This window comes from Schistocerca nitens, chromosome 1 (genome assembly GCF_023898315.1).
Source record: "Schistocerca nitens isolate TAMUIC-IGC-003100 chromosome 1, iqSchNite1.1, whole genome shotgun sequence".
Classification (NCBI taxonomy): Eukaryota; Metazoa; Arthropoda; class Insecta; order Orthoptera; family Acrididae; genus Schistocerca; species Schistocerca nitens.
In genome coordinates, this window is record NC_064614.1 from 116,791,582 (window position 1) to 116,935,760 (window position 144,179).

Below are 144,179 nucleotides of genomic sequence, written 5' to 3' on the forward strand. Positions count from 1 at the left end.
CAGTCATGGACTGTGCGGCTGATCCCGGCGGAGGTTCGAGTCCTCCCTCGGGCATGGGTGTGTGTGTTTGTCCTTAGGATAATTTAGGTTAAGTAGTGTGTAAGCTCAGGGACTGATGACCTTAGCAGTTAAGTCCCATAAGATTTCACACACATTTGAAAATTTTTTTTCTTTTATTTATATAATAAAATCCCCAACAATATATTAACATACCAGGACTAAAAGTCATTAGAGGGTGCTTCCTGTTCGACACATGGCTTACATTACAATTATGAGACAGTATTCATGACTTAAGAACGTTATTTCACTCTGTAGTGAAGTGTGTGCTGATTTGAAACTTACTGGCAGATTAAAACTGTGTACCGGACCTGGGCTCGAATCTGGTACCTTTGCCTTTTAATGCCTGTGACTCACATTAAAGTAATGAATAACTTCCACATAATTTGTAAAGATCTATGCACTCTCCAAAACTTATGGCACTGCTTCCTAGAATATAGAAGTAAAGACGAAATTGCAGGCCTGGATACACAACAAACTCCTACACATTTGGTTCTTTTGGTATCGACAGGAGATATTTACGGTCCAAAATATATCATTTCAAAACACACGTAAGGAATTTAGCTACTGCAACACGTCGCACTTATTTCGCGGGCAGACTTTGTTTTAAAACCAGACAAAGGTGAGCATTGGAGGTGCACTCACTACAATATTCGCTTCTCAGTCTACAACTCGCGTTTGGCTGTAATGTTAAAAGAGAACAGCACGTGCGGTTATCTGTGAATGATCAGAGCGAATAATTTTAAGAGACCTGGCAGGTGTGACACTACAACACAGGATGTCACTACAGATTTTCTTCGGAATCGATGCCCTTCCGACAAATTAGATACACACTAACCTGGATGATTATAGTGTATAGCGGACGAGGCTTACGCGTGCGCTGTTATCTGTGCGTGATTACAGCGAATAATTTGAAGAGCATCTGACAGTTGTTTTCGCACTGCAGTTGACCTTGCCGCAGAGATTTCGGTGAACTCACGTAGACGCAGCATTTCCGGCGTCGAAGAGACCTGTTAGCGATTGCTACCGTTATAAGAGCGGGGTGTTTGGCCAGACTTGTGGAGACATGCTGAGGTGGACGTCGCTTCTGCTTCTGGCGGCGGTGGCCGCGAACCGCGTCACGGGTGAGTAGCGGGTCTGAGTCAGGTGTCGGGGCGACTTTCACCTTCCGTTGGCCTGTCCTCAGGAACGGGGCAATAAAGGATTGTGGGGGAGCCCATTTTAGTGAAATGTCGGCTCTTCCGGCATTAGGTAGGAGTGTTGTTCTGGTGGGACACAAATGATTTCCGCGTGGAATGCATTCTTTTAGGCTTCTTTTTGTGACTGGTAGATGTTTTCTATCCTGGATTCACCTTACAACAAGCAGAAAATCACCAAAACCCTCAGTCAGGAAAGCACGTCTTTGTTAAAGATTGGAACTTATTGTTGTTTCAAGATAAGAATTAAATATTATCCCGAAGTCCGGGGGCATAATTTCTGCACAGATTTTGCTATACGTGCTGGCAGATACTAGTATTAAAAATTCGGAAATTGGGCTGAGGAAGGCCGCCCCAACTAAGCTGAAACGTCGGTTTATTTTCGTATTTTAAGTATTTTTATTAGATGACGCGGCAGTAGATCCAGAAGGATTTTAACGAGATAAATGTAGGTTTTTCCCCTCAAACTGTTTTACTCGTGGCCTTCAAAGCACACACACACACACACACACACACACACACACACACATATATATATATATATATATATATATATATATATATATGCCGTGAACCACCATACCGTGCATGGCAGAGGATACCTTTTACCACTAATAGTCGTTCACCTTCCTCTACCACTCACAAATAGACCGAGAGAAAAACCGACTGTCTATATGTCTTCGCACGAGCCCTAATTTTCCTTATTTTCGTATTCTTTACGCAAAATGTACTTTATCGGCAGTAGAATTGTTCTGCAATCAGTTGCAAATGCCGATTTTCTACTTTTTCTCAATAGTTTTTCGCGAAAAGAACGTCGTGTTTCCTCCTCGGATTCCTATTTGAGTTGACGAAGCATCTCTGTAATACTTGGATGTTGATCGAACCTACCGGTTACAAAACTAGCAACAGGACTCAGCACTGCTTCGCTGTCTTCTTTTAACCCGAGCTGGTGGGTATCCTAAACGCTCGACCAGTACTCACAAAGCAGTCCAACTAGTGTTCTATATGTGACCTCCCTTATAGGCGAGCTACACTTTCCTAAAACTCTCCCAATAAACTGAAAACTACTATACGTCTTCCTCACATTTCCTACTGGTCTTAACTTACATTTTTCTACAATTTATAGTAAGCTCCCATTCATAACCGCAAACCGAAATTCTGCCAAACTCAGTCTGTATCCTCCTACTGTAAATCACCGACGATATTTTCCCATTTACTACAGCGTCATCAGTCAATAGTCGCAGATTATTTTTCACTTTATCTGTCAGACAGCTTATGTGTGTGGAGAATAAGAGCGGAACTACCACCCGAGGATACCCTTGTCTCTGACCAAAATCCTCCGTCCAGGCTAACATAAGAAGTTTTCGAAGCACCCACATATCGCAGAACCTACTTGGTATACACGGACCTCCGTTAACAGTCCGCAATGGAGCACTGTGCCAGCCACATGCCGCAAACCTAGGAATATCGAATCAGTCGGTTGCCTTTCACCCATGAAGTGTGTGGTTACCACGTGAATGTGTCGTCCCGTGCGATGGCGACATATTTGGCAGTTTTGTTTACGTTTGTTTCTTGTTGCCACAAGTTAATGGTTAGGTTCGTTGCCCGAAGGCCACATTCCTTGTAGTATGTTTGCCAGAAAGCCACTTTCTTGTAGTAAGCCTCTGTTCAAATAGCACCATACGACTTTTCGTACGATTGTTATTGATCTGACATCGTCTCGTCCAGATTTCTGGACTCCCAGGCGACGAGGCTTGATCTACATCTATACTACGCGTGTGGAGTGGGTATTTATTACTGTAGGGGAGTGTGTAGTGCCTAGAGGGTAGCGTGTCTAGCAGAACATTACGTTTCCTAGTCGGTGTTTCAATTTAATGACTGATTTTAGAACCACGTGCAGGAATGCTCGCTAGAGACCATCACAAGAAGTTTCCGCCATCTTCTACTGTTTTTGTGATTGTGAGACATTGGGTTGTATTTTGTGCAGTATTTTCAAATACGTCGACTTCTACAAATTTAAGTGCTGTTAATACATTGAATTTATTTCGAAGGTACTGTTAATTCTTCAGTTCCCAGAATGAGATTTTCACTCTGCAGCGGAGTGTGCGCTGATATGAAACTTCCTGGCAGATTAAAACTGTGTGCCGGACCGAGACTCGAACTCGGGACCTTTGCCTTTCGCGGGCAAGTGCTCTACCAACTGATCTACCCAAGCACGACTAACGCCCCATCCTCACAGCCTTACTTCCGCCAGTACCTCTCATTCTGGAAACATCCCCCAGGCTGTGGCTAAGCCATGTCTCCGCAATATCCTTTCTTTCAGGAGTGCTAGTTCTGCATGGTTCGCAGGAGAGCTTCTGTAAAGTCTGGAAGGTAGGAGACGAGGTACTGGCGGAAGTAAGGCTGTGAGGACGGGGCGTGAATCGTGCTTGGGTAGCTCAGTTGGTAGAACACTTGCCCGCGAAAGGCAAAGGTCCCGAGTTCGAGTCTCGGTCCGGCACACAGTTTTAATCTGCCAGGAAGTTTTAATTCTTCAGTTACTGCATTTTATACTGAATAAAATTCTGTATATTTTTACAATTATCAATGTAAGGTGTGGACGATTGATCCATGCTCCATGACCGGTGCACCGTCTTGTACCCTGAAACGGAGGAAGATCTTCTATCTTGCAGCAAGCCATATTTACAAGTGAACTGAGCTTCTTTAACTTGTTAACACGTTTAGCTGTCTTGAATGCGGAAATTTGTGTTAGTTTTCAATAGCTTCTATTTCAAAATGTATTTAACCCCTAGCTGGCTTTTGATAATGCTTCTACTTCATTTGATTTCACTCAGTGACTATTGGTGTGTAATAGAGTAACAATGTAACAGATAGATTATTAAATACAGATGTTCTCCATTGCAACACTGTTAAATGTCAATATAATATTTGTTCCTAGGTACATGAGCATGCTGTATCTTGGAACATTCTTTCACATTTCGAATAACCTTAATTTTCTGGATCAGTTTTTGTTGTTTCAGAGAAAGAGAGAAGCACACTTATAGGGAATGCCATCATTTAAAAATTGAATTAGAAAATATATTAAACTTCAATTACAGGGCTGTCTAGAGGCGGAAATCTGAAAAGCGTTCCAGAGTACAACACTCTCTCATAGCGTGTGCTAACATTAGCCGCCTAGTGAACGAACACACAGGTGGAGAAATGGGAGGATCACAGCTCGAAAGTCTCTGTGCGACTTATTACTAGCGTAATTTTATTTTCAGTCCCTATGGAGTAGGAGCACATGGAGGAATATAATATCTCGAACAGGAAAGCCCATCATTGGAGTTTTCAGCCAGGTTTTCGCGATAGACGCAAACTATCTTCCTTTTAATGTCTGTCGTGCTCTTTGGCCATTCAAACGTGCCTGTGCAACTCTCAATAGCCCTGTTAATCTGACCTGGTGTATATTTAAAAACAGGTCACGCAAGTATAAAGTAAGCGATGTCTTTCTGTGACGACTTGAAGTTTCCCAGTATCCTATCAACAAATCTAACCCTTTCATTTCGTTTACCTACACAGTTGTTATGTGATTATTTCACTGCATATCTGATGGCATTTGTTATAATTAATCTTGCAGTCGAAGGCTGCTACTGCAATTTTACATTTCGTAATTTGTACTACATAACCTTTCCTTATCTTAATAGCCAGTTACAATTCTTAGCACGACATTGACGTATAGATCTACAGTTTAATACTACAGAGCTACACTTTCTCAAGTCAGACCAAATATCCTTTGCCTGTAGCAGCTGGTGTGATAGTGAATCAATAGCCTTTCGAAAGACTATGAACACCGAATGCACTAGGTTACCTCCAGCCATGACATTTATGGCACTTTTCTTGAAGAACGTTAGTTGGGTTTCAGATGACAGATGTTGTCGGAATCTACGCTGCTTTCTATGGAAAATATCACTGCGTATTAAGTCATTATGTTTGAACTGACAATTTGTTCTAGAATATCCGCTATAAAAAATCAAACATGGATTCCGCAGACAGAGATCTTGCGAAACTCAGCTCGCTCTGTTCTTCCATGAGATACTCAGAGCCGTAGACATCGGCGCTCACGTTGATGCTATGTTTCTCGACTTCAGCAAGACATCTGACACTGTCCCGCACTGTCGTTTATTGGAACAAAATTCGAGCTTATCGAGTATCGGACCAGATTTACGACTGGATTCAAGATTTCCTTGCAGATGGAACTCAACACGTAGCTCTTAACGGAACGAAACCGACAGATGTAAAGGTAATTTTAGGAGTACCTCAGAGTTGTGTGATAGGACTGTTAGTGATTTCAGTACACATAAATGATCTAGCAGAAAGCGCCGGAAGCTCTTTAAGACTGTTCGCAGATGATGCGGTTGTCTACAGTCATGTAGCAACGCCAGAAGACAGCATCAATTTGCAGAATGTCCTGCAGAGGATTGATAAATATTGCAGACTCTGGCAGTTGACCCCGAACGTAAATAAATATCACTACGCATATATAGGAAAAGAAATCCTCTACTGCGAAACTACACTATTGATGACAAATTGCTGGAAACAGTAACCACCGTAAAATATCTAGCAGTCTCCATCCGGAGTTGTGTTATACTCAATGACAACACAAAGCAAATAGTATGAAAAGCAGACACCAGTCTGAGATTCATGGGAAGAATCTTAAGGAAATGTAATTCCTCCACCAAAATAGTGGCATGCAACGAGTCTGTTCGACTGATTGTTGAGTACTGGTCATCAATGTTGGACCTTTATCGGGTAGAACTACTGAAAGAGATAGAGAATTTCCAACGCAGAGCGGCGATTTTCGTCACGGGGTTGCTTAGTCAGCGCGAGAGCGTCACGGGGATTCTCAACAAGCTTCGGTGGCAAAAGCTATAAGAGATTCGTACTGCATCTCGGAGTTATTTTCTACCGTAATTCCGGTAGAGTCGGAAAATATTTTACTTCATTCCACATATGTCTCGCGAATCATCCACAATGAAAAAATTCAAGAAATTGGACATAATGCGGAGGTCTATCGAATAGAACGAAGAAGGGGGGATCTGATAGTGGTACCAGATGATCGCTGTTACACAAACCGTGAGATGGGTTGCAGAGTATAGCTGTAGATATTTAAAATGAACTCCTTAAAGACATCACACGTTCGACCGGAATGATGATGCCTTCCATCTTTTCTAACATCGTGTTAATTTTTCACTTCCGAATATATATCGCACTATGCCCGCACTATCTTTCTCCTCCACCACCCCTTCCAGCGCCTTATTAACTATTTCGGGATCCGTATCAGACGCCCCGGTAACAAGTATCTACTTACTGGTAAAATTTATCCGTAGACTTGTTTCCTCATCGATTCGTTCTATCACTTCTTCATTTCGTATTTCAACTGCGCATTTAGTTTTCAACTTTCTTCGATAGCACCACGTGTCATTACTTCTGGTTCCTTCTCCTCCGTATTTTAGGTGGTCCACTATTCACTTCCGTACAATGCCGTGCACCCCAACGAACACTTTCAAGAAAGTTGAACCGAGCGAGGTGGGGCAGTGGTTAGCACACTGGACTCGCATTCGGGAGGACGACGGTTCAATCCCGTCTCCGGCCATCCTGATTTAGGTTTTCCGTGATTTCCCTAAATAGCTTCAGGCAAATGCCGGGATGGTTCCTTTGACAGGGCACGGCCGATTTCCTTCCCCATCCTTCCCTCACCCGAGCTTGCGCTCCGTCTCTAATGACCTCGTTGTCGACGGGACGTTAAACACTAATCTCCTCCTCGTCCTCCAAGAAAGTTCTTCCCCATTACCTCATCTAATGCCAGCAGGGTTCTCTGATTGAAGAAATCTTTCTTGCCCCGTGCCACCCTACTTGCTTTGACGGTGCTGTTTAATTTTCTTTCCTGAACAGAGGAATTGTTTCACACCCTCCACTGTCCACAGGTCCGAATTTTTATGTTAAGTAAGCTATTACTCTTCCTTCTATTAACTTCAGTCACCTTAGGCTTCCCTTTTTGTCCGTAAATACCAAACGAGGTGGCACTGTGGTTGAGACAATGGGCTCATATTACGGAGGAACTCGGTTCAGGGCTCCGTCAGGCCATCCACATTAAATTCTCCGTGATAATTTTACACATGCTGGATCTTGATGATCTCTGCGGCCGTTACGGATTGTTGGTGAAGAACGTAACCAGACAAATATACCTTTAAGAAACTTTATTTTTGTGCCATTGCCAGTTTCGAACTATCAAGCCTATATTCAGACTGCTAACTTTTCAAATTACAGTAATATATTCGGCAGCAACATGTCATCCGCTCCTGCACTACACAAGAATGATTAGGTAGTTAGCGACACTTTACATGTTGTGCGATTAGCCAAAAGATGCTAATGTGCTTGAATTTGATGTGATATAAAAAATTGCATGTACTTATGGATGTGTCAGAGGAAGGCGTTTCGGCTTGATTGGGTCCGTATATCTTTCCAGGACGATGTATAAAATTTTGCCTTTGCAACAAATCTTGCAGACGCCGTGGCACGTCAAACACTTCATAATATTCATCATGGCAGTAACAGCCTCAGGCATGTGCTTTAAATTCTATATTTAACTTTGCTTAATAGATATTCTTTGGATTCTAAACATAAACATGGAATGTAAAGCACATGTGTGACATTGTGGCAACACACTGTGTTTACATCAGCCGACCGAGCGCAAGCAGGAGACACAGAGGTGGCCAAAAATTTGGAAACATGATAAACACAGCACATTACTATGCTTGATATGCTTTAGGAAAAAAGTTGTTATTTGAAACAGTTTCCAGTCGTCTCGGAATCGATAAATATAGGTTCTGTACGGTTTTCAAGAGAATATTATACTATTATTCTTGCAAAATAATGGCTGATTCAGATAATGATGATGGCGGTATATTGCGATCGCGCAGCTTTTTCTGCAAAGTAGACCACAAAGGTTCAATAATATCGAGATATGTTGGGTGTGGTGGACAGCGGAGATGCGACAAATCACCCTCGTCGTCAGAAAACCAGCCCTGGAAGATGCGAGCTGTGTGAACATGGGCCCTGTCCTGGAGCACATCACCACCACAGAAGAACGAACATTGTACAATGGGGTGGACCTGATCTGCCAGAATGTTCACGTAATCCTTGGCAGTAATGTGAGTGTCCGGACTACCCGTGGGACCCATGGAAGAGCATGATCTGCCAAAATCATCTCCGAAACCCCGACACGTTTCACGTAAATTCGGCCAGAATTTCCAAACAGTGTGAAACAATACTGGTAGTTATCCGACCAAATGGCTTTCTTCCATTGATCCACAGTCCAGGTTTTATGACTTCGACACAACGTTTTTCCCGTTCCACTGATGAGTGGTTTTGGAATTGTAGCTCGCCCTGCAATTCCTGACTTTTGGAGCTCCCTTCGTGTTGCTTTGGTACTGACAGGGCCCGCCAGTGGGAGATACAGTCTTGAAGTGATTTTGCAGCTGTAGTCCACTTATTTTTCGACACAATCCTGTACAATGGCCATTCGTCAGGATCACCCAACACACAGTTTCGTTCGCGTTGTGACTTAGCGGATGATGTTTTCCCACTTTTCCTGCATGCGCTATAAAACTTCGGTATGTTGCCTGAAACAACAAATTCTTCTGCTACCTTGGTAACTAGAGCAAGTTCCATACGATCACCAACAATTTGGCCAAGTTCGACTTCGACTTCACTTAACTCCGACTTAATGCACTCACAACTAACAGAACACTGTTCGAGCCGCGACCGCCACTTGCAACGCATTGAGAACACTGCACAAATGTCGTACATGGTCAAATACAACAGCGCAACCTGAAGGATAGGTTAGCATCTGCATATAGGTTGAAATCTGCATTTCTTTCGGTATTTCCAAATTTTTGTCCATCTCCTGTAGGAGCACGAGATGTAGTAGAAGTCACATAACACCTACAGTTAATTCTTAAACTGTCATTTTTTGAGGTTTACTTGGGCCTACCTTGCTTCACATAGAAATACTATGTGCTCGTGGTTAATGAAAAATGTTCAAATGTGTTTGAAGTCCTAAACTGCTGAAGTAATCGTTCCCTAGACACCCATGCCCGAGGGAAGACTCGAACCTCTGACGGGAGGGGCCGCGCAACGCGGTTTATCACTTTTGTTTGAAGATCAAAATCCTTCTCTGTTGGAAACAACACTACTTTCGTAAGCACTGGTAGTATGAAACCCAGCTTGTTCCTTTCATCCCGAGATGAAGGATCTAATTAGAGGATAGCTTTCTAGTTCGTGTTTCATGATATCTAAAAGCCCCCGATACAGTTTTTTTTTTTTAACTTATGGGACTTAACTTTTAAGGTCATCAGTCGCTATGCTTACACATTACTTAACCTAAATTATCCTAAGGACAAATACACACACCCATGCCCGAGGGAGGACTCGAACCGCCACCGGGATCAGCCTCCGATACAGTTCCGCTCCATCGAACAGTTAGCTATGTACATATTTGCAAGATGTTGGAGAACAGAAGACTTTCTAACCAAGTGCGTGCTTCTCACACGTCACCTAGGAGTACTTACACGAACTGGCTCACTCAAGTTGAGTCGAGATTACGTGTCTTGCTCGCGCAACATTGTTTCAATTGCCAAGCGCGGCTGACAGTACTGCTCACATGGCATCGCTTCGCTCCGGAACACGCCGTTATCGCTTCAGGCCACTAACTTCACTTCGTCAGAAGAGAAAGTGAGTACTGCGTACACACAGGCTAGTTACTGTTCACAAGGTACGTAAACGATGTGCCGTATAAAACGAACCACCAATATTACAGACCGGTATCCTTAACGTCAGTTTGAGCTTATTTTAATTTCGAATGTAATTATTTTCCTTGAGATAGAAAAGCTTCTGTCCAAAAATCAGCTTGAATCTAAAAAGCATCGTTCATGCGAAACTCGGCTTGCTACGTTCAACCAATTTTCTGCGAAGATTACATGTGCTAAGACATCAAGGAATAACTTCCATGGTACTAGAGGGAGCTGTAAAGACATATTACATCCTACAAATAATTGATCGTGTAGGACACAAGTGTTACTCTGAGGTCACACGGGATAAAAATTCGTGGCATGGAACATCATACAAATCAGAAAGACTGATAAATAAAAAAAAAAATCCTGCGAATCGTGGATGAAGGCCAACTAGCATATGATATATTCCTACATTTGCGGAAAACGTTTCACGCAGTGCCCCATTGCAGCCTGTTAACGAATGTCTAAGCTCACGGAATATGTTAGTGACTCTAAGACGTCTTAAGTCATAGAAACCAGCGTTCTGTCTTCGACAGCGACTGTTCGTCAGAGACAAAGGCATCGTCAAGAGTGTCCCAGGGAACTGATATGATGGATAGGGTGAACAGCAATCCGTGTCAGTTTGCTGACGACGCTGTAGCATGTTGGAAATACCGTCATTGAGTGACTTTAGGAAGATACAGCGTCATTTAGAAACAATTTATTTTTGGTGTTATGAATGGCAGCTTGCCCTAAATACAGAAAAATCTAAGTTAATGTAAAAGAGTAGGAAAAGCAATCCTGTTATGTTCCAATACAGTATTAGTGTTGTGCTTCTTGATAAAGTGTCGTCGATTAAATTTCTACGCGTTACTTTGCAAAGCGATGTGAAGTAGAACGAGCACGTAAGCGAATTTTTGATGTTTCATCTTGTAACCATCCAGTTTAGGCGGTCCTGACAATTCGAACGCCATATGAACGTTGGGAGGCCGCGTATTTTAACGCACCAATTTTAAATTAGTTATATGTATACACCTGAGGATTCTATTAATCGTCGCGAAACCGATTATGTGTGATCTTATAATAAAGGATCTGGTAACAATTAACGGGGCTACAAAAAAGTTCTTTAGAAGATTGTAATACCCTTAAAAAAATTAAAATAATTTGTTGAGTATATATAGTTATGGTTCATATTGTCGCTGATGACAATTTTTAAACGTAAGGACTATTTATACAGTAGGTAGTTCAGAATGCTAATAACAGAAGTGGCATTCAAGGGAACTGCTCAAATGCGTGTCCACTGGTCCGTGTGCAAGCGGTACATTGTCGGACCATTGATTGTTGTGTCCGCTCGAAGATTCCTGGCATGTCTGCAATGGCACCTGCGACGACGGCAATTCTAGCAACGAGATCTTCTGTTTCCACAACTGTTCCATACACAACTCCTTGATATTCCCCTCCCGAGGAAGAAATCCAGACACATGAGGTCAGGTGACCTGGGTGGCCAGGTCACACGCCTGACCCCCATCGATCCACAAAGGAGCTGTCAAATGATTTCTCACAGAAATGCTGAAATGGGCTGGCGTCACACCGTGCTGAAAGCAGATCCTTTGTCTAACGTTCATATATACAGCCTCCAGCAGTTCTGGCAACAAATGTTCCACGAAAATGTGGTATCTCTGTTCGTTGAGGTGGAATATAGGAATCTATAGCCCAATCAACTTATCACTACCACCCACTCAGTAACACCGAATCGCTGTTGATGAGCACGAAGTCGAGTAGTTCGTGGATTCACACGTGCCCAAACAAGCGAATTGTGGATACTGAAACACCTTTCACGGGTGACAAATCCTCGTCGGTATACAGGGCCTCGGCCGGTATTACTGGGTGGAGGGCAGTCTGTTGTAAAAACCATTGTGCGAACTGCCTATGTTGTGAAAAATCTTCAGGTGCTAATGATGCGACGCGCTGAATATGGAAACGATAAAGCTGCTGGTGCTGTAACACATTCCAGACAAGGGTATATTTGACACTAAGGATGCGTTCAATACTTAGTGTACTTGTAGATGGAGTGTCTTCAGCATGTTGCAGAATCTCGTCTATCATTTCGGGAGTTAACACTGTTCGATTTTGACTTGTATCACGCATACTTGCACGGGAAGTGCCTATTTTACGCAGCAGGTGATGCCGACGTCCGAATGTTGGGTGTTGTGGGACTTGACGGTCGCGAAAGCCCTGCCGACATCCTCTCACTACAGTTCATCCATTCACAGACCCGTATAGCAGATGCATGTCAGCCATTTCAGTGTACGTAAACCGCTCCATGTACACTGTTGTTGTCGTCACAAGGCAATAATGAGTGCGACTGAATCGCTGTGATGTTTGATTTGTGGGGCGCTCAACTGCGCGGTCATCAGCGCCCGTACAAAGTCCCAGTTTTTTCACAGTCCAGTTCTTTTCACAGTCCAGTCTAGCCACTGTCACGAATGATGAGGATGATGATGAAATGATGAGGACACCCAGTCCCCGGGCAGAGAAAATCCCCAAACAGGCAGGGAATCGAACCCGGGACCCCATGATCCAGAGGTAGCAACGCTAGCCACCAGACCACGAGCTGCGGACCTGAATCGCTGTGTTTACCAGTAACTTACCATTAGTGTCATAAGGCATGATGGTTACGAATGAATCGGAGTGTTTCCAAGCAGACGTCCGAGCCAACCATCCGTACACAGAGCAGTTGTGAATGTCAGCAGACATTCCCAGTCAGCACACGGACACAACAGTCTATGTCAGCACCACTGACAAAATGTTCCCTAACATTACAACCTGACTTCGGAGCCCATATGTTCCTTGTCGAAATATATTTCTTTTGATGTTCTCCTCCTTCTGTGTTAATTTGAACGAATAGCTTCAGAACACTCCATACAAACAGTAAGGCTTAGACGAACAGTTTATAGAGACTCAGGGTGATGTCACAGTCGATAATAATCAATTGTAATTTAACTTAAAACATAAATAAAGCTATTCTGGAAAATGAAGCAGACTGTTCAGGCACAATTTCTCCTCAACAATCTTTTGGATTGAAACATCATTGTTATCTCTGCGAACTGTTTCAGTTTCGGGGTTGTGGAATCTACCTTATAAGACTTCTGATGCAGAGTGAGTCCCTAAGCTGGTGAATATATAGAAATTGGAAGGACGTCAGCGTAATAACGGCACGATCGCTTCACTCCTGTCGAAGCATCTGAAAGCACCAGTAAGCACCCACCTCACACCCTCTCCCCAGCCCCCCTTCCAACAAGACTCCTTAGAGAATCGAACTCCGATGCACGTATAAAATGTCAAGTCCAATTATCGTACAGTGCTATGTATTTACAGGTACATTCAGCGTTGTATGTGGATACTATTTGTAGAATATGTCTCCAATAGAGTTAATAGTAAAGAAGTAATAAATTAAAATACTGAGTCTTATGTTGAAGTATCTCGTATGAACAGCGAAAATGTGGTAAGCGATAAACTAGTTTCCTTTTATCATTTTGAGAGCGATGTCAGCGAGAAAAAGTTTTGCAGACATTTGAAATTAAGTGAAAATTTGCTGAAAGTCGCTAAGCCCTCTCACGCTCAGATATTAGACAAAGATAGTTAAGCTGTCTCAAAACGTCTCCACAGTTTCTAAGTTTGATGTTTGAATTACTGTGTTAAACCGTTAACGTGAGATTATATATCTTAATGAGAACTGTGATGCCATTTTAAATATTTAAATTCGGTCAATAATTCAGTTGTGTGAAATACTGAAAATCTAAGCTTTGTTGGCTCTGGAAATCATCAAAATAGGCAACATGCATCTGGTGCATCGCCCAACGGCCACGCTGGTACCGGGCCTAACGCAGAGTTCTGTAGGGATCAAAGACGAAATATCATCTCTAGAGTAGTCCTCTAAACCCTGTGTGTTATGGTTGTGTATTACAGGTGCCCCGACGACGCAGGCGGTGTCGCCACTGAATGGAAGAATAGTTAACGGCGAGCCAGCTGAACGAGGCGAATTCACGTCACAGGTGAGTACCCGCCATAAATCCACTTTTCATAATCACCAGCCACTACTGGATAAAGATCTCCTCTATAACTTTGCACGCAACACGTTCTGCAGCTATACGCATTGATGTTCCTCTTGCAGGTTTTCTAATTTCGTCTACCGAAGTTCCATGAGATCGTCACTCAGTCTTCTCTCTTCCTTTGCAATCCATCATAGAACTTCCCCTGTCCGATGAACATCCATCGCCAAACTTTTCCTGCCCATCTCCATTTCATTTTTGTTAGAGTCAGAAATATGTCTGTTTCCCTATCAATTTCTTTGTTTTCTACTCCTTCCGCATAGTTCCTAGCTTACATGTCTCCACTGAGCGCTGACCGACATTAATTTTTTGAATGATTTTCGTGTTTAAAGCCGTTGTCTTTTGCCATTACTATAATCTCGTAAAACATTCTGATTGTAAAAAGGAAGCGTAGTTCACGAAAGAAATTCATGGTTATTTTTCGTCTTCTGTCATTTGTTGTAGATCCAATTTTTTATAGAACTCCGTAAGTGCAAAAATAGTCAACTTGTTGGTAACTGGTACAATTTCGTTTTCGAGGTATCAATGTATATGAATTTATTGCGGCATTATAGTATTGGTTTTCCAGACTTACTCTGTTAAGTCCTTCCATTGGTTGTTTATCTGATGTATACACAATAAGTGCTACATCATCAGCGAAACGCAGGTGGTTCCATATATAAATTAACATGTATTCCGTCTTACTTTATCCAGTTTAGGACTATGACAAACACTGGAACAATAGTTTTAACTAAAGGGAAATTTGTTCGAGTTGGCTGCTTTGGACGTGGAAATAATTCAACAGCTGCTCTTGAAAATTGATAACCATACCGGGACTGGAACCCAGATTCTCGCCTCGACCGCCTCGGCCATCCGGACACGCTATCCTTCCAACTCAAATTCCCGACTGCTGCTCGCCTCTGATGTTACAACCTCGTTCATATTCCTCGGCGCTCGCAGCCTCACTGTATTCCCGCTAGGGGATGAACGATGATATGCATCCACATTGAAACAGTCGTATGCCCGCCGAGGTGTACTTCTAGGTATTTTAAGTAAGGAAGCAAGTGTTCAAAAAACATAAAATAATTTAATACAAATTTTTGGTTCAAGGCAGTAGTTGGTCCACATCGTCGTCTAGTGGGTCCAGGGCTTTCCCTTAGTATGAATGAAACTATGGTTGTTCGAATCCCGTGATTTATTATTCTTCATTTTTTCCATATACCTGTATTCCTACAACTTCACAAAATCGTTTCCATTAGAATGCCGATGCTGGAACATATTAATACAACAATAGCACGCTTGAAATCTAAATAATAACTGTGAGAGATTGAGAGAAATCCGACGTGCCGCATTGTCTTCTACAAATTCGACTTTAGCGGGAGAGCATTTCAGAAGAACAGTTTCTGGAATATTTTACAACTATCAACAACGGAAGTTTATCCAAGCGTTTTTTTAACGCTAATTTCATTATTGATTTTGATCAGAACCTTGTAAACGAAGTTTTCAGTATTATTAGGTCTACAACTCTGCTTCCGACGTTTTGCAATGGACGGCAGTAGCGGCAAGTGAGGTTCAGGTGGTTGGTCATAGCTGTAATACAATAAGCTTAGGCGTCTGTAAATATAAATCCATAAAAATATTAGTCGATTTGTGATTGCAGCATAAGGTTATTCTCCATTAAGTACGTCAACTTACTTACCCATTTCTCGCCATTTGCGGGAAGTTTTAATTTTCTGCTTTAACATGAAGAAATCTGCGGCTGTGGCTCTTAAAATTCTGGGTAAGACGAATGGTGAGGGAACTATTAGTGGAACAACGTGCATAGAATCTTTTCAACGCCTTAAGAACGACGATTTTGATGTCGAAGACCGGCATGGCGTGGGAAGACAGAAATTTTTCGTAATTACTGAAACAAAGACAGTCACAGTACATCATTATCGAAAGCAATTGATGCGTTCGAGTCCAGCACTGAAACACAAACGGCCACAATACAGCGATAGACACGTAAAGGTAATTTTGCAGCAGGTCAGTGCTCGACCCCATGTCACAAAACCCGTCAAAATATACACGGATAAGTTGAAATGAGAAGTCCTGTCCCTCCTGCCGTTTTCTCCATACGTTGCTCTCTCTGACTACCACCTTTTTCGATCAGTGGCATACACTCTGGCTGACCAGCACTTCCGATCATACGAACAAGTGCAAAATTGAATCGATTGATCGATCCCCACAAAAGACGCCCAGTTCTTCCGCCACGGGATTCGTATGCTATCCGAAAGATGGGATAATACAGTGGCCAGCGATGGGCAATACTATGAATAATAATTTTTTTGTAAAATTTCACAATAAAGCCCCGAACTTCGAGAAAAAACGGCGGAAGCAAAGTTGTAGATCTAGTACGTAATCTATATACTCCTCATCAGCCAACGGCCTTGCCGTAAGATCATCGAAGTTAAGTGCTGTCGGGCTTGGCTAGTACTTGGATGGGTCACCGTCTGGGCTGCCGAGTGTTGTCTGCCAGCCGGTTGGACTCAGCCCTTGTGAGACGAATTGAGGGGCTACTTGTTGAGAAGTAGCGGCACCGGTCACGAAAACTGACAACGGCCGGGAGAGCGGTGTGCTGGCCACATGCCCCTCCATATCCACATTCAGTGACACCTGTTGGCAGAGGATGACACGGCGGTCAGTCGGTATCGTTGGGCCTTCGAGGCCTGTTCGGACGGTGTTTTTTGTATGCTCCTCATTAAATGTACATCAATTACACCAGTTTATCTTATTCTTGCCTTACATTGTACTTTAATGTTCCAAAAGAAGAGACGATGACGAAATTTACTAACAAAATGTTATGTTTATGTACTGTGATAACATATGACTAACCAAAATCGTCAGTTTAATTACTGACAGGTTAAATTAATACTGACTATACGTAATGTAATATGCCCGAAAGTACAAATGGGTGGGGAACGTTAAACTGACTTCTCGTTTCGTGACCGTTGCTTTTCTTGACCGTGCGCCCTGTCCACACCACGAACCTGATAATCCCGCGGCGGTCCTACTGTTCTGTTCCACAATGCTGTTGGCATGTCTGAAATTATCTATCGAAATATGCAAGCGGGTTTAGGGGAGCCACTCGACGATAAAACACTCCACTGTCCTATGTCTGGTATGAACATCTATATTTTGAGACGGTATGGAAACCACAGGTTGCACCGTTTACACTCTAAATCGTCAATGTTTATCCCAATTAACCATCTTGATGATTAACAGTCCAAAAAGATCATTCTGACGAGCGTACGCGTAACCGACACGACGCGGGTGATTGTTGACGATGCGGAAGCCGAATGATCGAACGAAAGTTCTTACGCTCGTCGCACATACAGATATCTGGTAATAGTCTTCCTTGTCACTAGTAATGAGATAACACTGTTCGTAAAGCTAATTTTTCAGTTCTCAGTTCTCACTTGTACGAGCGTGCGCGTAACCGTCGCGGCTGATTGTTGATAATGCGGAAACGCAATGATCGAAGGCACGTCCTCACGCTCGCTACAAGACACTGGCACTTGACTCTTTTATGGTAACTAATTTCTACTGATTCACATCAGTTCATTCCGGGAGACCGAACACGGCGCGGATGATTGATGCTGTGCGACACGCAACGAGAGGATACACAAATACGTTATCGGCGGCACTGCTCATTTTTAATTACATCTTGACGCACTTTCCTCTGAATTACTTCCATATTTAATCACTTCCCTGTAGTAGCACTTGTAGCAAAAGTTCAACCTGAATACTAACAGTGCTTCTTGCATGCAGAGCTACACACTACACAACATAACAGTTTCTTGTCCCGTGCTCGACTCTCTACAGACGCGGCTCCCCGCAAAGATACTCCACAACTAAGCCAGAGGTATGACAGTACGCTTACAATAAGTATCATGGGTTTCAACATTAAAATGTATTGTGAATTACAAGTGTGATTCTGTTTCAGTTAGTACGCAACAATGATATCGGTTTGTTCATATTGTCATTCATGTCTATAACCTTATACCGTACAACATCCACCGATTCATTTTGCACTGACACGTCAGTCTGGTGTTCCAGCTGTCCCTGCAGAAAAACGGCGCCCACTGGTGCGGTGCGTCCATCATCGGCGACTACTGGGCCATCACTGCAGCTCACTGTGTGGACTCTGTTGGCAGGTGAGCGGGTTTATTTACTGGCTTAATTTTTATTCAGTTGGATCGCACTGTCAGGACCAAAGTGCACGCCATAACAAACAGGAAGAAGTATGTTGTAATATAAGTTTAATATACAGTACTTTGTTATTTCATTTTAGAATGATAGCATTCACGTTATGTGTGTTGCAGTCGTTTGTGAAGTTACGAAATGTACTCTGGAAAAGTAAGGTTTTTCCATATGTGAAAAACTGTTTTAAAGTACAACATCGTCATGTACATAGTGCGACCATATGGGTTGTTAGGGAATGTGCATGTGGTGTGGATGACGAATCCGAGCAATAATAATTGTCTGAACCAGTTTAACAGTTTCTTTCTCTTGCGGATTTTTTCTTAGTTAATCAATAATGATACGCTGCAGAAAAGAAGTCAAAACATTTCTCCCATTACACGACAGATTTCCAGCCATGACCAACCAAAAGCCTTGCACACAGGCACGCATGGGAAATCCATGTGACATGGCAGCGTCCAATGGCTGTTCCCGCGGTCTGAACCTGCCTGTTTTCACTTGGCCTGGAGAACTTATCTAGCCAAAAGGATTCCTTTTAGTGTCTCGCATAATGCAGGTGTTATGAAATACTGTCCGCCCTCTCCACTTGTGCTGTCCAGACACAGAAGACTACCATTTCCCTGTTCTGTGCCTGTGTGGGGGATGCCTTTCAGCACCAAACAATTTTATGATACTCCGGTCCTTCTAAGTCAACCTGCCCGTCGCAAGCCTGGCAAAGAAAGCCCCAGAGGCAGCAGAAATAACAGGTCCCTTTCACCATATTAAAAGGAAAGTACAAAAACAATTAGCTGTGCAGTCACTTGCAGTAATGAACATTGTCTGTAGTTTTCATGCAGCGTTAAATAATTGACTATACTAATGAGTGGGATCAGTGCAAGAATAGGTTATGTGATGATCTCGCCATGAACTGCCGCTTAACAATGTGATTTAGAAGTCAGTCACTCTATTGAAACGCTCGCCAGAACAAAAACATGTGCTCGTTTCTATGCTATCCTACAGGTACAACACTTTCCTGTACTCTTCAAAATAAAATAAAAAAAGGATTGGACTCTGAATTTCCCGAGTAAACACAATTAAAACAATAATAATAACAATAGTAATACATAGCGGAAAAGTACTTCATTTCCTATAAAAACACAGAAATTAACTTCGTCAGGAACAAAATTCTGTAGTGAGCTGGTAGTCAAAGCAATTATAATATAAACGGAAGTCTAGTGAGGCATTATGATAGGTACCACTATTGATAGTAGTATTAAATAGTCATATCCTTTACGCATCTCTGGTTCTCTGAAACTTTCGGAGTTGAGCTCACCTTTGTCGGCAGGAGACATTATCGGGGTGTTTGAGTTCAATAACCAGAAAACTCCCTCCGTCCCTCTCCCCCCCCCCCCCCCTCGCATGATTCTTTAAAGAATCGAACTCACACGTATAAAACAGCTTGCAACGAATGATTATCTTACAGATGAGTTGGTATATTTAATATGTGTCGTTGGCCTTGTAAGCGAGTAAAAGTTTTAACTCTTTGAATTCGGTCAATAGTTATATGAAATTCAAATTTTGGTTACCGCTGGAGGCCGCTGGAAAGGCAACCTGCTTCTGGAACTCCGTTAACATGAAGTAAGTTAGCCGTTTGGCGGAATAGATGTTTAAGAAGTGCTACCGTTCGCGCGCTTTTGTGTTTGTGTGACTATGTGTGTGTGTGTGTGTGTGTGTGTGTGTGTGTGTGTGTGTGTGTCCATAGGGAAAGGGGCGGGAGGAGAGGGGGAGCCGTTATTCAAGTTTCGTGTGGAAAGGTCCCACAAAAAATGGAGAGATTTCAGATGACAAAATACGAGTTTGCTAGTTTTCCGTCAATGGTAGTGTAACGCTGAGTCATTAATCGGTTTATTCGGGAATAGGTTGGCGTAATTACGTACATGTGAAATTAGTGGATAAATCAGTCTCGTTATTCTTACTCAGCAGCGTACTTTGCCAGGTTATGTTATTATTTAAACAATTATGGAGGATACCGTGAACTATTGTAGCATGGCAGTTTAATTTAGAAAACCAATGCAGTAATGGCACATTTTAGTGGGAAAGTGGAGCTAAATTTAACTGCTTATACGAGCATAGTTGAGTGTAACCATTGTTAGGAAGTGCGTTACTTTCGAAGTCAATAAACGAAATACATGCTAGTTACCCTTCCAAAGCAACCCTATCACTTAAATTGCAGACTTTATTACTACAATATTCGTGAAGAAAAGAGAACGTTTATTCTTTTAGGCAACATACTTGTGTTCTGTCTGTTAATCAGCCCGCATCCCGTGGTCGTGCGGTAGCGTTCTCGCTTCCCACGCCCGGGTTCCCGGGTTCGATTCCCGGCGGGGTCAGGGATTTTCTCTGCCTCGTGATGGCTGGGTGTTGTGTGATATCCTTAGGTTAATTAGGTTTAAGTAGTTCTAAGTTCTAGGGGACTGATGACCATAGATGTTAAGTCCCATAGTGCTCAGAGCCATTGAACCATTTTGTCTGTTAAATCATCCTTTACCTGCCTCCAATGGCGTGGATGGATAATTGTTTCGGTTAAGAGTAAACAAAATATAGTGGGAGAGAGGCTACAATGTATAGGTAACAGGACAGTGAAATAAAAATATTTCTATAGCAAAAGAAATCGAGTCGTATTAAGAACCGCTATAGAATGGAGGAATATGTTTCCTGGGAGGTACGTCGGGGACAAAGCTCGAAGACGTAGCTCCGTGGAGATCTACTGCAATGATGGAGAACAAATCGACCTTCCAGGCAGGGATATGATCACCATTGGCAAGTGTCGCCAAAGCCTTGATATCAAGGGCGGAATTTCAGGAGCGTGACCAGTCTCAGTTCGTAACGTCGGTGCTCACGCCCAGTGAATTATATATTTTGGACGGAGACTGAGTCCTCGGTCACGCTTTGCGTGTATCTACAAGTAAGCATCGCTGTATGCAGTGCAGAGAGCGACGAACAGGCGCCTACGCAACTCACCACGCCAGCGACTGGAGACCGCGGCGAGGAATGCTAGTTTTAAAGTACACTGACTGTGAAATGCTCTCACGATACGTTGGTGACGAAAAGCAAGAGTAAAACGTAAATAAAAGTTGAAAAGAGAGCGAGAGACTTTATTAGAATGGCGGGTGAGTTCACTGAAATAATGTGCTACAGAAGGATGGGAAAAAAAGTAAGTGTTCTGAGAAAAAAGTGATGAAGCGCAGCAAGAAAAATGTCTGTGAAAAACATGTTGATAGGTCAGTTAGTTACCTTTGCGTACTGTTCTGTAAGAACAGTGTTGGGGGTGGGGGGGGGGGGGGGGAGGAGGTAAAAACAGTGCAAATAGATAAGTACTGAAATATGCCATACAGGTCATCCAGCTGTAAGACATACAGTGATGGTTATATCTAAAGAGATAGTAGATGAAGGAGAGAATCAAAATAGTGAAAAAGAAGTCTTAACCAAAAGATGTCTTCGCCTGTGTGGCCTACCCTCATGTGAGGGACCCAAATTCGATCCCTGTTACTGCCAATTATTTTTCGTTGGTGGTAAACTGGACCGGAGTACACTCAGCCACCTGATTGAGCGGTATGGAGACAACTTTATGAATCCATGGACCCTGCATGTGAGTAGGGGACTGTTCAAGCTCGTGGATGCTCTGTAATGGTGTGGGGCATTTGCAGTTGGAGTGATATGGGACCCCTGATACGTGTAGATACCACTCTGAGATGTGACACGTTCGTAAGCACACCGTCTGATCATCCGCATCCATTCCGACGGACTTGGGCAGTTCCAGCAAGACAAAGCGACACCCCACACGTCCAGAATTGCTAGAGAGCGGCTCCAGGAACACTCTTCTGAGTTCAAACGCTTCCATTGGCCACCGAACTTCCCACACATTAAAATTATTGAGAATATCTGGGATGCCGTGTAACGTACTCTTATGAATTTATGAACAGTCCTGTAGGATTCATGGTGTCAGTTCCCTCCAGCTCTCCTTCAGACGTTAGTCGAGTCCATGCCACGTCAAGTTGCGGCACTTTAGCGTGTTCGCGGGGGTCCTGCATGGTGTTAGGCAGGTGTGCCAGTTTCTTTGGCTCTTCAGTTTAGAAATATCACAGTTACTATGACCGTTACTGAAATGATATTCAATTCATTATGAAGCTGAAGAATGAGGCTATGAAATGTGTGAGGTTATTTTTTCTTTTTTACAGATCCAAGCTGCGTCGTTGGCCTTTGACATCTGACCATTTTGCTCCAGAGACGACTGTCAGCTGATCGGCGTTGCTGCGCTCCTAGCCGTCTCCTTCAACCTCAAATGAAAGACTCCTACATCCCACCAAGCCTTACTTTTCATGTCCAAATTATAACTCCATTTCCCCTTCCGTTCCCCACATAGGACCATGGTTTTTGTTATCATTGTCACTGTTGGCTGAGTTCTTGAGGTCACCTGCCAATCCCTGCCGTTCTAATAAAGTCGCTCGCTCTCTTTTCAACTTGTCTTTACGTTTTACTCTTGGGTTTCGTCGCCAACGTATCGTGAGAGCATTTCAAGGTCAGTGTACTTTAAAACTAGCATTCCTTGCCGCGGTCTCCAGTCACTGGCGTGAAGAGTTGTGTAGGCACCAGTTCGTCGCTCTCTGCACTGCATTCAACACAAAGCGTGACCGAGGGCTCAGTGTCCGTCAAAAATATATAATTCACTGGGTGTGAGCACCGACGTTACGAACTGAGCCTGGTCACGCTCCTGAAATTCCGCTCTGGCCAGCAAGGGTTTGGCGACGCTTGCCAATGGTAATCATTTCCCTGTCTGGAAGGCCGATTTGCTCTACACGGAGCTACCTTCGAGAAGTTCAGTCTGAAACCATTAACCTGTTCCTACTGTTCTAAATGTTTCCCTAATTTCTCTTCTTCCATATTCCTATTTCGATTGATGTTAGAGCTCAAGTACTTAAATGTGTCTTTTCTTTGTTATGTGTGTCATCATGGTTATGTTTCATTGACTTCTGGTGCTGCTACGCGTTTCTCTCAGGAAACATTCAAATATGTCCTTCAAGTCCTAAAATAGAGCATGAGAAATCTTGATTTTCTCCAGAAAATTTTGTCTGGCCATTGAAAGTGTGATGATGAAATCCTGGATGCTTCCCTTTAGGCGAAAGCCACACGGTCCGTATAATTTTTATTCACCTCCTTCCTGAATGTAGTTTCTAAGATACCTGAGTAGATCTTTCCAGATATAGAGACAGTAATGGTTACTACGAGGCCTGTTCAGAAAGTAAGCTCCGATTGATTGCCAAATTGAAACCACAGTGAACATCAGAAATGTTTTACTTGTAACAATTAGCTACACCTTTCAGCTGCTTCTCTACGTAGTCGCCGTTCTGACTTAGACCTTTGTCATAGCGTTGTACCAACTTTTCAATAGCCTCATCATAGAAGGCAGCCGCCAGTGCTTTCCGCCAATTCTCCACGCTGGCCTACACCTCGTTGTCTGTGTCAAAATGTTGTCTTCAAAGACAGCGGTTCATGTGACCAGAGATGAAACTCAGGGGGAGACAATTGCGGACTGTATTGTGGGTAATCTAACATTTCCATTTGCAAACGATGCAGGAGCATCTTCATTGCCCCTGCAGAATGCGGCTGAGAATTGTCTTGAAGAAGAAACAGCACGACAGTTATGTAATGTTAGCTGCATAGCTTCAGGCGAAATTTCTCACCAGGCCCTCGTACTTGGCGGAAGACACTATTTTCTAGACATATTTACGCACTCACTGCGAGCTCAGAAATGAGAAGAGCGACGTGATGCTAACTGGGGTTATACTAGAGACACTACCCAACACATCTGTGCAAAGCTTTATCGGATTTTCATAGTCGTTTCCATTTCGCGACCGATCGGAACTTAGTTTCTGAACGCCCCTCGTACATTCACGATTATCCTCCTCCTTAAGTATGTGAGTGATTGTTGCGGCTTTCCACTCTCTAGAGGTTTACTTTGTCTTCTACACACCCAACACCGTTTTAAGTAGCAGGTCTTCTGTTTATTCTCCAAGAATTTAACCATCTTTGGTTTGATGCCATCGTGCTTTGTTGTCTTTCCACTTTTTAGCTTCATAACAACTATACGCTCTTCTCTTACTTCTAGTTCTTCATTTGCTTCTTTTATTTCTTCTCTTGGTCTTCTTTCATTTGATATTCACTCGAATTCAGTAGACTGTGGGAGTATTATCTGCCTCGCTCCATTATTTCTGTTTCTGTTCATTTATAAGAATTTCGCGCAAATTCCCATTCTCGTGTACACTGAGATGCAGTATGTAGCAATAATAGTTTTTTGTAAGATACAGATCCAGTAACAAAGTCTTATGTCTGCAGCTACGACGTTTTGGAGGTGCGAGCGGGCGTCACCAATCTGAAGGAGGAAGGATCACTGCACGCGGTTGACGTCATCACCGTTCATCCACAGTACGATCCGTCTGACTCTTGGGTCAACGATATTGCCTTACTTAAAGTGAGTATTTTGTAGGTGCAAGGAAACTGAAAAGTCAAGATTATTCAAAAATACCTCGCAATGAGGAAATTGGAAGAACAAACTGAGTGTACGAAATATTTACGGAAAAAAGAGAAAATATTTGGTTTGTTTAAACAAGCGTTAGGAGAGGACCTTAGGAACCGGAGGTAGTGCTACGAGATCAAGTGCTTTGGCGAGCGCAGAAAGTCGTTCGACAAAGTCCCGCTACCTAGACGTTTTTTCACGTCAAGAAATAAGTATCATGTTTACCTGACATGATCATTTAGTGTAGGAGGCGATCTATAATTTTGTATAGTAGTCCTCTTTTGAAAACTAATTTAACTGTCAGGATCGCTCTTTTAACTAAGTTACTGGGTTACTAGTTACGGAAATAAGTGTTGCCATCTTCAGATCCGTAAAACCGGGCATTGGTAGTTATATAACACAATATAATTCGAATATTATGAATTACCTCGAAGAGAGCGGCATATTGACACACAGTCAACACGGTTTTAGAGAACATCGTTACTGTGGAACACAACTAGCTCTTTACTCACACGAAGTGTTGAGTGCTATTGACAACGGATTTCAAATTGATTTCATATCGCTAAATTTCCAGAAGGCTTTTGGCACTATCTCACAAGCTGCTTGTAATTCAGTTGCCTGGTTATGGAATATCGTGTCAATTATGTGATTGGTTTCGTGATATCCTGTCGAAGAGGTCACAGTTAGTGGTAACTGACGAAAAGTCATCGAGCGAAACAGAAGTGATTTCTCGCGTCCCCCAAGGCAGTGTTACATCCCCTCTGCTGTTCCTTATCTATATAAACGATTTAGCAGACAATCTGAGCTGGCGACTTAGGTTGTTTGCAGATCATGCTGTCGTTTATCGTCTAGTAAAGTCAGCAGAAGATCAAAACAAATTGCAAAACGATTTAGAAAAGATATCTGTATGGTGCGAAAATCGACTATTTACCCTAAATAATGAAAAAAGTGAGGTCATCCACATGAGTGGGAAAATGAATTCGTTAAACTTCGGTTACACGATAAATCTATCAAATCCGAAGTGCGGAAATTCAACTAAATATCTAAGAATTACAATTACGAGCAACTAAAATTGGAAAGAATAATGTTGTGGGCCAGACGAACCAAAGACTGCGATTTATTGGCAGAACACTTAAAAGATACAATAGATCTTCTAAAGAGACTGACTACACTACGGTTATCCGTACTCGTTTGGAGTACTGCTGCGTCATGTGGGATCCTTACCAGGTACTATCTACAGAGTACACGGAGAAAGTTCAAAGAAGAGCAGCACATTTTGTATTATCGAGAAACAGATGAGAGAGTGTCACTGACATGATACAGCATTGGGGTGGACGTAATTAAAACAAAGATGTTTCTCGTTGCGGTGAAATCTTTTTACGAAATTTCAACTAGCAACTTTCTCCTCCGAATGCGAAAATATTTTGTTGGCACCGACATGCATAGGGAGAAACGATCATCATTATAAAATAAGGGAAATCAGAGCCCGCATGAAAAGATATAGCTGTTTGTTTTTCATCCCACTGTTCGAGATTGGATTGACAGGGAATTACTGTGAAGCTGAAACTTCCTGGCAGATTAAAACTGTGTGCCCGACCGAGACTCGAACTCGGGACCTTTGCCTTTCGCGGGCAAGTGCTCTACCATCTGAGCTACCGAAGCACGACTCACGACCGGTCCTCACAGCCTTACTTCTGCCAGTACCTCGTCTCCTACCTTCCAAACTTTACAGAAGCTCTCCTGCGAACCATGCAGAACTAGCACTCCTGAAAGAAAGGATACTGCGGAGACATGGCTTAGCCACAGCCTGGGGGATGTTTCCAGAATGAGATTTTCACTCTGCAGCGGAGTGTGCGCTGATATGAAACTTCCTGGCAGATTAAAACTGTGTACCCGACCGAGACTCGAACTGGGAGTGCTAGTTCTGCATGGTTCGCAGGAGAGCTTCTGTAAAGTTTGGAAGGTAGGAGACGAGGTACTGGCAGAAGTAAGGCTGTGAGGACCGGTCGTGAGTCGTGCTTCGGTAGCTCAGATGGTAGAGCACTTGTCCGCGAAAGGCGAAGGTCCCGAGTTCGAGTCTCGGTCGGGCACACAGTTTTAATCTGCCAGGAAGTTTCATATCAGCGCACACTCCGCTGCAGAGTGAAAATCTCATTCTGGAAATACTGTGAAGCTGGTTAGATGAACCCTCTGCCAGGCACTTAAGTGTGATTTTCGGAGTATCCATGTAGCACTACCCGGTTTCATGAAGATGAGGATGATAGTATACAGTGTGGTCGGAAATTCCCGTTACATACTTCTAGGACTTGTAGAGGGGAGTGAGTACATTGTATTGTGAACAGGAACCCATGTCCGGTAACGTCATGCAACGAGACAAGAGCGTCAAAGTTACAGGCGCGGGCGTCTGTAAATGTACGTATACACGGGGTGATTCCGTGATGATGTTACAGACTTTCTAGGATGATGGAGAACGATAAATGTATTAATTTGAAGTAAGGATCCGTGTACCGGAAACGAAAGAGTCGAAAGTTATAAACGAAAACCGTTCCGATACCTTTGACAGTTGAATTCAAGTACTGGTTCTTTGTGCTGCGAAGAGTGTAGGGCTGGTAACTTTCAGTGGTGGTAGTGTGGACAAAAACGAGAGAAAATGTCCAATCAACATGGGCTCTAAAGTGCGTACCTTAACAACTATGAACACCTGCTGAGCTGAGGAGGTGTGTTCCACATCGGCGAAGATGAACGAATGGTCATACCTCCTGAGGTATGCAATTTAGAGTAGCTACTGATGTCTACGTAGAGCCCAGAACCCGAAAATATCTTGTAAATACCAATGTATTTCTCACAACGTGTATACTGAGGTGAGTGATACTTGACGACTAGAGCAAAAAATTTGAACACGTATAAATTTCCTTAATCATCATTTAGATTTATTCACAATGCACTTTTTAAATATATATAGACGTGTAAGAATGGTCCCGAACCTGAAATATAACCATGCGAAAAGTCACAGTCACTATTACTTAAATTTTTCGGGTAAGTGTTAATGAAATATTTAAATCGTGTACAAAATCTCATACACGAAATCATTAAAAGCAATTAATACTTTTTCAAAATGTTAAAATATGTAATACACGACCGGATAACAATGTTTTCAAGATCAGCATGAAGTCCTCCCCCCCCCCCCCCCCCCCCGCTCCTACTCCCTTATGATGCGACGGTTAATGGGTCACATACGACTGGGTTCTTATTTAGTCGCAGTGCCCAAATGAACTGGGCTTCTTGCGTTATGACTTTCCTTGTGATTCTGTGCGGCCGTTTTTTCCAGTGTTATCTTCAAAATGCTCAAGGAAATAGTACATGGAACACTGAATGACATTCTAAAGTACACTTGTAAATTAACATCTCTTGAAATTTTCGAAAGGATTAAGCCAGCAACAGTGACAGCATATACGTCTCTAAATCAGACAGAATTCCCCCATTTCATGGTTGTGGCCATTACAAGACTCTAACAGAAAATATAATATTTATCTACATTTTAGTACTGAAGTAAGTAGTGCAGACTTTTCCATTACGCAAAATGTCTTTGGTTTAGCATGAGTTTAAACAAGATACGTTTAAATAAACGGTTCTTTTTAGAACATTTTCTGACAGTTATTTCAGTAAATATTGAAGGCATGTCACAACCTAAGCAACAGCTGCTTCAAGAACTGTGCCGTGAACAGAAGTGTGATGTACTGTACATACAAGAAACTCACAGAGATACCCAACAAAGACGACCGAAAAACCTGGTTTGCAGCTAGCTGCAGAAGTACCTCATGCTAACTATGGTAGATTGAGATTTTCACTCTGCAGCGGAGTGTGCGCTGATATGAAACTTCCTGGCAGATTAAATCTGTGTGCCGGACCGAGACTCGAACTCGGGACCTTTGCCTTTCGCGAGCAAGTGCTCTACCAACTGAGCTACCCAAGCAAGGACGGGGCGTGAGTCGTGCTTGGGTAGCTCAGTTGGTAGAGCACTTGCCCGGGAAAGGCAAAAGTCCTGAGTTCGAGTCTCGGTCCGGCACACAATTTTAATCTGTCAGGAAGTGTCATGGTAGCGCTATTGTCGTCAAGCCAGAAATCCAAGTCTTGAGTGCATTTTGTACACATGACAATAACATCGAGATCATCACCATGGAACTCAGCAACTGTGTGTTCACGTCAGTGTACAAGCCTCCTTCTGAAAAATTCTCCTTTGTTCCTCCTAAAAACTTTGATTCGCGAAAGAGATCTGTGGTAACATGGGATTTTAATAGCCACAGCCATGCCTGGGGATACACTCGAGAAGATGAAAATGGTGAAGCCGTTATATCATGGGCTGAAACTAACTCCCTCTCCCTCATTCATGATAGTAAACTACCTCCATTCTTTGATAGTGGAAGGTGGCAACGAGAGTACAACCCTGACCTCTTATTTGTGAGTGAAAATGCAGCGCAACAGTGCCATAAATCAGTGTGTCATCCCACACCTAACACACAACATAGACCAATAATGTGCCGACGTCTTCCCATCATAAAACCCCGAGAAATTGGTTTTAGACGAAGGTATAATTTCAAGAAATCAGATTGGCCGAAACTTTCTAAAATGCTGGACGATAAAGTCCATACAATTAAGCTTGTGCCTGAAGAGTATGAACACTTTGTTGAGCTTGTTAAATTCTGCACGGGAGCATGTATACCGAGAGGCTGCAAGACAAACTACCTACAGGGCGTAACTTCAGAAACAGCTACACTGCTCGAGGAGTATTACACCCAATAATATGAAAACCCATTCAGTAAGGAAACCTCCCAAATAGCTAGATTAGTCATCTCCTTAATCTCCGAGGAGAAGAGAACACAGTGGGAGAAACTGATGGAAGACTGTGATATTAGTAGAAGTATTGACGAGGCCTGGAGGCTTCTAAAACGCTTGAATAATGACCCTACACAGGCGAATATGCATGTGAATGTCCGAACTGATCAAATTGCACACCAGCTCATACAAAATGGGAAACCACCTTATTCGGCCAGGCCTGGTAAGAAGACATGTGAGAGACCACCTGACCAAGAAACCAATACTCTGCTTCAACCATTTATCCAGACTGAGGTGGATCTCGCTCTGAGTAAGAGCAAAAATGGGAAAACGGCAGGCCTTGATGATATAAGAGTTGAGCAGATAAAGAACTTTGGGCCGATAACAAAAGCATGGCTGAGAGATCTGTGTCCAATCCTGCAAGATTCTTAAACTCTAGAGGAAAGCCAAAGTTATAGCTACCCGCGAGCCAGGCAAGGACCAAAATGATCCTAAAAGTTACCGCCCTATATCTCTCCTGTCTCATCTGTATAAACTTCTTGAAAAACACATCATACACCGACTAACGGAGAAGCTAGAGACAGTAAACATTCTACAGCAGGCTGGATTCAGACAGGGAAAGAGCTGTACATCTCAAGTGTTGAAACTAACACAGCACATCGAAGATGGTTTTGAAAGGGAAGAGATCACAGGAGCTGTATTTATAGATATAACAGCAGCTTATGACACAGTTAATCATAGAAGACTTCTTATGAAGCTGTACAATGCCACTAGAGACTACCAGCTAACCTGTTTCATAAGCAATCTCCTTGAAAATAGAAGATTTTTTGTTGAATTCCAGGGCGAGAGAAGAAGATGAAGATCACAGAAAAGGGAAGTGTGTTTGCTCCAGCTTTGTTTAACATCAATACAAATGATCAACCACTACCTGAAGGAACACAGAGCTTCATCTACGCACATGATTGTGATATCACCGCCTAAGTCCACTGCTTTGAAACTGTTGAAAAGAATCTGTCTAAAGCATTGAGAGAACTTACTACAGGGAAAACTAGCTGTGACCGAATCGTGAAAACACACAGACTTGCGCTTTCCATCTTAAAAACCGGCAGGCAGCTAGAGCCCTCAAAGTCACCTGGGAAGTAACATCACTAGAACACTGTACGTACCCCAAATACCTAGGGGTCACCCTTGACCGTGTATTAACATATAAGCGGCACTGCCTGAATACCAAGCAAAAAGTGGCAGCCAGGAACAATATCATCAGAAAGCTAACAGGCACAACGTGGGGAGCACACGCCAACACTGTGAGAACCTCTTCCCTTGCATTGTGTTACTCGGCCGGAGAACACGCAAGCCCAGTGTGGTTCAGTTCTTGCCATGCCAAAATAGTAGATTTCGCTCTTAATAATACTTGTCGTATCATCACAGGCTGCCTGAAGCCTACTCTTCTGGATAAACTGTACAGCCTCGCGGGAATTGCATCCCCCGACATCCGCCGAGAGGTACCAGCAAAAAGTGGGAAGAAAAAATCAGAAACGTCTGAAGCTCACCCCCTATATGGCTATCAACCAGCAAACCCACGACTAAAATCCAGAAAGAACTTCCTCAGATCTACCGAGGCTCTAGTTGGGGCATCACAGCGATGCCGAATCGAACTATGGCGTGCAGGGCTTACCAGTACTGTGGGATGGATTACACCAAGCGAAAGACTACCACCCGGCTACACAGAGAATTGGAGAACATGGAGATCCCTCAACAGACAAAGCTCGGTTATCACGAAATATAAGAGCAATTTGTCTAAATGGGGTTCCTAGAGGACCCACCACTCTGTGAGTGTGGAGCAACGCAGACGACCTTCCACCTGCTCCAGTGTACCCAATGTCCAGCAGCATGCACAATAGAAGACCTGCCACATGCAACGCCAAATGCAAAGAGGTCGCTAACTTCTGGGCGGCAAAAGTGTAAATAAAAGTCTTGTAAATATACAGGGTGGTCGATTGATAGTGACCGGGCCAAATATCTCACGAAATAAGCATCAAACGAAAAAACTACAAAGAATGAAACTCGTCTAGTTTGAAGGGGGAAACCAGGTGGCACTATGGTTGCAGACAAATTGTGCGAGAATCGGGAATCTCAAAAACGTCGGTGTTGAGAATGCTACATCATCGATTGCACCCGTACCATATTTCTATGCACCAGGATTGCATGGCAACGACTTTGAATGTCGTGTACAGTTCTGCCACTGGGCGCAAGAGAAATTCCGGGACTGACAGATTTTTTGCACTCGTTCTCTTTAGCGACGAAGCGTCATTCACCAACAGCGGTAACGTAAACCGACATAATATCCACTATTGGACAACGGAAAATCCACGATGGCTGCGACAAGTGGATCATTAGCGACCTTGGCGGATTAATGTATGGTGCGGCATTATGGGAGGAAGGGTAATTGGCCCCTATTTTAACGATGGCAATTTAAATGGTGCAATGTATGCTGATTTCCTATGTAATGTTCTACCGATGTTACTACAAGATGTTTCACTGCATGACAGAATGGCGATGTACTTCCAACATGATGGATGTCCGGCACATAGCTCGCGTGCGGTTGAATCGGTATTGAATAGCATATTTCATGACAGGTGGATTAGTCGTCGAAGCACCATACCATTGCTCGCATGTTCACCGGATCTGACCTCCCCGGATTTCTTTCTGTGGGGAAAGTTGAAGGATATTTGCTATCGTGATCCACCGACAACGCTTGACAACATGCGTCAGCGTATTGTCAATCCATGTGCGAACACCACTCGCTGTTGAGAGGAATGTCGTTACACGTTTTGACAAATGCATTGAGGTTGACGGACATCATTTTGAGCATTTATTGCATTAATGTGGTATTTACAGGTACTCATGCTGTAACAGCATACGTTCTCAGAACTGATAAGTTCACAAAGGTACATGTATCACATTGAAACAACCGAAATAAAATGTTCAAACGTCCCTACGTTCTGAATTTTAATTTAAAATACCTACCTGTTACCAACTGTTCGTCTAAAATTGTGAGCCATATGTTTGTGACTATTACAGCGCCATCTATCACAAAGCCAAAAAAGTGGTCCAACTAAAATACTAATATTTATTTACGTACTGCACGAATATGTAATAAAAATTGGGGGTTCCTACTTAAAAAAAAAAAAAAAAAAACTAGTTGATATCCGTTTTACCTATGGCAGCACCATCAAGCGGGTCAACCATCTGGTTTCCCCCTTCAAGCTAGAGAAGTTTCGTTCTTTGTAGTTTTTTTTCGTTTTACGCTTATTTCGTGAGATATTTGGCCCGCTCACGATCAATCGACGACCCTGTATATACACACGACATGTAAATATTGTTCAGTATTTTATACATCGTAAATGCTTCTGACACGAATAAATAGCATATAATGTGTTATCTCCTGACTAATGATAACTCTAGGTCGTTGTATACAGGTGCTGGAATGTCTGATCATTTACCACGACAGTTCATTCCCACATCTCGTTTCCGTCATTTTGTAGTAGAACAATTTCATATTTCACTGACTTACAGCAGCTAACAACTGTTTAGTTTTAAATTTATTAAATTGCTCTTTAGCTTTATCGTGTGCCTTCTCCAATCGATCTGTGTCTATACAAATTTTAGAATACGTTACAAACATAATTCGTATCTCTGTTGTATGTAAGACCGGAGATAGGTTATCCTACAGGGATACATACCTTTCTTTTATTCCAGTATCTAATTTTGCACTATAGTTTTGTACTGTTAAGTGTGTGTCTGTTCTCCTATACTAAGGTTCGTCGTTATGTACATAGTGTGTACAGGGTTTGAGCAAAATAGTATCAACGTTCACGTGATTTGGTGCAAATCACTCTTGGTATCCAACACATCCTTAGGACCACCTTGAGAAACAGTCACCATTAGTTGTCATCGTGGTTTTATGCCGCTTCTTTCAAAGAAACATTTCAGTTATGCAAAAGATGTTTGATATAGTAATGGAACTATATTGTTGTCTAACATAGACTACAATGGGGTGACAAAATTCAAGTCCGCAGATTTTCGAGGTCTCGGAGGACATTATGTGTAATTGAAATTACAATGAAATCCAGACCATTTGCTGCTTACAGGCGTTGATAAATATCAACGGGGACAGTTGAAAATGTGTGCCGTGACCGGGATCCGAACCTGGGATCTCCTGCTTACATGGTAGACGCTCTATCCGACTGAGGCATCGAGGACGGAGTTACACAATCCTCAGTGTCCTTGGGGGCTCAGTTGCCGGCACGGTAGTTCAGCGTGTTCGGTCACAGGGTTTGCTCCCTCTGTAATAAAAAAACTGAGTTAATCGATCGACAACGAACTTAAACGGATGTCTTACGACGACCGCCCCGAGCAGATGCAACGAACAAAATCGAACAGAAATGAGTAAAAAAAAAAAAAAAAGTCGGATAGACCTTCTGCCATGTAAGCAGGTGATCCTGGGTTCGGATCCCGATCGCGTCACACATTTTCAACTGTCCCCGTTGATATTTATCAACACCTGTATTAAAAGTCCTATGTGGTTACGTGGTTTTTTCCCGTGAAAATTCTAGCAGTACATTTCATTATGAAGCACACGTCGATGCATCTCAGGGACGTGGAAGAAGGCCAAAGTATTCAGGGTCAAGGTTAAATATAGTTTACTTTTATCGTTTAAGTTCGTTGTTACTTCTCTGATAGCAATTAATCACAGATAAAAATGTCTTTCGCTATCTGGTTTTATAGTCTTGGGCCAGGCAAACTGAAATGTACATTGTTAATATTTTAAAAAAAAATTTCGTAGCGAGAAATGATATCAATGCTTGCTTTATACAGCGGCTGGATATGCTGGGATGATAGTTAATAGTGAACGGTTATTGAAAAATGGACTATCGCTTAGCATAATGTTCGCTACGTTAAAATTTCAGAAAACGAATATCAATTTTATCACTTCAGTGCTCTTCGCTGTCCATATTTTTTATCTGTTTATAATTTCAGTCTCTTTTAACGATCTCCGAAAATAAGGGATTCTGTTTCTTTAGCTGATTTATCGCATTGGGGAAAAACTCGTGATCTTTAGAGTCAATCGAATAAATTGAATAAAACACTTTTCTAACAATACTGATATCTACACGTACATCTACATCACACTCCGCAAGCCACCTAATGGGGTGTCGCAGAGGGTACTTTCGGTGCCACTATCTGATCCCTACAACCCTGTTCCAATCGCTATTAGTACATGGGAAATGGAAATGGAAATGTCGTGTGGCTAGGGCCTCCCGTCGGGTAGACCGTTCGCCTGATGCAGGTCTTTCGATTTGACGCCACTTCGGCGACCTGCGCGTCGATGGGGATGAAATGATGATGATTAGGACAACACAACACCCAGTCCCTGAGCGGAGAAAATTTCCGACCCAGCCGGGAATCGAACCCGGGCCCTTAGGATTGACAGTCTGTCACGCTGACCATTCAGCTACCGGGGCGGACAGTACATGGGAAGAATGATTGTCGGTAAACCTCTGTATTGGCTCTAATTTCTCGTATTTTTTCCTCGTGGTCAATACGCGAGATGTATGTGGGGGAAGTAATATGTTGTCCGACTCCTCCTGAAAAGTGCTGTCCCGAAATTTCAATAGTAAATCTCTCTGTGATGCACAACGCCTCTTTTGTAACGTCTGCCAGAGGAGTTTGCTTAGCATCTCCGTAACGCTCTCTCGCCACCTAAACGATCCCGTGACGAAACGCACCGCTCTTCGTTGGATCTACTCTATTGCCCCTATCAGACCTACCTGATAGGGATCCCAGATAGATGAACAGTACTGAAGAATCGGGCGCACAGGTGTCTTATAAGCCACTTCTTTCTAGGATGTGTTAAATTCCCTTAAGATTCTTCCGATGAATCCGAGTCTGGGGTCTGCTTTTCCCACAATCTGTTTTATATGGACATTCCAATTAATGTCGCTCTGGATAGTTACGCCTCGATACTTTACGGCCGACGCTGTCTCTAGCTGTTTGTCATCAGTAGTGTAGATGTACTGTAGTAGATTTCTTTTACTATGTATGAGCAGTATGTTACATTTATTTGCTTTCAGGGTCAACTGTCAGAGTATGCACCATTCATTAATTCTCTGCAGGTCTTTCCGCAAATTCTTACTATCTTCTGGCGTTGCCACTTTGGTATAGACAACTGCATCACCTGCGAATAGACGTAAAGAGCATCCGACGCTTTCTACTAGATCATTTACGAGTACATACATTGCTTCAGCTTCCAGTTGACAATTATACATCACATCGAAGCGATTAGACTAGGTTCTTACAGAACAGATCATAACATAATGAGAGCGAGACACTATGCTCTCTATTACTTATAGGTTAATACGAACAAACAAATTCAAATCTAGACTAGTATTCTTACTCCTTTACTCTCATAGGATTCTTAGGAGTATATTGTATTCCTTTTTTATGAGTAATACTTAAATCTTTCAGTTAAACTAATTAAAGTTTATTTTTGTTAAAACTACGGCTTAAGGCCGTCAGAGAGTGGTTACGATCTCCAGTCCCGAGTCGATTCACTTTCAAAAAATTATTTCGCACTCATAGTTTCCTCCAATCGACGCGGAATTTACTTTTCTTTTTCCAGAAACGATATTCTTGTTGGGAGTGCCTCTACTTCCTCCGCTTACGGTGAACGATCTCTAACTAACTTCTCCATACATGGGATGTTAACCATAATCTTCCTTCGTTCCCCCTCAGCCGTTGCTTATTCCTACTTTGTGCTACATTAAGGCGGGTGACAAGGCCTCTTGTTATTGCTGTTTACATGGAGTTATACTGGAAATTTCCATTTAGTGGGAACCCTATGACATATCAACTCAGGGGCTCTCACCTGTGTCCTCTACAAAGCGTAGGCAGCCTTTTGGAGAGTCGATTTGATGCATCACCCACCCATGGGATGCTGAAAAGCTAGAGTATCTGGATCTGTAAGACGACCATGTGCATACTGCCTGCAAGTATTCAACTCAAGCCACTAGTTTGAAGGAAAAGACGATAGTCCCCATGCAGCGCTGAACTACCGCATCATAGTTGATACAAGCCAATCCCAAAGTAAATTAAAAGGCAGAAAATTTGCTGATGTAAAAGCCCAGCCCAACTTTTACAATGAATGTTTTCTTTATCAGTTTTGAGTGGCACTATTTCCTTTGACACTGTGTTCCCCAGTCACTTAGGGGCTTTAATTTCAGCAGTTACGCTACTATTGTTCCGCTTCTGCAGGTATCACCAGCCTTTCCAATTGATGGGGTCACGGTGGCGCCAGTACAGCTACCAGCGCAGGGGGAGGAGGTTCCAGATGGCGCCAACGTCACAGTGATCGGATGGGGAAATCTCTGGGTAAGAACTGTCTACCTAACTTCAAATATCAGTTCGTCAAGAAAGCTATCACTAGTGAACTGACATTTATTTTTTCAGTATCTTAATTCTCACTTTGTGTAGTGCTAGAATCTATTCTAATCCATTTTCATACGCTTCTATTTCAAGTTGTTTTTTACAAAATATTTGTCGTCTTGGTAAGTCAGCTATTTGTCTCACTATGCTAGATTGTTTAACAGTTAAGATGTCAGATAAAAACTTGCCAAAAATGCGAGGAAACGTTCATAATACTGTACTACAATAGCGTGCTATACGTATGTTGCACGATGTGTTTACGAACATGATGCCAACGGTGCCTTCTGGTAGATCAACTTCACACGAGTGTATCTGTTGTGACCAGCTTTTCAGATGGCAATGGAAGGGGAATAGGCTTGTGTTCCTGCGCCGTACAGCAACATGTGCTCGTCACCTACAAGACATTCTCCAGTCCGACTGGCGACTCTTTCCAACACCTAACAAGGGGAACTCCCCATCGCACCCCTCTCAGGTTTAGTGGTAAGATGGCTTAGTGGATAGCCCACCAAAAACTGAACACAGATCAAGCATGAGAACAGTAAAAAGTGTAGTGAACTGTGAAAAAAGAAGGAAAACAGAAACAGTGTACAGTCCAAGCTCAAGACGTGCAATATCGAGCGAAATGGCAGGAACACTGCGTCGTAGCTGTGAGGTCACGGTATTGGACTTCAAGGTGGAAGACTCGTGTTCAAATCTCCCCCCCCCCTTTTCTTTTTAAATTATGAACTTTCCGTCAGGTCACTGACGTGCCTGTTCTTCTTCCGCAGTCATGGCAACTGTCATACAATGTGTTGGCTATAGAACATGAGGCATGTGGTAAGAGTGTACACTACTGGCCATTAAAATTGCTACACCACGAAGATTACGTGCTACAGACGCGAAATTTAACCGACAGGTAGAAGATGCTGTGATATGCAAATGATTAGCTTTTCAAAGCATTCACACAAGGTTGGCGCCAGTGACGACACCTACAACGTGCTGACATGAGGAAAGTTTCCAACCGATTTCTCATACACAAACAGCAGTTCACCGGCGTTGCCTGGTGAAACGCTGTTGTGATGCCTCGTGTAAGGAGCACAAATGCGTACCATCACGTTTCCGACTTTGATAACGGTCGGATTGTAGCCTATCGCGACTGCGGTTTATCGAATCGCGACATTGCTGCTCGCGTTGGTCGAGATCCAATGACTGTTAGCAAAATATGGAATCGGTGGGTTCAGGAGGGTAATACGGAACGCCGTGCTGGATCCCAACGGCATCGTATCACTAGCAGTCGAGATGACAGGCATCTTATCCGCATGGCTGTCACGGATCGTGCAGCCACGTCTCGATCCCTGAGTCAACAGATGGGGACGTTTGCAAGACAACAACCATCTGTACGAACAGTTCGACAACGTTTGCAGCAGCATGCACTATCAGCTCGGAGACCATGACTGTGGTTACCCTTGACGCTGCATCACAGACAGGAGCGCCTGCGATGGTGTATTCAACGATGAACCTGGGTGCACGAATGGCAAAACGTCATTTTTTCGGATGAATCCAGGTTCTGTTTACAGCATCATGGTGGTCGCATCCGTGTTTGGCGACATCGCGGTGGACGCACATTGGAAGCGTGTATTCGTCGTCGCCATACTGGCGTACCACCCGGCGTGATGATATGGGGTGCCGTTGGTTACACGTCTTGGTCACCTCTTGTTCGCAATGACGGAACTTTGAACAGTGGACGTTACATTTCAGATGTGTTACGACCCGTGGCTCTACCCTTCATTCGCTCCCTGCGAAACCCTACATTTGAGCAGGATAATGCACGACCGTATGTTGCAGGTCCTGTACGGGCCTTTCTGGATACAGAAAATGTTCGACTGCTGCCCTGGTCAGCACATTCTCCAGATCTCCCACCAATTGAAAACGTTTGATCGATGGTGGCCGAGCAACTTTCTCCTCACAATATGCCAGTTACTACTCTCGATGAACTGTGGTATCGTGTTGAAGCTGCATGGGCAGCTGTGCCTGTACACGGCATCCAAGCTCTGTTTGACTCAATGTCCAGGCGTATCGAGGCCGTTATTTCGGCCAGAGGTGGTTGTTCTGGGTACTGATTTCTCAGGATCTATGCACCCAAATTGCGTAAAAATGTAATCACATGTCAGTACTAGTATAATATATTTGTCCAATGGATACCCGTTTATCATCTGCATTTCTTGTTGATGTAGCAATTTTAATGGCCAGTAGTATATTAGCATCGCAAGTATATGTGGTGGATAGTAGGAGTAGGCGGGATGCTGCATCTCTCACATAAATGAAAACAACAAATAAACGGGTGTGGACTACGTTACAACAAAGGAATTCAAGAGACAAACCTTCCAAAACGGTACACAAGAGTCATAACACGTGGTGTCAATGACCGGAGTGTCGCTTCATAATTTTCTTAAATAAAAGGCACGGGGGAGATTTGAACACGAATCTCCCACTCTGTAGTCCAATATCGTTATCACACAACCATGACATGGCGGTTCCAGCAATTTACTCGACGTTGCACGTCTTGAGATTGGACCGTTCACTATTTCTGTTTCGCTTCTTTTGTCACAGTTCAGTACAACTTTTTCCTGTTTTCATGCCTGGTCTATGTTCAGTTTTTGATTGGATACCCACTGGGCCATCTTACCACTAAATGTGAGAGGCGTGTGATGATTAGTTTCCCTTGTAAGCATGATAGCTGCGTGTAGATAGCGCATACTTTTGTTATAGTTTTGTCTGGCGAATCCAAACAAGTTCGAACAGAAGGTGCACTCTGAAACACAAGTACAAGAACATTTCCTAAATCTCATACCTATATATGGCTCAGGATACCACATTCCCTTGCGGAAGACCTAAGCAGATACTATGGTATTTCTTCAATTGAAGAACTCAGATAGTTCAGGAATCCAGAGATTCAAACACGATTGTAGAGAAAAGGAGGGGGAGGAGGGGGGAGGGCGCAAGGGAGAGGACACAGTGACCACAGTCAGAATATTCGACCGTTGCCCACTGCGATCCCTTCCTTTAAAATTAAATAAATTGTTCTCTAAGATTTTATCATTCACTAACTAGAAGCCGACGACCGTGTAACTGAGAATATCTTGCCAAGCGTACCGGGCAGAAGGTCAGCGTTTAGGCGAATGAGGCTTGTTTTTCGCTTCCTTCATTAGAAAAAGGAGAAGAGAACGAAGAACAGCTGGGAATTCTGAACTTCAGTCCATATTCAGCTCTATAATTCTGATTTTTGAGAAAGAGTTTTAGTTAAACAGTTTCAAATTTATGAAAATAAAGGGTCTCTGTGCTTTACAAGGACAAAGTTTCAGATTTTCAGTTAATTTTGTCCTTATACTTCAATTAATTAAACGGATTAACTATAAAACGTCTTAAATAGCACAAGGAAAATACTCCACTTAAAAAGAAAAGAAAAAAAAAGAAAATTGGTCCTCCAAGCGGAAGAACGCATGTTCAAGTCTCCTTCCGACCAGTTACTTTAGTTTTTCCTTTTTTTACTTAATTGGCTTAATACAAGGGCTGGAATGGTTCGTTTCATAGGGACACGGCCAATTGCTTCCCCAGTCGGCTCCAAGCCTAACGAGCCCGTCGTCGTTGCGCCGTTAAATGTTTCTTTCCTCAGTAGCTGCTTTTCAGTTGAACTAAGTTTGAAAAATAGGAAAATACAAAACGAAAATGTGAGCAGTCCCTGTAAATGACAAGATTTTCTCACAAGCCGCAGTGGTGCTGTTTGTGTGGGAAATGGTGGCTACTTTTTTCCGAATTGGGCTATAATTTTAAGCTGAGGAAAAACAGTGCATTAGAAACGTAATGTTTCATCTGCGCTTGCTCGTACAGTGAGTGAAGTGTAATAAGTTAGGCGAAGTTTACAGTCCGAGACACAGGACGTGTTATTTAGTGGAGAAAACAGTCAGTTTAATATATTTCTTTATTTATTACGCCGTTTCGTCTACAGCCATCATCACAACTTTGCAAAACGGGGTTCAGAGTCAGTGTTAAAAACCTGAGCCTAATCAGAAGTCCCATCATCCTCAGGAGATGCAGTTTCCCAAAATACTTTTTTTGTGATTTCGGAGCGTGTGGTCCATGTGTCACACGTCCAGCAATGCGTGCTCTATCCGCGGTAGTACAGACAGTCATGTGGAGGCTTGGATATCGGGACACAATAATGAATTAATGGAGAAATCTATTCATCAGTAAAAAAATCTTGCTTCAGTTTTGTAACATTCCCGATAGATTTCGCCAAAACTCTTCACTGAAATAAAGAATGGAGCCTAAAATTAATTTTTGATCTTGGCTAATACGTAAAAATCATCAGCTTGGAAAGAGGTATTTTACAACGATATCACAGGACTGGATACGAATACAGATTTGAATATAGGTTCCGTTGGACTAAACGGCGTTGTGGAGTTCTAATATTCTGAAAAGTGTATTTTTTTAGACGCAAATGCGTTGTACAAAAACCAGTAAAATCTCGACGCAGGCCTAAACTGAAATAGTAGTACATGGGTACTCTGCAAATCACATTTAAGCGCCCGGCAGAGGGTTCATCGAACCACCTTCACAATTCTCTATTATTCCAATCTCGCATAGCGCGTGGAAAGAATGAACACATATATTTTTCCGTGCGGGCTCTGATTTCCATTATTTTATCACACGGCACTCTGATTAGACTCACACGCATGTACACTATAAGGAAAAAAGGAAAAAAAAAGAAAAGGAAAAAAAGACGCACCACGAAGGAATTATCCGAACGAGGCTGGAATCGCTAGTAGTGATGGCAATGTCCAGACAAATAAATGATTACAATCTCAGAAAAATTTGATCATTTATTCAGGAGAAAGAGCTTTACAAATTGAGCAAATCAATAACCCGTTCGTCAACATCTGGCACTTTTGCAAGGAGTCATTCGGCTTGGCATTGGTAGGTAGAGTTGTTGGACGTTCTCTTGAGGGCGATGCTGCCGGATTCTGTCCAGTTGGTGACTTAGATCGTCAAAATGCCGAGCTGTTTGGAGGGACCTGTCCATAATGCTCCAAAAGGTCTCTGCTTTGGAGAGATCCGGTGACCTCGGTGACCAAAGTAGAGTTTGGCAAGCACGATGAGAAGCAGTAGACACTCTCGTAGTGTGTGGGCGTTGTCTTGCTGAAAAGTAAGCCCAGCGTGGCTTGCCAAGAAGGGCTACAAAACGGGGCGTAGAATATCTTCTCTACTACTTGTCTTCGTGCTTGCCACACCCAGCAGCGTCGCCGTATGTCTCCTCAGTTGAGGACGTTTGGAGCATTATGGGCAGGGCCCTCCAACCAGCTCGGGATTTTGACGATATAAGTTACCAACTGGACAGAGTTCGGCAAGATAGTCCTCAGAAGTACATCCAACAACCCTATCAATCAATGCCAAGTCGAATATCTGCTCGCCTTAGGGCCAGAGATAGACCAACGCGTTATTGACTTACTCAATATGCGAAGTTTTTTTTTTTTTTGAGTAAGTCATCCAGTTTCTACGATACTGTAATAATTTGTTTGTCAGTACAAGCACATCACATCTACCGAATTCTGTCCCATTCGGATTATTCGTTCGAGTTTGGTTTTAAATATCCAGTAGTGACAGGGGTGGTAGGTGTAACATTCATTCAAGTATTGTTCACACAATTCCTCTTTCCATCCACTTTAAATAAAAATGTGCCAATTGCCACAATATGCCTATTGGTGAGAGTCCGCCAGCGTCTAGGGCGACGCGCTCAACACTCGTACATTCGACTGCCGCCACTGATTTCTAGTCGACGCCCGCTACTTAACTGACCTCAGGGACACAGAGCTGTCGGTGCTGCAGCCTCATAATCGGTACCTACACGCACTTTTGACCTCTGCTAATAAACAAATAATAAGGCTGATCCGCTACAGTTTGTAGAATGATTCTCGTTACACATTCATGTGGGCGCCATCGCAATGAGAGAAACGTCGCAGAAAGAGACCAGTTTGGTGGTGATGGAGCCACCCAACGCATGCTGCTTTACATCTTCGTCATTTGTCGCTGAAGTATTATTAACCCCCAGAGCCACAGGGACGCCAAGCTGTAAGCTTACAGACTTGATCTCCATGACACACTGCCGGTTCATATCACATTAGCCTGGTGGATAATATTTTTTGCAGTTGTAAACATCCAAAAAATCGCGTTTTAGGTCAATGTCAAATTTAGGAGCGTTGAGGATCCACTGCCCCCACCCTCCGCCTGGCCCACCCTTCCACACTTCTGAGAAATTTCGCTAACACTGTGATGAAACTGTCGAAAGCTTTCTTCAGTAGTTTTTCTAAATTTTAAGCACGATTAATATACATTAAATGGAAGTTTTGGAACGTTGGAAGGGTACTTGAAAAACTAAGTTACACGCGTCGTCGTACGCTGAGACCATTACATATCAAGAGTGGCGAATTGTCGGAGGAGAGTGCATGTTCCAGGTTTCCTGCAGACAAAGTTCTGCTGCGATACAGATGGTAGGTGCATCAAGCTGTGATAGTGAATGGACGCGGCAGCTGAAACTTCTCCAAAATGAAAGCTCGCGGATCAGTATGGCTGTTTAGGGGAAAACGTCTAAATTGCACACAGATTGAAAGTGCAGTTCTGGACTACATGCCAGTCGACGAACTGATTCACAGCGATTGGAGATTTTTGAAAGATGAAGATGTTCATGAAGCGGTTCTCGGTGACCTAGGAGAGGATTTCTATCGTCGAGAAGCTGAACCATTGAAGGAAAGTTACTTGGCCTGCCACGATAACGTATAACTCAATTTTTTAAGGTCCCTTCTTGTTAGTTACTCCTTGTGCATCTGAATAAATGCAACTGAGTGACAAAACGAGAGAGCTAAAAAAATTGTGTCCATAATTTTGAGGATGATGAATATCTGATGTTACCTTTTGCAAAACTAGTTCATCAATTTTGACGCACTTAGTGTCATGTGAACAGCAATTATCTACATCACATGTTATTTTATGATACACAGTGGGTTGGGTTGTTTGAGGGAGGAGACTAGACAGCGAGGTCATCGGTCTCATCGGATTAGGGAAGGAATTCGGCCGTGCCCTGTCAAAGGAACCATCCCGGCATTTGCCTGGAGCGATTCAGGGAAATATGATACACAATGCATTAGACGCCATGAGAGAAGGAAATACGGCGAAATTTCATTCACATTCGACATTAGAAATCTATACCCATTATTATTTTTTTGAAGGTCGAAGTCCTATATTCAATCCAGTTTTATGGGCTGCAAAAAGAAATTTTTCAGTGAAATCCTATCATCGACTTTGTTTGGCAGAGTATCTATAGCAGTCAGATATTTTTCTAAGAGAAAAAGATACACATTGTCAGTAGTGGAATTCGGCGTATTAATTCTGGTGATGAGTCGGTAGAATGTTCAAGTGCCCTCTGCATGAAAGCTCACAGTTACGATATCAAATCGGTCATCCTAATTCTTTGAACTAGCAAAGAAATGTCGATTACCTAGGAAATGGATTTTTCCTAATATTTCGTATCGTGTCCAGTAGGAAATCACCATCCACATGAATTAAGTCTTCCAGCTGTCGAGTCAGCAATCGATTCCTCAATGATGAAGTAGCGAAAGTTTCCGTTTTATTACAGTCCATCGAATGACCCACAGTAAAGCAATGTTGTACAGTCTCTGATTTTTGACTCTTAAGGTGGCCAAGATGGTGCTGGTGCTATAGAACCCATTACCTAGAGTGTTTTCGGTTTCACCTGTATAGTAATCTGCCACATTCACACGGAATCAAGCGTTTGTATATTACTACCTTGTGTAGATATATGTCGATTTTAACCTATCCCGTAAGGGTTGAGGTTTTAGCTTGAGGCTGAAAGGTTACATTAGCTTGGAGTTTCTTCAGTACTTATTATTCTAGCAAAAAGCATGCTCCTTTAATGACATAAATATCGAGAGGCTTGTGTGGTTTGTATGCACTATTTTTTTTCATGTTAATACGTCCAACCCATGACCTGTTATTTCTAGTTAATTTTGCTTACAACTTCCAATTTGAATATGTGACTTTCCAATGATACTTAAAATTATACACGTGAGTATGTGTAACACTTCCCCGATTACTGGTATCAGATTTAAATGCGTGATATAATTGTACCATCGTTCTTCTATTTACATTAAGACTCTTTGCTCGTTTCAGATGAGGTACTTTGATTCCCTAAAGGTGCTATTTTCTAAATTTCGGTAGTTGAATAGTATCATGGTGTCTTTACAGTTAGGTTCTAAGGACAAACTATTCATTTTGCAGTACCAGGGACCAAGTACAGACGATCTGCAGAAAGAGGACTTACACAAATGGAACCAAGAAGTATGTGCATCGATTTGGGGCGACATGGGATACGCCATTTACTCGTTGCAGATCTGCGCTGCTCGTTTCGAGGATGTGAACTACGGTACTTGTCATGTAAGTATTAAGGCACTGTCGCCTGTAGACAAAAAGGGTTGTGTGCTGAACTTAACGAGACACGTCAGTCTGAGCGCTATGCTACACACACACACACACACACACACACACACACACACACACAGTCTGCAAGAAGCAGGCGTCGTGAGCCCTCGGTACGGAGGTTCCACTGTTCTGGCTACAGCAGGAACATTCCCCGCTGGTCGCAGTGACCAAATCCTGGCCGTTTTAAGGTGAAAAAACCGTACATGGTGTGTTAAGGAAGGAGTCTGAAGTATTCTTCACAGGTTGTAGATAAGAGTTTTCCTGTTGCTGTTTATATACAGGAATGGGTTGAAGGACGGGTATCACTTCTGGATTTACGACTGTCTGGTTTGGGAATTGCTATTAACAGTACTCCCAGACTGGAATAGTTACGATCGTGCACAAGAACCATCTAAGATCATTAAGACAAGAGTTCATCTGAGCACCTTCATAGGAAGATAATGGGCCTAAATCTATCCTCACATTCATGCGAGAGGCGTCTAATAGTTACCGAAACGAAACTCTGCCTCAAAATCTGGCAGAAAATTCAAAGATATTCTGGTTGTGTGTAACATATACCAACGACAAGACACAATAAATACCTTCACTGCATTGTAACTATGGTAATATTATGATGACAGCTCCAATAATAGAGAGTTACTAAACACGGTTTGCCGAAATTCTTTCATCAAAGAAGATGCAGAAAACATCCCAGAATTCTAATGAAGAACAGTTGCAAACATGACTAATTTGGAAGTGGATATAGTCAAGTAACTTAAGTTATTTTATAGTCTTCAGCCTGGACTGTATACCAGTTAAGGTTCCTTTCGTGTATGCTGACGAAATATCCCCATTTTTAGGATTCATATACAATCGCTCGGTAGACAAAAGCTCCGTATATAATGACTGGAATGGTGCTCAAGACCAACTAGTTCACGAAAAAAGAGGAATAATCCGCTGAATTACAATACGTATCACTGACGTCGATCTGCTGTAGGGCTCTGAAACATATACTGTTTCCGATCATTATGAATTACGAGGGTAATCCCAAAAGTAAGGTCTCCTATTTTTATAAGTACAGAACTCTGTCTGTGTGGCAGTTGGTCACACTGTTATGAAGAGTGCTTCACGTATTGTGTGTAGTCCGCATCTCGTGGTCGTGCGGTAGCGTTCTCGCTTCCCGCGCCCGGGTTCCCGGGTTCGATTCCCGGCGGGGTCAGGGATTTTCTCTGTCTCGTGATGACTGGGTGTTGTGTGATGTCCTTAGGTTAGTTAGGTTTAAATAGTTCTAAGTTCTAGGGGACTGATGACCATAGATGTTAAGTCCCATAGTGCTCAGAGCCATTTGTTATGAGTAAACATACGCACGCAGCGCTGAGGCGCTCAGTCTTGACTTGGCAATCGTCGAGAATGGAGCTCCCGTTGTATGTTACCGCCAAGTGCGAATTGCGCGAAGTTATTCGGTTTTTGAACGCAAAGGGCACTGCGCCGATTGAAATCCATCGCCAATTGACGGAAGTGTATGGTGAGTCGTGCATGGACATCCAAAATGTTCGTAAGTGGTGTAGAGAGTTTGCAGTTGGTTGGACCGAAATTCACGACGAACAAAGGAGCGGGAGACCGTCAATTTCTGAGGAGACAGTGTTGAAGGTTGAGAAAAGGATGAGTGAAGATCGGCGGATCACCCTGGATGATCGTTACACGTTGGTTCCTGAGGATTCCCGAACCACCGCTCACAGAATTTTAACGGAAACATAGAACTTCCGGAAGGTGTGCGCAAAATGGGTGCCACGGATGCTGACTGAGGACATGCTTCCCGCGCATTTCTTCACGGCCTTGCGGCCGAACGGGACAACTTTCTGGACTCAATTGTCAACGGGTGACGAAACCTGGGCATACCACTTTACACCTGAGACCAAGCAACAATCACGCCAGTGGTGGCATCCTTCTTCGCCAAAGCCGCGGAAATTCAAACACAGTCTGCCGGTAAAGTCATGAAAACCGTTTTTTGGGATCGGAAAGGGATACTGTTGGTCGACTTTATGCCCACTGAGACCACAATTAACGCTGACAGGTACTGTGAGACTCTGAAAAAACTCAAACGGGCAATTCAAAACCGAAGAAGAGGAATGTTGAACAAGGGCGTACACATTCTCCGTGACAACTCTCGCCCACACATCGCTCGGCAAACCGTTGCTCTCCTGCAACAGTTTCAGTGGAACATAATCACCCACCCACCCTGTAGTCCTGACTTAGCGTCAAGTGATTATCACCTGTTCCCCAGGTTAAAAGAACATTTTGCCGGAAAAGCGATTCATGTCCGACGACGAGGTGAGAAGAGATTCATAACTTTCTGAACAGCATGGCGGCGAGCTGGTATGACATGGGCATGCAAAAACTGCCACAGCGTCTACAAAAATGCATCGACAGAAGTGATTATGTCGAAAAATAGCTAAATGTTCAAGCTGTAAACTGATGTAAACCATTGTACAAATAAACAGGCCTATGTACTTATAAAAAAAATAGGAGACCTTACTTTTGGGATTACCCTCGTATCTCTAAGAACTCGATTTATTGATACAGTCAGTACCGATTCAGAAAGTATCGCAGTACAACTAGGTTTTTGTTCTCGTAGAGTAATAAATGTTCTCGACAGGTGACCTCAAACTTGTTGTGTATGGCTACATACACAATGGTAAGGAGAGATGGGGTACATAATGGTTCGACAACTGCGGGCGTAGTAAAGCTTGGCAGGAGTAGAAATGATAAGCGAACAAGTTAACACAGTAAACAGAAGATTTACGTAACTCTTATTTCGTCAAGCATATCAAGACTCATTACTTAGTGCAGCAGAAACAGAGTCCATCTCATACAAGGGCAACTTGGATGAGGCTCGCTGTACTAAGTATGAACGAAGCTGTCGTAGCGTTGAGACTCCAGATGAAAGTGGAATGAGTCGCTGCCGCCGGCCATCCTATATTGGGACGAAAGAGGGCGCTCGTGGTACAGAGTCATTGGAGCTGTGGCTCACTCAGTGGGAATGTACCACTGGGCCGACCAGTGTAAGCGTCAGACGGAAACTTGCTATTCATTTACCAATTGTAGTACACCAGTGGGTGTGGTACTGATGCGTAATACCACAAAGCTGTTTCTATGTTTCTAGATTTTCAGAAGGTTTTTGACACCAGTCCTCACATGCAGCTTCTAATCACATTGCCTGCTTATGGAGTATAGTTTGAGTTGTAACATTTTTTAAATAAGTACTTCTTTTTTGATTATGCTGAATGAAAGTTTAACGTTATTGTAATAATTATTGAATTATATATTGAATGAGGAATGGATACATAACTGGAGTTATCGTGTAGCGTGTTGTAACTGCACGTGGTGTGCTTACTGTGCGTTACTCTTAGCAAAAACTTTAAACGCATTGATTGGGAAATGCAACTCCCAATACCAATAAGGAAATACAGTCACTGCAAAAACACATTCAGCCCCTTAGGCACTGAACTCTCTGACCTTGTTCAAAACTGATAACCTTGGTTCAAAAAATGGCTCTGAGCACTATGGGACTTAACTTCTAAGGTCATCAGCCCCCTAGAACTTAGAACTACTTAAACCTAACTAACCTAAGGACATAACACACATCCATGCCCGAGGCAGGATTCGAACCTGCGACCGTAGCGGTCGCGCGGTTCCAGACTGTAGCGCCTAGAACCGCTCGGCCACCCTGGCCGGTGATAACTTTGGTCCCTGTGCACATAACAATAAATTAAATTCTCTTACGTCTAAAGCAGCAACAGTGGACCGATTTATATTCTGGTCTCTTACGGAAAAAGTAAAATATGCTATCTACAGGCTCGGCAGTGTGCAATGCAGAACATAATAATTGAAATGCAGATGAAGTTCTTTTGGCTGATAAATGAAAACATTTAAGAAAAATCCAACTTCTTTGAAAAATATATGACCTGGACACGGTGGCGGTACTGATTGTGATGAATTACTAACAGTGAGATTTTTAGCAAAAATTATACAGAAAATTAGGTTTGTCTTTTCAAAAACATCTGACAATTGAAGTTATATTAGTCAGAAAAGTACATCATATTTACTGCTGGCCGTGTGGCCGAGCGGTTCTAGGCGCTTCAGTCTGGAACCGCGCGACCGCTACGGTCGCAGGTTCGAATCCTGCCTCGGGCATGGATCTGTGTGATGTCCTTAGGTTAGTTAGGTTGAAGTAGTTCTAAGTTCTACGGGACTGATGACCTCAGATATTAAGTCCCATACCGCTCAGAGGTATTTGAACCATCATATTTACTGATTGATTCACGAAAAATGAGATTTATACAGCCAGTATTATCTAACCTCACTAAACTAGCATAAACACAAACCATCAAATGATTTATAGCTGTGTTAACACATCTTAGAAACATTACAAAAGTGACATAGTCTAAGAAAGCTTTTATTAAATCAGTTTATTTACATTCTGGGGTTACTCAACAATTACAAATGATCAGCCAACTTATCTATACTAGCGCGATGGCATAACGAAAATCATAATTATTTAAAATCTTTACCTTGCTTGCTTGAAGACTTCTGCTTACATGTTCTCGTTATTCCTACGTTAATATAACAGTTGGTGGTTTCACAGAGCACACCACAAACACTGCCTACACCATCCTCTTTCATTCACAGACAGCTACCTACAACTGTGCGCCAAGTGCTCTCTTACTCCAACACTACAATCTCAGACCAGAAGTAGTACCTTTGGCTCTGCGGCCGTGCACAGTCAGCGATACGCATTATAAAGCCTGTCAGAGACATACATAGTTTATAAAGTCGTATACTAGGCTCATTTTAGTTTACATTAATATTATTATCGATTTGGGTGCCACATACACAGACTCCTTGCACCGTTGCGTGACTGGATTCCTCATTTTCTGTCAGAGAAGTTACGGTTCATAGAAATTGACGAGAAGTTATGTAGTGAAATCGAAGCGATGTCTAATGTTGTCCAAGAAAGCTTTATAGAACCTCTCCTGATATTAATCCTATAAACAGTTTACGATGCAATCTGGGCAGCGCACTTGGATTGTTTGCTGATTATGCTGTCGCTTACTGCCTAGTAAAGTCATTAAGAAATCATAAGTAAACGCTAAACGATTTGGAAAAGATATCTATATGAAATTGTCACTTGATCTTAAACAATAAAATGGGTGAAGTCCATCAAATGAGTACTAAAAAAATATGCTAAATTTCTGCTATACCTTACATTACAGAAATTGAAAAGCAGTCGATTAAAATAACAAGGAATTACACTTACAAACAATTTAAACTGGAACCACCATATGTTGTGGCGAAAGTGAACCAAAGACTGCGTTTTATTGGCAGATCTCTTAGAAGATGCAACATATCTACAAAGGAGACTGCCTACGCTAAGCTTTTTCGTTCTCTTCTGTAGTGATGCTTCGCAGTATAGGATCCATATTAGATAGGATCGACGGAAGACATCAAAAAAGTTCAAAGAAGGGAAGTTCAGCACCTTATGTATTATCAGGAAGCAGAGAAGAAAGTGTTACGGATTTGATAAGCGAGTTGGTGTGGCGATCATTAAAATAGCTGTCATTTCCGCTGCGGCGAGATCTTGTCACTAAACTTTAATTATTATCGTTGTCCTCCGAATGCCTGAATATTTTGTTGACCTCACTTACATAGGGAGAAATGAATATTGCAATAACATATGAGGAAGCAGAGATCTACGAGTTTACTTTACTTACGTGCTACTCGACATTGGAACGGCAGAGAAATAGTTTGAAAGTGGCTGTGTGAATCCTTTGCCAAACACTTAAGCGTGAACTGCAGAGTAATCGTGTAAATGTGGAGGTAGAATTTAACGATAGCCTTAAGGCTGCACTAGGCTTGTCCGCGGTAAGTATGGGCTCGTGAACAGCATCACTGTCTTGCGTGCTGCAAACAAAACGTCTTTTTTCCGATATGTCCTTAGCTAGTCAGAGCTCTAGTTTGACCAGGCAGGGATGAGACGGTTGCGACACTAAAGCCACCTTAGTGATTCTGACAGTAAGGCAGATTAGGATTTAACATCCGGTCGACCCGACGATGTCGTCGCAAACGGAGTACAAGCTTAAACCGCAAAGGACGAGGAAAGATATCTACGTGTCATTTCCAAAGGGACCATTCCAGTATTAGCCTCAAACGATTTAGGGAGACCACAGAAAAACTTAAGTTAGAATGGCCAAAACGGGCTTTGCACCTATCTCTTGCCGAATGCATGCCCAAAAGAAGTTGGAACAGGCTTCAGAAGGTCGGCTGGTGCCATCACACTGGAAATTAGCCTTTGAGTGAGTTAAATACGGCTGTTGCTGTCTCAGCGTATTCATGCTGGACACTTGGTTATTACAGTGCCTATATGATGGCGACTTCATTTATCTCCTCTGTATCAGATCGCAGTGTAAATACGATGTTTACATCACGTCTTTTGATGTGTTCATTGTTGATCATGAGCATATACCCCTGCAATCGTTGTTTGGAGGAATATTATGAAACTGATGTACTGGATTGGAATTGACAAGGATGAATAGGTCTTAGGCAAGCATATGGAATTAATTGTGTTGAAGGCCTGCTGCCCTAATAAGTAGTGGGTAAGGAAGAGGAATTCATGATAAAACTTAGTTTTCGAACAGCTTGTATCTTTTTCGCCAATAATTACACATCCCAGTTCAATTTTAACCATATTTCGAATTCAGTACAGTCCGTTCTACTGTCTTATGGGGACTGTTAAATAAAGATATTTCATTTCAACAGGAAAAAAGGAGGTGGAATGGAAGTTGTAACAGGGACGCCAGTAAGTTTCGCATTTGCTCTTGAGAAACAAAGATAATGATTACTCTGTTAAATATTTCCCGCGGTAACTAAATAACCTATGGTGTCGAAATGGGAGGTAGTAGCTGAGCCTTGCGCTTCCAACGGTTTTTAAACCAAGCAGAAAAAATACCAGTTACATTCGAAGCAACAAATGGTTGTGACTCCTTACCCGTAATTGTCTGTTGTGTCCACGTGTTAAGTAGGGTTAGCGGGAGCGACTAACTTATTTGGCACCAAATGCATGGTCACCCGGCGATTCGGATGAGAAGTCTGTATTTGACATTGTACCAATTTTACATGAGCTGATTGGATTGATAACCTGCCCTTCTTCTCTGGAGTTAAAAATCAATCCAAGAGGAATCAAACAATTGTTCTCGCTCTCGCAACACACCGAGCGAAGGAAAGACAAATCCGCACGTCCACAAGCACTGTCCTATGCCAGAACGGTAACTGACTCTCATTCCTATGAATTTATTCCTGTGGGAAATCACTGGAGTAAAAACCTGAGTAGAAACTTGAGCGGGACTGGGTGGTAGGATCGCGGCTGCTTGGCAATAGAGATGGGGCCCCTCCACGCCCGCACCAACGTGGTGACCAAACCAAAATTTCTACTGTCACCTCCGTCAACATGTTAGTTATCTAGTAAGTGGATCACAGGCTTCTGGGCTGTGATGTTATCCGTGCGTCTGGGCAAGACTACGCATTAACACGGTCCATCAGGTGATAGATAGTGGACGAAACGCGAGTGAGGGTAGCGATTTGAAGAGCAGAGGGAAAAAAGTGCCAAGGCTCGTGCCTTGGGACAAAAACCTCTGCGACAGTGGGATGGGTAGTAAGAGCAGTAGTGGCTTACTAGCTGCGATAGTTCATGCAAGGTTGGATTTGTTAGTATGGGTATCATGCATCATTACCGTGGCAAGCGATGGCGATGTATCCCAGTTGCTGCAGCCGCTACATTCCTGGAACAATCAAGATCGTTATATAGTAGTGGGAGATCGTCCATAGATCGTCTCACTGTGTGGGGGATGTGTGGAGCTTGTCTGCATGCAGTGTACGGTACGGCTTCCCTGCGTGGTGCCAGTTATTCGGCAGTGTATTCCAGCTGGATATCCAGTAATGGCGTCTGATTAACAGGGGCTCACCTGTACCGTTGTGTCTGCGTGTGCTTGGCCATAGGCTGCCTGGCAGTTGGTACAACAAACAACAACGACATTCGAGTGAGTGCGACAAAACGCTGTAATGCAGGCATCAAGGCTGACGCGCTGTCATATGAGCTGAAGGTGTTGTCGTAAGGTGTAAGTTCATTATCTGATTAAAAAAGTAAACATTTAATTCTGACCAATAGTTCCTCATCTCAAATTACTAGGTTTATGATATTGATCACTAAGTTAATTATTTGCATTTTTCTGCTACTTGTCCCATGTTTCACTTAATATATTGCATATTTCTGGAAAGTTTCCTCATCATCAGACCATTATGCTTAGAAATATATTTTCCTTAAAGATTAAATGTCATAATCTAAATAAACGTAGAATACTGCTTTGTTGACAATTCTGATGGTGTATTGGCTATTGGGGTATTTGTAGAGGGGGGGGGGGGGGTGTAGGGAGGACACAATGGGTGGACGGAAATCCATGTTCAGCAGTCAGTCTAGCTGTCGAAAGTATTTCACGAAAACAATTCTACAAAAATAGAAAATACGTGACTTGCAACTATCTAACAACAAATAGCTAGTCGACAGTTCGTTCACTGATATAATATGGGCGTTTGTTCCAACTATACGGAAGTGCAGAATATGTAAATCGACTTTTATGTACAACTTGTACAAACCTTAGAACACTGTAACAGCTACAGGTTTACTCGAGAATAGCGCTATAGCCGAAACAATTATGTAATAAGGAAGAGGCACTACTAATTAAACTATTTGCAGCTTGGCTGGAGTCATTCATTACAAAAGTCATGTTGTGACGTATTTTACGCTGCGACTCCGGTCGAAAAGGAAACAGTGCCACATCTTAAACCTATTGCTTTAGAACAGCATTAAGGCTACTAAAGAATTTTCAGTTTTTCGATTCAGCTACCTCATTTATAATATTATCTCCATGCTTTTTTGTCTGTGAATGAATATTTCCATTCCTTCCACGACATCATTTCCTTTACATTTTCCGATTTTGTGCAAAATTTCGAAGTTGTCTTCGATTTTCGATAGGTAACGACTGACTTAGCCATCATGGTCACGGCTAAATGATCATAAAGGTTTAATGTCCTGTCTGTAATGCGACAGATAATCTCTGGCATAGGTGTGTCCCACTGTGGTTCGCTGACCAACTTGGATAAATGACTGGATGATCAGTCATTCCAAGAAATCGTACTACTCTTGAGAACTGAGAAAAACATTCCGCATGACAAAGTGTGGCCAAGAGGTCATGGTTAGGATTAAGACATTGGAAACCAATCCTAAATGTGAGAGGACAAAAAAGTTTGAATACACTGATCAGCAAAACCATTACGACCACGTCCCACCGTGACGTTGCATGCAGCCTGGTGGCGTTGCGGTCACGTGACGCGATAAAAAAAAGGTATGTAAATGGAGCAGACGAGGACGGGGGAAAGGGGGGGGGGTACCCTAGCGAAAATATGGGCTGTAAATCCATTGAGACAAGTGACTTTAACAAAGGGCTGTTTATTATCACTCAGAGCCAGTGAACGAGTGTCTCGAAAGCGGTGAAGCCAGTCGAATATTCGCGTGATACCGTCATGTGCATCTACGGAAAGAGCTGGAAGGACAGTGAAACTATCACCAGGCGGTAAGTGGTTGGACATCCTCGACTCTCCACAGAAAGTGGGTTTCGGAGGCTTCTCTGCTCTGTAAAGTAGGGTAGACGATTACCTGTGGCATCTCTGCCGAAAGAGCACAATGCTGGTGCACGCACAAGTGTTTCGGAGCACACCATTCATCGTACGTTGTTGAACACGGAGCTATGCAGCAGAGCACCCCTACATCTTCACATGTTGACCCAACGATTGCAGTGGGCACGGTACCTTCGGGATTCGACCGTCGTTCAGTGAAAACGTGTCAAAAATGGTTCAAATGGCTCTGAGCACTATAGGACTCAACTGCTGTGGTTATCAGTCCCCTAGAACTTAGAACTACTTAAACCTAACTAACCTAAGGACATCACACACATCCATGCCCGAGGCAGGATTCGAACCTGCGACCGTAGCAGTCGCACGGCTCCGGACTGCGCGCCTAGAACCGCGAGACCACCGCGGCCGGCAAAACGTGTCAGCTCTTGGGGTTCTAACAATACCACCACTTGCAAAGTAGGTTAGAAATCAGATTAATAATGTTGCTCACGCAGCATATGTTCGCTTTATGGGGCAACAACAAAGTTATTGACTGTGGATGGTATCGTCAGAATGGAAATAATGAAGTCACAGTAAAAAAGTCATTAATTTTGGCACTTACCTTGAATGGATTCCCACGTAGATTTCGTCGAAGTTGTTATGGCCCATCTTGTTGATTCTAGGGTGATTCCACTTTGACTGCTAGAAGGTCCAGATCTGTATTTTAGCAATATTTGAAGACCTAACAAATGCGTTTTTCGGGAAATTCTTAATGATCAAACAATCTCAGATCAGAACAATGGTATGGTAGAAATAATTTTTGACTTGGTGTTCACGATCCACATTTTTATTAAACTTCTTGTAAATTCATATATACTTCTTCTTAATTGTCACACCATCAAGAAAACAGTTTTGTATCAATCTTCATATATTTAATTTCCACTTTAACCAAACACAAGACTTGACTGTTCTTTTACAAAGCGAAAAAACAACTTAACTTCTGCAAAGTCAAACATACTGCTCTGTGCGCATTCGCGCCAAACGGTTACAAGTAAGTCAAAGATTATGACAGTCTCACAGAAATGAATACACACAAGGACCATATCACTGTAATATATCGATACATCGGGGTACCTATACATTAATAAAACCAAATGTGAATATTGCCACAAAAATATGTCTTACTTCCCAGAAAAGTAGTACGATATTACTGGTCTCGAGAACTGGGGTTGGAGTGCCGTAACGGTCACGTAAATAAACAACCATTACAGGGTGAACCACATTTTGCTACATTTCGTCGATGGTCGTCTCCACAAACGCTGTCATCGAGGTAAAGAAAGGCGGCTCGAAACGCGCAGCGCGCCACGGACGCCGGCTGATGGGAGCTGTGTTACGGTATGGGAGACATTCTCCTCCGCTTGAATGGGACCTCTGGTAGTAATCGAAGACAGCTGGGAACCACCTGCGTCCCTTTCAGCAGTATAATCGTCCGTGTCCAGGTGCCAGAACCGTGCTACAGTGGTTTGAGGAGCGTTATAGTGGACTCACGTTGATGTCTCGGCGACGAAATTCGCCTTATGTGAATCCTATGGAACCCATGTGGGTCGCTCGCTATAGGGAGCCATCACTGCGTACTCAAATCAGCGGCTCGTTATTTATGCAAATTATACGACCTGTGCGCAGACGCATAATGCCACATACGTCCATATACCTACCAACAAGCTGTCGACTCCCTGACACGCAGAACCAGTGATGTATTTCGTTCCAAAGACGGACAAACAAGCTATTAAGCAAATGGTCTTAATGTTTTTGCCCATCAATGTATTTAGACTAAGGGAGGTGATGTACAGCTTTCGACAAGCTGACTATGTCTCGCTGTCTTGTGTTGTAACCTCAAAAGCTCTTCACATTGTCTCATGGAGCAGGGGCATCTGATATGATTGAGGAGAAACCAATCGGAGTGGGGCTTTAAACGTGACAACTTAGGCTAATTACCGGCAACTTGTTTGCTTTCACGTTCACAACCACGCGTGATAGCAGAAAATCATTTAGTGGTTCTCTGCAAATGGGCTCTCATTAAACTTTGACAAAACACAGTATATTCAGTTCCACACAGTAAATGGAATGACTATATTAATAAATATAGACTTCGATCAGAAATCGGTAGCTAAGGTAGAATATTCAAAATTTCTAGGTGTATGCATTGATGAGGGGTTGAACTGGAAAAAACACACTGAGGATCTGCTGAAACGTTTGAGTTCAGCTACTTATGCTATTAGGGTCATTGAAAATTTTGGCGATATACATCTGAGTAAACTATTTTACCACGCATATTTTCATTCTCTGATTTCGTATTGCATCATATTCTGGGGTAACTCATCATTGAGTAAAAGAGTGTTCATTGCACAAAAGCGTGTAATCAGAATAATTGCTGGAGCTGATCCAAGATCATCTTGCAGACGCTTATTTAAAGAGCTAGAGATCTTCACTGTAGCCTCACAATATATACACACCTGGAAATTGAAATAAGAACACAGTGAATTCATTGTCCCAGGAAGGGGAAACTTTATTGACACATTCCTGGGGTCAGATACATCACATGATCACACTGACAGAACCACAGGCACATAGACACAGGCAACAGAGCATGCACAATGTCGGCACTAGTACAGTGTATATCCACCTTTCGCAGCAATGCAGGCTGCTATTCTCCCATGGAGACGATCGTAGAGATGCTGGATGTAGTCCTGTGGAACGGCTTGCCATGCCATTTCCACCTGGCGCCTCAGTTGGACCAGCGTTCGTGCTGGACGTGCAGACCGCGTGAGACGACGCTTCATCCAGTCCCAAACATGCTCAATGGGGGACAGATCCGGAGATCTTGCTGGCCAGGGTAGTTGACTTACACCTTCTAGAGCACGTTGGGTGGCACGGGATACATGCGGACGTGCATTGTCCTGTTGGAACAGCAAGTTCCCTTGCCGGTCTAGGAATGGTAGAACGATGGGTTCGATGACGGTTTGGATGTACCGTGCACTATTCAGTGTCCCCTCGACGATCACCAGTGGTGTACGGCCAGTGTAGGAGATCGCTCCCCAGACCATGATGCGGGGTGTTGGCCCTGTGTGCCTCGGTCGTATGCAGTCCTGATTGTGGCGCTCACCTGCACGGCGCCAAACACGCATACGACCATCATTGGCACCAAGGCAGAAGCGACTCTCATCGCTGAAGACGACACGTCTCCATTCTTCCCTCCATTCACGCCTGTCGCGACACCACTGGAGGCGGGCTGCACGATGTTGGGGCGTGAGCGGAAGACGGCCTAACGGTGTGCGGGACCGTAGCCCAGCTTCATGGAGACGGTTGCGAATGGTCCTCACCGATACCCCAGGAGCAACAGTGTCCCTAATTTGCTGGGAAGTGGCGGTGCGGTCCTCTACGGCACTGCGTAAGATCCTACGGTCTTGGCGTGCATCCGTGCGTCGCTGCGGTCCGGTCCCAGGTCGACGGGCACGTGCACCTTCCGCCGACCACTGGCGACAACATCGATGTACTGTGGAGACCTCACGCCCCACGTGTTGAGCAATTCGGCGGTACGTCCACCCGGCCTCCCGCATGCCCACTATACGCCCTCGCTCAAAGTCCGTCAACTGCACATACGGTTCACGTCCACGCTGTCGCGGCATGCTACCAGTGTTAAAGACTGCGATGGAGCTCCGTATGCCACGCAAACTGGCTGACACTGACGGCGGCGGTGCACAAATGCTGCGCAGCTAGCGCCATTCGACGGCCAACACCGCGGTTCCTGGTGTGTCCGCTGTGCCGTGCGTGTGATCATTGCTTGTACAGCCCTCTCGCAGTGTCCGGAGCAAGTATGGTGGGTCTGACACACCGGTGTCAATGTGTTCTTTTTTCCATTTCCAGGAGTGTATATTCATTTACGAAATTTGTTATTAACAATCCGAACGAATTCAGAAGTAATAGCAGTGTACATGGTTACAACACTAGGAGAAAGGATGATCTTCACTACTCAAGGTTAAATCTAACTTTGGCTCAGAAGGGGGTAAATTATGCTGCCACAAAAGTCTTTGGTCACTTACCTAATACCATCAAAAGTCTCACAGATACCCATATAGCATTTGAAAGGAAATTAAAAGAATTTCTTAATGGCAACTCCTTCTACGCATTAGATGAATTTTTGGATATAGTAAGTGAGTAATTTCCCAACCTCAAAAAAAAAAAAAAAAAAAAAAAAATTAAAAATATTGAGTATCATGTAATATTTTGTCTAATGTAATATCTTGTATAGACACCTTTTATTAACCTGCCACGTTCCACATCATTATGAAGTGTCGTATTCATGATCTATGCAACAAGTACTAATCTAATCTAATCTGAACACATGTCGCATTTCGCAAGTACTCTAGACTACAGCCCGTTCGCCGCAGAGAGATTTGACTTCCTTTGTTAAGAAGGTAAACCATTGAAAATGAGCTAAGCCTTTCTAGCTCGAAGAAAGCGATATTTGAAAACGTATTTTCCTGATCATAAATGTCACCAATGAAACCTAATGTCCTTGAATGGCTTCCGCAGGGTGATTCCGGCGGTCCAGTGCTGCACGGGGGCGTGCTGCAGGGTCTGACGTCATGGGGGTACGAGTGCGCCACGCCGCCCTAGCCCGGCATCTACACACGGGTCGCCAGCTACGTCGACTGGATCCATCGCCACACCAGCACCTCGTCGGCGCCCAGCTGGCGCCATTAAATCTGTATCACTGTGTTGTCCCAACTCCATCAGATTTGTAGTGCTACCATGCTGTGCTGGTAACTAAAGCTCCTGCTCAGTAGATAATAAAAATGGTAAAGAACAAATTTTTTATTGAGTTGGTATCATTCCAGTGCCCTAGTTTTAGTTTTAGTTATGTCATGTTCAGTAGACCATCTTCCCGATTATTTTATAGATATGATGTGGAACAAGTCATATTACAAGATATATATGTATTTAGTGCTAATATTAATATTAGACCCGCCAGGATAGCCGAGAACGCTAACGCGCTTCTTCCTGGACTCGGGTAGGCGCGCCGGCCCCGGATCGAATCCGCCCGGCGGGTTAACGACGACGGCCGGTGTGCCGGCCAGCCTGGATGTGGTTTTTAGGCGGTTTTCCACATCCTACTTGGTGAATACCGGCCTGGTCGTCACGTCCCACCTCAGTTCCACGACTCGCAGACATTTGAAACACACACTATTTCACGATTTACACTAGATGCAGACTGGGGTACACTAATTCCATCCCAGGGGGTATGGGATGGCGGCAGGAAGGGCATCTGGCCACCCCAAACAATTAACAATGTCAATTCCGTACTTCACCCTGCCGACCCTGCGCACAATGCAGGATAAAAGCAGTAGCAAAAGAAGAAAGAAGAAAGTGCTAATATTAATATTACTGAAATTTTTAGTTCTACACATGCAACTACATTTAGAGGTAAAATTTTTTTATACCAATTCTGAAATAGAAACTCGTCCATGGAGTAGAAGGAGTCGTCCAATATAAATGATTTTCAGCTAGATTTAAAACTTGATCTGCTACCTGCCAGATACTTTATGTTGTTGGACAAATGATCAAAGATTGCTGTTGCTCAATAATGTACTCCTTTTTGAGCAACTGACACCTTCAATAACAGATAGGAAAGGTCATTTTTACCTCTAGTGTTGTACGTATGAACATCACTGTTCTTAGCGAATTGAGATGGATTATTTGTAACGAATTGCATTACCGAATATATGTACTCTGATGGTGCAGTTAAAATACCTAACTCCTTGAAACGGTGCCTACATGACGTCCTTTGGTGAACACCACTAATTATTCTCACTGCTCTCTTTTGTGCAATCAATACTTTATGTCTAAGTGGTGAGTTATCCCAGAAAACTATTCCATACGACATTATTGAATGAAAAATGCAAAGTACGTTAGGAGGCCGATCTGTTTATTACCAAGACTAGCGATTATATGAAGAGCGAAAGAAGCTGAACTTAGTTGTTTGAGAAGCTCAGTAATATGCTTCTTCCAGTTTAAGTTGTCATCAATGTGAACACCCAAATATTGGGAGAAATGTACCCTGTTAACTGACCCCTGTTTATATGCTACATCAATTGTTTGTGTGGCTCTATTCGGTGTACTGAACTGGATATAGTGAGTTTTTTCAAAATTAAGGGAGAGTCCGTTCTCTGAAAACCACTTAATAATTCTTTGAAAGACATCCTTAACAATATCTTCATCTGCTTTTTCTGGATTGGGATTTATTATAACACTCGTGTCACCTGCAAAAAATACTAGTTCCGCTGAACGTTAAGTGGGAGGTCATTCACATGAACAAGGAACAGCAGTGGACCTAAAATTGAACCCTGTGGGACTCCCTTTGTGATAACTCCCCATTCACTAGAATTTACCACCCTCCTAACATTATTTGTGCTATTCAGCACAACTTTTTGCCTTCTGTTCATTAAGTGTGATTCAAACCAGCTGTGTGTCTAGCCTTCAATTCCATAAAACCTGAGTTTTTCTAAGAGTGTGACATGATCCACATAGTCAAATGCCTTGGAGAAATCACAAAAAATACCAACTCCCGATAATACACTCCTGGAAATGGAAAAAAGAACACATTGACACCGGTGTGTCAGACCCACCATACTTGCTCCGGACACTGCGAGAGGGCTGTACAAGCAATGATCATACGCACGGCACAGCGGACACACCAGGAACCGCGGTGTTGGCCGTCGAATGGCGCTAGCTGCGCAGCATTTGTGCACCGCCGCCGTCAGTGTCAGCCAGTTTGCCGTGGCATACGGAGCTCCATCGCAGTCTTTAACACTGGTAGCATGCCGCGACAGCGTGGACGTGAACCGTATGTGCAGTTGACGGACTTTGAGCGAGGGCGTATAGTGGGCATGCGGGAGACCGGGTGGACGTACCGCCGAATTGCTCAACACGTGGGGCGTGAGGTCTCCACAGTACATCGATGTTGTCGCCAGTGGTCGGCGGAAGGTGCACGTGCCCGTCGACCTGGGACCGGACCGCAGCGACGCACGGATGCACGCCAAGACCGTAGGATCCTACGCAGTGCCGTAGGGGACCGCACGGCCACTTCCCAGCAAATTAGGGACACTGTTGCTGCTGGGGTATCGGCGAGGACCATTCGCAACCGTCTCCATGAAGCTGGGCTACGGTCCCGCACACCGTTAGGCCGTCTTCCGCTCACGCCCCAACATCGTGCAGCCCGCCTCCAGTGGTGTCGCGACAGGCGTGAATGGAGGGACGAATGGAGACGTGTCGTCTTCAGCGATGAGAGTCGCTTCTGCCTTGGTGCCAATGATGGTCGTATGCGTGTTTGGCGCAGTGCAGGTGAGCGCCACAATCAGGACTGCATACGACCGAAGCACACAGGGCCAACACCCGGCATCATGGTGTGGGGAGCGATCTCCTACACTGGCCGTACACCACTGGTGATCGTCGAGGGGACACTGAGTAGTGCACGGTACATCCAAACCGTCATCGAACCCAACGTTCTACCATTCCTAGACCGGCAAGGGAACTTGCTGTTCCAACAGGACAATGCACGTCCGCATGTATCCCGTGCCACCCAACGTGCTCTAGAAGGTGTAAGTCAACTACCCTGGCCAGCAAGATCTCCGGATCTGTCCCCCATTGAGCATGTTTGGGACTGGATGAAGCGTCGTCTCACGCGGTCTGCACGTCCAGCACGAACGCTGGTCCAACTGAGGCGCCAGGTGGAAATGGCATGGCAAGCCGTTCCACAGGACTACATCCAGCATCTCTACGATCGTCTCCATGGGAGAATAGCAGCCTGCATTGCTGCGAAAGGTGGATATACACTGTACTAGTGCCGACATTGTGCATGCTCTGTTGCCTGTGTCTATGTGCCTGTGGTTCTGTCAGTGTGATCATGTGATGTATCTGACCCCAGGAATGTGTCAATAAAGTTTCCCCTTCCTGGGACAATGAATTCACGGTGTTCTTATTTCAATTTCCAGGAGTGTATGTTATGTAGGGCTTCTGCTATTTGATGGGTAAATAGCATTCTCAGTCGAGTAAGCCTTCTGGTATCCGAACTGTGACATGCTGAGTAAATTATTTTCACTTAAAGGTGAGACTACTCTTGAATACGTAACTTTTGCGAATATTTTGGAAAATGAAGTCAGCAATGAGACTGGTCTATAATTATTTAAGTCACTCTTGTCCCCTTTCTTATGAAGAGGTTTGACAATTGCGTGTTTCAATCTGTCTGGAAAAATTCCCTGTGCCAGCGAAGCATGACATATTACATAAGAAAGATGTCCTGGACACTCTTATACGTAGGACTAAAAGCATATTCAACGAGAGCCGCCTCCATGCCAAAATAAATTATCTGACCTCCATGTCCAGAAAAATTGACTATCGGGTAGATGTCATCCAGTCGCTTTCTCTCTCTCCCCACGAAATGCAAACCAAAATCTAATCAATTAATGCAACAAGACCAGCACGCGACGTACCTCCTGTTGTTTAAGTGAAATCGGTCGAAACTGGAACAGACATGGGATTCTAAGCATATTTCGGTTGCCCTAAAAAATCGAAGATATACTGCACCCCACGAGGGACACTCAGGGCCTTAGGGACTCAGTTACGAAGGAGTCTGTGGAAGTTTTAATGTGTGTCAATAACATTTATAGAGACACAGGTTTGTTTATTTATTTGTTCGTGTTACGTTCATCCAATATACAAGAGAGTTGCATGGATATTGAAAGAATCATAATTATAGGTGAGTACAATACTTAGAGATGCTAATAAAGACAATTTGTAATATGTGTATAAGAACAAAATATGCTAATAATTACAAGCTTAGGTATCTCCATTAGTGAACAGAGTTGTAAAATAATCAAAATCGTAAATTACAATTATTCCTCATTACAAGTTACAAATTTGATTGAACTGAAATACATCACTAGCTTGAGCGAAAATTTACGTGTTATCGACGGTTATAGTGTTCAGTTACAAAGTGGTAATAGCAAATATTACAAGTATAATGTGTCATATCTAAGTTACAATGTGGAAATGTTTACATTAAAGAATTCACTGAGAGAGGTAAAACAGTTTTCCAGAAGATAACACTTTAATTTACTTTTAAACTGGGGCTGTACACTGGTAAGATGTTTCATGTCTGATGGGAATGCATTAAACACCTTTATACTTGAGTAGTGTAACCTCTTTTCTACAAGAGTCGAGTTTTTTCTGTCAACACGCAAGTCGTGCTCTGATCTTGTGTCGTAGTCATGAAAGACACTAATAGTTTTGTGCATCGGGAGATCCTTAATTAAAAATCACATAAGGCACAGGATGTATTGTGAGGTCATTGTTAATATTTTATGTATTATAAAAAGATTTCTGCATGAATGATTTCTGTTGACTCCGCTTAAAATTATGATTACTCCTTTCTAAGTGACAAATACTTTATTTTCCATTGGTTGATTACCTAAAATGTTATGCCACAGGATAACAATCCATGAAAATAGCAAAAATAAGCAGCCTTAATAGCGTCAGTATTAGCAGCTGCTGCTATAACACGTAGATCATAATTTTCTGAACCAAGTCCTTTTCTAAAGTCCAGAATATGGTAAGAGCAATTACGTTTATTGTCAATAGGAGGCCTAAAAATTATGAAAAACAAATTTTCCTTATATTATATTAATTACAACTTAGACTTACGTCCTCCTGAACATATACAGGGTGGCCCATTGATCGTGACTGGGCCAAATATCTCACGAAATAAGCGTCAAACGAAAAACTACTAAGAACGAAACTTGTCTGGCTTGAAGGGGGAAACCAGATGGCGCTATGGTTGGCTCGCTAGATGGCGCTGCCATAGGTCAAACGGATGTCAACTGCGTTTTTTAAAAAATAGGAACCCCAATTTTTTATTACATATTCGTGTAGTACGTAAAGAAATATGAATGTTTTAGTTGGACCATTTTTTTCGCTTTGTGATAGATGGCGCTGTAATAGTCACAAACATATGGCTCACAATTTTAGAAGAACAGTTGGTAACAGGTAGGTTCTTTAAATTAAAATACAGAACGTAGGTACGTTTGAACATTTTATTTCGGTTGTTCCAATGTAATACATGTACCTTTGTGAACTTATCATTTCTGAGAACGCATGCTGTTACAGCGTGATTACCTGTAAATACCACATTAATGCAATAAATGCTCAAAATTATGTCCGTCAACCTCAATGCATTTGTCACTACGTTTAACGACATTCCTTTCAACAGCGAGTAGTTCGCCCTCCGTAATGTTCGCACATGCATTGACATTGCGCTGACGCACTTTGTCAGGCGTTGTCGGTGGATCACGATGGCAAATATCCTTCAACTTTCCCCACGGAAAGAAATCCGGGGATGTCAGATCCGGCGAACGTGCGGGCCATGGTATGGTGCTTCGACGACCAATCCACCTGTCATGAAATATGCTATTCAATACCGCTTCAACCGCACGCGAGCTATGTGCCGGACATCCATCATATTGGAAATACATCGTCATTCTGTAATGCAGTGAAACGTCTTGTAGTAATATCGGTAGAACATTACGTAGGAAATCAGCATACATTGCACCAATTAGATTGCCATCGATAAAATGGGGCCGGCCGCGGTGGCCGAGGGGTTCTAGGCGCTTCAGTCCGGAGCCGCGCTGCTGCTACGGTTGCAGGTTCGAATCCTGCCTCGGGCATGGATGTGTGAGATGTCCTTAGGTTAGTTAGGTTTAAGTAGTTTTAAGTTCTAGGGGACTGATGACCTCAGATGTTTAGTCGCATAGTGATCAGAGCCATTTGATAAAATGGGGGCCAATTATCCTTCCTCCCATAATGCCGCACCATACATTAACCCGCCAAGGTCGCTGATGTTCCACATGTCTCAGCCATCGTGGATTTTCCATTGCCCAATAGTGCATATTATGCCGGATTACGTTACCGCTGTTGGTGAATGACGCTTCGTCGCTAAATAGAACGCTTGCAAAAAATCTGTCATCGTTCCGTAATTTCTCTTGTGATCAGTGGCAGAACTGTACACGACGTTCAAAGTCGTCGCCATGCAATTCCTGGTGCATAGAAACATGGTACGGGTGCAATCGATGTTGATATAGCCTTCTCAACACCGACGTTTTTGAGATTCCCGATTCTCGCCCAATTTGTCTGCTACTGATGTGCGGAATAGCCGCAACAGCAGCTAAAACACCTACTTGGGCATCATCATTTGTTGCAGGTCGTGGTTGACGTTTCACATGTGGCTGAACACTTCCTGTTTCCTTAAATAACGTAACTATCCGGCGAACGGTCCGGACACTTGGATGATGTCGTCCAGGATACCGAGCAGCATACATAGCACACTCCCGTTGGGCATTTTGATCACAATAGCGATACATCAACACGATATCGACGTTTTCCGCAATTGGTAAACGGTCCATTTTATCACGGGTAATGTATCACGAAGCAAATACTGTCTGCACTGGCGGAATATTACGTGATACCACGTACTTATACGTTTGCGACTATTACAGCGCCATTCGTTTGATGCTTATTTCGTGAGATATTTGGCCCGGTCATTCTCAATGGACCACCCTGTATAGTAAGCAATACGTGGAAGATTACGCAGCTTATTATTATTATTAATATTGTTATTACCTGTCATTCTCTTGGTAGAACAGACTATTCGAAGGATGAGCTATTGAAAAGTCGTGGAATTTTCAGCTAAAAAACAGACGATCACCTGGTGGGCCCAAGATATATACGTTTGATAGACAGAAATATGTCCCATATTATACATCAGGTTGGAAACAAAGAGGTTCCTAGTGACTTCACAGTTAGTATGAATGTGACGTCTGGTCGCACTGTCCATACTTGGGCTACTGATTTCTCCAGAAAAACTAATAATTGCTTCTCTCATAAAACGAACTAGACCAGGCTCTTTGAACAGTGTTAAGTCTCTCCTCTAATAAAATACAAATAAAACCTCAGGGTAGATTTCTTGGAGCTATATTTGATACACGAATCGGTTGGGATCCTCACATGAAAAAAAAGGTCGCAAGTCAGAGTGAAAAACCACTGATCCTTACGAGATCAGTGACAAACCTACGGCGAGGAGCTCAACCCAACATTCTGCTTACTTTATAACTTATAGCATATAAAAATAGTAGAAACCTAGTTGAAAGTGTAGGTCCACGAAATGTACTGAAGAAGGCACGTTCAGTAATGTTAAATTTAGGCCCGTGTGCCGGTTAGGAGCTTGTAAGGGGCCAGTAATCAGCAAGCCACACACATTAATGATGCGTACACATCCTGTAGACTTTCTCGTTCCAAATCATTTCGATATACAAATCGTTCCAATAACGTATTGAACATAAATCTAACTACGAACTGGAGTTGGACGCCATACATAAACATGCCTGCCTGTATTGTTTAAGCTATGGTTTTAAGTTGCCATCCACTATTTCGCACTTACAGTTAGTGGACTCGAGCGGAACTCCTTTAAAGCGCATAACCAATGTAAAACACTAACAAGTAATTTTTTTAAGTTATAGTGTAGCTAATTCCTGATCTATATCAACTGGAGTGATCCAAGTGGACGACCAAGAAATATTCTGTGATTGAACCATCCACCAGGAAAACAGTCAACTTTGTGATAGGTTATGAATTATGTGGTGTGATGATGAAGGAAAAAAAAAATCACTCTTATTTAGGAAATTTATAAGCCAGTCTTTATCAGCGGAACAAAACACTTGTGCAGAGTCACTGACTTGCGAATTACCTTGACATCAAGAGATGCTACGAAAGTGGAAAACCGCCTGCTGCGTTCGGTTTCGCAATAAATGTGTCGTTATGTGTACCCTTTATGAATCTCACAGTATTGGCTGCGGAGCACCACCATGACAATAACTAGCCAGTAATTTTTAAGGAGCTAATTCAGCTTACCAACAAAAATAATAAGCTTTCATCTGATAACAAGTCTTAAGTGACCAGATGCACTCTGGGACAAACATATTCGGCAGTGCCGCCTTCTTAGCATATATACGAAAACTAAGTGTACTTCGAAGGCATTTAAAAGAGATTACACAACTCATACGAATGAGGCATTGTGAAGCCAAGAACAGCTTATCAAACAAGTACTTAGGTTTCTTGTAATCTGGATAAGACATACAGGAATGGTTTTTTCCAGATCTTCAGTACTGATTAACGCAGCTCACAATCAGATTTCGAGGAGCTCGCGCTGCTCTTTTGAAATTTTTGCTATAATAGCCAACTGATTGGCAGCCAGCAGAAAGTAGTGCGTGAGGTCGGAGAGAGAACACGGAGATGCCCGCGTCGCTTGTACTACAGTGAAGAGCCAAACAAACTGATACACCTGCCTAATATCGTGTATGGTCCTAGCGAGCACGCAGAAGAGCAGCAGCACGACGTGGCATGGACTCGACTAAAGTCTGAAGTAGTGCTGGAAGGAACTTATCCTGCAGAGCTGTCCACAAATCCATAAGAGTACGAGAGGGTGGAGATCTCTTCTGAACAGCACATGCAATGCATACCAGATATGCTCAATAATGTTCATGTCTGGGGACTTTGGTGGCCAGTGGAAGTGTTTAAACTCAGAAGAATGTTCCTGGAGCCATTCTGTAGCAATTCGAGACGACCTGTGGGTTGTCGCGTTGTCTTGATGGAATCGCCCAAGTCCATCGGAATGCACAATAGAGATGAATAGATGCAGGTGTTCAGACAAGATGCTTAAGTACATGTCACCTGTCAGTCGTACCTATCCACTCCAACTGCACACGCCCCACACCATTACAGAGCCTCCACCAGCTTGAACAGTCCCCTGCTGACATGCAGGGCCCATGGATTCATGAGGGTATCTCCATACCCGTACACGTCCATCCACTCGATACAACTTGAAACGAGACTCGTCCTACCAGGTAAAATGCTTCCAGTCATCAATAGTTCGATGTCGATGTTGAGGGGCCCAGGCGAGGTGTAAAGCTTTGTGTTATGCAGTCATCAAGGGTACACGAGTGGGAATTCGGCTCCAAAAGCGTATATCGATGATATTTCGTTGAATTGTTCGCACGCTGAGACTTGTTGATGGCGCAGCATTGAAATGTGCAGCAATTTGCGGAAGAGTTGCACTTCTGTCACGTTGATCGAGTGTCTTCAGTCGTCGTTGCTCCCGTTCTTGCAGGATCTTTTTCCGGCCCCAGCGATGTCGTAGATTCGATATTTTACCGGATTACTGATATTGACGGTACACTCGTGAAACGGTCGTACGGAAAAATCCCTACTTCACCGCTACCTCGGTGACGCTGTGTCCATCGATCTTGCGCCAACTATAAACCACGTTCAAAGTCAATTAAATCTTGATAACGTGCCATTGTAGCGGCAGTAACCGATCTAACTACTCCGTGAGACACTTGTAGTCTTATATAGGTGTTGCCGACTACAGCGCCGTATTCTGCCTGTTTACATATCTCTGTATTTGAATACGCATGGCCGGCCGTTGTGGCCGAGCGGTTCTAGGCGCCTCAGTCCGGAACCGCGCGACTGCTACGGTCGCAGGTTCGAATCCTGTCTCGGGCATGGATGTGTGTGATGTCCTCAGTTTAGTTAGGTTTAAGTAGTTCTAAGTTCTAGGGGACTGACGACCTCAGATGTTTAGTCCCATAGTGCTCAGAGCTACCTGCACCATTTTTTGAATACGCATGCTTATAGCAGTTTCTTTGGCGCTTCAGTGTATTTCTGGTGGCAGCTGCACACAGCAGGGTGAGTTACTTTATTTCTCGTAGGGTTCATTCGTGGCGCAAGCTTTCCACTTGCACTACATTCCGGTTTCATTCTTAACCCACATGTCAGATACGTAGTTGTAACAGACAAGTGTCTGTCTTGAGTGTGGAGTGTAGCGTCGTGCTCTTTCTGTCGATGATGAGAGAGCAGCAAATCCGTCGAGCATAACGTCGCGCTCTGACCGAGAAATCATCATCATCAGTGATGTTTATATTATGTATTTACATCTACACGTACATCCACTGGACATGAACGCGATACTTCGGCTGAATATGACAAGTGGGAAACTCGTCGAAACGCTGCGGCAGCACGGCGCCACGAGTCGACTAACAGTCAGAGAAGACTTCATCAATGAAATTCACTGAGAAAGCGTAAACTTTCCCAATAACACTTCTTGCTTGATAATAAAGGTCGATGAAACGATATAATCACTCTGAGTTTTACATTGACAATAATGGGAGCAGATATAATCGATAGATTAGGCTCCTTATCTGAACATATTTTTTGGTCGCCAGGGACAACCTAACTTTTTGTTGTGCAGCTCCGTCTACTTCACTGATAAACATATCCACGACACTCTTAAAATTAATACTGTCGATTATTTTATAACAAATAATAGCAGAGTAATACAATAGCTTTTCATAATGTTAAGTCATTTCATTGGGTTTCTTACATAAAATGTACATCTTTGACTTTTTTCCACCTCCCACATTCCACATCTCACCCTGTCGGCGGCATCCATGGATCGTGCCTGTTGTAATGTAACGCAAGACTTACTTCAGAAATCACACTTCAAACTTTGTTTAGCAGTCAGTTTGACATGTTCCTGAAATAAGAAATGAACCTCTAACACTTTTTGAGCAATGTACACTGCAGCACACTCGTAAGGACGACTATGACTGCAGAAAATTCAAGTAGTAAGAAAAGAATGGTGGTGATAGGTAGGAGTCACAGGAAAGCTGTAGGCCAAATGGTACAGGAAAAGCTAAGCGTAGAATACCACGTCGTAAGAATCGTAAAACCCAGTGTCAAACTTAGCTAGATGCCTATGAATATAGGGGCGTCTTTGAAGAGGGATGGTGACGAAAGGGATCAGGTGCTTGTAGTAGAAACCGGAAAAAGCCTGGGTAACAACTTAGATTAGAGTAATACAAGGTGAACTAGATAAAACAGCACAAACTCGTGTGGGGTTTGTGGAATTTTTCAGCCTTTGGATAACACAGCTGTCAGTCGTGTTAATATGCAGGATGTTTCCGTAAAAGCGTGCAAAAACTTAACAGGATATAGAGGATGCTCTACTGAACATTTTGAGGTAGGGAACCTGGGGTCAGAGAAGCCAGCTTATGGAGATTATAGGAATAAAACCATATTATTTTGTATTCTGTTACATCTTGAGGCTTTTCCTCATCCCACATACGACTATTCCCATGAACCGGCCTTCCTGCCGGTGGATCCAACTTCGAAGATAGAACACGTCTCCGTACGTAACGCGCGGCAGATCCACATTCAAACCAAATCCCGGATGTGGTCTACTCTCGATCTGCATCCCAACATCACCCTGGATATAACGCGTGGCGGATCCACAGTTGAACACTTACTCGGGTCTGCTCTGGGTCGTGCGAGCCTTCCGCGACACAGGCACAAAATAGAGCAAACGCACTGCAACTGTAGAATATATGGTTGGAGGTGACTGGATGCATTCGAGTACAGTGCTATACAATGCCGTCCGACCAGAGAAAGAGTGCATTTGCGCTGGCTGGCAAGTGTAATACAAGCAGTTGTAGTATACTGAATGAAAAGCGATGTCATGGTCGCATGGGTGGAAGTGACATAAAGTCGATAAAATTACGAAAAAAGACGGAAAATACGTAAAAATTGAGGGTTAATACCTCGAAGTGCAGGGATATTGAAGGAGTATTTTCATGTCTTCTGGTAGGTGCAGAGCAATTCTTGCACATGGGAACGTATATGTGACAGCAAGAGGAATACGAGAAAACATGGAAGCACTGGGAATCAAGAAAACAGTAATTTTTTTCATCGAGGCAGCATTTTACTGTGTGTCAGTTGAGGTAATAATGATACGCAACTGCTGCCTTTGATGCTTTCCTGGCAAAAGGAGAACCATCTGCCTCTAAACTTACTTGCATCTGCATTAAAGGATGACAGAGTGAATGGAGTGATCGGTTGAAATGGAGTTGTAACGAGGTACGATTTAATGGTAGACTAATGATACATTCTAGAGAGAGGGGGAATGTCGCTGCAGGTCATTTGACCATTATTTTCCGTTGTTATGTCGGGATGCATCTGTTGTGTGACATGACCTGCGTTCGACTCGTATACAACTGTGTGTTCTGTGTGTGACTTAGAGCTCTGGCTACTCGCAATCGTTTCAGCAAACGTCTCAGTCATGAGAGGACTTCCATCTGCTGTGTGATGAAACATGTCCATCCTGTTTCGACACATTTCTCTAGACGCAAGAAGATTTATACGACGTAGTCCATTCCCCTGCCTAATCTTGGGCATCAAATCGAGTCTTCAGTTTCGTAATTACGGTCATTCTAAGTTAGCGCCAGGTGTTTATGAGGTACTGCAATCCCCGTGGATACATCTGCTTGATAGATGTCTGTCTACGGAGTTAGTTAACGGAATGACGTGTAACTTCACATATGAAACACCGCTGCTATGCGTTTGTCTCTTTCTTTGTAAGAGATGTTCTCCGTTACTAACGATCATTTTATATAGCACTGATGCGAGCATAGTGTAATTTCTGAACCGTGATTGGAAGTGAACAGTGGGCGCTATACATCTCTGGAAAGCTATATTGTGCATGTATCACACAGAATCGATGTTTTAAGTAGTTTTTACAGTTTGTCTCTATAGTTTATCGTGGAGAAACCTGCAAGGAGAGTGTATGTCATGCGCTGGAAATATATTTCTTACATTGGAATATTAACAGCGTTGCATCTCTCACGACTAATAGTTCGGAAACCGTGCCGCTCTAACATTATAGCTTGTTTTAACTGCAGAACCGTGTAGTCTTAGGACTGCTGTGTTTATGTTCTCTCTTACCAATAACTTCTTCGTACTGACCCCAGACACTAAAACAATAGAATTTATAGCACAGTTGATTTATGTAAAATGCTTCAAACTCCGTCTGTCTGGAGCTCCATCATGCATAAAAACCACCCGTTTCTTTTTCTTTCTAATCGTCTGGTATTACAGCACAACACTTTCATATCTACTACTATACACCGATAAGGGTTGCTAACCTCCTCAACATCCGCGCATCTGGCGAAATCTTGTGATCTTAGATGGGTGCGGGACAGTAGTTACTGACTCGGTTCGCTCTACTCCCTCACGAATCGCGGAATGTAGCGGTCTACTTCCAGTCAGCTGCAGATTAAATCGGTGACAGTGTTGCAGCGAGTGTTGGCCAAAGAGAATGCGAGGAGATCTTTCAGTCTCTATCTTTATCCTAAAAATGAGAAAATGCTCTGTAACTCCCATCCGCATAGGAAAAGATCGTAAATTACGCACTATGCTCTAAGTGCTAGAAATATGTAGATCGTTGTCTAGTATACTCTGATGTATATGTTCGAAAGTTAACAATGAATGGACGTACTGCACAGTTATCTGTCTTCATTCACAATGGAACTCGCAAAGTAGAGGAGGGGCGGTTTAATGACGATACAAAAACTGGGAAGCATGCTGCTGCGTCATTGGTTGGTGTTAAAAAAAGTGGTTCAGATGGCTCTGAGCACTATGAGACTTAACATCTGAGGTCATCAGTCCCCCAGAACTTAGAACTACTTAAACCTAACTAACCTATGTACATCACACACATCCATGCCCGAGGCAGAATTCGAACCTGCGACCGTAGCAGCAGCGCGATTCCGGACTGAAGCGCCTAGAACCGCTAGGCCACAGCGGCCGGCTCGGTGTTGAAATTATGTTAAAATTAGTAAAATTGGTCGCACTGTCAACTGTGATGCTTATTACAGTACATCGACAGTGTCTTTTCCATCCCATCCATTCACTTGCACACTGTTGATTACCACGTAATGGTTGACTGACATCGCTTGTTTGAGATGGAGAAAGAGTCTTGGTGGAGAGCCAACGCCTTCCGGGGATGGCTAAGCACCGGAACAGTGATCGCGTACATGAGTGCAGTAGGAGGAATCAATCGAAATTGAGCACTGAGCCATCAGCTATTCCATCACTGTGAAAGATGAGTTTAATTGTAGAGGCCGTCAATCACCCTCGGACAGCAGTTTGGGAACGCTCCACAGCGCCCCAAAACTCTTCAAGTTTCCATATGTTGTGACTGCCTGTCATTTAAAATAATCCAGTGTATGTGTTGTGGCAAAAGCAGCAACATGATATACACCGTCCGACGTCTAGTTTTCTGTGAGGGGCAATGGATCAAAACGTGTTACTGGCAATTCAGAACCTGTCGCAGACATCGGAGTCGTGACAGAAAAAATGGCTCTGAGCACTATGGAACTCAACTGCTGAGGTCATTAGTCCCCTAGAACTTAGAACTAGTTAAACCTAACTAACCTAAGGACATCACAAACATCCATGCCCGAGGCAGGATTCGAACCTGCGACCGTAGCGGTCTTGCGGTTCCAGACTGCAGCGCCTTTAACCGCACGGCCACTTCGGCCGGCCAGTCGTGACAGAAAAAACATAATGTATGGCAGTGTGCATAGCTTGCTACAGCAGAAAAAAAAAACAAAGCAGGGACCTTCTCCTGCGACTGAGTCTGTGGGCTATGGTCTTCCTACAGTACACTGGTCTGTGCAAGAGACTTCGATCACGGGTAACCTCCTCCTATGGGTCATTAACTGTATATTTAATAGGACCACCACATATGCTCGATGCTGGTACGTAGGCGGTATTTGTTTTCTATGTATCGGAAGAGACAAATGTGGTAAAAATATTATCGGGTTCTCTATCGGATCAAGTTAGCGGAGCCTTTATAGTTCGTAATTTTTCTCTGTTGGATGTTACAGAATAATGATGATAAAATGTTTGGATGGTAGACGTGAATGCACCCTTAGGGATGCACATCTGCTTCAGACTGCAGTACCTGTATGATGTGGGGTCTTCCTAATTTTCCCAATAAGAAATACCACCATGAATGTTCGTATTGTCTTTTATTTTACCTCGTGCTGCAGGAGCAGGCTTCGTTTGACGCTGACCTTACACATTGTACATGGTTGGCGGAGATACGACAACAAAATGGTTCAAATGGCTCTGAGCACTATGGGTCTGAGGTCATCAGTCCCCTAGAACTTAGAACTACTTAAACGTAACTAACTTAAGGACATCGCACACATCCATGCGCGGTTCCAGACTGAAGCGCCTAGAACCGCTCGGCCACACCGGCCAGCAGCTACGACATTTTCCCATTTCCACTGAGTGGTCAAAACGCTGTCCTGTAGCATTAACTCAGCTCATTTCCTTTCTACACGGGTTGCAGAAGGTGTAGATATCGCGCTCTCCGATTTCTATTCAGATCCGACTTAAACTGGAATGGTCAGATGCGCAAAGCTGCAGGGATGGCGGGGCAGAGATTGAGGAGCAGTTACAAGATGCATAGGAACTACGTAAAACCAAGTTAGAATTTTGATGTAGCAGATAGGTTCGAAAAAGGTGACTCGTTTCGTGTTATAAGAGTGGCATGAATATTGTTCGCCAGTGGCTACAATCATTAAAAGACGTCTCCATAGGATCCAACGTAAGTATGTGACTGAATGGACAGACTTGATTCCATCTACATCTACATGGATACTCTGCAAATCACATTTAAGTGCCTGGCAAATGGTTCATCGAACTACCTTCACAAATCTCTGTTATTCCAATCACGTACAGCGCACGGAAAGAATGAACACCTATATCATTCCGTACGAGTTCGTTTTTCCCTTATTTTATAGTGGTGATCGTTTCTCCCTATGTCCAGCCCAAATCCTGTATCATTTCTGTGACACTCTCTCACATATTTCCCGATAATACAAAACGTGCTGCCCTTCTTTCAACTTTTTCGGTGTACCCCGTCAATCCTATCTGGTAAGGATCCCACACCGCGCAGCAGTATTCTAAAAGAGGACAGACAAGCGTAGTGTAGGCAATCTCCTTAGTAGGTCTGTTACATTTTCTAAGTGTCCTGCTAATAAAACGTAGTCTTTGGTTAACCTTCCCCACAACATTTTCTATGTGCTCCTTCCAATTTAAGTTGTTCGTAATTGTAATACCTAGGTATTTAGTTGAATTTATAGCCTTTAGATTAGACTGATTTATCATGTAACCGAAGTTTAACGAATTCCTTTTAGCACTCATGTGGATGACCTCACACTTTTCGTTATTTAGGGCCAACTGCCAATTTTCGCACCATTCAGATATCTTTTCTAAATCGTTGTGCAGTTTGTTTTGATCTTCTGGTGCCGGCCGCGGTGGTCTAGCGGTTCTGGCGCTGCAGTCCGGAACCGCGGGACTGCTACGGTCGCAGGTTCGAATCCTGCCTCGGGCATGGGTGTGTGTGATGTCCTTAGGTTAGTTAGGTTTAAGTAGTTCTAAGTTCTAGGGGATTTATGACCTAAGATGTTGAGTCCCATAGTGCTCAGAGCCATTTGAACCATTTTTGATCTTCTGGTGACTATTAGTCGATAAACGACAGTGTCATCTGCAAACAACCTAAGATGGCTGCTCAGATTGTCTGCCAAATCCTGTACATAGGTAAGGAACAGCAAAGAGCCTATAACACTACCTTGGGGAACGCCAGAAATCACTTCTATTTTACTTGATGACTTTCTGTCAATTACTACGAACTGTGACCTCTCTGACAGGAAATCACAAATCCAGTCACATAACTGAAACGATGTGACTTCTGAAATTTTCCCGGCTGCATACCCGGAAATTATTAGAAGAAAAACTGAAACGATATTCCATAAGCACGTAATTTCACTACAAGCCGCTTGTGTAGTACAGTTTCAAAAGCCTTCCGGAAATCCAGAAATACGAAATCGATCTGAAATCCCTCTTCAATAGCACTCAACACTTCAGAGTGAGTGGCGTGCCACCTCTCAAGGCAGTGTATATGAATGATCTTCCATTTAACCTTTATTAAGGAGGATTAAAGAGTAAGCGACAGAAGAATTGTCAACAATGTTTTTCAAATGGAAATTTTACTTTGAGAAAACATGCAGCATTGAGGTCAGTGCAACAAATAGTCATACCTCCACCTGATGTACCATGTGCAGAGTTCTCAGAAAACTGGGATGTATTTATTGATGAAACTTGATGCTGGAAGAAACATATAACTAAACTGCCCAAACAATTAAGTTCAGCTACTTTTCCTCTGAGGATAATTGCTAGTCTTGGAATGAAAGGAATTAACTTCCCGCATGTTATGCATAATTGTACTCAATAATGTCGTATAGAATAATTTTCTGGGGTAACGCATGATTTATGACAAAGTACTGATTATACGAAAGCTAGCAGTAAGAATAATATTTGTTGTTTCACCTGCAGTTGTCTTTGTAGGTACCTCGCCAAAGGGTTCAACTTTTTAACTGTAACCTTACAATGTATATTACTTTCGTTTATGACATTAATGCTCCACTGTTTATCATTTAAACAAAATATTTGAATTGATTCATGAATTTGTAAATTATGTTGCTCAGAAAGAAACTCAGTATGCAACAACTACAATTATTGATTATTTCCCAGATAACATAAAGATATGACAGGTAGTAAAGCAAGTTTTAAACATAGCCTAGAATCGTTTCTTCTGGACAACTGGTTCTATTCCATAGACGAATATTTATTCAAAAACATATAGTCTGTAAAAAAGGAAAAAGTAATTGTAAGTATAGTTGCATGAGTACGGTGAAGAACAATATGATGAATAATGTTAAATTTAGGCCAGTGTGCTACGCTTGTTGCCTTTTACTCAAATTGATCATGTATATATACTTTGTAAACTATGCTACTCCAAATAATTTCGATAAAAAATCGTAATAACGTATGGAACATTACACTGACTACGAACAGCGATTCCACTGCCACAGATAACTTTGTCTGCCTACATTGCACATCCGCTATTTTGCAGCCAATTTGGGAGCTACTTTGAAACACGTAATAATTTAATATAATAATAAGCGGTGAAAAGAAAATTTGTGAATTTATAGTAAACTAATTTCTTATCCAAATTAACTGCAGTCATCAAAGTCGACGACCAGCAAATATTCTCTTTCACTGAATCATCCACAAGGAACGTCGTCAACTTTGTGACAGGTTATGAATTAGGTAGTGTGATGATGTAGAAAAAAAAATTTCCTTATTTAGGCAATTTCGAAGCCATTCTTTGTCAGCAAAAGAAAAAGTTTGAACAGAGTAGAGTATTTGTAAATTAAATTGGTACCAACAGCTGCTCCTAAAAGCGCAAAACATTCGCTGCGATCACTTTGGCCAAACATATATCGTGATATGTACCCTATATGAATTTCGTGGTATTGACTGTGAAATGCCATCATGAAAAACAACTACACAGTATTTTTTAAGTAGTTCGTTCAACTTACCAATGAAAATGACATATTTTCATCTGATAGGTACTAAGTCTCAAGGGGCCTGATGAACACCGGAACAAATATATTTAGCAGTGCCAACTTCTTAGTTCATACACGAATACTAGATGTACTTCGAAGGTGTTTCAGAGAGTTACACAACTCATACGAATGACGCACTGTTAAATCAAGGTCAGTTTATCAAAGAACTACTTAGACTTTTCGTAATGTGGAGAAGATGTAGAGGAAAGCTTATCTCCTCTTAAATACGACTACTTCATCATACAGCCGTTATCGAAGTACTGATTAACACTGCTCACGATCAAATTTCGAGGATTTTGAAATCACTGCTATAAGAATCAACTGAGTGGCAGGCCAGAACGGAGCAGCTGCTCAGAACAGAGGGAGAACATGCAGACGACGGCGTCGCTTTTATTGCTGCTGGTGGCAGCCGCAAACAGTGTGGCGGGTAAGTTAATTTCCGGCTCATTCATGAAGCACGCCTTCCAACTTCACTGCATTCCAGCTGCATGCATGTCCCACATGTCAGGTGTCTAGTTGTACAAGTTAGTATCTGCCATGAGTGCGCAGTGTCGTATTCGTTTCGTCGATGGTGAGAGAGCAGGAAGTCCGCTGATCTTAAAGTCCTGCTCTGAAGGAAGAATCACCATCGACGGTAATATTTATCATGTATATACATTTACACCCATACTCTACAACATGGTGTGGAGTGCATAACAGAATTAACTTCCCTTTGTGGCATTTATGGGAATTCTTTTCTCTCTATTGCGGTATGGAACGCGGGAAGAATGACTGTTTAAATGCCTACGTACAAACTGTTAGTAACATAATCCCTAAAGGAGCAATATGCAGATTATTGTAGAATAATCCTAGAGTCATCTTCTAAAGCTGCTTCTTGAAACTTTCTAAGTAGGCTCTCTCTGGAGAGTTGGAGTCTTTCCCCAAGTATCTAACAGTTCAGTTTCTTCAGCATTTCTCTAACACTTGTAAGTAGGCTGTTTAGATTTTTATATTGGTAACGCCACGTAGCGCTCTGTATGATAATCACTGGCTGTGCTGTATGCAGTCTGTGGCTGGTTGGCATTGTTGGAATATTCGCTGTTGTAGTGTTGGTCAGTTTATGATCTGGACGTGTGTCCATCAGAGAGAGTAAATTTGTAAGACTGGATGTCATGAACTGATATATATATTATGACTTTTGAACACTATTAAAGCAAATGCATTGTTTGTTCTCTGTCAAAATCTTTCATTTGCTATTGGCGCTCGTTGTTTTGCAGTAGTTCGAGTAGCGAAGATTTTTGTTAGGTAAGTGATCCATGAAAGGTATAGGTTAATGTTAGTCAGGGCCATTCTTTTGTAGGGATTATTGAAAGTCAGATTGCGTAGCACTAAAAATATTGTGTGTCAGTTTAGTGTTGATCAGAATAAGTAAAGAGAGAAATGTCTGAGTAAGTTCAGTTTTGCTCAGCTGTTTGAAAATCAAATAACGTAAGGGGTTTAACCAACACAGTAATTCATTAATTTTTCTAAGGGGACGTTTCACACTCTTCCACGGGCCGTATAAACCTGTCACCCTTCTCTGTATACCTCCAATATGACCCGTTAAGCCTGTTTGGCGTGGGTCTTATAAAATTGAGCACCATCCTTGGAGGTATTTGTACGCAGTCTCTTTTGTAGACTGATGCATTCATTAATATTCTACTGCGAAGGGGAAAGTAATAATAGGACTAGGAGCCAGAGGTTGACGCTATTCGGGCCTCACTGGAGTCAGGCAGTGCCGGTTAGTGACCCGCGTGTTGAGTGGAGCGCCACCTCTTCCGCTTCGCGCCTTCCACATGACAAAACGAGACAATTCATCAGGAACTACCACAGCTGCTGGTTATGTCACCCGGTCATCGCCTCTCTACCAGATAATTTGGCGTGACACACAAACGCCAACACGAGCGAAAAGTCAGTGGAGAGCAGCGGCATTTAAGGCCACCCGAATTAGCGTGTCAACACTCACACAGCTGAGGCAGTTAGGTGACGTCGGAGACAATGGTACTCGGCACTGTTCCGATGACGCAAACGCGTCTGCCACCACTAGGATACGAACTGCTGCCTCCTGCCTAAGCACTAGGGGGCCACGGCAGCCACTCACTTTAACGCCATCCACGTAGCACGACGTGAGGGTCCAGTCACCTGCCCTGTACACACCGGCCACTGGAGCGTGACGCAGCCGGCATTGGCCACACCTTCATCGACAAGAGAATCCGAGAATTCGGTGACGCAACCGTTGTAGCAGCAGCAGCAGCAGCAGGATGTGCGGTCAGCAGCTGGGGGTTGATGAACTGGGGATCAGCGAGGAGGAGATTAATGCCTAACGTCTCGTCGACAAAGAGGTCATTAGAGACGGAGAACAAACTCGGAGTAGGGAAGTGTGAGGAAGTGAATCGCCCGTGCCCTTTCAAAGGAGCCATCCCAGCATTTGGCTGAAGCTATTTATGAAAATCACGGAAAACCTATATCGGGAATAGAGTGAGCTGAGTTTCGCATGGTCTCTGTTCGCGGAATCCATGTTGATTTTTATAGGGGAGATATCCGTTCTCCAAAAACGTTATAATCCATGAGCATTAAACTTGTTCCATAATTCTACAAGGAATTGACATCAGAATGAGATTTTCACTCTACAGCGGAGGGTGCGCTGATGTGAAACTTCCTGGCAGATTAAAACTGTGTGGCGAACCGAGACTCGAACTCGGGACCTTTGCCTTTCGCGGGCAAGTGCTCTACCAACTAAGATACCCAAGCACGACTCACGCCCCATCCTCACAGCTTTACTTCTGCCAGTATCTCGTCTCCTACCTTCAAGACTTTCACAGAAGCTCTCCTGCGAACCATGCAGAACTAGCACTCCTGAAAGAAAGGATATTAGTAGAGCAGTTGCCCGCGAAAGGCAAAGATCCCGACTTCGAGTCTCGGTCCGGCACACAGTTTTAATCTGCCAGGAAGTTTCAGTTGACATCAGCATTATAGGTCTATAATTGTGTGCATCTGTCCTAGAGCCCTTCTTGAAAACGGGCATGACCTGTGCTGTTTTCCAGTCGGTAGGTACCCTTCGTTGTTGCTCCCGCGATCTGCGATAAACTTCTGTTAAAAGAGCAGCAAGTTCTTTGCTGTAATCTTTGAAGGATCTGATTAGTATCTCATCTGGTGCTGAGGTCTTTTCACTACTAAGCGACTGTAATTGGTTCCGCCATCGGTTATCACAAAATTTGCAGGCTGATTGAAAGGAGGGGCCGTATTACGATTTTTCGCAGTGAAACATTTTCGGATGAGCAGATTCAGTATTTCGGCCTTCTCTCTTTTGTCTTCCGTTTCGGTGCCACTATGCTCTCTGAGTGAATGAATACACTGTTTCGAACTGTTTCCAGATTTTAGGTAAGACCAAAACCTCTTAGGGTGTTTAGTCATACCGGTTGGAAAAATTTTACTTTAAGAGTCATTGGAAGCTTGTCTCATTGCTCTCCTTACGATCATTTTCACTTCGTTCAGCTTGTATTTGTCAGCTAGGTTATGTCTTCTCTAGAACCTGAGATGAATCTCTCTTTTTTTAAGGACTATTTGAGCGGTGATTGTACCGTATTCAAGGATCTGGAGGTCAGTGCGCCCACGCAGCATTACATCTCCCCGCACCATAGCATATGGAGCACCAAACCGATCACGTTCGTCAAAGTTTGTGGGTACATTATGTGTTCCCACCTACCGCCGTATGAGGTTACATCAAGCTCAACTAACATATTGTGATGTGTGAAAATGTATGATTTATTTTTAGTTGTACGACCAGTTTCAGCCAGACACAATTTTCCAGTACAGTTCTCGTTACTCTCTGGTGTTACACAAATATGTCATAAAACCTGCTATTAACAAGAATTGTATGGTAAAATGATCTCTGACTGAAACCGGTAGCACAATTACAAATAAGCAGCAGCTTTGCGCGTTACATAATGTCATTTCTACGATTCATGGAGACTCTGGAACACGACCAACAATTTTGTGGTTTGTCGGCGAGATTGTAATTCTATAAGAGATGGAAATGGTCTTGAAGGGCAGCTGCATAGAGTGGAAAATGAAATTTCATGGCAGATTAAAACTGTGTGCCGGACCGAGACTCGAACTCAGGCTTAGGACCATCGCCTTTCCTGGAAAGTGCTCTAACGACTGAGTTACCCCCCCCCCCCCCTCCCCATTACAGGAGTGGTAGCCTTGCATGTTTCGCAGGAGAGCTTCTGTGGAATGTGGAAGGTAGGAGATGAAGTACTGTCGGAAGTGGGGCTTTGAGGACAGGTCCCGAGTTCGAGTCTCGGTGCGCCACACAGTTTTAATTTGCCAGGAAGTTTCATGTCAGCGCAGACTCCGCTGCAGAGCGAAAATTCATTCTGGAGAGTGGATAATGCCTTGAAAACAGGTTGTAAGAGAACTACCAACAACAGTAAAAAAAGAGTAAAGAAATGCAGCCAAATTAAAACAGCTGATGGTGAAAGTAGTAGACAAATTTTACTATTTGGCAACGAAACAGCTGGTGATGGCAAAACTAGAGAGGATAGAGACTGGAGACTGGCAACTGTAAGAAAATCGATTCTGAAAAACAGAAGTTTGTTAATACAGAATATGAATTTAAGTTTTACGAAGTATTTTCTGAAGGCGTTTATCCGGAGTGAAAGTTTGCACGGAAGTGAAACACTGTCGATTAACTGTTCAGATGAAAAGAGAGTGGAAGCTTTATGAACGTCTTCCTACGAAAGAATGCTGAAACTTTGATGGTTGAGTCACATAACTAATCAGGAGATAAAAGAAAATAAGGTTCTCATAAACCTGGGGATTGATTTAAATTCCACAGTGCTTTACTAACCATTCTTCTATTGGATTTTGTATTACTTTGCCTTCCTTCCACATTTGAAATGATTTACCTGATTATTTTATTTATTAACGCAGATTCCGAACCATAGCGGAGCTCGCCCAATTTTTTGTTAACAAACATTGCCATAGGTGAAGGAAGTGATAAGCGGCAATCAGGCGATAGTGAATCGAGCTGCACAGAAAATAAATTTGTGGCACAACAAATTAAAGCTAATACAGAGCCTTACCGACAATGGAACAGGGTTGGAGGCATCAGATAGTGGTACTGAAAGTACCCTCCGCCACACACCATTAGGTGGCTGGTGGAGTGTGATGTAGATGTAGATGTGAACTTGATTAAAAAAGAGTATCGGTCGACAGGAGATATTCATTTGGCAAAGGAGTGAAGTGTGGGGAGGTAAAAAATTTACGGTGAGAATAATAACTGAATAAAGTAGGCAGGTTGAAGAGGATGCTGGTTGCGGTAGTTATGCAGACACAAAGAGGTTTTGCGCAGGACACACTAGCGAGGAGAGTCGTATTCAAACAGTCTTCGGACTTGTTGAAACATGGGAAAGAAAAGAGGAGGGCACACAATAACGCGCACGAGGAAGTTCTGAGTCAAATGCGCGACGCTCGTATTGATCATAGGATTATCATATTGTAATTGTTATGACTGTACTGAACAATTTGTTTATCTATTCTCTGAATCACATTTAAATGTAAATTTGTTCGTTGAACTGTGGGAGGGGGGGGGGGGGGGGCAAATTCATGTCAAACACATTCTCGTATCCACGTGGAACGACACGATACTCGTTGAAACAACAGCGGGGGAAGTTAATGGTCCAGAACTCTAGGCCATTATGGCCTGCTGTAAATGAGATCTGAAGATTGTCATTTCTGATCGAAACCGGTAGTCTAAGGACCAAAAGGTTTTGTGATGCTAGACGGAAATTAAAGATATTTATTCATCTTGAATAATACAGTCCTGGTTGCGAAACTATTGCTTTAATGACGCATTTCGTCTCTTTATGGTCTTTGTCAAGTATTGAGGGGCACTCGTAGAGCTATTATGCTAAGGAATAAGCATGTGTCCAGACCGAGCTAACTGTAGCATGTGCTTATTCCACATCATAACAGTTTTACAAACGTCTTTCAATCCACGTTAGTCTGATGAAGCCCTAGAAAGGCGAAACGCTTCATAAAAGCAATATTCCCGCAACTAAGACTTTTGGATTCAAGAATAATGTTTATATGGTTGCTGTACCAGTCGGCCAAATGGTGCGGGAGATGTTTTATAACAGACAAACTTAGTGCCTGCTGCTTCGCTCGCGTAGACTGTATGGTCTGCAGATAATTTCGTTTTATTAAATCAAATTTTTATGTTGTTCACAAATTGCAACACATTCTAAGCTTTTCATACCAATTAAGGCAATATGAGCACGGTCTTTTCCGAGCGTACTTCTGACCACAAAGCGATTCTGGCAGCTGGAGTACACTGTTTTTGTTAATCATGGCTTTTGTGTTCTTGCGCAGATAATTCCATAACAACTTTCATCCCATGACAAATATTTATTTATATTTAACCGAGAAGTGAAATATAAATTTTCATAAATTTAGGTTAAAATTTTTTTTAATATAACGAATTATTTTCCTTCCTTAGGGGTTAAATTTCCAGAAACACTGAAACACGTATTTTTTAGTGCTAACGTAGAAGTCAAATACCAATTGTCATAAATGTAGGCCTAAATATCCTTTAGTAGTTCTTTAGTAATTATTTATTTTCAAATAAACTTTCACCCATTATCTTGCTTGCTTAGTGGTTGAATTCCCAAAAATACTGAAACAGGTATTTTTTTATTTTCTGACTGAGAAAGCAAATAAAAGTTTTCGTAAGTCTAGCTTTAAAATTCCCTTAATAGCGACATACTTTCGAAAAGCCTTTCATCCCCTGTTTCATCCCCTTAGGAGTGGAATTTCGGAGAATTCATTCTTAAATGATGCCTACAGTATAAAACTACACCCTCGCCAAACTTCAAATTTCCATCCTTAGCGGTTTCAGCTGCGCGATGATGAGTCAGTGAATAAGTCTGACCCTATTTTACCCCCTCAGGGGTTGATTTCCCAAAAAAAGTTAAACACATATTTTTTATTTCTAACTGAGAAGCGAAATTTAAATTCTCATAGATTTAGCTTTAAAAAGGCTTTCATAATAAAATATTTTCATAAAAAAACTCGTTCCCTTTTTCACCCCCCTTAGAGGTTCAATTTCCAAAAATACTGAAACATGTATTTTTCATTTGTATCCGAGAAGTCAAATATCAATGTTCATACATCTAGCCTTAAAAATACTTTAGTAGTTTTTTTTAATAATGACATATTTTCCAAAAAAAGCTTTCACCCACTATTTCACCTCTATAGGGCTAAATTTCCTAAAACGTTAAAAGCGGCATTTCTTTATGCTTTATGTTTCTGATCGAAAAACCAAATACCAATTTTTGTAAGTCTACCTCCAAAACCACCTTAATAGTGACTTTTTCAAAAATCCTGCGTCTCCAATTTCATCGCCTTAGGGTAGGAATTTCGAAAAGTCCCTTCTTAAACGACGCCTTCAGTATAAGATCGATACGTTATCCAACTTTCAAGTTTCCGTTCTTAGCGATCAGTGAGGACACTGTCCTTTATATGTGTTGTTTATTGTACTCTAGAAGACAATTGTTGTCATACGATGCTCTGCTCTGATTGTTCCAGGTGGAACAGCGCCTCGTGCTGTGTCCGTAGTGAATGGCCGCATAATCAACGGTGAGCCCGCTGCTCTGGGGGAGTTCCCTGCGCAGGTGAGTCCAGACTCCTACGTAGGACGAAAGGCGCTGCCTCACTGCGCGACATTCGTAGGCTACAAGTAGCGCAACTGTAACACAAAATTATATCAGCCCTTTGAAAAGGTACACTGTTCATTTCACTGTACGTTACGCCTCCTATATTAGAGCGAATAGCCACCACGCATTGAATAACTGCCTTTTATACGAGGGCTTTTTCTTTTTCAAGGTCCGGTCGGTCGCGAAATGGAAACCACAATGAGAATCACAAATGTTTTGTTTGCAACGTTTAGCTACACTTTCCAACTACTTCTCCATATAGCAGCCGCTGCGACATTTGTGGTAGCATGATACCAACTTTCCAATACCCTCAGCATAGAAGGCAGCCGCCTGTGCTTTCCGCCAATTCTCTACTCTCGTATGCAAACCGCCGTCTTTGCCAACACTCTGTCCTCGAAACCAGCTGTTCACGCGAGCAAAGAGATGAAGATCAGAGGCAGCTAAGCCCGGACTGTATGGCGTGAGATGGAACGCTTCCCACCGAAAACGCTCCAGGAGCAGCATTGTTGCAGCTGCACTGTGAGACCAACCTTTGTTACGTAGGACGATGCCTGATGACAACATTCCTCTTCGCTTGTTCTGAATTGCCCTTAGTACACGATTTTCTCGAAACGCCTGATCCACTCGCTGAACAAGATCATCATTTGACAATCGCTTCCTTTCCTGAGCGCCTGCACTATGAACGTCTGCACGCGCTGCTTCCAAATTCCTGCACCACTTTCGGACTTTACTGTCACGCATGACAGTTACGTTATGTGGGTTGTGTGAAATCAGGCGGAACACCTCAGCATGAAGAAATCGAACGACAGCAGGCACTTTTCACGTGGTGGGAGACTCTGTTGTTCTATGCAACTTAAAAATGCTCACTGCATGCTTAGAACTGAAAACTGCAACGTGACGTGATCGACGGGTATGCTCAACACATCTGCACAAAGCTTCATTAGATTTTCACTGTGGTTTTAATTTCGCTCCTCGCGTGTTTTATCCCGCCAATGTGCAGCGGTTCCATGTGATAAGCATTCTGAATATCCATGGAAGTCTCATAAAGACGTGTCCATCCAAAGCGTTAAGTCACTCTTTTGTGTGAGTAATTAATGTTGATTTTGCATCGAACACAATCGAGAGTGTGTTTTACGTATTCTGATCCTTTCCTGTCCCTTAAGTTTCCTCTCTACAGCCTTCAAATTAACAGTTCTTCAATGATTGATATGTTACTTCCTGTGGAACTAGTTTCCTAGGGATTTCTTACTTGTTCGCCGTAGTACTGTTCAGCCCATTAGATGTTCATAATGATCCACTCATGATGTGAGACCTTGCTTCTTTTGTAGTTAAAATTTTCTGTCTTATTTCTCGTTCTAGGGGGCAGTGTGGGCACAAAGACAATTCACATGGATTTAAAAGTAATTTACTAATCATTTAATAATGTTTTCCAGTCCGACTCCCCGTAAATATATATATATATATATATATATATATATATATATATATATATATACTAGGGAACAGTGTAGAACTCTATCCGATACCTCCCGGAACAGTAAATATGTTTATAAAACTTAACGGAACAGATTTAAAACTGAAATGATGTGTTTCACCTCGTAACATTTGTCTCGGATATGATCTATAATACATAGATCGCCGAATTTCACAGTTACTACAGTTCTACAGATTTTTCTGGGACATTTATCCACTTGCAGATGTGATTAAAGATAACAAAAAATTCACCTAACCCTAACCGGTCGATTATGGTTGCCAGCAAGATCTATCACAACTGCAAGCTACTGACATCATCGCAACAACGTCATCCAGTTACAAAAAGTATGCATTCTACTGTGAAAAGGTGATCGACACAGCAGCTGTATTAGGATATGGACAGAAATCTGAACACCTCCCTGTTTTCCAGCCTTACTGCACCCATGCGCTGATGATGCACTTGTTTGGTGTTGCAGCTGTCCTTGCAGAGGAATGGTCGCCATTCGTGCGGAGCGTCCATCCTAAACGAGAACTGGGCCCTCACAGCAGCTCACTGCGTCGCTGAACTCGACAGGTGAGTGCGTATGTGAATGGCCGAGTACCGGGCCACTGTTGCCCACAACTGTGAAATTATGAACACTGGGCGACTTCTCGTTGACCTTCGACAACAATATCTGAATGACATCCAACAGACATAAAAAAAATGCTTGTAACCCTACAACCCAGTGACTCAAGTATTTTTTTAACTCCTTGAATAAAAACATTCTTTGTAACTATATGTATTTATAAATTTTTGTCAGTAATTAGTGTTCCTGAAAATGCAATTTATGCCAATAGAAACTATCTCAGATCGTTGTAGTAAACTTGGTGGCGATGTTAGGGAAATTTATATTGTACTGAACCATCGAGGTAAAAGAAAGGGAGATTGGCGCTTGTTTTGAAGCCAGAGTGGACGCGGTCTGCCGCCATTTTTAAAAGACCAAAACATTAGCAGACTGCCGTTTGCGATTGCTTCTTGACCGTTATTTCTGTTCTGTGCACGCAACAGCTGTTTTAAATACTAAAAATTATAGCGCTTACGTGAAAAACAGTGTCAGGAAGGCAATTTCGAACTTCTTTCTGTCCTTGAATGTGTATTTGCCCTAGCAATACGACAAAAGTGGGCTCCTTAAAGTCACTTATTTTTCTTTGATATATTTCGAATAAACAACGAGAGACGGTTGGGATGTGAAAAGGATGCTTTCGTAATTCATTTAATTCCACTTCTACGGTATTTGAATCGATTGATTATGGAGCTGAACTCCAAGACCAAAGCTTGTTTGCTTTCTGATCACGTTTTCAGCTTTCAAATCGTATGCACAAAATTTTTAATATTCTCGTTTGCAAAAAAAAGTTACCTGCGCATTCTTTGCTAGCCCATAATCGTGTGCGCTGTGGAAAGAAGCAAGGCATGCTGTCGTATCTTGTTCATGTCAACAAACTGAACCATTATTGAAATGTCAACGAAAAAGAACTGCACGGAGGTCGATAGGCAATCTGATGTCAAGGGACAAAAATAAAATGGTTCAAATGGCTCTGAGCACTATGGGACTTTGAGGTCATCAGCCCCCTAGAACTTAGAACTACTTAAATCTAACTAATCTAAGAACATCACACACATCCATGCCCGAGGCAGGATTCGAACCTGCGACCGTAGTGGTCGCGCGGTTCCAGACTGAAGCGCCTAGAACCGCTCGGCCACACCGCCCGGCGACAGAAATAAGACCACTACAGTAAAAGTAAACAGCGCAAGCATAATTCATTTATAAAAAAGAAAATATTGCTTGAACGGCTACACTCGCGAATGAAATGTGAGCCCTTTAAACTTTAGATTACGATCGGATCGAAGAGTACACTCGTAAAAGAGACAAGCTAGTATTTTTGATGAAATGCACCTGACGCTATTTGGGACACGACCACGAAATTCAATAGATGTCTCCAATGGTCGAAACTAGGCACAAACAAATCAGTGACGTCACGGGGATGTACCATCGCGGTGAACCACGGAGGTATAATTGCGGTGAACCTAATATTTTGGACTATATAAGATGGCAAACGTCGGCTTCAAATTTGTGTCGTAATGACAACTCCCTTAGTTTTTTACCTCCATGTATGAAACACAAAGAATAGCTTCCATGTAACAATGACATTGTTATTGTTACGCGCAGTCGTAGGAGTGAAGGCAGAGAGGAGTTGCGCAGCATGTGTGTATCGGTGCGCAGATGTCAAATGGGAATTGTGCTGTAAACGGTATTGTAATATGTGTCAAAGGCGTAAATATAAGTAAGCGAGTATGGTCGCAGGAAGATTTTGGAATTAATGAAAAAATACTGTGTGGCCCAAATTTATTCAAGCTGCTCGCTGATCAGGAAGAGCTTTTTGCCAATAATGAATTTCATAATAAGCCTTATATCGCACTCATCACAAAGTAAGTTCCAGCCAGTATGTTTTTAGCCGTGTTATAGGCATGCCAGCGTGACAGTAACTTGTTTGGAACATTAGAATGTGTTTAGTCACTGCATGAATTTTGGGACTGATAGTTCATTGACCCAAGTCATTAACCACTAGCAGCATCCTGACCTCCTCACCATAACTTCCGATAAATATCATGAGTGAAAGAATAATTAAAAGCGAAATAGATTCAACTAAATTTACAGTCATTCTTCAAACAAGTAATCATTGTAATAAAAAGCAGTTCTAACTATAGCTGATCATATAGTGTTGCACTACTACTGTTGACAATTAGTTCAGACTTAAAGTGATTCAGATGCAATCTTGTTTTTGCGATGAAAGTATGCTCGCTCTCTTGTAGTCACAGAAATTTTCTGATTTTATGTTGTGTTCTCTAAATAATATTAGGTGCATACATCTACGTAACATTAGTATTGACATAGTTGTGGCCATTAATAAAAGTTTTTAGGGCATCATTTGAAAAATAGTCAGTAAAGAGCAGTAAATAAATTTTCCCACATTTATGGAAACATCCAAACAGACAGCATTACCCTGAGTTAAGTAACACAGTACAGTTTTCGTGAAGCGTTGCTACTCATTGCACGTTATCGTGATAGTAATTATAATTAACGTCATTGTACATTGATGTACCAAAACATTATCACCACCTGTTTAATGGCTTGTTTGTCCGTCTTTAGAACGATATAACTGCTCGGGATTAGCCGAGCGGTCTTAGGCGCTGCAGTCATGGACTGTGCGGCTGGTCCCGGCAGAGGTTCGAGTCCTCCCTCGGGCATGGGTGTGTGTGTTTGTCCTTGGGATAATTTAGGTTAAGTAGTGTGTAAGCTTAGGGACTTATGACCTTAGCAGTTAAGTCCCATAAGTCCTGGCAGGGTCGCCATATGAAACGTCCCCTTTTTGAACAATTATCCAAGACTGTCCTTAAACTGACACACAATATTTTTAGCGCAACGCAATCTGACTTTCAAAATTCCCCACAAAAGAATGGCCCTGTCTAATATTAACCTATACGTTTCACAAATCACTTACCTCACAAAAATCTTCGTTACTCGACCTACTGCAATACAGCGAGCGCCATTACTGCCAGCTAAATAAAAGATTCAAACTACGGAAGGCACTAACTACTGATAGGCATAGTTAGGAAATGAAAGATTTTAATAGAGAACAAACACTGTATTTACCTTAATAGTCATAATATATATAGCAGTTCATGACAAATTTCAAAACTCCGCCATCTCTCTCCCCACATCCACCACTGCTGGCGGCTCACCTCCAACTGCGCAACGCTACGCGCTGTTCACAGCCAGCTGCCTAACACTACAATGGCGAGCATTACAACAATGCAAAGCAGCCACAGACTGCACACAGCACAGCCAGTGATTTTCATACAGAGGTGGCGTTACCAATAAAAAAACCTAAACAGCCTACTTACAGATTAAAAAAAAAACCGATATACATCACCGATTCTGCGTATCAGGGATCCTACAGTCTGTTGGTAGGCTTGTGGTGGTACGTCGCATTAGAAGTTTATGCACAGGTGATGTAATTCTCGTAAATAAAGGGCCGCTGATATGCGTACGAGATGATGGTGCCCGATAGCGACCCAGATGGGGTCCATAGGATTTACATTAGGTGAATATGGTCGCCGAGAGATCAACGTGAGTTCATTATAATGCTCCTCAAATCACACGGTTCTGGCTCAGAGACACGGACAATTAGACTACTGAAAGATGACATCGCCATCGGGGAAGACATCAAGCGTGAAGGGATGCAGGTGGTTCGAAACTGTCAGCGTGACTTCGATTACTGCCACAGCTCCCAAGAAATCGCAGGAGAATGTCTCCCGTAACAAAATACTGGTCCCACCAGCCTGCGTTCGTGGCGGGCTCCACATTTCGAGCCGTCGTTCGCCTCGATGACGGGATTTGTGGTGACGGCTATAGACCAAGTGTAGCAAAAATGTGATTCACCCCAACAACCGACACTTTTCATTGATCGACATTCGAAATCAGATGGTCACGTGTCCACTGCAATCGTCGTTGGGTCAACACGTGATCACGTAGGGATGGTCAACTGCGGAGCACCGTGTTGAAGAATGTACGATGGATGGTGTGCTCCGAAACACTTGTCCGTGCACCAGCATTGTGCTCTTTCGGTAGGGATGCCACAGATCACTGTCTACCCTACTGTACAGAGCAGACAATCGTCCGAACACCACATGCTGTGAAGAGTCGTGTATGTCCAATTATTTAGCGCCTAGTCGTAGTTTCACTGTCCTTCTATTTCTTTCCGTAGATGCTCACTACAGGGGCATGTGAACATTCTACCAATTGGCCGTCTTCGAGATACTCGTCCACAGGCTCTGCGTAATAATAATCTGCCCTTTATCAAAGTCGCTTACCTTAGTGGATTTCCCCATTTGCAGCCCATATCTTAGCTAGGGTGATCCCCCGTCCTTGTCTGCTGCGCTTACATACTTTTTTTACCATGTGACGTGCCCGCAACGCCACCAGGTAGAATCCACCGTTGCGGTGGGCAGTCGTCATAATTTTTTGGCTTATCAGTGTATACTATATTAACGTCTTTAGCGTTCACGTTAGACGTGTTTTCTGTTTTTAATCACACGCGAGTGCGCATTGTTCCGTTGCTGCATTGTCATTCTTGCCCAGTATTTGCGCGATTTCAAAGTCACTACAGTCATTTATCAAATTTAGCTTTTGCTCGTTTTGGAACTGGCGTTCGTTTTTATTCTACAATCTAGATTCATTCAAACAATTTTTTTATACAGGATTATGGTGACAACGTAGAATTTTTAACTTACTAATATTCTTTAGATTTCTATCGTTGTTGTGCCAATAAACACTGGTGCGATAACGATCAAGTTTTAACTAACCATATTCTGTCGGTAAGCATTGATTTTCGGATTTGATGCCTTGTTTCCATTAATTACGGAACATTGGGAACACGTGTCACAAAAAACCTTTCGTAAGCTCGACAGTATAGGTATGTTATATGCCATTTTTTTCATAAGGACAAAGTGCGCCGGCCGGAGTGGCCGTGCGGTTCTAGGCGCTGCAGTCTGGAGCCGGGCGACCGCTACGGTCGCAGGTTCGAATCCTGCCTCGGGCATGGATGTGTGTGATGTCCTTAGGTCAGTTAGGTTTAGTTAGTTCTAAGTTCTAGGGGACTGATGACCTCAGAAGTTAAGTCGCATAGTGCTCAGAGCCATTTGAATCATTTTGACAAAGTGCGATTACTATTGGATAATCTCTTAGGGACAGTTAAATGAAAAGGAGAGAAGTCGTAAAAGAGTAAGTAACTGTTAGTTATTTCAAAATTAATCGCCATAACTGTTAATCCATTTATCCCACTACGACGCAAGTCGTTCAATACCTTCATGGAAAAATGTTTGCAGTTGTATACGGCTCGTCCATGTGTTGGAAACGTTTTTTCGACTAGGCTACAGAATATCTGTTGGGAAGCCTTTACATGTCCTTCATTAAGTCCCGATCCTCCTCGTGTGATCTACGTAGCCTCGACGCCACAGAAGATTTACCGGGAAGCCTTCAATCATCCTCCATTAAACCATGATCTCTCCTCGTGTGATTTACGTATTTTTGGAGCCCTGAAGAAAGACATTCGTGGCCGTCGATTTGCTTCGTTGCGTGGAGGTGCACGCCTGGGTACAATCATGGTTCCGTAGGCAACGACAAACATTTATCCATGAAGGCGTTGACCGTCTTGTTTCGCAGTGGGATAAATGTATTAACAGTTATGGTGATTACTGTTGAAATAATTTGACTGCCCCTTACACATAGCAATCAGATGTCTGTAGCAATTTTCTACATGGGAGTAGATACTTTTAACAATCAGGGGACCGAGTGAGGTGGCGCAGTGGTTAGCACGCTGGATTCGCACTCTGGAGGACGACGGTTCAAACTAAGGCTGCTGATAAAATATAGATATATCAAAATCTTTTTAAAAGGTATCGATATATGTGTGAGCGTACTTTCACCATACATATCGATACATCAATATCAATATGGTCATATCAAATGCCGATTCATTTATTTTTTATTGTATTTTTTCACAATTTTTGGGACGTATTTGACGTTGTTCTTTTGATATTGTAGTAGAACATAATTTTACTTTCACTGTGTGAAGGAGTCTCTACTTTTTAAGCGTTCAACACGTCCAGTCTTTCTCTTTGCTTGTGTGAAGCAAGTATATATGGCGCAAAACAGTCCGATTGCGCTGGGGGGTGGCGGTATGAATGGAATAACAAGATGTCTGATGTGAAGAAATAGCAAACATCCAGAATGAGATTTTTCACTCTGCAGCCGAGTATGCACCGATATGAAACTTCCTGGCAGATTAAAACTGTGTGCCTGACCGAGACTCGAGCTCGCGACCTTTGCCTTTCGCCGGCAAGTGCTCTACCATCTGAGCTACCCAGGCACGACTCATGCCCCGTTCTCACAGCTGTACTTACGCCAGTACCTCGTCTCCTACCTTCCAAACTTTACAGAAGCTCTCCTGCGAACCATGTAGGCGTAGCACTCTTGAAAGAAAGGCACTTGCCCGCGAAAGGCAAAGGTGCGGCACACGGTTTTAATCTCCCAGGAAGTTTCAAATAGCATACTATTTGCGTTAAAAAGCAATTTTTAACGCAACTAGCGTGCTATGTCTTCACATCGGCATTCTTCAAAAACAGTTGCGAAAAGACAAGACTGGTCTTTGCGGTGGGCCGAGACGTGTGAGGGGAAATGCTGACGTAATTGTCGCTGTCAACAGAAAGTACAACGTATAGCTTCAACACGCAGCTTTGACACTACAATTGCCAGGTCGCTGCCGTTGGCAGCAATGAAAAAAAAATCATGAAGTGTTCCGGACAAATTCGATATGTGACGAAACGGAACGACCGACCCATCGGACACAGTTTATTGTGCGACTTACATGCAGTTACCATTGTTAGCAAAGTGGTTATCGCCAAGCATGAAGGTGCATCGTTTTCCTTTCAATTCTTGCTCTAATGAGGATAGGCAGCCTCCTAGTTTGTTGGTGTACAGAATATCTAACAACAAATCAATACTTAAATACACACCTTTAAAAGCGGCGATATATTTACAATGTGAAGCCGATATTTTTGTGAGTCGGTACTTTGATATTTTTGCCGCCCATATATCGATATGTCGATACCCTTTTCGATGTCGGATTCCCAATACTTTTTAAAAAAATATCAATAGCCCTAGTTCAAATCGGCATCCGGCTATCCTGATTTAGGTTTTCTGTCATTTCCCTAAATCCCTTCAGACACATGCTGGGATGGTTCCTTTGAAAACGCACGCCGACTTCCTTTCCCATCCTTCTCTAATCCAAAGGACCGATCACCTCGTTGTTTTGTCCTCTTCGCCAAACCAGCCAACCAACCAACCAACCAACAAGCAAGCAATCAGGGATATGGAGCCGGCCGCTGTGACCGAGCGGTTGTAGGTGCTTCAGTCCTGAACCGCGCGACAGCGACGGTCGCAGGTTCAATCCTACCTCTGGCATGGTTGTGTGTGATGTCCTTAGGTTAATTAGGTTTAAGTAGTTCTAAGTTCTAGGGGACTGATGACCTCAGATGTTAAATCCCACGGTGCTCAGAGCCATCTGAACAATTTTTGAGTGATATGGATGGGGATGATTGCTGATGTGTTCTGAATCGGTGGTAGTAGCTGTACGGAATATATCGCTCCATTCTGCTGTCTGCAGTGACATCGTTCTGGAGGTGTTGGCGGGCACCATCACGCTGGATGAGGGAGGCACGCGCCACACCGTGGAGTCCTTCACGATGCACCCGCAATACAACGCGTCTGACTCCTGGGTCAACGACATCGCTCTACTGAGGGTGCGTATCCGGCAGTTAAGGATCTGTTGTTGCGTATGTCGGCTATCACATCCGTAGGTGGAAGGTTGATCATCTCACTGTACAGCTAAAGATAACTGTGTGCCTAAATGTTGCAACATTGATCGCTACTACATTTTTTTAGCAAGAAGAAATTGTAATGCTCGTCATTATTTAATAATTGTGCCAACCTACATTTCTAATTACTAAGTAATCTAGTAGTTGTTACTATTTTTAATGAAACTGTTAATGAAAAGGAATGAAAGGATGGCATTGACGACCGGCATTCCCCTACTGGGAAAGTTCGGCCGCCGAGTTGAAAGTCTTTCCACCCGACGCCACATTGGGCGAACGATGTGATGAATTGACGATGTGGACAACACAACACCCAGTCCTCCTCCGTGTTATGAAAGTTCTTCTCTTAGACACTGTGTTGGTGATAATTCAAACATCTCTCGTGGTACAAAGCGCACTTTAGCAAGTGAATAGCTCATAGTACTGTTTCTGGGATGCCCAATTTCTCTTCCAACCACATTTTCGTTTGATTCTGTGTGTCAGAGTGACCGCACTTCTCTCGTTAGTGGGAAAGGAGCAGATCACTTTTCATTATCCAATAGGGCAGGGCAGGCAGAGGACACTAAGCACCAATGTGGCGAATTTAGCATCCTGGAGTCGTATTTTTCTGAAGCTCCAGGGCGAAGGCGTAAGTGAAGAGGAAAATCTAGCGCAGTTTATCTACCAGGGCGCACCCTGGGAATTGTGAGTATACCCTGTGTCTCGCAATAGTGCCATTTATTTCTATTTATTGCAGTATAAATCGTGATAGAAAACGTAATATTACTTGGGGTGCAGAAGATTTCTCCACTAGTGGGAGATTTTAACCACAGTATTAAATGCTAAAAAAAAATACAGAATAAGAACTGACATAATACGTGACAGGGAGCTAGGGAAAGCGTATAATCTCCCTTATTGACAGAACGAATCTAAGGGTTAGGCACAGGAGTCGCCCATATCACATTTCCCCTAACCGACACCCCAGACCTTCCATGTACAAATGTGGCGAGCACAGTAGTAGACTCGCAAGTGCAGACTTCAAAACTAAAGTATGAGAAACTGCTGCTGTGCATCTTTTTCATGCCGATCGTGCTCCCCGAAACTGCTAGAAGGTCGAGTGACTAGAACCAAGGGTCTTCAACTGCGTATGTAAGTCTGTGTAATCCAGCCAAGGCTGGTTTTCTCTTTTCTTATGAAATTATCTAAAACCGCTGTGAACAACCTAGTAAGAGCAACTCTCTCTTTTTATTTTCTGTAGTGACGCAGGATCTCGTTTCCATAACCTTTAAATCGGTACTTGACAGCACATAGCTCACTGAGATGAGCTCCGCTAGGGTACCATATTTGGAAAGGCAAAGCACATCGCAAAAACACCTTTAAGTTCCCACGTTCGAGTTCTGGTCCGGCATACAGTTTACTGTGGCAGGAAGTTTCAGAACGCAAAATACGCTGCAGAGGTGAAGAATCATATTCACACTTCAAAATAACTTGCCTTTGGAAGAAGATCAATGTACAGAATGAATTTTCACTCTGCACCGGAGTGTGCGCTGACTGGTAGATTAAAACTGTCTGCTGCACCGGTACTCGAACTGGAACCTTTGTATTTTCAACTGACCTATCCTAGCCGTATTCACTATCCGTTCCCACAGCTCTAATTCCTCCAGTAGCTCATCTCCGACCTTCCAAACTTCACACAAGTTTCCCTTCGTACCTTGCTGAATTAGCATTCTTGGAAGAAATGCTGTTGAGGCGAAATGGTTTAGCACAGCCTAGGTAACTGTTCCCAGAAAGAATATCTGAACGTAGCATAGTGAGACTGAATTTAAGCTGTGAAGACGGAACGGGAGGAGTTTGTTAGCGCCCGCATCTCGTGGTCGTGCGGTAGCTTTCTCGCTTCCCACGCCCGGGTTCCCGGGTTCGATTCCCGGTGGGGTCAGGGATTTTCTCTGCCTCGTGATGGCTGGGTGTTCTGTGCTGTCCTTAGGTTAGTTAGGTTTAAGTAGTTCTAAGTTATAGGGGACTGATGACCTCAGATGTTAAGTCCCATAGTGCTCAGAGCCATTTGAACCATTTTGAACCTCAGCCAGTAAGGCACCTGCACGTGAAAGGAAAAGGTCCCAAGTTCGCGTTCCAGTCATCCATATTAGCTTCGGTACAACTTGATGCATGGCACTTCATGCCTCAAACCCTAATACAGTGAATCTTGTAACTTTGCCATCTCTCGGCAGTCTATGATATGCAGGTTATTTCCGTAAGAGCGTGCAAAGATTTATCAGCTCCTCTAAACAATTTCAGATAGGGAACCTGGGGTCGGAGAAGCCAGCTTAAGGAAATAATAGAACTAAAATCACTTTACTGTGTACTTTTTTATTTACATTAGTTACAGTTAACTGCAAATATCATCACTGATACAATGAACGTACCATTTGTACAGTATCTTACAAAATGTGCTGAATCTGACAGCCAATAACCTCAGTGCAAGAATGACATCACGAATAAGATTATGACGCACCCTGCCAAATATCCCTGGTGTGTTTCGAATCACGTCACAGGCAGCTACAATTCTAGCAACTAATTCAGTCTCCATATCAACTTGGATCTCATACACAAGTGACTTTAAATATCCCCATAAGAAATAATCAAGGGGATTCAGGTCAGGTGACCTCGCAGGCCATAGAATAGGACCTCCCAATCCAGCGACCAGGTAATTCAGCATTGAAATGGTTGCCGACATCCACACTGAAGTGAGGTCGTGGACCGTCATGTTCTACCGTATTTACGCTGTCTCATGGCAAAACGTGCTACGAATCAACGATACAACATATCCACACTATGAACAAGTATAGTAAACAAAACCTGCATCATGACTTCCTAGTAATCAAGCTCGTCCTCCTTGTTTCCTTACAGGAAATAAAGAACGTACATGTAAATAAACAGCACAGTATGTGTAAACGCTTACGCATATTAGTTGTAAATAAGCTGGAAGACAGTAATGCTAGACAAAGCGGTCCATAAGTTTACTTCCATATCTCCGTCAGTTGCTTCTCCGACCCCAAGTTCCCAACCTCAAATTTTTCAGTGGAGCATTCTCTATGTCCCGTTACATTTTGGCACGTTCTTACGGAAACACCCTGTATAACCGATAGTAATTGTGCATACACTCCATAGTGGTGCAGGTTCTCCGTAAATAGCGACTGCTAAGTCGGAAAGTGCTCTTCAGAGTACTGTACTGAGCAGGTTGCCGGCCGCGGTGGTCTCGCGGTTCTAGGCGCGCAGTCCGGAACCGTGCGACTGCTACGGTCGCAGGTTCGAATCCTGCCTCGGGCATGGATGTGTGTGATGTCCTTAGGTTAGTTAGGTTTAAGTAGTTCTAAGTTCTAGGGGACTGATGACCACAGCAGTTGAGTCCCATAGTGCTCAGAGCCATTTGAACCATTTTTTGAGCAGGTTGTGGGCACTGAACTGTTTGACTGCTGGTTCATAACTGCCTCAGTGTCTGTGACGCATTGTCGGCAAGGTGTAAGCAATGCAGTCTGCAGGTGACGATGTTCGCTATTGGTTGTTGTCCTCGCCTTCAACAAATATATCGACGGGCTGAAGGAAGGGGCGCAGAAGCAGGAACAATGTCTGTGTTTCTGAACGCCACCTTGAGGCCGCTGCACGGTACTGATGGTTCAAATGGCTCTGAGCACTATTGGACCTAACATTTCAGGTCATCAGTCCCTTAGAACTTAGAACTACTTAAACCTAACTAACCTAAGGACATCACACACATCCATGCCCGAGGCAGGCGCGGTTTTAAACTGTAGCGCCTAGAATAGCTCGGCCACACCGGCCGGCGCTACACAGTACTGGCAGGTGACAGGCTGGAGGCTGTTCCTGTGTAGTGGTGGTCTCTCGCAGTGTTTGTTATGAACCTCTTGCTTGGAACACGACAAATATCTGTTTAAATATAATTAATAAACGAATGTCTGCATATTACATCATCATCTCCCCCATTACTACCGTCCATTAAGTTTAAGATGATGTGATTGCCGCTATGGCCCTCTGCCAGTGCTTGGTAAATCCAGAGTAGAAGGCCGAGAGCAGTGTCGATGTGTGATAAGATTAATACCAGATTCATTTAAGTTGTTCACTGATACTGCACTAATCTTATAGACGTCTAAGGCCTATCAGAGGTAAGTGGGTCGCAAAATGTCGTTTATGGCATTTACTGTTACTTTCGCTTATACTGTATTTTTAATGAAATACCGTATTGATATGTTCTTTGTTCCGATTGTGCCTCAATGTAATACTACGATAACAGGTGTCTACCCCGTTTCTGATGAATGGTGAGACTGTGGCGCCGATCCAGCTGCCTGCACAGGGGGAGGACACTCCTGCCGGATCGCCAGTTACGGTAGTCGGTTGGGGACGCCTCTGGGTGAGTACTGGCTGCCTTACATCTGCAAACTTTACAGAAGGTAGGAGACGAGATACTGGCAGAAGTAAAGCTGTGAGTATCGGGCGTGAGTCGTGCTTCGGTAGCTCAGATGGTAGAGCACTTGCCCGCGAAAGGCAAAGGTCCCGAGTTCGAATCTCGGTCGGGCACACAGTTTTAATCTGCCAGGAAGTCTCATATCAGCGCACACTCCGCTGCAGAGTGAAAAACTCATTCTGGAAACGTCCCCCAGGCTGTGGCTAAGCCATGTCTCCGCAGTATCCTTTCTTTCAGGAGTGCTAGTTCTGCAAGGTTCGCAGGAGAGCTTCTGTAAAGTTTGGAAGGTAGGAGACGAGATACTGGCAGAAGTAAAGCTGTGAGTACAGGGCGTGAGTCGTGCTTCGGTAGCTCAGATGGTAGAGCACCTGCCCGCGAAAGGCAAAGGTCCCGAGTTCGAATCTCGGTCGGGCACACAGTTTTAATCTGCCAGGAAGTTTCATATCAGCGCACACTCCGCTGCAGAGTGAAAATCTCATTCTGGAAACTTCTAGAAATGTAAGATGATTTCCCAGTGCTGCAGCACACTAAATGTAATACCTCTGGCTTATCTTCTCCTATCTCTACAGTTCCTACATACTTTTCCTTCACATTTACCGCCATTGATTCCCCTTTATACCATAGGTTTTACTTTTTCTGTTGTAACTGAGACCTGTCACCGTAAATTAGGTTTATTACGTTCTTGCATATAAAAACTAATATCATCTGTGAAGCACAATGAAAATGGGGCTCACGTAGTATTTAAGATTAAAATGGAAATATTTGGGATAGAGCCCACGAATTAATCGATTCAGACAATGCTGAAAAATTAGGAGGTTCGCCTAGTATGCGACAAAATCAAACGCTATTTAATCATAACGTTGCGTGTCTCTTAGGGGTGTAAGAAAATTCTGGTCTACGTACTGGGGGAGCATACAAGCCTGGAAAATATATGACGCAGCTTAAGATAGGCAACCCAACTTACATCATCCACACCCAGGGCAGACGATGCTAGTTGGATTCCCTGTTTTAAGGTGCGTCATATATTTCCAGGCATGTTTGCACTCCCTCTGCGTACATCGAAAAATGATGAGCAACTGCGCACAAGATGAGAAGGTAAAAGAAGGATCTGACACCACATATAACAGATCAAACCACTTTGTTATAAAAAGTTCTGAGCTCGAATTCTAGTCCAGCACACAAGATTCAAAACAATTCACACAGTGCTGCGAGTGAATGATTCATTCTGGAGCTTTGTAGTAACTTGACATTTAGGAAACAGTTAGCAACCTCATTTTTTTAAAAATAATAATAGCTGAAAAAGCAAACATGTGGCAAAGATTTATCATTTTTCATCCTTTAATCTGGAAGTTCAGTCTCTGCCGCTGTAATGAAAACAAAACAAATGAATATCTAAATTACTTCAACGGCAACGGCACTGTTTCCATGCTGTCCGGACAGCATGACGTCACAGCCATCACCTGTTCGCTATTCGTCCGTTTCCTCCAATGGGGTGGATTAATATAAAGACCAATAGAAAACAGCTATTTCAGCCAATGACAGATAATAAAGGAAACACCAATAAAGCATACCTTTCACCCCTCCTCCTCCTCCTTTTACAGCCAATCAAGTAACGACACGGTTTTCTCGTGCAGCTATTTAAGGAACCAAGTGTGTTCATTTAGCAGTTAACGTAAGGCCCTGATGAAGGCTAGCCGCAACGCTGGCCGAAACGTTGGCGCATTTTAAATTATGACGATGCGGTCTGATACCCTGAAGAATTTTATTGAAGAAGACAACGGCCACGGAAGCCTACGCTTATACACAACCACATGTAAGACACGAGTTCAACACTTCAAAGCAATAGCGATTTCTGGACGACAACCGAGATAAAGTTAAACATGACTCACGTTGTGAACGATTAACGAAATCATTCTGTGTGAATCCAACCTACACGTTACCATCTTACCGTACAGCATCATGGCCACCTGTGGCATTGGACACGCAGTAGGGCTGCTCTTCACGCAACGGAAAACAAGAGTTTAATGATTATAAAGAATCCGCCTCGATTGCAGTCATTAAATTATTCACGACTGATGACGCGCTGCAATGTTCAAAGTTCTCAAAAACAAGAGTTCTCTGTTCAAACATACGTCCCAGCATTCTCTGCAGGTGGGCAGTGATCTCACTGTTTCGCTCACCTAGAAGATTTCCAAGATGCCCCTTAAATAAATTCCAAAGATAACTAAGTTGTTTGTTGTCGATACTAGGTACATAAAAGCATATCTACAATAGCCCTGCCATAAATACTACGCAAAAATGATTGATTTATACAATAATAAAATTAAACATTCAATACTGCTATGTAAGAGTCAACTTTCAAAGTGTAAATATAGGCATAACAACATAATTTTCTCAAATTACACTTTGTGATCAAAAACATACATGTTTGGTATTGGGTGCATTTTGCTGCCACCTACTGCCAGGTACTCCATATCAACGACCCCAGTAGTCACTAGACATCGTGAGAGAGCAGAATGGGGCGCTCCGCGGAACTCACAGACTTCGAATGTGGTCAGGTGATTGGATGTCACTTGTGTCATATGTCTGTACGCGAGATTTCCACACTCTTAAACATCCCTAGGTTCACTGTTTCCGATGTTATAGTGAAGGGGAAACGTGAAGAGACACGTACAGCACGAAAGTGTACAGGGCGACCTCATCTGGTGACTGACAGAGACCGCCGACAGTTGAAGAGGATCTTAATGTATAATAGGCAGACATCTATCCAGACCATCACACAGAAATTTCTAACCGCATCGGGATACACTGCAAGTACTATGATAGTTAGGCGGGAGGTGAGAAAACTTGGATTTCTTGGTCGAGCGTCTGCACATAAGCCACGCATCACGCCGGTAAATGCCAAACGATGCCTCGCTTGGTGTAAGGAGCGAAAACATTGGACGCTTGAAAAGTAGAAAAACGTTGTGTGGAGTGACGAATCAGCGTACACAATGTGGCGATCCGATAGCAGGGTGTGGGTGTGGCGAATGCGTGGTGAACGTCATCTGCCAGCGTGTGCAGTGCCAACAGTTAAATTCGGAGGCGGTGATATTATGGTGTGGTCGTGTTTTTCATGGAAGGGGCTTGCACCCCTTGTTGTTCTACGTGGCACTGTCACAGCACAGGTCTACATTGGTGTTGTAAGCACCTTCTTGCTTCCCACTGTTGAAGAGCAATCCGGGGATGGCGATTGTATCTTTCAACATGATCGAGCACCTGTTCATAATGCACGGCCTGTGGCGGGGTGGTTACACGACAATAACATCCCTGTAATGGACTGACCTGTACAGAGTCCTGACCTGAATCCTACAGAACACCTTTGAGATGTTTTGGAACGCCTACTTATTGCCAGGCCTCACCGACCGACATCGATACCCTTCCTCAGTGTAGTACTCCGTGAAGAATGGGTTGCCATTTCCCAAGAAACCTTCCAGCACCTGACTGAAAGTGTGCCTGCGGGAGTCGAAGCTGTCTTCAAGGATAAGGGTGGGCCAACACCATATTGAATTCCAACATTATCGTTGGAGGGAGCCGGGAATTTCTAAGTCATTTTCAGCAAGGTGTCCGGATACTTTTGATCATATAGTGTATTGAACATTTACATTAATAAGCATATAATGAAATATTACTAATTCACAAATATTCAAGTGCAATATTATGCTTTTCAAAAGACTGGAAAATGTCTGACATAAACTGAATTTTGGTACAAGTTGATTTTGTATGTGAAATTTTGTATGATAATATCTACAAAGAATTTCTACCAAAAGAATATTTACAGTTCTTCTTAATTAAGTAATGACTTACATCAACAACACTTCCACAAGATCTCATTTCGGAGTTGTTTTTTTAAATCTAGTTCGTTTCTTATGTTATGGTAAGTACTATTAAATAGAACTAATATTACTATGTCGTCTTTCCAGAATTTTGGAAACAATAATTTTTTAAGAATATAGTTCTACGTACATATCGTATTCTATAATATGTGTTCCTTGCTCTTTTATATTACAGCAGCCTCTTTTAAGTAATCAGATCACTTGCAGCTAATTTGCGCTGCTACTCTAACGGAAGACTGTCTTTGTGTACAGTACGAGGGATTTCTACCAAACAACCTGCAGAAGGTGGACATCGAGGTCTGGAGCCAGGACCTGTGCGCGTCGCTCTTCTGGGACGGCTTTGAGTCCCCGATCTACCCCTCCCACATCTGTGCCGCTGGTGTAGATGAGCGGGGCTCTTCCTGCAATGTGAGTGCATCGGCTATTTCGCTAGAGGAGATCGTACCAAAATTAAGTTGCCCTGCAACTGAATATTATTTTACGCCAGACGCATGTCGCTTTTATTTATAAAGCACCTTCTGTGTTGCCACTCTGGAAATATGGTATACATAACCTCTCTATTTTGGTATTTCTAGATTAAAAATAGTATTTGTTTAATGGCCCGGAGAACGGGAGTTCCAGGGTACAAAGAAACACAGCATAGGAGAGGAAATACGTACTAACCTGACTGTAGCAGATGTTTGAAGTGACCACCATTGATCCCTTGGCACTTTTGGCCCTGGTCAGCATGTTGGCGAAGGCGGATCGAAGCTGGACTGCTGAATTTTTGCAGTCTCATCCGAAATTTTCTGCTGCAGTTCTTGAAGACTATGAGGGTTGTTGCCATATACCTTAGACTTGAGGGTTCCCCACACAAAGTGATCGCACACTGAGAGATCAGGTGACCTAGGTGGTCAAATAGGACTGCGACCAGACTGACCTTTGCTAACATCTCTATCAGGAGTGAAGACTGTGTAAATGTGCTCCAAGGTCCGACCGGCTGTATGAGCATTTACTACATCCTGTTGGAAGTAACTGTAGATATTTTCCACTTCCGTTATGTGCATACATTAAAGTCCAATCGTATGCACTCGTCCAAGCCACTTTTATTTGTCCTATCCTGTATAATTTACTTAGGAATTGTGCCTCTTGTTTATATGTGCTAGTTCACTGTTTTCTTCTTTCGTATTTACTGGAAAGCTAGTTTCGCATTCTTTTTTCATCTTCAGAAGATATAAGAAAGAGTGTTACGTCTTGCGCTGGCGAAGGCGCAAAGGAACATCGCTCGTTTTATTTGACTATCCAAGAACACAAGACTCCTTCGTGCAGTTTCAGTTACATACAAATGAAAGTTAGACTGGCACTTTCAGTCCTGTCAACGAACGCAAATAATGATTAGTAACCAAAATGATTAAGTCCAGATTCATTTGGAATATTCTGGTGTTAATTACACAATGAGTCTTGGTCTCGGTAAAAGGAGACAATATGCATTTAGTCGGAGTAAGGCCAAAGTTCGAAGAAGTAAAGTCACTGGCCTAAGCTCAGTAGGAGTTAGATGGTAAACACTGCACAATGACTGTGAAACGATTGTTCCTTACGAGAGCTCTGACTGATGGACTGTGGTTGAGACAGTGCCTGTTCCAGAGAACTCAAAACAAGGACTGGCTCCATAGCCGCGACGGAATTGTCAATCTGTGGTTGAGTGCCGGCCTAAATGCTATCTTGTGGTTCGGATACAGTATGAGCTGTTGGCGAGCACCCATCATGCCTTAGGGAAACAGCGCCCACGATCGTTGCGGCACGGTCGTGGAAGCGTGCTCTGCCAGCAGCGGACTTAGCGCCTCTCGTGGCGGCTGCCAGAGACTCCGTGGACAACGAACATGCGTGTTGTTCTCCAGAAAATGTACTACGTGATCACGACATTACTGCACTCCGCCTCCAGTGGCTGTTATCGGAATCAAGCAGTGACGTTAGTACACTGGTGACAAACGAAACGCATCACACTGTGAATGATTTCACTGTGAATGATTTCACTGTGAAGTGGTTCAGCGTGTCCTCGTGAAACATCACAATAATAACTCACTCCCACGCTGAATATCATTGTGGCCGAGTAATAAAATATTAACATGCGGGACGAGCGTGGATCGTAGTTTGGCTTGCAAGCGCATGTGTCTGATGCGGCGGACGGTGCCTTGAAAACCGGCTACCCGCGAGACGGGAGTGTTTTGCAGGTTGCTGTCTTGTAGGTGGCCACTGCAAAGACGCAAAAATATTTTAAGTAAATTGTACGCTGCTCTCATAAGGAAATATTATTTTTAATCTAAAAAATAACAAAACGTACAAATATACCGTGTCCACGGTACTATATTTCCACAATGACCACGGAAGATATTTCACAAATAAAAGCGATATGAAATTACAATGAAATGAATACCCCTAGCTGTATACAGGTGTTGATATGCGTCAACGGGGACAGTAGAAAATGTGTGCCCCGACCGGGACTCGAACCTGGGGTCTCTTGCTTACATGGCAGACGCTCTATCCGTCTGAGCCACTGAGGACACAGAGGATAGTGCGACTGCAGGGACTTATCTCTGGCACGCCTCCCGTGAGACCCACATTCCCAACTTATTGTCCCGCACTATATTCATAGTGCCCCTGCCCATTATACTCATTACTCGCGGCTATTTGCCGATTCCCGTAAGAGTTCGGGCACTCTTTGTGCATCCGCACAGAAGAAGATGGTCAAATGGCCGGTGAGCATAGGTCATTAATAGTCTGAAATGCTTGTAAGGGTGTTTCAGGGCAGATTGTGCTAAAAAACAGGTCGATACGTTGCACCTTTTCCGAGTTAATTAGCATTGAAGTTAACCGATCAGGCGGTTGTGCGTGCAAATTCAAGCGGGCAGCCAGATACAATCAGCAACAGTTGTTCTCATAGAGTAGATGACCGTGCGCGAGACTGCTCAGCCTTTGGCTCGGGACCGATCCTTTCTACCGTCCCATGTCCAATTTTTGAATCGCTCTCTTGTTGGGTTTTGGGAAACCAAACGTAGATCACGTTTAGCCACACCTTCTCTGGCGGACCGATTGAATTTACTCGCGCAGCGGCCTGATTGGCTAACTTCAATACAAATCAACTAGGAAACGGCGCAGGGTATCGAATTTTTTTCTTAACGATAATTTCTCAGCGCAACTTACCCTGCAACACCCTTTCTGACCATCCTGTACAACAGTTGCTGAGGGAGATGGCCATGCAGGAAAACATGTCACAGTCGTAGAAATTTTGCACTGTTGTTTTTGGAGTCTTTCTGGACTCTCTGTATGAAGGAACGCGTCTCTGAGCCATCAGGTGTACACATATACCTTTATTGTCTACCGGTTTAGGTTCAATAACAATCTTCACAGGAGGAAAAATGTTACAACGATGCGTCAGGAATGCATTGCCTTAAAATCAACTCCAATCATATGTTCATGCAACTGCTCCATAAACTCAGATGAACTAAAAATACAATTCTGTATTTGTATCAGACAAAATAATTTCAGTTCATCTGAGTTTACTCATCGTTGTACAGCAATTCCTCCTGTGAAGATTGTTATTTAACCGAAACCCGTAGAGAATGAAGGTGTATTTGAGCAGCTGATGGCTCAGAGATGCATTTCCTTCAAATACGTGACAGCTGTAAGCACTTACATTATGAAATTTCTCTCTACTTGAATACAGGACAAGAAGCATGATGAGACAACCAAGGCGTAAGTAAGCTTAATGGACAAATAATAAGTCACGTTAATCCTAACAACATAAAACGACACAACAGGACTTCAAAACAATGTCGATTCGCTGTGACATGGATATTAGAGTATTTCAGATGTAAGGTAAGTGTACCAAATAAGGCCCACCTAAGGTTTATGAATTTCGCATTCAGTATGTGTAAGTAGTAATATTTCGAGATCGTACGTGCAACATCCAACAACTATATTCAGTTCAAAAATAAATGGACATGAAAGTTTATTTGATTAATATCATCACTTTAAAGAAAAAGTTTAACTCTTGCAAGTGGTCCTCGTTAGGAGACCTTGTTCCTGATATGGCCCATAGCACATCTTGTCCATATTAACATTCTGGGGCATGTAAATGGCAGGAAAACTGTTTGAATACACTGCAAGAGTTGGAATGTAATTTTATTTTAGAAATAAGTGGAATGAGATGATACATAGACTTTTATAATTGCTTGTTTTTACAAACGCTTCATACACAACTGTTGGTACTTACTGCATATTAACTCTTCAGATTATTAAATTTAATCAGCAATCAAAATTGTTCAGACAGCAGTAAGTTTTCTTATCGTAATAGGTACAATAATTCTAATCATTACGTTTTCAATGAACACATGAATAATGATTCGTGAAACTGGTTTGGCTCATTTAAATCATTTTTTACACGTGGGGCACAGGAAATTTCACACTTTGTCTTTAGGTGTCAACCCGACACAATCTTCGTGCACATATTTCACACATTTTTTGCAAAATCCCATGTCAAATATCCTGTCTTCACAGCACACGTGACAAAACCAGCCAACCTCTTGCAACACTTTCTTAGAGGCAGAGCAACTGCTTGCTTCAGCGGAGTCTTTATTTTTGCATTTTTTTTCTCCTGAACATTCTTTACTGACAGTGAAATTTTTTGCGACGTGTATCTTCCCAAGACCCAGTGCTTTCGTTGATACCATTTTTCTTTTGATTCTGCGTGAACAGTGCCTTACAGACGACTTGCGCCTTGTAATTTAATGCCTTCTTCCTTAGTGATTGTTTTTTTTTCAGCTTTGAGGTTTGCAAAATTTCCTTGAAAGAACAATCGAGATCTTCAGCTGCATCACTATCTTCAAGAGTGAAGTGTCTTGAAATATCCTTTACTGAACATGCCCCGCTTTCTGATGAACTGGAATCAATGGACTGGCGCCTTCTTTTTCGGGTAGCCTTTGGGACTGATTGAGTCTCTGACGTTTCCCTGTTTCAGGGGCAATTCTCATGTCCTCTTCTGGGTCAGGGCGCTCTGATAAACGAGAGGGAGCAAATGCAGTGTCTGGAATAGCTTCTGGGTCTAAATGATAAACCCCTATTGCACGGAACTGTTACTGGGGATGCTGCTTTTGGCCACACCTTGCTGATGATTTTCCAGACACACGCCTATTAATTGCCCTGTTGTCATTCCTGTCATGTGTAGACCCGTACAGCTGAACTTGAATACTGATTTATCCATGGGTTGCATCTCATGTGTTGCTGGGCAAGCGGTTAAGTCTGACATTGTGCTCTTCAGCAAATTCGACAATTTCAGGGTCCAGATGTGACGATGCTCCATCAAACATTAAAATAACATCTTTTGCAGGCTTATATTTGGCAAAATGATGAATCGATTTGATGAATGTCGCAGTATTCATTGAGCCCTCACCTGTCAATTCTACTGCTGTCACATTCTGGCTTTCATCGCTTTCCTTTGAAAAGTATCATAGGAGGAATAACCTGTCCAATTGCATTCCCACATGAGACAATGGCGACATTTTCCCCATGTTCTGGGGCAACAAAGTGCAAGCGTTTCTCACCGTTCTTCGCTAAAACTTCAGGAGACTTGTGGAGTGAGAGGCGACACCCCTTTTTGTCCATATTGTAGATAAGGTGGTGTTTGACAAATAACTGCAATTTGGACAAGACAGATTTCAGTTTCTGAAAATGATCATTTACACTAATCTTGTTTAGCTTTGCAGCTCTTCCTTGATTCAAATGTTGTGCCTTCCTTCTCACAATGTCTGGGTGTCTTTATAGGAAGAGCTTGAGCCACTTTCGTCCATCCACTCTCTTCGTCTTATTAAAAGGATTCTGCACACTATTCTCTTCACAACATACATATACACATTTTCGGAGCACTTTTTCCGTAATTGGTTACCCAACTTCAGTGAGTCTAAAAATTCTTTGCAAAGTTCTCTTTCCTGATCTTCGACCAAACAAGGTTTTCGTCCCAACTTTTGTTTGTCAGTCCACAACTTATGTATTTGCGTTACGTACGTTGAGGAATCCTGTATGTTTTCGAAGTGGCTCTGATAGGCACCCTTTCAGCAACAGCTTCCATAGCTCCTTTTAAATTATCGGCATCCCAAGTTGCTCTTTTTTTCTGTGGCTCCATGTAAAAACAAACATTTTCAATAAGCTTGACGTTCCTGCATTAGAGCTGTAAAACTGTATTATATATTTTTTAAAGTACTGTACTTCAATTATAGCCACTAAAAATTATTGATCTAAATGCAGAACGCCCTGTCACAACCATTACCAAGAAGTAATTTAAAATGTTTTCTTTTGCCATTTCTTGCAACGACCAACTAATAGCTCGGTGAAAATAATTTAGATTTAATTTAGAGATAGTAAATATGTGTTACATGAGGTTTCCCAGGATACGCTAAAATTAAATATGCATTGTCGTTATGCACAGTTCTATACAACAGGGTGCCTAATAAGGCCCGACCGGGCCTTGTTTGGAGCGCCACACATGGGCCTTATTGGGAACAACCAGTTTAAAACGCATGTGCTTTTATTGTTTAAAAAGAATCTTATTATTAGGAAGATAATGCTACTATCTTAATACAGTACAATTTTATGTTCATAAATACATATTTACTAGTAAAAATGCTTCAAAACCGATACGACTGCATTACATGAAACGTACCATGAAAATAAGAAGCAGCCCTGCTTCGTTGAACGCCATAGCACAGCTGAAAGTAAAATGGCCGACACGAGAGCGGTTGTTGCTTTGACCGCTAGATGTCACAAGCTATCACTATCGAAGACATTTAGCGCTGTTTTCAAACTTTATTTGCTAGAAAATGAGAATGGGCCTTATTAGGACCTGGGAATTAGCTGGTACATGTACCTTAGGAATCGCTAATGTCCTAGAATTTTTACCACAGTTCGTCGAATTGACCACGGCCGTAGACGTTTAGAGCGTTGTTCCAGGCGCCTCTAAAGTTTTTACCGGATAGCGAGTGCGAATTAGCAACCCCAAAGACTCCTAGGGGTTGAGTAGGTGTTGGTTGGTTGATTTTGGTGAGAAGTAGAACCGTTAGCCTCCTGCTAGACAGTGAGGTTCTAAGCAATGCAATATCGGTTACATGACATGAGTTTACCGCTATCCCTACAACCACCAAAGTACTGTGAGAGTGATTTAGCTCATGAAGGCTGGGTTTGAGTCTCTGGTTTCCCAAGCAAATTGATCCATCCACTCTCAGTAAGATTTGCATGATGGAAGAAGGATTAAAACGATATGACTGGGAAATTAAAAAAAAAGTATTATCCCTCTCATCCTTCCTCCAAACACTCGTCGTAGTAGTACAAGAGTGAGATTCAAAGTTACTCTTCTATATACAGGATGTTTCAAAAAGGACTTTACAACTTTAAAAATTTATATAAATTATTGAAAGAAGGTATAGAGCTGGGTTTTGTGTTATTTTGTAGGGTAACACATCAAGTTTTTTTACCTTAAACCAAAGATGTTGTATGTGGCTTCTGTTGGTTACTCTGCACACATCCCATCAAAAGTCAATTTCTTCCCAAGCTCACTGTAGCATTGCAGGTGTAAATTGCTCAATGGTGGCGTAAATCTTGCTCTAAGTTCAGGTAGAGAAGCCAGCACAGAACGTACAAACACGATGTATCCTGATGACAAAACATTGTCTCACTCGCTCAGATGTTCTTGGCCAACCTGATGATTTCCCATCTCTTACTGAGCACCCTGTTTCCACAAAACATTTATGCCAGTCATAAATTTTAGGCCTACTAGGAGGACCTCTAGCACGGTTGGCAAGGATATTACGCTGAACTGTTGTCTCCGACTTTGATTCTTCAAACCAATACACACAGATAGCACACTCGTGTCCAATGGAGGCAGCCATCTTAACGCAACTGCCGCTAGCGCTCCTTATGATGCGATTCGGCACTAGCGAACAACGCGAGACAAAACTTGATGTATTTCCCTACAAACTGACAAGACAGTGACCTCTGTAGGTACTACGAATTAATTTATATGAATTTTCAAAGTTGTATAGTCCTTTTTGAAACACCCCGTATAATCCGGTTGGAGATGCTAGACGACAGACAGTATGAAACGGAATTGGCAGTAACGTTTCAGGCGGACTTCTGAAACGGGAACAGTTCTTTCTGTTTACCTTTCCGTAACTGAATACTATGGAATGTTATTTCCAGGGCGACTCTGGAGGCCCCCTGCTGCACGAGAGCGTCGTCGTGGGGCTGGTGTCGTGGTCCTACCGCTGCGCCACCCCTCCCTACCCCACAGTCTACACCAGGGTCTCCAGCTACGTCGACTGGATCAGCCAGCAGATCGGCGTCTGACGGGCGGCTCCAGGCTTTCACTGAATCACATGATGCACTAATGTTGTCACATTATCAGCAGGAAACTGTTACACGCAGTTACTGACTATGGATTCTCATAAGTGACTCAATAAAAAATACCGTAAAACTCAGAAGAAACTGCCTTCATAAAAAAATATCCTCCATAGAACGTTTCCTATATTTTTAAATGCATCTGCTCAGTACACAAATAACAAACACAAAAAAATCCCCAGTAATATTATCTCCATGGAAGAAAACTAAAAGCCGGCCGCGGTGGTCTCGCGGTTCTAGGCGCGCAGTCCGGAACCGTGCGACTGCTACGGTCGCAGGTTCGAATCCTGCCTCGGGCATGGATGTGTGTGATGTCCTTAGGTTAGTTAGGTTTAAGTAGTTCTAAGTTCTAGGGGACTTATGACCACAGCAGTTGAGTCCCATAGTGCTCAGAGCCATTAGCCAAGAAAACTAAAATGCAGAGTGAGTGTGATGTATTTCCGTAATTGCAAACACTCATTTCAGATACAACTAAGAGGTATTTTGCAAATGGTAGATTAATTCATAATTCTTTTTTATGGATTTCCTTCCACACGTGCTCCGCTTGTTACCCATAGCTGATCTAGGCTATACTCAGTTTCTCTCCATGAAGTTTGCCAACATCTCTTCCAACAGCGGCTCCAAAGCGTCTCTCCACTGAGGTGATACAAGTCATGCGATACCTTCCAATATCCTGTCGGACCTCCTTTTGCCCTGCATAGTGCTGCATCGCGACTTGGCACGGGCTCAGCAAGTCACTGGGTGTCCCCTTCCAAAATATTGAGCGATTCTGCCTCCAAACAGACCATAATTACGAAAGTGTTGCAGGTTGAGGATGTTTTGAACAAACTAACCTTTCGGTTATGTCCCATAAATGTTCGGTGGGATTCATTTCGGGCGATCTGGATGCCCGAATCATTTGCCCGAACTGTCCATAACTTCTTCAAGCCAATTGCGAAGAATGGTAGCCTGGTGGCATAGCAAGTTGTCATCCACAAAAAGACCATCGTTAAATGGCTGCAAGAGGACTTCAAATAGCCGAAAATAACCATTTGCTGCCAGTGATTGATTCAGATGCACCAGAGGATCCAGTCCATTCCGTGTAAATAGATCTCACACGATTACGGAAGCACAACCAGCTTGCGCAGTGCCTTGTTGACAATTTCGGTCCATGGCTTCGTGGGGTCTGCACCACATTCGAACCCAAACGTCAGCTCTTATTAGCTGAAATACGGATTCATCTGACCAGTCCACGGTTTTAGAATCGTCTAGGGTCCAACCGGTTTGGTCACGAGCCCAGAAGAGGCACGGATGGTGATGTCGTGCTGATAGCAAAGGAACTCGCATTGGTCGTCTGCTGCCATAGTCTATTAACGCCAAATTTCGCCGCACTGTCCTAACAGATACATTCGTCCTAGGTCCTACACTGACTTATGAGGTGCTGCTTATCTGTTACCACTGACTAAGCAAACGCTGCTGTTATCGGTCGTTAAGTGAAGGCCATCGCCCACAGTGTTATCCCTGACACTGTGAATAGTGGAATACTGAATTCCCCAACGACTTCCGACATGAAATGTCCCATACGTCTAGCGGAAACTACCATTCCGCATTCAAAGTCTGTTAATTCCTGTCGTCCGGCCATAATCACGTCGGAAACCTTTCCATGTGAATCGTATGAGTACAAATGACAGCTCCATCAATGAGCTGTCCTTTTATACCTTTTGTACGCTAAGCTACTGCCATCTCTGTATGTGCATATGGATATGCCATGACTTCTGTCATCTCATGGCAAATTGTTTCATAAGGGCTTGTATATCAGGATCTGGTGAACTGAACACTACATCCTTAATGTAACCCCGAAAAACAGTGGGTTTAAATAAAATATGTTTGGCATATACCTGTCTTGCCGTTTTTCTCAGAAGATTTAGATTTAAATAAGTGATTTATTCTGCAGATAAGATAATGCTTCAGGTGCAGCTTTATATTGGACATAAAGCGATTCTTCCCCAAATTTCGTAGCTGTAAAAACGTGACCACTATTTATAAACTAGGAACTTCGGCTAATTGCAGTGAAACTTTTCTGGGTGAGATAATTTCACAAACTTTCGTAATTAGCTATGTGCTTTAGCTGAATGAAAATTTAGTCTCTCAGCGAGTCTCCTTGTTTACTGAAAATATTATGATACTTTACCACTAGCTTGAAGTTTCAAATGCTTCTTCAACAGATCCGTTACGTTTCTACTGTTTAACATATAAGAATCTGGATTACATAGCCCTTTTTTCCAAACCAAGAAATCATGTCTCTCACTGCATTGTTATGCTTATGTGTCGCAGACTGAGTTGTTTTATATGCTGCTTCAGTAGCTTATTCTCTGCTCGTACTCCGTCATATTGTGCTTTCAGTTTTTTTTAACTTATAGACGTAACTCTGATCAACATAAACAGATGTTCTAGACACCAAAAGATAGAAAGTTCAACATAAGAGTATAACAATAATTTCACTGCACAGAAAATGGACATTATCACGATCTTTCGGTGTATCGAGACTTAACCAAAACCAGGAACTGATGAGCCTAATTTTAACTCGTCGGTATTAACCACTCAATAAAAATATTAACTCATTATTTGAGTTATTTGTGATATCGTGTTTCAGATATGAACAAGGATTAAAAACTTCAAAAGGGCGGTAGAAACAGAGAATGATGAACACATTATAAGGTGACGGCGACGACAAAAGGAGGAAAGGGAGTCATTATTTACAATTTCTCGTATGAACAGCAGACCACCGTAGAAAGAGACGTCGCTCCATATCAGATTATCATTCTCATTCTCCACAGAATGACCACAGCACGTGCCAAGACGATACAAAATAATACTTTAATATCAATGTGCACTAGTTTTAAATGTTTTTTTGTACCGCCACTATAGCCGGATGATGAGGTCTGACCTCGCAACATGCTGCTAATTACATAATTTATATAGTCAACAAATTTTGTGACTGGTAGCGGGATTTCATTTCTAGTACAGTGTCTGACCATTTTGTTCTGATATGCCATAAAAACACCTGGTGTTTTTACTTTTTAGTTTTCCAATAATTTTAGAAACCCCCAATTCATTCTTTGAAAGTAAGTGAATGAAATGTGATGTGTGGTATGTGAATAATAATCTGTAAAATCATCGCACCTGTCACTTTGAAAATGCTAATCTTCAAAACTAATAGACGAATTTTCAAGAGGTTTTCACAGGTAACTTGAGCGTAGCTTGGGGTAACATATAGGCTTTTTTCATCAAAATAGGATCACATAACAAAAAGATATCGTAATTTATCATTTAATCTAAAGCCTTTGTGTGTCTGTGTTTCAACGCGCTACTCTCCAAAACTAATAAACAAATATTCATGGGACAGATAAATTGGACGTAGCTTCGGACAACATATAGGCTTTATGAAATCAAAAACGGGTCACAAAAAAAAGATATCGTGCTTTAAAGTTTTATTTAAAACTGTCTTGCCTGTCTGAGCATACTAGTCTTCAATACTATTGGACGGATATAGATAAGATTTCCACAGTAACTTGAGCATAGCAGGGGCAACGTATAGGCTTTATTCCTTGATAATCAGATCGTAGGAAAAACATCTTTTTCTTCTTTATTGTATTTCAATGCCCCATACCGCGTGGGCTGGCAGCAGCATAAGCGCCGCTCTTCTGCCGAGAGACAGACAGTAAGTACAGAACATGGAGACATTCAAAACAACATAAGGGAGGAAATACGGCGAAACAGACATATAAAAGGGGAAACATAATGGAAGACAGCGTAAAAAAATGGGGTGACTGCAAGAATGGTGATAAAAATCTAAAAACTGTACACAAAAAACCATACACTGTGCCGATTAAAAGAAGGACGGTTGGAGCATAAAAGTAGAGATTTGGCGGCGTAGCACTGAACAAGCACTGGCGCTATGTACAAGTCCAGCATGCGATTAAAACCACAGCTCTTGATGTCACGGGCGTACAGCACCAAACACAACACTGGTGAAGCATGATGACGATGAAAAGTTCTCAAGAAACGGAAATTAATGCATAACAGGTGTGAAACAAAGCGTGGGACTATAGATAGAGAGATGATGAATGGAAAATGTTTGGTTGTCAAGAAAAGAATGCGTAGTGCCTTCGGTGACTACCGTCTCAGAATATTGTAAAATGGAATTTCACAAAACCCTAAGAAATTCTGGTCGTATGTAATGGCAGTTAGTGGCACCAAAGCTAGTGTCCAATCCCTAGCGAATCAGACAGGAAATGAAATTGAGAGTAGCATAGCAAAGCTGATATGCTTAATTCAGTTTTCAAATGTTGCTTTACAGAAGAAAACCAAGGAGAAGTTCCCCAATTTAATGCTCGTACCATTGAAAAGATGAATGGAATAACTATCAGTGTCATTGGTGTTGAGAAACAAACAGCTGATACTGTTGAAATTGAACAAAGTTCCAGACACCGATGGAATCCCTATCAGATTTCATACTGAATTTGCGGCTTAGTTAGATCCTCTTCTAACTATAATTTATCGTAGGTCCCTCGAACAAAAAACCGTGCCCAGTTCTTGGAAAAAAGCACAGGTCACAACTGTCTGGTAGCAGAAGTGATCCACAAAACTACCTCGTCACCGATTTGTTGTAGAATCTTAGAACATATTCGGTATTCTGAGGGAAAACGTATTGAGGTATCTTGAACAGAATGACCTCCTCAGTGTCAATCAGCATGCATTCCGAAAACATTGAAGATGTGAAAGTCTACTAGCACTTTTCACATATGGTATACTGAAAGCTTTGGATCAAGACAGCCAGGTACATGCAGTATTTGTCGATTTCCGAAAAGCGTTTGACTCAGTACCATATCAACTCTTACTGTCAAAAGTACGATCATATAGGATATCAAGCGTAGTTTATGACTAGATGGAGTACTTTTTGGTAGCACATTATCTAGGGTACAGGGTCGTCGTCAGATGTAGAAGTAACTTCAGGTGTACCACAGGGAAGTGTGCCGGAACCCTTGCTTTGCACACTTTGTATTAATGACCTTACAGACAATATTAGTAGTAACCTCAGACTTTTTGCATATAATGCAGTTATATAGCATGATAAACTATCGGAAAGATGCTGCATGAATATTCAGTCAGATCTTGATGAAATTTCAAAGTGGTGCAAAGATTGGCAACTGGATTTATACATTCATAAATGTATAACTCTGCACTTCGCAAAACGAAGAAACCTTGCATCCCATGACTGTAATATCAATGAGTCACTGTTGGAATCAGCCAGCTCATACAAATACGTGGAGTAGCACTTTGTAGGGATATGAAATGGAATGATCATGTAGGCTCAGTCGTGGGCAAAACAGGTGGTAGACTTCGGTTCATTGGTTGAATACTAGGGAAGCATAGTCAGTCAGATTGCTTACAAATCAGTCGTGCGACCCATTCTAGAATATTGCTCAAGTGTGTGGGACCCATACCAAATAGGACTAACAGTGGATATTAAACGTATATGAAAAAGGACAGCACGAATGGTCACAGGTTTGTTTGATTCGTGGGAGAGTGTCACAGAGATGCTGAAGGACCTGAACTGCAAGACTATTGAAGATGGACGTAAACTATCCCGAGAAAGTCTACTAACAAGTACTACAATCCCCTACGTATCACTCACATAGTGATCGTGAGAACAGGATTAGAATAATTACTGCAGGCACAGAGACATTCAAACAATCATTCTGATTTCGTATTATTTACGAATAAAAATACCTAGATAACGGTGGAATCCTTTCTAATGCACCAGAGCAGCTAAAAGATTGAGTACTATGTATCCAATGAAGATCGTGAGGCGACACCTTCTGCAATTTGAGAACATCAGGCTTTAACTTGCCCTTTGGAAAGTCCTTCCGAAAGCGAAGCGTGATGTAACTCTGTTCGAGAGCGTCAAGCATTATCTTGCTTTTCGGAACTCTTCACTCAAAGAAGTTTATAATTACTTCTCTCCAACATGCCATCATAGAAATGTAAACTTTAATAGTAATTGGTCCAGGCAAGCGAGTTTTTATACCCTTAATTGCGCTTATTCCTAATAATTTACCGTTCTGCTTTAATCATGGGCAGTTCCCAGAGAGCTTATGTTATGCTGTGACCATAAACAAAGCACGAGGCCAGACGTTGCGCATTACGGACTTGGATCTTAATGTCAGATTAGCACCACGTGGCTCTCTCTTGTCTTAGTAAGGCCAACAAGTTCTTCATTCAAGTCCGCACTCATACAACTTCAGATGCTGTGTACAAAGAAGATTTAGAAATCAAAAATTAATTCCACGTGTATGGAGTCCCATACACAGCTGTAAATAAACGCCAAGGCAACGCAGGGTTTCTCAGTTTGGGGTTTTGTTTTAGAAAGTTCACAGCTACAACTATATTGTGCTGATTGATACAAGTATGATCAGATACAAAAAATTATTCAGTTAGTTAAGGGAGACGAAAATTTAATTGAGATTGGTGACAGGAATTCGATAGCAGGAAAATGAAGAGAAGGGGGAAGGGAATAAAGGAGGAAACCGCGTCGTAGAATTCTGCACAGAGCGTAATTTAATCACCTCTAACATTTGGTTTAGGAATCATGAAAGAAGAGTTTATACGTGGAAGATACCTGAGACAGCGGAAGGTTTCAGATTTATTATATAACGGCAAGACAGAGATTCCAGATCCAGATTTTAAACCGTAAGACATTTCCAGGGGCAGATGTAAACCTTGACTACAACTTATTGGTTATGAACTGTAGATTAAACCCAAAGGAATCGCAAAAAGGTAAGAAATTAAGGAGATGGGACCTTATAACACTTTTGTCTGCTACTGCTATACCATAACCTTAAAGTAGGAGGCAGGTCGTGAAATAAAAACTACCTTGTTGTTGCAATTGTGGCATAACGCAACAAAGCAGTGTTACCCTCTGAGAGGAATTTTGTTATATTGACCGCGTTGTACCTAACGGAAGTGGCTTATCGGAAGTGTAAGTCAGAATTACGTAAATATTCAGACAGTAACAAATAATATTTAACCTATCCACACTGTTTAACGGATAAAAAAACTGTCGCCAGCCTAATTAGGCAAGAGAATGATTAACATTCTTGTTTAAGAAATTAGGTATGAGTAACTTTAACGAACAAACACAACTTATATTTTGCCACACCCGATTGCAATGAACTCTAACAGCTGCATATGTTCACGGTAATACTGGAAGCTGACACAGTGGAACAAACTATTTGCAAAAATTTAACAGATAACGAAACACACTATTACTTTCAGGGCTTATTCAAACTAAATGGTCTTTATTACATTACTAATAATATTCACTGCAGAATCATAAATTGGACATGGTTTAAGTATTATTTTTCAAACACTTTCCTAGTCGACATAAAATTATAAATGTAGTTCACTGAAAAATTATGAACTGGTCACAGGTTAAGTCTCTCTCAGTTCAATACTTTACTATTTAAAATGAAAGTTGATTGGAATTAACTAACAGGTTATTTCTCACTGTCTTTTGAACAAAGAAATTATTGTTTTCATAAATAGTTGTCTTTCTATTAATCGTTATGCAGTATGAGCACAATAGGAAAACTGTGGATCCTGTTACAACATTAATATGCGCTTTTATTACACAAAAGAAACAAGTACTTCGCAAGCATCCAACTTTCCACAACTGCAATTCACGACTTTTACTGCAGTGAGACACAATGTTGACAAATTTACAAGAAACTAACTCACCTTTTAAAATTTACTATAGACAGAACTATGATAATTAACCAAGCAAAACTTTATAAGCCTCAGTTCTAAGAACTTAAATTTTTAAAAGAAACAGCGATTTGTCTCTATTACCACAGTCTTCTACTTTCAAGTAAATGATTAAATAGGCGACTTTGAAACTTCCTCAAACTACAGTCACTGCCTCCCGCAATTTCACTAAATCCACAGTAAATCTGAATATTCCCTTCTTATCAAAGATCAAACAACATTATTTAATTAACTGTCTGACTTTGAGGCTTTCATTTTTTCCACAAAATAGGACACTCGTTAATCATAGTTCAAATGGAGAGGAACCTGAGAGGTGTTGTGATAGGGAAAAAATCAAGGTAGGTACATAAATTCAGTTATAAGTTACCTTATATTTGTGCACACTAAATCGCCCAATAAGCTGATCCTTCACTGTACATTATTATAGTACTCCTTTACAGTGATTGCGCAATATGGTGGCAACTGCATGTTGGTAGGTGGATTTGCAGGCAGTATTGCTGGACTCTGTGCCTTCTTGGTGGCGATGATGGATACCAGTTCCAGAATCCTTCTAGCTATTTATCCATCCATCCGAGGCACTGGAAAGTGGCTGAACAAGCCTCTCTCTGAACCAGCACAATATACAACTTTCACATGGCAGTGCACAGTTTGGTAGCTTTCACATGGCAGTGCACAGTTTGGTAGCTCGTTCCCGACTGACTCTTGTTCCACCTTCTCTACCTAGGCCAACCACAATTTGCGCGCACTACACAGTTGCGTTCCCGAGGGGAACCACACTACCTTTTACAGACCACATAACTAAGAATCCTGAGTGAATGTCAGCAGTTTACATAACAGCAAACAATAATTTTTTAAAAAAAAACATATCATTTGCACATACAGGTAGTTCTAAACAAAATTATTTAAACAAATTCCAAATAAATACAATAAGTTTTGTCTCCCTCCAATTGGGACAAAGAATTTAAATGACAGATATACTACATTGCATAGAATCAGCCCATGACATCAAAGTTTTTACAAAGAAAGGAGTATACAGTTTTGTGTTATTGATTCAAACACATTTACAGATACTCAATGTTATAACATTAAACTAAAGCAAAAGGCAAAAGAAATCTGTACAGCATTAGAGCTATGGTGTTACAACCTGGATAATTTCAAAGAACCAGACGTTGTAGAGAGTTTCAGAGGGAGCCATAAGGAACGATTGACTAGAAAAGAGGAGAGGACTATAGTAGAAGACGAATGGGTAGACTTGAGAGATGAAGTAATGAAGGCAGCTGAAGATCAAAAAGGTAAAAATAAAAGGCCTTGACAAAACCCTTGTGTGACACAAGAGATACTGAAATTAATTGATGAGAGGAGAAAATATAAAAAATGCAGCAAATGTATCAGACGATAGGGTATACAAATGTATAAAAAATGAAATTGACATGAAGTGCAAAATGTCTAAACAGGAATGGCAAGTGGACAAATGTAAGAATTCAGAAGGATATTTCACTAGAGGAAAGACAGATACCGCCTAAAGAAAAATTAATGAGGCCCTTTGGAGAAAAGAGAAACAGCAGCACGAATATCAAGAGCTCAGATGGAAAACCAGTCCGAAACAAAGAAGGGAAAGCTAAAATGTGGAATGAGCACGTAGAGGGTTTGTACAAGGAAACTGAAGTTGCATGCAATATTATAGAAAGGGAAGAGGACGTAGTTGAAGATGAGATGGGAGACATGATACTGCGAGGAGAATTTGACAGAGCACTGAAAGATCTAAGTCAAAACAAGGCCCTAGGAGTAGATGCTATTCTGTCACACCTCTGATACCCTTGGGAGATCCAGAAATAACAAAGTTCTTCCATCTGATGAGCAAGATGTATGGGACAGGTGGAATACCCTCAGACTTAAGGAGGAATGTGATAATTCCAATTCCAAAGAAAACAGTTGCTGACAGGTGTGAAAATTACTGAACTATCAGTTTAAGAAGTCATGGCTGCAAAATACTAACAAGAATTCTTTACAGAAGAATGGAAAAACTGGTAGAAGCAGACCTCAAGGAAGATCAGTTTGCATTCCCGAGAAATGTAGGAACACGTGTTGCAATACTGACCTTACAAGTTATCTTAGAAGATACGTTAAGGAAAGGCAAACCTACCATTATAGCATTTATAGACTTAGAGAAAGCTTTTGACGTTATTAACTAGAATACTATCTTTGAAATTGTGAAGGTATCAGGGGTAAAATACAGGCAGCAAAAGGCTATTTACCACTTCTACAGAAACCTGACGGCTGTTATAGGAGTCGAGGGACATGAAAGGGAGGCAGTGGTTGAGAAGGAAGTGAGACAGGTTTGTTGCCTATCCCAGGCGTTATCCAGTCTGTGACATTGAGCAGGCAGTAAAGAAAACTAAAGAAAATCTTGAGTAGGGATTAATGTTCAGGCAGAAGCAATAAAAATTAAAAATAGCCGATGCTTTGTAATTCTGGCGGAGACAGTAAGGGACTTGGAAGACCGGTTGAGAGGAATCGACACTGTTTTGAAGGGTGGATATGAGATGAACAACAACAAAATCAAAATAAGAATAAGGAGGAAAGTAGTCGAATTGAATCAAGGGAAGCTGAGGGAATGAGATTAGAAAACGAGACACTTAAAGTAGTAGATGAGTTTTGTTGTTTGGGCAGTAAAATAAAGGATAATGGCCGAAGTAGTGAGGATATAAAAAGTAGATTGTCAGTGGCAAGAAAAGCATTTTTAAAGTCGAATATACATTTAAGTGGCAGGAAGTCCGTTCTGAAAGTGTTTGTATGGAGTGTAGCCATGTATGAATGTGAAACATGGATGATAGACAGTTTAGACAAGAAGAGAATAGAAGCTTTTGAAATATGTTGCTATAGAAGAATGCTGACGATTGGATGGGTAGATCACATAGCCGAAGAGGAGGTACTGAATAGAATATGGGAGAGAAGAAGGGATCGGTTGTAGGACACGTTCTGGGACTTCAAGGGACTATCAGCTTAGTATTATAGGGAAATGTGAGGGGTAAAAAACCCCAAAGGGAGACCACGAGATGAATCACCAAGGACATTGTGAAGGATGTAAGTTGAAATAGTTATGTAGAGATGAAACAGTTTGCACAGGGTAGAGTAACATGGAGCGTTGCATCAAACTAGTCTTCAGACTGAAGACCACAACAACAACAAAAAGCAACATAAACATGTCATGGATCTGCCTCTTTTCCCTCTCTGTTGTCAATATTATCTTTCAAGACATGTATTTTCTTTTCTCATTTGTTTAGTTACAACCTGTTGTAGAGTTTGGAGAAGTTTGTATTTCTGGTTTTTGTTGGCGTCTCATCTGATCATTAATATGCTTTCTTCTTGTATCTGTGAACCACATGATTGGCATGTCCTTTATATTTTTGCTACTCTTCTTAAAGCACTATCAGTTTATTTATTGCTTTTTTTAAAATTTCTGGTTCTTCCATCTCAGTTATGTTTACCATTTATATGGACGAGCTATGTTTATGCAATCCCAACTCTTTTATACGCTATCCTCTAGATAAACATCATCCCATTTTTTTTGCTTCAGCAAAATTTCTAACCTATTCAGATTTGCAAGTCAATTTGTCCAAATTCAGCCATTGTGTTATCCGCATCTTCTACGAGTATATAACTTGGTAGTACACTTCTTTGTACAAAATGGTTTGCAGTAACAGTATCCGAAACCTGAAATTTTTGTCTGTTTATAGTTATATTTGGCAGTCGGTAAGGCACAGTAATCGAATTCGGAAAGAGGTGACTTCCGGTCCCCGTCCTGACGTCCAGTTACACATTCAGGTCTTTTGTGCAGGTGATTGCTGGAACCGAAAGCGAGCGCAGCAATCGATCCTTCAACAGACAAAGAACAGTGTTTAGTGTATAAACACTGATAAGATGTTTTACTCCAACCTTTCTCGCTTATAAACCAAAATCAACGACACTCAATTTTTACAGCCTGTTAAGTGAAGAAAATATTACTTGCTGCTCGATAACTAATTTTACTCCGATGAAGAGTATCTTCACTCTACTATAATGATATCTGATTATGTTAAGTCACTTCATTTTATTGCTCTTGAAAAAATGTATATCCTCGAATTCTTACACCCCAGAGACCCTTCTCCGTGAGGTCCATGGACTGAGCCTAATATAACGTAGTGTAAAACTTACCATGACGTTCGCTTTGGAACATAACGGTGTCACAGTTTGTGATGAATGTGCAGCCATGAGTAGTACTAGCACTGTAGTGTAAGCAGGTCACTCCTCACAAATACGGACCTAGATTCTACTTCAATTCATGAAACTACTCACCTAGACTTATTAAATTATATTTTTAAGTTGCAGACCGGTTATTTCGCAGTTACAACGAATGGGCCTTGGTGCAGCTGCTCTGAAATTTGTAAATAGTTTAATGTACTAGTAAGAAAGGAAAAGTGAATTCATAAATGAGGGCCTCCCTACAAAAATTTTGTATATCACAGTTTCATAGTCTTTCAGGAAGTAATAATAACTATCGTTTCCATTCGGTATTATTTATTTATACAGTTCATTATGTATGTTCAAGTGATATAGTATGTGTTATGGAAGAGCAATGTGCATTTACCAGTTACAATATTTAGAAAGTTATCTTAATTTTACGTACCTATCTGGGTAAGAACGTTGCATATCCTGTAAAATTACATCGTGAAATAACATTGTATATAAAAAAAAAATTAGTTTTCTGTTGCATTGGCAGAAACAATGAAAAGTATCAATAGAACATATTATCTGACAAACTCAAATAACACAACATATTTATTTAATTAACTTCCAAACTAAATAAACAGTTATATATCGGACAAGAAATAATAATAAAGACAAAGTTAAACAAAGGAAAAATACATTGAACTGTTCAGTCAGGGGGGAAGTTTACAGAAAATTTCCAGTGCTGTACATCAAGTTATTGACACATGGTATTGGCACATTTCCAACAAGATCCTTACCATCCCAGCTGATAGAAGAAGAAGCTCCTTATACAAAAAAGGGTGCACCCACCACACAACCAACAGTTTTCACAAAATCTAATTCACTTACCTCTGACGTAATGGTCTCACAACTACAAGGACCAGGGTTCTGACAACGAGTGATACTTGCAACGTACTGAGGTGATTGTACAGGCATTGTGCAAGTATAGGAAACTTAACTAGAGATTGATTTTCACTTTTGTTTTTATCAAAGAATGACATACACAAGGTTAAATGACATTACGACTAAGACACAGATACATTGCTTTTAGCTCATCTGCGTTGATATTCAACCACGTACCTAGCAATTTTCAATTTAGTATCAGACGTCATAATTACTTCAGCAGCACTGACACAACAAAAAGATTCTGGCTCATTTCCTTTGTAATGAAAGGTGAACTTAAACAAACTTCAGATATTACATACTTCCGTTCGTAGGTAATCATGACATCCACCCCTCTTCTTTTTTCGCGGTTAATACAAAAGTGCGCTTTAAAGGCAGAAAGCTATGCCCTCAAGTAATAAACATATACTCTGTTGTTGTAAACATAGACTCTGTTGTTGTTGTGGTCTTCAGTCCAGAGATTGGTTTGATGCAGATCTCCACGCTACTCTATCCTGTGCAAGCTTCTTCATCTCTGACTAACTACTGCAACCTACATCCTTCTGAATCCGTTTAGTATATTCATGCTTTGGTCTCCCTCTACGACTTTTACCCTCACCGCTTCCCTCCGATACTAAATTGACATCCCTTGATGCCTCAGAACATGTCCTACCAACCGATCCCTTCTTCTGGTCAAGTTGTGCCACAAACTTCTCTTCTCCCCAATCCTATTCAATACTTTCTCATTAGTTATGTGATCTACCCATCTAATCTTCAGCATTCTTCTGTAGAACCACATTTCGAAAGCTTCTATTCTCTTCCTGTCTAAACTGTTTATCGTCCATGTTTCACTTCCATACATGTCTACACTCCATGCAGATACTATCAGGAAAGACTTCCTTACACTTAAACCTGTACTTAATGTTAGCAAATTTCTCTTCTTCAGAAACGCTTTCCTCGCCATTGCCAGTCTACATTTAATATCCTATCTACTTCGACCATCATCTGTTATTTTGCTCCTGAAATAGCGAAACTCATCTACTACTTTAAGTGTCTCATTTCCTAACCTAATTCCCTCAGCATAACCTGATTTAATTCGACTACATTGCACTATCCTCGTTTTCTTTTGTTGATGTTCATCCCATATCCTCCTTTCAAGACAATGTCCATTCCGTTCAATTGCTCTTCCAAGTCCTTTGCTGTCTCTGGCAGAATAACAATGTCGTCGGCAAACCTCGAAGTTTATTTTTCTTCTCCATGGATTTTAATTCCTACTCGGAATTTTTCTTTTGTTACCTCTACTGCTTGCTCAGTGTACAGATTGCATAATATCGGAGATAGGCTACAACCCTGTCTCACACCCTTCCCTACCAATGGTTCACTTTCGTGCCCCTCCTGGACTCGCATTCGGGAGGACGACGGTTCAATCCCGTCTCCGGCCATCCTGATTTAGGTTTTCCGTGATTTCCCTAAATCGCTTCAGGCAAATGCCGGGATGGTTCCTTTGAAAGGGCACGGCCGATTTCCTTCCCCATCCTTCCCTCACCCGAGCTTGCGCTCCGTCTCTAATGACCTCGTTGTCGACGGGACGTTAAACACTAATCTCCTCCTCCTCCGTGCCCCTCGACTCTTATAACTGTCATCGGGTTTCTGTACAAATTGTAAGCCCTGTATTTGAACCCTACCACCATCAGAATTTGAAAGGTGGAATTCCAGGCAAAATTGTCAAAAGCTTTATGTAAGTCTACAAATGGTAGAAACCTAAGTTTGCCTCTCCTTAATCTATATTCTACGATAAGTCTTAGGGTCGGCATTGCCTCATGTGTTCCAACATTTCTACGGAATCCAAACTGATATTTCCCGATCTTCTACCAGTTTTTCCATTCTTCTGTAAAGAATTCGTGGTAATATTTGCAGCTGTGACTTATTAAATTGATAGTTGTAATTTTCACACCTGTCAACACTTGCTTTCTTTGTAATTGGAATTATTATGTTCTTTTTGAAGTCCGCCTGTCTCATACATCTTGCTCACCAGATGGTAGTGCTTTGTCAGGGCTGGCTCTTCCAAGGCTATCAGTAGTTCTAACGGAATGTTGTCTACTCCCAGGGCCTTGTTTCGACTTAGGTCTTTCAGTGCTCTGTCAAACTCTTCACGCAGTATTGTATCTTCCATTTCACCTTCATCTACGTTCCCTTCCACTTCCGTAATATTGCCATCAACTACATCACCCTTGTATACTCCCGCTATGTACTCCTTCCACCTTTCAGCCTTCCCTTCTTTCCTTACAACTGAGTTCCCATCTAAGCTCTTGATATTCATACTTGTGGTTTCTTCTTTCCAAACGTCACGTTAATTTTCCTGTAGGCAGTATCTATCTTACCTCTAGTGACATATGCCTCTACATCCTGCTTCATTTACTGGATTTTTATATTTTCTCCTTTCATCAATTAAAATCAATATTTATCCCGTTACCCAAGGATTTCTGCTAGTCCTCGTCTTTTTACCTTCTTGATCCTCTGCTGCGTTCACTATTTGATCTCTCAAACCTACCCCTTCTTCTTCTACTGTATTTATTTTCCCCGTTCTTGTCAATGGTTCCCTAATGGTATCTACGAAACTCTCTATAACCGTTGGTTATTTCAGTTTATACAGTCCCGTCTCCTTAAATTCCCACCTTTTTGCAGTTACTTCAGTTTTAATCTACAGTTCATAACCAATAGATTGTGGTCAGAGTCCACAACTGCCCCTGGAAATGTCTCACAATTTAAAATCGGATTCCTAAATCTCTGTCTTACCATTATAATCTATCTGAAACCTCTCAGTGTCTCCACTGATTCTTAACCAAGTGTTAGCTCTACTGTTTTAAAATATCTTGAAAACAAAGCAGTATTACAAAAGGCTGATCGTCCAGTTGTTTGTTGTGCCCAAACAAGCAGCCACAGCAAGGAAATTATTGTAGTTGTTGGGTCTTGCCCACTCGACACGTATAGGGTGCGAATGATATGAGGCGAGAAACATTTGCAGTGCTTGATCCGTTGTGTGTGCGGAGCGAAGTTTGGCCATCTGCTGCTTGAATGTTCTGACAAAACTTACCCTTCCGTCGTTTGACTGTGGATGGAACGGTGCACTAGTTAGATGCTGTATGCCATTGCGTTCACAGGACGTATCAAATTGATTCGACGCGAACTGAGGGCCGTTGTCTGACACTATTACTTCCGGTAAACCTTCTATGCAAAAAAATCGGTGACAACACCTGAATTGAGCTATGTAGCGTTGTCGAATTCATTGACACAGCAAAGGAAACTTGCCATATGACTCAATCACAATCAACCAACGACTGTTCCAAAAAGATCCCACAAATTCTATGTGTACAGGTTGCCATGGCGATAGCGACTTAGGCAAAGCAAAGAATTTTTGTGGTGGAGAAGCCTGATTTTTCGCACATGCGTGACACTGTGACGTCATCTGTTCTACTTAGGCGTCCATACCCTGCCAAGTACAGTGTCGACGTACAAACAATCCCCCAGTGTCCTTGGTGAAGTAACTGCAGCACTTCTTTTCGCAAAGCTTTAGGGATCAACACACATGTCTGTCCACTGTCAGTTTGAACAAGAATTACACCATTCTGTACAGTGAGACTATACTGACGTGCAAAGTATCGGCGCACTACAGAGTTCTTTATGCTGTGCAAGGAACAAGGCCAAGATGTGCGAATATAATTGAACAAAATGTTCAAATCTGGGTCAGCTTCTGTGGCCCGTGCAATTTTCTTATAGTTTAAGGGAAAAGATTGAAGCAATTGAGAATGTTGAGCATCGATGTGACAACAAGATGCAGCAGAAGCGTCAGAGTCTGTCAGGTCAATCGGAAGACGTGAAAGTGCGTCCGCATTACCATGATGAGCCGTCGGACGATACACAATCTCGTTGTGGTATTGAGACAACAACAAAGCCCATCTTTGCAATTTTTGGGCAGCTCGTACAGGAATCGATTTCGTCGGATGAAACAAGGATTGAAAAGACTTGTCATCCGTTACTAAGCAGAATTTTCTGCCATACAAATAGTGGTGGAATTTGGTGACACCATACGCAATAGCCAAAGCCTCTTTCTCTATTTGTGAATAATTACGCTGAGCTTTGGAATACATTTTTGATGCGAAAGCAACAGGTCTGTATTTATCAGAAATTCTGTGCGAAAGCACTGCACCGATTCCGTAAGAGGAAGCGCCAACTTGTAATACAACTGGCTTTTCAGAATCAAAGTGAACTAAGCATCGATCACGGAGTAATGCATCTTTAAGTTTTTGAAAAGCTACTTGCCACTCATCTGTCCAAACAAAGGGGACATTCTTGCGCCGCAAGCGATTCAGTGGAGTCGTGATTTGTGCAATATTCGGTATGAACCGAATATAATAGTTAATTTTCTCTAAAACTGGCCGCAGTTCCGTGATATTGCGAGGAATTGGCAAGTCCCGTATGGCTAACAAATGCTACTGAAGAGGGTGTACACCTTGACTGTTTCTGACATGACCAAGATACTGCAATTCAGGTTTATAAAACACACACTTGTCCAGTCTACACCTTAGTCCTGCATCAGATAACACACGAAACAAAGCACGTATATTTGCAATATGTTTCTCTTGTGCACGACCTACTACTACAATATCGTCCATGTAGTTTGAACAGTAGTCTGCAATTTTTACTTTATAATGTTATACAACGTTTTTATATGTACCACTTCTGATGTAGTTTTTTCAGGAACATCTTTACCATCTGTAGGAATATAAGATTTTCCACTGTTTCTCCTACTTTTCCTGACATTCCGCTTCCAATTCGATGGATCCTTTTTCTCTCTGTGCTTTCATTTAATGATGCAATATCCTTGGGAGTGAAATTTATGACAACCACCTTTACCATATTCGTTGATATACAACATTATTCTGCATGGTCAACTTTACAGATAACTCAACTTGTAAATAGAAAAGGTATCTATTGCTATGTTAGCATGTGACATGGGATGTAACACTTTATTCTATTTTTTTTTCATATGAATTTCGATTCCCCCAAAGTGGGGGGGGGGGGGGGGGGCGCTGGCAGCAGCGTAACATGTCGCTCTGCAGCGTACAGAAGAATTAAAGACATAATGAATAGGTAAACAAAATAAAAACAGGCAATAAAACGGTGACTGTTTAAAACTGTAACACAGTGAAAAGTTGGGGAAGTGAAAATATAAAAACAAAGACTTGATGATGCTGATTATAAACATGTAGTACTTAGACAGGCACAATTAAAAAACACGGCGACTGTCTGGTTTCTGTTTGCAAGAGATAAAAACACACATCTAGCGACAATATGGTGTCTGTTCGCAAACACTTAAAAAAGGGGATACACAACACTGAACACACACCCATAAACACTGCACTATAGAGTAGACATGAAGGTACATGGGAGGGGGGCAAGGACCCGAACAGATGAAAGGGAAAAGGAGTGGGAGAAGAGGAAAAACAAAAGGGGGGAGCCGATGGAGGGAGAGGACACATAAAAGGGGGGCAGGGAGGAAGTGAGAAGGTGTAGGGAAAGCAGTGGAGGAGAAAGCAAAAGGACTCGGGGGGGAGAATGGAGTCAAAGACAGGGTAGGTGGGGAGAAACAGGATGAAGTGGGGGAGAGGGAGCCCAGGAGAAGGGCAGACTGAGGGAGGGGGAGGTGAGGATCAGAGTTGACAGGGGGAATAAATGGAGGGAGAGAGGGCATCATCTGGGAGAGCAGGGTTGAGGGTTGACGGAAGCCACCTTGGGAAAGGAGATGAAATGTGTAGAGGTGGAGAGTAGGGCGGACACAACGGTAAAGGCATGGCAGTGGGTGGGTGTTGGAGAGAAGAGGAGCAGCCAGGGGATGGACGGGATCAAGTCGGCGGGAGGTTTAGAGCACTTGGATATGTTCGCGGAAAAGGAACAGATGAAGGCACTTTATTCTAGTGAAAACTTTGTCAGCCGGCCGCTGATGGCCGAGCGGTTCTGGCGCTACAGTCTGGAACCGCGCGACCGCTACGGTCGCAGGTTCGAATCCTGCCTCGGGCATGGATGTGTGTGTTGTCCTTAGGTTAGTTCGGTTTAAGTAGTTCTAAGTTCTAGGGGACTTATGACCTCAGCAGTTGAGTCCCATAGTGCTCAGAGCCATTTGAACCATTTTGAAAACTTTGTCAAAACGTCATATAAACCCTTCTTTGAGAGAGGCTCAGTTTGTAACGATACAAGTATCATTACCACTGAGGAAACTATTTCATTTCAATAACATAGAATTTTTTTTGTAACTTGCTGTTACGAGTATTAGCCATGCATAAATGGATAACTATATTTACGAGTAGAAAGCAGTGAGGTGTCAGAGCAAGCATGGTACACTTTTTCCATATAGCGAAAACAGTGGTAGACTGAGCTCTCCTAGCACTGAACGGAGCTACTGCCTGACAAATAAATGAGCATTCTAAACTCGTATATATATATGTGCTATACTGTTTAAATAATGACTAGTATATCATTATATTTATTTTGTAAAACTGCTTTTATCATTTTTATTGTCATGGACTTACATAAATACAAATGTGCAGGGTCATGCCTTTAGTTTTAAGACATAATCAGCAGGGAATTCCTGTGGAAGGGTTTTGGTTGCAAAATTACCACCTTTTTGCTGGCTAGACCATTCTCCACTCCGCTTCACCTTCCGTACCACTTCTCATTCCCCATGCAGATCCTCTATGACCTGATTCCTTTCCCCCATCTTTTCCTTTTCCTCAAACATATCCGTCTCCTCTACACTTCACACCGACTTGATCCCCCCATCCCCTGGTAACTCCTCTCCTATCAAACCCCGCCCACTGACACGCCTCCACCGTTGTGTCCCCCCCCCCCCCTACCCTCCACCTCTACACCCTTCATCTTCTTTCCCAAGGTGGCTTCTGTCAACTCTCCCTCCCAGGTGATGCCCTCTTTCCCTCCATTTATCCATCTTATCAACTCTGATCTGCACCTCCCCTTCCCTCCCTCTGTCCTTTTCCTAAGATCCCTCCCATCCCCCTTCCATCCTGTTTTCTCCTCGCTTACTCCTTTCTCTCCTCCGAGTTCTTTTGCTTTCCCCTCCACTGCCTTCCCAGATCCATCTCGGGCCCATCCTGCCTCCCCTTTTCTGTGTCCTCTTCCTCCATCGGCTCCCCCTTTTTGCTTTTCCCCCTTTTTTCCCCTCATCCATCCGGGTTCTCCCCCCTCCCCCCATCTGCTTTAGGCTGTGGTGTGTTATCTTCGTATCTATTCTCTCGTGCAGTGTTTGAGTGTTCAGTGTTGTGCACCACCTTTTTAAAGTGTTGTGAACAGAAACCATACTGTCGACATGTTTTTTTAATTGTGCCTGTCTACTTACAGTGTGTCTTCTTTAACATCGTCCACCCCGTTTCTTTCTGTTTTAACTTCCACAACTTTCCCAACTTTCCGCCATTTTACTGTTTTTAACAACGTCTCCATTTTATCGCCTTTTTATATTGTTTTTTATCTTCTCATTATGGTTTTTTAACTCTTCTATCGTCTGTAGAGCGGCGTATTAAGCTGCTGTCAGCACCCCCCCCCCCTTCTGGGGCGGGGGGGGGGAATCGAAATTCAATAAAGAAAAAAAGAAAGTTCTCTAAGTGTTGTTGATACACAATCTCAAGTTATGTGTGAAATGGAAAACATGTATATTACATTGTAGTGGCAAAATTGAGCCTAATTGTTATAAATGCCTCATACAGATGAGGTAAGGTAGCTACTATTAATTGTGCAGTATTTTTAATCATCCTTTACCTAAGGAAGAAGAGATGGCTAGATATTTTGTGGGCCAGTTTGAAGTTGTTGTATGCAGTCTTACAGCATGCATTACATTGCAGCAAGATCTATTATGCTCTCCAAGAATGTCTAGTACTACGACATTTAGGCCATAATTAAAAGCTGAAAAATCATCATACTGTAGCGCTCACCACCTGTGAAAAGACTAAAGTATAGTTTTTATTGGAGCAGTTCAATGTATTAGAGTTTTAATACTAGGATGACATATTGTAAAAGTCATGACCTTCTTTTTCTTTTTGTGAAGATATTTGAGCTGGTTATAAATATAACATCTAAATTTCTAGCACTGCCATAATTGAGTAAAACCTTATAGTGTTGCCAAAGAATCTTTACCAGCTATTTTGCTGTAAATATTAGCAGAAATTGGAAGCAGTGTTGCAGAAGCAAACACCAAAAGGTACTGTGGGATTTTAGTTACGTGCAACAGAAAAATATTGTGGTGGCACTTGAGTCTAGACGACTGCATAAATTTATTTGCGTGTGATGACAGTAATTTCCAGTTTTATAAAGTGAATATACACCGTTTTTTGTTTAATGAAAATGTAATGACATCATTACAGGCTAGTTTCCACATGTGCAGTGTTTTAACAGTAGCACAGTTCTATACAGAGCGATCAGATATTGTAAAGCACCACCACAGATGCTAAGCATCTTCAATGGTTAGCAGGTTATTTCCACTGAATATTTCACTTTACATTTATTTATAACTGTGTCATATTTACAAGAGAGGTGTTTTGTGCAGATGAAAGTATCCATTTTCCCGCTAATTAACTCAATACATGTGTGGTGTCCATGTTATTCACTGGCAGTGTAACATTGTCATCTCAGAGTGTTGCCCATTGATATTTGTGCCCTCCTCTCCAGTGTTTTTAATAATGGCACGTTGTCTGTTCGTTAAATCAAAATTTTACTTACGTGGTAAGATATAAGCTCCAGAGAGAGATCAGCAAAGTGAAATCTGATTGCTTACTAAACGCGAGAGTAGGCCCACAAACATTTAGGAGTCCGATCGCCGCTCGCGGTCATTTATAGACGAATACGTATCCATATTAGGATAAACTGGGAGAGCATCGCAAGCTGATCCCAGCTCTCAGTTAGAGGTAAAATTAAATGATCGTATGGCATTTATTGGCCGGGATATCCCCTTCGGGGTTCGGCCGCCGTACTGCAAGTTTTTTAGCTGACGCCACTTCGGCGACTTGCGTGTCAGTGATGGTAATTCAAGTCGACGACCTACGCAGACGCTCCCTCAACATTACAAAGTCGTCGACATTGTGATGGGTTATGCATTAGGTCACTTGATGATGTAAAACAAGCAATCGCTCTCATTTAGGACATTTAGAGGCTATTCGTTATCAGTGAAACACGATATTTGGCCAAATTCGTAAGTTAACTGGATTCTAAGAACTGCTCCGAATGCGGCAAAGCGTCTGCTGACTCCAGTTTGGGTAAAAATATATCGTGATATGTAGCCTATACGAATTATGCGGATATGACTGTGAAGCACCATCATACCATCATGAGAATAACTAGACAGTATTTATTTTAAATTGTTTATTGAGGCTACCAATATAAATGCTTCAATCTGATAACAAGTTGCACCGCAGAATAAATATATTCAGCAATGCCAAGTTGTAAGCGTACTAGGTGTACTTTGAAGGCGTTCCAGAGATATTTACAAAAGTCATACGAAAGCAGCATTCCTCAGCTAACATCAGATTATCAAACAATTTTTTAGATTTTTCGTATTCTGCGAAAGATGTAGTTGAAACGTTATCTAGTGATTTTCAGTACGACTACTTGACCTGACAGTCGTTATCGGAGCGCTGATTAACGCTGCTCACGTCTCGAGGACCTCTCGCTGTTGTTTTGAAACCAGTGTTCTGAGAGCCGCGGAGCAGCCGTGCAGAACCCAGTAGCTGGCCAGTACGGAGAGAGAACAGGCAGAGGACTGGGTGGCTGGTTCTGGTGCTGATGGCAGGTGCGCGCAGCACTGCCGGTGAGTCACGTCGCTTCCGTGTAACTCATTCGTGGTGCAGGTCACTGTATCGCAAGCCATTCCGGTCACTCACACGTAGCCCATTTCAGATATGTAGCTGTACAACGTCGATATCTGTCATGAAGTGTACGGTGTAGTGTCGTGTCTGTGTTGACGATGAGACAGTATGAAATCCGAAGCAGGTGCATAGCGTATCCTCATTTGAGAGCACTGTGGGGGCTGCAGAGGTTAACCTCCCCCTCTGACGGACCAATCAGTAGCAACAGTAAGGTTTATCACGTAGACGAGAGCAAGTCTGTACAGGATGTTTGTATCAGCTTGAGGCAACTAAATATCTCGAAAACGACGCATCGTACGAAAAAAAAGTTCTAGGTGGAAAGTTAATATTAGTAAAGGGGACATTTGTCTGTGATACAACTGGCCACCTCATTAACACCCCTCCTGCGAGGGTGGTGTCGACTCTGTATTTTCAAGTCGGAACACACCATTGTTATTGCATATTCGGCTTCTACGCCTAAACAAACGCACAGTTTACTCACCCCACTGTATCCCATTCGTAGTAGATGTCGCTGTTATTGACAAACATCAAGTTGCTTATTTACTGCAATTACGAACCAACGCGCTTGATTCTAGATTTCATTTGCGATGTAAAAGTAAACCCCTTTTGTACTAACAGATGATATTTATCTTCAAAACTTACTTTAGTGTTGCAAATTCTATTGTACAGTATAATATGGTTAGACGTGCCAATACCTGGCTAGAAGCTACGTTTAGTGTAATCCAGGAACAACGACGCGGAAGTAACAGCTTTCGTCCCCATCAGAATGCTTCATGTCGGCCGCTTGCCTCTCACCATTGGATGCTTCATTTCGGTGCGCCATCTCGCCTCTCACCATTGAGGTGCTTGATTTCGGTGAGTATCCATGTCTCGTACGCCTGTCACTATCACTTAATGGGCGTTTTATCTTAGTACAGTGGTTGAGGTTTGTATTCCGCCGGTAGCCAGGTAGTTACGGTGCTTGGAAGAATATACACCGAAACCAGTCACCCTGATGGCGGAGTTCGAGGGCGACCAGCGAAATCAAGCATTCCGATGGTTTGGGGGACTCACCACAATCAACTCCGTAGGGAACAGAAAAGTACGTTGTCAGAAATGTCGTCTAACCATATTAATTGTACTGCACAAACATATTTGCAACACTAATGTAACGTTTAAGAGACAGTATCAACCGTTAGAACACAAAGGTTTACGTTTACATCGTAAATGAAATGTAGAATCATATGCGTCGGTTCTTAATTGTAAAAAACAGACATACTTCATATTGTTGATTGCAGCACCATCTACCACGAATGTAAAGCAATGATTTGAATAAACCGTACGTATTTTATGGCGTAGGATCCGAAATGGGGGAGGGGTTTCTATTTTTAAACTCAGTGGTGGCCCCACCCACTCAGGTAGGTTCGTTAGGAGACGGCCAGTTGTGGTTGGTTGGTTGATTTGGGGGAGGTCGCCAAACAGCGAGATCACCGGTCCCATCGGATTGTGGAAGGATGGGGAAGGAAGTCGGCAGTGCCCTTCGAAAGAAACCATCCCGGCATTTGCTTGAAGCGATTTGGGGAAATCACGGAAAACCTGAATCAGGATGTAGGGACGCGAGTTTCGACCGTCCTCCTCCCGACTGCGAGTCCAGTGCACTAACCACTGTGCCACCTCCCTCGTGGCCAGTTGTCGCACAGACAGATGTCAGCTTCACTAATGTTAACTTTTTATCTAGAATTTTTTTTCGTAAGATGCGTCGTGTTCGAAGTATTTAGATGTCTCAAGTTAAAACAAACATCTTATAGGTGTTTAGCAACAAAGTGCTACATTATTTTTACTAAATAGCTTTCACCTTGCGTAAAAGTCTGACAGCAGTAGAGCGATGTCATATTGTAAAAAATAGCCGTCTCCGACACGTAAAAGTTTGCCGGCCGTACAGCAGTGTCGTATTGTAAAAAATAACTGTTCCCGATGTTTAGAACCATGGGTGCAGTGCCTTTCTTTACAACGGCCACGGTACATCCCGAAAACGTTAACGTTAACTGTTTCAAACAGCGGAAGCCTATGCTGTTTCACCATATCCTATTATGCATGTTCAGTGGTCCGCGAGGCAATAAAAGAGATAACTGTTCAACGGTAGATGTTTACTTTTGAGATACGCAGTGTTTCGTGGCAGCACGTTTCGTTTATTTAGTGTTTACACTATTTGAAATTATAGCAATGTGATTTAGCACCTATTTATATGCTCTCTTCTTTATTTCTTTTCCCTCTGGTTTTTACCGTTTCTCTACAGGTTCAGCACTGTTTTACTACATCGGTTTTGGCAGTTTAGTAGTGTTTGGTGGCTAGATGGCCTTTCTGACGCCACCATTCTTTCTCGGGAAGGAATCTGTGTAGCACGTAAGTTTGCATCTAGTGTAGATCTCCTGTTCAAGTGTGATAACGTTTTCTAAGTGCTTGTGTAATGTGTATCCCAGCGTTGGTAGTTAATGCGCTGTTCACCTCCCCGGACCAGGAAGCGTGCACTTTAGCGGTCCCTACCATCCAGGTCGGTCAGTTTTAGGGCTTTTATGCGTTATATATTTCCACTGGCTCTTGTGTAAGTATATATCTTTCAAATAAACTCTACGTCAAAATTTTGTACATCGCTGCACGTAATCTTCCCGTACACTGCATATGATCTTACTGTCAGGGTAATTGAGGGATCATGATCATTTCAGCAGCCCTCTGCAAGCTCGTATTTGGCTGAAAATATACGTTGGTACAGCAAATTGACAGCGCTATAGTCAGCTGCATTTATGAATCATGTAAACTAGCTATGTAGTTGAAACTACACTCGTAGGTTTGGCTCCACAACCTCCAGTTTTCGAAACAATAAATGTGACGAGGAACATGCGAACTGACGAGGATATAGCGCACTTTGGAAAGCTCTTGAAAATAGTAATCCAGACGTGTGTAGTGAAAAGAAGAATGAGTTGGTGTTCATCCCCTTCACCGTATACAGGTTGAGGTGGGCCTGTGGTTAAGTAACTGTACTCAAATTCAGCATAAGAAAAATTTCAATAGAGTTTCACCATGCCCGCTGTCATTTTCTGTGCCAAACATTTTATAACAACGACAAACCATTAAACTGATCATATAGTTGTAACATTAGCTACATCCAAACCTCCGGATTGTTTTGTTAGCTATTTCCTATACCTTCTATTCTCATATTGACAAATAGATTTTTGAATAAATTAACGATAATTTATAATTCTGAATGACGGGAAGGAAGAAACGAGGAGACAAGATACCGTACAGTAGGAACTTCGGGGCCAAAATCGAGGTGTCGCTGACAGTGGGGATATCATGTTCTCCTTCTTACGATTTATTAAGTAGCCACTGAGCGCAGTACTGAACGAGATGTGTCTATACTGGGACATCGATTCAATTGAAATTGGTTTTTGCATCCGTGCGAGGTGGATCAATCATAAGGTACTGTACTCACATCCTGGAGGACGTCGATTAGAAGTCTTAGCGTTAAAATTCCTGTTTGGGCACCCACATCTACATTTTCCGTATTGTCCCTAAGTCATTCATTGAAAATTGCGAGATGGTCTCTTGGATTTCCTTAATCCAAGAGACCATCTCGCAATTTTCAATGAATGACTTAGGGACAATACGGAAAATATAGATGTGGGTGCCCAAACAGGAATTTTAACGCTAAGACTTCTAATCGACGTCCTCCATACTTCCCAATTTCGAGCTTATGTCACACCTAAAATAACTGGCCTCGGGATCTTAAACGTTAAACTTCCTTCCTTCGTTCTTTCTGCTGTGATCGCAGTCAAATTCAAAATTGAAGTGCCTCTCAGCACTATGGGTCTTAACATCTGAGGTCATCAGTCCCCTAGAACTTAGAACTACTTAAACCTAACTAACCTAAGGACATCACACACATCCATGCCCGAAGCAGGATTCGAACCTGCGACAGTAGCGGTCGCGCGGTTCCAGACTGAAGCGCCTAGAACCGCTCGGCCCACCCGGCCGGCTCAAAATTGAAGCTCAAGGCAAGATCTTGTAACTGAGCAGCCGATAAGGAAACAACATGAAGTGAGACCCGTACTGGTCAAAGAGCATAAAACGCCCACTGTAAATATTCGTAACCGATTGAAAGCACAGTGCTTTTCAGAAATCTATTCCTCATTATGAAGTCTACGGCCGTACTCTATAAGCCACTGTGAAGTGCATGGACAGGGTACTTTGCGTCGTACCTCTTATTCGGGCTTTTTCCAGATCCGCTCACGTAAGGAGTGCGGAAAGAACAATAGTTTAAACGCTTCTATGTGCGCTGTAATTAATCCAAATTTGTCTTCGCGATCGTAGCCATACGTTTGGGGTTGTAGTGTCTTCCTATATTCATGACCTTCCACACAAGGATCCTTTACACACTCCTCAAATTCCCACCTCTCGTCCCGCGCACTGAACACCTCCGAATAACCTTTACCATCCATAAACTCGACTGTTGTGTCCTCCCTACTTTCCAATCCTACTGTGGTCCATAGACATCCAATCAACCTTGCCCCAGCACATCCTCCATGTCCTCACCCCAAGAATCAACCGTGTCCGTCTCCTGGACCACGAACTCCGCCGCGACACATATCTGTCCTACCAACTCTGAAACTTCATTACCCTGTCCACTCCTCCTTCCCTCTCTCCCCGTACCACACCTCCCCGTTTTCCCGTCGTCCTCACCCCCTTCAGCTCTCCAGTCTACAGATCTCAATAAAAGTTACCCCTCTCTCATTGTCCCCCACAGCCACTCCTGTCTCGTCGCCACCAGTCCTCACAATTCGTGACCACCACTCTCTCATTTCCATCCACACCCACTCTTCTTTTCATCTACAATCTACCATGCCAGGGCAGGTCTATCTCCAGTTTTGCCGGTCAATGTGGCCTAGCGGTTCTAGGCGCTTCAGTCTGGAACCTCGCGACCGCTGCGGTCGCAGTTTCGAATCCTGCCTCGGGCATGGATGTGTGTGATGTACTTAGGTTAGTTAGGTTTCAGTAGTTCTACGTTCTAGGGGACTGATGACCTCAGATGGTAAGTCCCATAGTGCTAAGAGCCATTTGAACCATTTTTCCTCCAGTTTTAGTGAAAGTGCACGGTGCTCCGTTCTTAATGGTCAGCGTCTGTTCAGTGTTATTCAACTGTTTTGTTCAGGTGTTTTGTGTTCTTCAAGTGTTTCTCAACCGTTTTTAACTGTGCTGTATGTACACATTTTTTATCGTCGTCTTTAAGCAGTTCTGGAAGACAGCATTATATTATTTATACTTATTTAAATTTATTTATGTAATTTATTATAATATATATTATATATTCACATCACCTTTTAAAATAATTTCAGATTCGTCGTACGTATGTCTCCTTTTTTTGTTTTAGCATCTAGGTTAGCGTTAAGTTCTGTTGACTGAAGACAGGTTATTTGTATCGCTGCCAGCCCACACCCCTCCCAGCCCACATGGGTCATGGGGGGATGAAATAATAATAAAGGAAAAAAAACTAATTTATTGCAACTTATTATCCATACGTCAACAATACTTTTCATTATGGCCTATCTTAAACATGTAGACACTCCACAAGTTGTATTTGTTTTTTCCCATGTTTTGCTGCAGATCTGAAGATGGTCATCGCTGACTGGAGCAGTTAGCGTAAGGACGGGACAATTTTGTGATCGTAGACAGAAATGAAAGAAAATGATTGTAATCTCAATTTTACCCGCAATTATTTTCATGCGATCGTTCCACTTTAAATTGCTTCGTATGCAGGCTAATAGATATTTAATGGGTTTCGCACTGCTTCCATTGACTGTTCTGTAGTAATCCAGTCATACAATAATTGATATTCTTGTTTGTTTATACTAGACATGTATCATTTGTTTATTCTGAGAGTCAGTTGCCACTCCCTGCACCAAGCGTCGGTCCTCTGCAGGTCTTCCCGCGTTTCGCTACAGTTTTGTAGCGTTGCGACTTCTCTGTATACAGCAACGTCATCTGCGAATTGCCTCACTGAATTTTCGACGTTATCCACTCGGTCGTTTATATCCAAGCAAGTAGTACACTTACACTTCGGGCCAATCTGTCATTCGTTGCCTGCCGCCTTTGTGTAACTCGTATTTGCCAGCAGCGTACGAAAAGAATGCCACACGATGGTCTGCTCCGCTTGTTTCAGGTGGGGTGTCGCCGCCTGCCTAGTCGGAAGTGAGTGGGCGCATAATCAACGGGGAGCCTGCAGCCCTCGGAGAGTTCCCTGCACTGGTGTGTGTCTGCTTCCGCAAGGGTCAAAGGAAACTCGATGACTTAACAGCTTGCGCGCAACCTTTACACAAAATTGGTCCAGCCCCTTAGAAAATGACACTATTAAAAATTTCCCTCCGTTGTGGGTCATGCATCCATCTTACGGCAAATAGCCTGTCAGCTGTTAAATGCAATTATTAGCCGGATGAATTATTTACTTGACTCCAGTAACAATTTATTCGAAGGACCATAGCGCAGCTGTCAGCAGGCCTGTGCCTGCAACGGCTGTTTTAAAATTAGTACACCTGGAAAGACGCCGTCGATTTCGATCCGATGAACGCAAATGACACCTGGGCGATAGTAGAGGTACAGATAATGGTTTAAACGTCGTCCTCCAACAGATGGCGTTGTGGCATAGCTACCAGGGCTCTATCTGTGTCTACCCTTTAATAGGGAACGTTCGCAGCCAGAAGGTTGAATGTGAAGCAAGCAGGCAACTATGCCACGGAGACGCACTCGTCCTTCCTACAGCCAACTGAGCCAGTTTGAAAGGGGTCAAATTGCGGTCTTCCGAATGGCGGGACGGCCCTTTCAGGGAAATGCCACACAAGTTGGGGGTACTGGGTCAGTTGTGCAATGATGCTGGTATCAGTGGTCACGTGAACATTGTCACACCCGTAGACGAGGTTCTGGACGTCCACACAGCAGAGACACCCACCAGCATTGTCGTAAGGGCAGCAATGGCAGATCGTACAGCTACCATAGCACAAACAAGAGGGCTTGTGAGCCCAGACGTGTGGACACGAACTGTTGCGAACTGGTTATTAGCAGTGGGACTACGGGCATGTACAACTCTAGCCACAGCATTGACGTGCACGGGTCGAATAGTGCCACTAGAGGATCACTTGGAAGATGGAATGGTTCGCTGTGGCCTTCAGCGATGAAAGCAGATTCTGCTTGCACGCAAATCATTGTCGTTTGCGCGGACGACGTAGACTTGGTGAGCGCTATCTTGTAGAGTGCATTCGTCCAAGACACACTGGAGCCACCCAAGGTCATATGTTCTTGGGTGCGATAACCTACAACTCTCGTACACCTTCAGTGTTCCTGGAGGGGGAGCTGACCAGCACTCAGTACGTGCAGGGCGTTGTTAGGCCTTTATTTTGCCATTCTTGCAACTAGAAGGTGCTGTGTTTTTCCAACAGAATAATGCTCGTCCACACACTGTCCGTGAAACTCTTGATCTTCTATCCGTGCATAAACTTCTTTGGCCCGCACAATCTCTAGACTTGTCTCCAATAGAAAACGTGAAGGATATGATGGGACGAGTGTGACTCGTATGGCCTGTCGACCAACAACTTTTACATAACTACGTGAGCAGGTCGAGCAGGCGTGGCATAATATATCCCAGGATAGTATTCGCCATCTAGATCGACTGAATGCCAGAGTTAGCTCCTGCATTGCCAATCGTGGAGGCCGCACCACGTACTTGTGTGCGTGTTTCAGCATAGGTCGATGCTGCTTGCGCTACTGATCTGTAAATGTAATTATTTCATGTACTTCGTATCCATTGCTGCAACAATAAACCTTGAGTGAATTGGAAACTTCTAAACGGGTTTTCAAAATGTTCAAATGTATGTG

The 144,179-nt window shown here is 42.6% G+C and overlaps 2 protein-coding genes across 2 annotated transcripts; both read left to right on the top strand.

Moving 5' to 3' along the window:
* Positions 1-1,123: 1,123 nt before the first annotated feature.
* Positions 1,124-60,178, top strand: LOC126263089 (trypsin-like). The gene is made up of 6 exons (XM_049960454.1): positions 1,124-1,181; positions 14,036-14,121; positions 18,256-18,353; positions 24,772-24,907; positions 37,100-37,216; positions 60,095-60,178. The coding sequence occupies exons 1-6, from the start codon at positions 1,124-1,126 to the stop codon at positions 60,176-60,178; spliced, it is 579 nt and encodes a 192-aa protein (XP_049816411.1).
* Positions 60,179-79,292: 19,114 nt separating this feature from the next.
* LOC126234682 (trypsin delta-like) lies at positions 79,293-113,412 on the top strand. The gene is made up of 7 exons (XM_049943424.1): positions 79,293-79,408; positions 86,590-86,675; positions 88,667-88,764; positions 96,456-96,591; positions 100,949-101,065; positions 105,247-105,402; positions 113,221-113,412. Exons 1-7 carry the CDS (start codon positions 79,351-79,353, stop codon positions 113,365-113,367), a joined length of 798 nt encoding a protein of 265 aa, XP_049799381.1. The 5' UTR covers positions 79,293-79,350; the 3' UTR covers positions 113,368-113,412.
* Positions 113,413-144,179: the final 30,767 nt, after the last annotated feature.

What these genes read in the sequence shown, in the direction of transcription:
- LOC126234682 (XM_049943424.1), top strand. Translation starts at nt 79,351, where the DNA reads ATGCAGACGACGGCGTCGCTTTTATTGCTGCTGGTGGCAGCCGCAAAC. An exon ending in TGGGGGAGTTCCCTGCGCAG is followed by an intron (nt 86,676 to 88,666) that starts GTGAGTCCAGAC and finishes TTGGTGTTGCAG; the next exon opens with CTGTCCTTGCAGAGGAATGG. An exon ending in TCGGTTGGGGACGCCTCTGG is followed by an intron (nt 101,066 to 105,246) that starts GTGAGTACTGGC and finishes CTTTGTGTACAG; the next exon opens with TACGAGGGATTTCTACCAAA.
- LOC126263089 (XM_049960454.1), top strand. Translation starts at nt 1,124, where the DNA reads ATGCTGAGGTGGACGTCGCTTCTGCTTCTGGCGGCGGTGGCCGCGAAC. An exon ending in TGTGTGGACTCTGTTGGCAG is followed by an intron (nt 18,354 to 24,771) that starts GTGAGCGGGTTT and finishes TTATGTCTGCAG; the next exon opens with CTACGACGTTTTGGAGGTGC. An exon ending in TCGGATGGGGAAATCTCTGG is followed by an intron (nt 37,217 to 60,094) that starts GTAAGAACTGTC and finishes TGGCTTCCGCAG; the next exon opens with GGTGATTCCGGCGGTCCAGT.